The sequence below is a fragment of the Thunnus maccoyii genome, chromosome 17 (genome assembly GCF_910596095.1).
Source record: "Thunnus maccoyii chromosome 17, fThuMac1.1, whole genome shotgun sequence".
NCBI classification, from domain to species: Eukaryota; Metazoa; Chordata; class Actinopteri; order Scombriformes; family Scombridae; genus Thunnus; species Thunnus maccoyii.
Window position 1 is genome coordinate 5,198,320 of NC_056549.1, and position 144,179 is coordinate 5,342,498.

Sequence of the window (144,179 nt, forward strand, 5' to 3'; positions counted from 1 at the left end):
GTGCTTTTAGGTGGCGTAAGTGCGTGTTATACCTACTGACGTGCATTTGAGCCGTGATGCGACGGCTTAGTTTAAGAAAAAAGCAAACAAACTTAATAGTCGGTGACTACAAATCTTCAAAATGAAAGTGATCCCACCTCTCCTTGTCTCCTCCGAGATGCATTTAAGGGATTAACAGCCCAGATGATGATTGAACCTCGACTGATTTATGGGCTGGAACTGAGCGGAAAGCGCCCTCGTAAGCGAGATGAAAGGGAGACGACATCACAGTCCCACCCACTCTGTTGTGATTGACAGGAGGTCGGCGGAAAGAAACAAAAGATGGAGAGTAAATGTAACGAATGACAAATATGGGGATTTACCACTTTGACGTTAACACCCACATGTCGGGTGAACAAAAGTCACTCTATAAGTAGGAGAAGCTCAAGTTTAACGTGCGCCGGGGCTGAACAGTTAGTGAAATATGGTCAAGTCTTGCAGGAGCTGCAATTTTTTGATTAAGGTAAAATGTGTCACAACATACCTTTATAAATGAAGCATTGCTTGATACAAACCCCAGTAAAAAAAACACGTGATTTTTATATTTTTTCAGTGAAAATGAAACTCAAAGATTACCATTCAAACTAAAATAGTGACTCATATCACAATCCCAACATACGATAGCCCTAAACCACACTGCTGTGGTACTTAAACCACAATGTTTCTGTGTTTGTGTTCACCTCTCGCTGCTTGTTCCTCTCCACTTGTTGACTCTCGACGCCACGCTCGCCTGCCTCTGACACCAACACCTGCCTGCCTGGAAAATGCCCCCGAGGTTTGTTTGACTTGCCTCGGCCTACGCAGCGAGGCAGCGAGGCAGCAAGGCCATGTTTACTCTGTCTGCTCTTGCTTTTTCTTTTTTTTCTTTTTTTTCCTCTTTTTCTTCTCTTTGAGCATGTCGGAGATAAGAGGAGGCACGTGCAGCCGTGATAGAGGGCAGAGTGGAGTAGGAGTAGGAGGAGGATGAGGAGGAGGAGGAGGAGGTGGAAAGATGCCAGGTGAGGCAAGAGAAGCCTTTCAAATTAGTTTTGTGTCGTTTGCGAACGATTCATTAGGTTCGTTCACAAGGATCCTGATTGAACAGATTTTGAGATTAAACGGTGACATACATGCGTGTGATTTAATTGACCACTTACATTTCTGCACCGCTGAAGAGACAAAAACATCAGATCTGTGCGGAGCGATGAGGAGACTGTGTAACATTCCCCAAACTAATACATGAAACAAACAGAAATGTCATATTTCCATGTTTTCTATGTTATGTTTCACTGTTTTCGGTTTGACAGCCGCTCTTTTAATGACGTCATCTTGTTGCGTTCACTTCTCCTGAGATGGTTTAATGGAAAAATAGCACCAACAAGAGAGTTGAGAGTTGAAGAAACAACTCCAAATATTGGGTGGAAACATGCATTCATTTGAATTTTTCTTACGCTGATATCCTGGAAATTCAGTTGAAATGTGCGCTAAATTTGGATTGATTGGATTTCGCCCACAGCAGGCAGCTGTTTTCAGAGAAAAAACTCTAAAAACTCACTGTACACTACCTGCTCACCAATCAGACACAGTTGGTAAGTTGGTAGAGAGTGAAACCAGAGCTAAAAGAGAGTGAATACTGGACTTACATTCACCAGGTGGACAGAAACACAGAAACACGACTCCACATGAATGATAATGTTGCTCCGTAACCGCTGGATGTGGAAATAAACAACCGTTTGCCAACAAGTTCAACATATAAACTTAAAAAGGAGAACAATATGTCAATGCTGTTATTGAAGAGATAACCAGGTGTGCTGAGAGTCTGTGTATCTTTCTACGGCTTCATTGAATCATCGCTGAGATAGAGAGGAGTAAAACATTAAAGTGTTATTTATGCAAAACAGATCACGGATGGAACAGAATATGGGTTTTTTTTTCTGTAAACACATCATGTGTCTCCTCGTATGACAGACGCTCTGCTGTCAGTCGGTCTGTGCGTCCTCCTCGGATCTGCTGCTGTTCTGTGTTTCCTTCGACGTCGGACGGCTTGTTATCAGACATGAAAGCGACACGGTGTGATTCAATTTGTCCGGTTTAATCAGACATCCACTGCTCTCTAATGCTGTTAGCTCAGGACAGGGAGTAATGTTACACCCTGTGTGTGTATGTGTGTGTGTGTGTTTACCTGCAGCGTGTCGACGTGCATATGTGTTGTGGATATTTTTGAGCGATGGAAGCACACAGGAGGCTTCAGTGTCTTAACGTTTATTGAAGTTACTTGATCGAGGAGAATCGTAAACAGTGAACATCCAAGTTGGTGTAACTGGGATGCTGTCTCTTCCCGTTCTGTCCTCTGAAAGTCTGAGTCTTTAGTCTTTAACCCGAGCAGATCAGCCTACAATATGAATAATGAGTCTAATTGGTTCACTAGTTTCTAAACAAAGGACTCGTGACATCTGAAGTCACGTTGCATTGAGCCTTTGACACACTTTGGCTGGAGATGCTGATATACTCTTTATCAGAGAGGTTTCTGCTTTCACCAAAACATCACAGACAGCTGAAGTCTCGCGGAGAGATTAAGAATTACAGTTTTGACCCAATTTGACACTCAATTTGTAACCCCTAAAGATGGAAAAATCCATAACAATATGAAGGATTAACAGCCTAATCTGTTGACTTTAAAGCTCCTATTTTTGTCTTTTATTGATACTCAGATGAAAAAGTTAATAAATCAAGTAAGTTGTGTGTTAGTGTTCATTAAGACTACATTTCCCATCTGCCCCATCACCTCCAGAACATCCATGTATCATCTATCAATCATCCATTGATGCTAATATCCATCCATCCATCCATCCATGACACATGACCCATCTATCAAACCATTTATCCATCCATCATCCATTAATTCATTTATTCAACCAACCAACGTTCTAACCATCCATCCATTCATCCATCCATTCATCTGTCCAACATACCTCCATCCATCATCCACAAATCTATACATCCATTCATCCATCCATTTATCCTTCCATTCATCCATCCATAACCCACTGATTCATTCATTTAGTCTCATCTTCATTCATCCAAAGCTCCGTAAAGTCGAGGGGAGCTGCTGAGTCGCTGTAGGTTCGTCACTATGAGCCACGACCAACACATTACTCACTGACAGCTCAGTGTTATTATAAAAAATATTGATTGTGGCCGCTTTAAACACTGTATACAGTTTGTGACATTATATAACGTGGAAGCAGGAAGTTATTTGTATAAATTTGACTCTACTTATAGGTAAATTCAAGGGAAACATGAGAGTTTAAAGGTTTCAAGACATGTCTGACACTGTAAAGTTTGGGTTTTAATGAGTGAATGTTAAAAAATACAATAACAATCAGAAGACACAGACATGATAACCTATATTCTTAAATAACAGGAACTATTTTCATATTCAGTTTCAGACGTACAGTTTAAGTCCTGCGGCAGATCTGACAGCTGCTGCTTTCTGTTCAGACTCTGTTGTCTTTATTTCTCTGGAAACGCTGCTGTGGTGCTCCATTATAGAGACCATGTGTGTGTGTGCGTGTGTGTGTGTGTGCTTGCGTGCCTGTATGTGTGTGTGTGTGTGTGTTTGTTACTGTAATGTGTGTGTTATCTGTAGCTCTTATCTGCAGTCTGCTCCCCAGCTGGCTTACACCTGTCAGAGCCAAACAAGGAGGGAGGCACAGACTGATGGCCTGTGTGTGTGTGTGTGTGTGTGTGTGTGTGTGTGTGTGTGTGTGTGTGTGTGGTAAAAGGGAGAAAGAAAGACAAAGTGTGTGTGTGTGTGTGTGTGTGATGGAAGGGTTAAAATGAGGTGAGACAAAAGGTTTCCATCCAGATATTCAAATGAAAATTCTCAGCAATTTCCCCTAAATTTTGGCAAATTCTTGAATTTCATAACTGCTTAAAATCTTAAAAACGATCCAAACTTTTGTTCATTTCTGTCGACATGCAGCTCTTACGGAGGCTGGAGTGCTGCCGGTGTTTTAGAAAAAGCCGAACAAGAGAAAGAAAAGAAAGGAAACTGCAGGAATGTCTTTCACATGCAGAAATGTTTTGTGCGCATTGACCTGCTGGTGACCTCTGACCTGACCTCTGACCTCTGTTATACACTGTACACACCGCTCGCTCTACGGGAGTTTTCCGAACCTGCGCTGATTGATCTCTGTTGCTTGGCTTTCCGCAGATCTGATCACAGCGATTTCTTCCTTCGCTCGCTCCCCGCCTCAGCCTGACACACCCAACCAATCAGAGGAGAGAACGCTCTCACCTGGCGTTCACTGGTGCGTTTTTGGTTCACTTGAAGGTTTTTTCGGGGTGAAATGAAACTGAATCAAGTCTACAAAGTCATGCACTGATTCAGATCAGAGCTGTGACTCTAACAGTCAAATACCTTGTTTACACCTGACATTAAAATGTGATCTGTATCTGAATATGTAAATGCAAAAAAAAACATGTTAAAACAGGTATAAATACACTCAGAACACAGCGATCGGATCAGCCAGACCACATCTGAAAGCTCACAGTGTGATCAGATCTCAGCCAGCTGTAAATGACATCTGTACAGCTTGACCACATTCATGAAGAAGGTTAAAGGTCATCTAGCTCCGCCTTTTCCCGCCAGCTAAAACAAGTCCTGCAAAAACTACAAGTAGCAGCAGCAGCAGCAGCTAGAAGTCTTCCCTCGCAAAACATGATTTCGAAACGAATGACGTCCGTTTGCGGCAGCGGTTTCTTGACCTGGGATGCTCCATGTTTGTTGAGTCCGGCCAACTTCACCTGGCTAATTTGCATATTGAGATCTGATCACAATGCAGGTACAACTGGGAAAACAAGATCAGATTTTAATAGCAGGTGTAAATGCAAAGAGCCATTGACGTCATTATCTAGATCATGTATCCAGATACAGATTACATGTTAACAGCAGTTGTTAAATGGGGTTGAAGAGTGATTTCTACTCAGATTGTTGCAGTCGAATGACTTTTAGAGGCCTGAAGAGATCAAGTTGTAAATGTTTCTCACACAAGAGAAGCAACAACTGGTCTGAAAAGTAAACTTTGTGCGGGGAAACAGGCCTGAAGTAGGAAAAAGTGTCCAAAATCCAGAGAATATTTGTAGAAAAATACAATATAAAATAATTTTCTGTAACAGCAACATGTTTTTTTATTCATCTCTGGACTCCATGGTGGGTCCCGACCACTAGGTTGGAAACCATTGCTCCACTGGTATCTTTGATCACAGAAACCTGCTTTTTCCTGTTGACATTTTCATTCAATGAAATATATTTTTTTTAAATTTTAAACCCACCTGGAGCGGCTGGATGTGACGTCATTCATGCAAATAACTTCACATGTAGCTGCTTTCAAGGTGATTCAGTGATTTTTACGGGAATTTGGTGGATTTCATGACCTGAGGAGAAGTTTACATTCAACACGCCCTGCACATGTTGAGGTTTTTAAGGCTGATTCTGATATTTATAGACTAAATATTTTAAAATCGGACAGTTTTAGGCCAAAAAAAAAAAAAAAATTACACTAATAAAAATAGTGTTTCAGTGTTTCTAAAATCCTGGCTACAAGCCTGGATATTTATCATAATAATACAATTTATTTATTGAGTGCATTTCAAGATACTCAAAGAAGCTTTACACAACATTAAAAAGATCCTAAACTACAAAAACCACAAAAAACACCAAATTGAAGTCGATCTTGGGTTTGAATCCATCTGTATGTATATTTGTAGTGTTTGTGTTTCCTGGAAGCAAATAAAAGCAGCAAAAAAAAACATGTTTCTCAGTTTGGTTTTTATTGTTTTTGGACATTTAGCAAATTACTGCAGAAACATCCAAAGCAGTATATGAGCTAACGGTTACAAAGAAACCAGAACAAAAAAAACATAAATTAAAAATCATGATTGCATTCAGTTATAAATGGAGAGCGGCTGATAAAAACTCATTGATTGCTATAAATGTCACTCGAACGCACCGTCCTCACAGCGCCTTTTTTTTTTTTCTTCTTTTTTTTGATATATTAAGTTAAAGAAATAAAAACAATTTGGCTACGTCATGAAAAAAACACAGCAACAGATCACAGGTTTGACCACACAGAGCAATAATTTACACAAATAATTTAATAAATACATAAATAAATAGCAAAAAAAACAACAAAAAAAGCAGTTAGATATACTGTATAGTGGTAATACAGAAGGCTTTGTAAAAAATAATAATCATAGGATACCCAGCCAGTGATAAATAAGTGATCAACAAACAATCAGATCAGTTCAGTTTAAGGCAGTTTTACAGCAGGAGTTTCTAATCCGAAGGCATTACTGGCTACACTAGTTTTTACTCTTTTTTGTTTTCAGGCAACAGCTACTGATCCACAGATCCACAAGCTATGTTAAAGCTAATCAGAGTGATGAGATAAGGTCTTCTCAGGCCTGTGAATTCTGGTTTTTCGGCTACAGGTCGTCCCCTCTCTTAGGTCTAGAAGCTAATAGCACTTGTGCAGAGATGCTAGAAAAATAAATCAACAGTCTAACGTTTTTTTTTTATTTTAAGAAATGTTTGAAACAGTGATGTAAAAGATCCTTTAAGGAGGGAGGAGGAGGAGGGGGGTTGTTAGATAGGCCGGGGGGGGGGGGTTCAAACACACACCCAGAACCTGCTGAAGTGTCCTCGAGCAAGGCACTGAATCCCTGCCAGCTGCAGGTGAGCGGCTGACCTCTGACCTCTTAATATGGGTATAATATGGGTGCTGAAAGAAGTGTACATCATCATCATGTAGTAGGTAGGAGTTACACTGCAAGAAATATCCTTTAATTTCCTGTTTTACCTCAGTTATTGTCAAAATGTGCCAGAATTTATGATTATTATGTGATTTGTGCTTTTTTCTTGAATTGATATCCCAAAAAATAAGACAAAAATAGGCAAATCACTCTAGCAGTTTTGAGGAAAATTATCAGTTTTAAAAATTTTGCACCAAATAATTGAAACAAGTCAAACAGTTACAGTGCCATAGGCCTATATTTTCACTTGATTTTAAAAAAAAAGTCAGATTTTAGGCGCTCAAACGTTTAAAAATAAACCTTTTAAGGCGGATATTTTTGCAGTGCATCCTAACATCCACTCAGAAAACACGTCTGGACTGTGTATCTTGTTGTCTGACAGTGTGAAGGCAGCCTAAAGTCCCGGATCAGCAGGCGGGGCGGAGCGGCATCTGCAGCAGGATCACCTGCCGGTTCTCGGACGGGTGGCATTTGTTGATGTGCCTCGTGAGTCCCGGAGAGCTGTAGAAGATGGCGGGGCAGTATTTGCACGGGTAGACCTGCGAGGAGTGCAGCAGGCGGATGTGCCGCTCCTGGCTGTCCCTGTTGGAAAAGTTCTCCCCGCAGACCGGACACAGGTGGCAGGTGGAGGAGCTCAGGTTGAGCGGCGCCGCGCTCTGCTCGCAGGCCGGCGCGTCCTCCTCCTCCGCCGGTTTCGGGGAGCCGTGTTGTGACGCCAGGTGCTTCCGCAGGTACGCTTGGCGCTTAAACTTTTTCCCACAGTGATTACAATCATACAGCCCTTCCTCTGAGCCCGACTCGGACGGTCCTGGGCTGGGTGTGTCTCTGTCACTAGAATCCTTCGCTTCATCCGGAGCAGCCTTCCCGGACGCGGCAGCTTTGTCGCTCTCCAAATTTTGCGCACCGGAGGCTCCGCTCTGCGGCTTGGGTTTGTGCCACCGCCGGTGCGAAGCGAGGTTAGCCGGGCAGCTGAACACCTTGTCACACTCGGGACACCTGTACTCAACCCGGACTATTCTGGAGCACTTGTGCTGCGCCAGAGCGAACGGGTCTGCGTACGCCTCCCGGCACAGCTGGCACACGAACTCGCCCAGCGGGTTGTTGTCACCTCCGGCCGTCTGCGGTCTGGGAGGCTTCTGGTCCACCGGCGCTTCTTTAATTTTGAGCCCGAGGACCGGAGATGTGGTGACATCATCCTCAAAGTGCAGTTTCCGGATAGCTTTGGTTTTCTTGGACGGCGGTTTGCTTTTGCGCTCGGTGTCGCTGGAGGGTCGCTTGGCTCCGGGGTTAGGGAGCGTCGCGGTGGATGTGGCGCTGGTGTCGGTGCGGCTGCTGTTGCTGGAGACGGTTTTCAGATCCACCGGGGCGAAGAGGTGGTCTAGAGCCGTTAGTGCTGCTGGTGTTGGGAAAGACTCCGCAGAAACCGGTGAGCCGAGGTTGAAGCGTCTCTCAAAGTAGGAGCGGTCGTGGTCCTGGCTGACGGGCCGGGTGGGGCTGTAGAGCGCCTGGTACACCGCCTCCGGGTTCCCGAACTGGACCGGTTTAGCGTTCTGCTCCGGTGCTGCTGCTGCCTCCCCGCAGGTGGGCGTCGGCGTATGTGCGCGCACCGGGAAGGAGGCGAGAGCTGCGGAAGAGGACGGCAGCAGCGCATCAGCCGCTGTTTGCTCAGCTTCCTCCTCATCGGAGCGAACCCGGTAGGACACCGGGTTGGGTTTCTTGTTCCTTTTCACTAAAAATCCTCTCGGCATGTTCGCGCTGTTCGGAGAGCTGAAGGCACTTTGGACGCTGCTGCGGGGAGAAGAAATCCACTTTCAGCCGCTCGCGGATAGAAACATCTGATGCGTCTTTTTGTGTTGTTTCCTCCTGCTATTGATCCTCTGTTCTCCTCCCGAGGTGCTTTCACCACAACATAGCTGCACTCTTTTTAAGGCGACATGATGACATTGTTTCCGTCCCCCCTTGTTGCCTCATCCCTGACCAATCAGAAGGAGCCGAAGTCCCCTGTGGATTTGGGGAGTGGGTGTGGGAGGATGGAGAGGCTGATGGAGGAGAGGAGAAGGGAGGGAGGGGGGTGGGGGGGGGGGGGGGGGGGGGGGGGGTGATGGAGGGAGGATTTGCAGATTGCAAAGCAGATGTACCTGAGGGTTTTATTGTATTTCACCCCCCCTCTACACACACACACACACACACACTCCTCCTCCTCCTCCTCGTCTCGACCCGGGCACACGCCAGGAGCCTCCTGCTTTTACGGTCTGATGAGTTTGTATAGAAATCTACACGTGCCTCGGCTTTATGTGTCTCCTTTGGGTGGGGGCTCTGATTTGTCCAAAAAAAAGGGAGACATCCTTCCAGTATAACGGCGTCAAGTCGAGGTGATAACAAATAACAACAATAAAGAATCGCAGGCTGTAAATGAAACTCCGGTGAGGAAAAACGCAGGAGAACTTTTAGAGATTTAAAATTCCAGTTTAGAAGCAAATTTCAGAAATGAGATAAAAGTGAAAATAAAGTCCGGAAAAAACAACTGCAACAAGCGCTCCTAACCTAAATAAAAACTCACTCTGAAGACCTTGTTTCACATGAAATCATTTAAGATATTCAAACACTTTCTAGGACAATTAAACATCCCCCAAAACTGGCTTGCAGAGCGGTTTTACGCACAGAACAATGAGGTTAAATACAGCCTGCTGCATTACACAAATAGACAAACAGCGAAGAAATAAACATTTCAAACCACCACGGCCCTGCAGCATGTGTGCTGGCGTGACAGTTAACTCCGGACATATGAATCCGTCATTTTAGGCATACATAATTAATAGCGAGAGGAGGGTTTCCTGCTTTGCATCACAATGGCTGCGCTTGTGCAAGCTGTAGACCCGCCGTGATTGAAAAGGAAATTGCACAGTAGAGAAGAGGGGCAAAAAAAAAAAAAAAAAAAAAAAAAAAAAAGGGAGAAGAAGAAGCGGGGGCCCTCAAAAGCAATCTGGCCCCTAGATACCGTCGGCGCGTGCTGTGCGTAATCACTGCGCTCTTTCTGTGTCTCCAAATGGGGCAAACCGAGATTATCTGCGAGTTAAAACACATCAAACCCAATTCCTGCTGGTCAGACCTGACCCGGTCAGTCGGATATGAGACACCGTGAGGGATGACGGGATGTCACATGTGAGGAGACATATGAAATGTTTAAATTAAGAGGAGATGTGGAGGTTAAAGGTGTTTGAGAAGCAGCAGGTTTTAGTTGATGTCTCGTTGAGCTCAGGATCAGATTGATCATTTGGTCACATTTCTGACTGAAAGCTGAATATGATCCATCATGATCTCATCATAACCGCCTAAAAATATTTGTTTTCATTTTTTTCCCATAAATTAGTGTTTTAAAATGTTGCGTAATCTGAGCTAAAATCAGTTTACACTCCATTTTATCAACTAATTTGTGGATTTTTATCATAAAACAACTGAAAATCTGCCTGTTAGCTGAGATTATTCCAAACCTGTTTCCAATATGAATCAACTTGCTTCAAGACTTTTCTCAAATCAAGTGTCTTTTTTTATTGATTCTGCTGCAGCAACCTGCTTTAATCTGTCTGGTTTTAAGATGCTGACACCTGAAACAAGTTGATCTCTAGTGGAACCAGGTTGGAAAAAAAGAGTCATTGTATTAGAAGATTATGTTAATTATTTTAGGAAAGTTGTAGGAATTAATGATACACAGAAATTACTTTGTTTTTGCAGTGGAACAGTTTTGTTTTACATTTGGTTTCAAAAAATACATCTATAACTAAAAGGTTTTATTACATTTTATGCTGCAACAACCGGTAAAACACATAAAATAAACTAATTCAGCAACATCATGTGATGTGATGTGATGTTATAATGAACCACAAAGGTCCTTGCAAGGATACGAGTCTCTGTGTAGAATATTATATAAATACTGTAATACAACAGAAAATTAAAAATCATTAAATGCCATAAAAACTATATTCTTAATAGTGATGTTATTGTAAAAAGCAGCACTTTTAGAATATAAGAACTGAGGTTATTAGTTATTAGAATGTCATTAAGTGCAGTAAAGTCGCCATTAAAGTCATAAATACTGTATAATATTTAGTACTACAGAGAAAATGATGTCATAGAAATATCATATATATAAAAATATAAAGTAGTTTAAATTGAAATACGTCAAAAGTTCCTGTAACTGCAGATTTGAAGACAGTCTGTTGGTTCGCTTGTTTTCTTAGGTAATTATACTTCAAACATGGCTGATCATATACGAATCCTAAAATATGTGACTTTATATTTTGACACCAGCAGTTGGTGTGTTGTTTGTAGATGCGGACATATGCTGTGGTGTGCGGTTATTTTCCATGACAGGCTTCAGCTAAGCCTCATTAGCATACAGCTGTAGAGTGACACCCTCCTCCTCCTCCTCCTCCTCCTCCTCCCTCCTTCTCCTCCAAAAAGCCACACATCCACTTTCATCTACAGCCACTATACAGCCGCCTGATTGGTCACGCTGCTGCAGAGTCACTGAGGGGAGAGTTACAGTTGGCACATTGTAGTCGTCTGCACAGAAACGTTAAAGAATGTCAGAAATACTCATTTTTACTTGTATTAAAGAATTCACTATACATCATATAGTAAGTAAGGAATAATTAGGCAGCCTCCACACATCAAATAACATCAAATAAAGGATTTTTCAATGATTAAAAAGCAAATTAATTTGATTTTTAAAGGAGTAAAATGTTCTGTAAATGTCTGTACAAGTTTTGACTGTTATTGTAGGAGAAGTGGGGCTTAAATCCTGGAAAAGTCTCTTAATTTCATCAAATTAAAGAACTTTTCTGTGTTTTAATTTATTGGAAATCCCTTAAAATGTTCCAGTTAACAGGGAATATAATACAAAGTGCTACTTTTAAGATCTGATATTCATTTGCAATGTTTACTGAACATTTTGCAGATGTTAATATTAGTTACATAAGTGTTTCCACTCATTTAACACGAATAACATCTTTTCAGTTATTGAAAAGTCCTTCAAAATTCAATATGTATTGGAATAAATTACAGGACTTTTCTGATTTAAAGAACAAATTAAAGTGACTTGTCTTCAAGAAATAGTTAAACTTTTACTCTCTTGAGAGCGAGATGAGAAGCTCAACGTGTGGTTAGCATAGTTTAGCTAGCTAGCTTTTAGACAGCTAGTCTGGCTCTTCCCAAAGTTTAAAACAAGTCCTTCAAATTAAACAACCAAATCAACACATCCTCATAATTAAACTACAGTATAGGTCTAAAATTCAGCCGGCAAAACCCGACCTGTAGCAGCCATGCTATATAGGAATGTAGTATACAAGCAGCAACCTCTGGGGCTAAAAAATGAAGCCAGCATGGAAATGTCAAAAACTGCAGTTCCTAGAATGTCCACTTTGCTGTTTCCTGCATATAGCCGTAGCCGTTGCTACTTCACAGTGTGTTTTCAGTTCATGAATGTTAATTGTAACATTTTGGTCGCTTAAAAAAGTCTTGTTCAGTGTTTGGTTGTACTAAAAGACCCTCTGAAGAGTTGGATGTTCAATTTTTTCCAGTAAGTACATTTTGTATTGATGGTTTTAAGCCTGTTTTTCACTAGCAATGTTAGCATATTGACATCATCTGAACTGGGTCACTTTGCAGGGTCATAATTACTACGGCTGCTAGATTGTGTAAACGTAGGGTTGTTTTTGCTGGCCTTACTTTTAAACCTATATTGTCGTTTTTCTTGTTAACCAAATACGTTGTTTGACTAAAGTCCCTTAATGTGATGTTAAATTACACAGTTGAAGACATTTATTAAGGAACAAACTAAAGCCACTTTTCAAATCAAGGGCCTTTTCAAAAACTTAATTAGAACACAATTTAACTACAGGGGGGATTCAGTAACCCAATACGCTGAGAAAAGGTTGAGATGGTTAGAAAGAATCCTCGTTTTATAAGGTGGAGAGATATTCTGATGTTCCACTGATAAACTGTGGTGCTGAATGTGAGCGATACCTTTGAGAGTAATCAGCTGAAACTTTTCAAAGACTCACGTTCCTAAATTCCACAACTGCTCAAAGTTTTGTTTCCTGCTAGATTACTTCAGATGTCACCAAGGTACATTCACACAGGTGTTGTTTATATCATGATGCAATGATTTTCAATTTTCAAATGTCTCTTTTTACTTTGCTGAATCATATCAAGTTTTGCTGCTGAAAGACCAAAACAGAAACCAATTAAACGCTCATCTTAGGTTTACTAAAACTGATTTTAAATGCTGGAATTTGGAAAAGTTTGAAAACACACATCAGCATTTCCTCACAATTTTAATGACACTATGTTTAAATAAAAACTTTCTGATGTCACTTGTGATGTCACAGCTGTCCCGGGTAGGCGAACATGGGCAGCAGGTTACGGTTGTAGGTCAGATATCTCACAGCGCTGCTCCTCACAGCTGCTCGACTCTCTTCCTGTAACTCGTCCTGATGGAGGACGTTTGGCTCCTCGCCGTCCTCCGACATCACCTGATGCCTCGACTCATCGTCCTGCAGAGACGCAGAGATTAAAACACAATCTGCAACAAACTGAGTGACTTTTCCAGTGACAGATTATATGCTGAACTGCACTTTGTCTCAACTTTAATGCGTTGAAAATAATCATTCTTATGTGCTGTTTTCAACTTTACACCTGTTTCCTCCTATTTATCAAGGAAGTCCTGGCATTTTATATGTTGTTTAGTATTTTATATACATGTTTCAAATTTCCCAGTGTGCAAGCTAAAGAAAAAAAGTTCAGATTCAGAACAAACTAAATTTGGTTGATTTTTCAGGATGAAAATGAAACCTCGAACCTTCAGGTGAGTTGAGGTGATCTGCTGAAGCTCCTGCTCAAAGTCGGAAAATCTGTCGTGATAAACGGCCAAACACCAGCTCTGCCTGAGGAAACTGCAGCACAACCACACACATAAACACACACACACACACAGATGATGTGCATACATGTCTTCAGTGGTCTGACAGCCCGTATTAGCGACACCATAATTACGTTATGTGTCAGACTGTATGATATCAGTTTGAAGCTGTCAGATTGTGTGATGGATGTGTGGTCAATCGTAGCGCTATGATGTAAACAGAAAAAAGTACATCACACAAACTCCTTTTTTGTTTCTGCTCCATGGTTTCACAGCAGTCAGATGTTTGGAAACTGGTCCTAAATTTCTGACACTTGTCAGATATTTGCTGCCTGCTGTCTTTGGTCAGCACCATTTTGGACTGACAACCAAAGATTCAACCACTTCTTTGTCTCACTACTGACAACTTTTGTCTTAGACAGTGTTAAGCAGTTTTTAGTCTTTCATATGAAAAAGCAACAATTCAGTTTTCCTCTCTTGAGTTTTCCTCTGAAACATCAAGTGACACTAAAACTCTACAGTAAATGACGACATTTATTCACAATGAAGTAAACTCTGAGATAAAATCCTTTAAAAGGAAAAATAATTGACACAAAAACATTATTAAACAATTCAATTAAGACAAATGTCCAAAGAAAATCTAATTTCTGACACATGAAAACGAACCAAACCATCTCCACGACAACTGAGGAAGAGATGTGGCTGATAGCTTCACTGACCCTGATGAAGGCCACGAGCCACGAGTTGATCCTCATGCTACACTCGTTTCTGGAGGTTTGACGCTTTTAAACATCACAAACACCAAGTGAGTGAACCCTGTGTCAAGTCACTATTGACAGTTTCTATGGAGCATTGAGCCTCACAGAGAGTCGTGTTTTATTAGTTCAGGTTTTGAGATATTTGACAAAACAGAACATTTAAAATATTTTCAGGAGCAGCGTGCCTGACGACCCACAGACCTCAGTGTCAAGAGTTTTCATAGAGAATATTTCTTCAGTAGAAACTAATCCCTCTGAAACTGTTGACAGTGAGGTCTGTGGATTATCCAGAGTAACGTGGACACCTTCTCTGGAAAGATAGGCTACTTTTTCATCTTTAAATACACATTTTTAGCAAGCTGTGAGCACTACAAACTAAATTTCACTCACAGTTATTGTATTTGGGATGGAGGCAGAAATCTAAGGCACAGATATCTCAAATAAAACGATCTGCATCTGCAGGTAATCTTTGTGATTTTGAGAAATGACCCTTTAAATAAAATCTTGTGAACCCTTGAAGGAACCAAACACTCTAACCGTGTTGGCTGAATAACCCCCAGCCGCCGCTCGGTCAATCAATTATTTTAACGGCTGCTGATGCCCCGTCAGCCTCCACAATGACTTTACGAGTCAGCTGACTGAGCGGCGTGACGAGGAATCGGTCTCTGCTGCAGGGAGGCTCCGGCTTTGTCTCGTCCAGGACCGGGCACAAAGACAGATTGGGGAGCTGCATAAACAGATTAGGAGGCGGAGGACAATAGCTGTCCATGTCTGGGGGTCATTTGTGTTGAAACCTCAGAAGCAGGTCACCCGCTGTTTGACAAACACACACACACACACACACACTTTGCAAAGTCACACCAGCAAACACACAGACAGCAGGAGAACAAAAGACACTAAAGGCCTAAATCCCGTCACTCCTCTCATGTTATTTTGACACACGAGGTCATCAGTCATCAGACACAAGACGAGTCTCGCTACCTGCAGCTTTCTGAGACTCAAACTCGCTCCTTTCTATGCAGAATCTGCTTATGAAAACAGTCATTTTTAAAAAAAGCTTGACCACCTGCTGTCTGTCACATTTTGGTACTGAAATCAGACAACTGCAACACAGCAACATGTACTCATATGGGATGACTGGACAAAATAACAGAAACACTGTACAACACGACGTGCAGAAAATATCAGTTTGGTGAAGCTTGTTTTGTTGTTTTGTTGACAACAAACTAAAACCAGGCATCGCGTGATTCGCCAAACCGCTCGTTTCTGCAGGTCTATTGTGCTGTAAATCGTCTGTTGTGCTGTTTTGTTTACTTCATGAGTCACTGAAGGTAATAAGGAACTTCAGAGAAAGATGATATTAAAGGAAAATGTCTCTTTGTACACTGTTATATGACTGTGCTTCTACTTCTGCTGTAGATTTAACAGCCTTCACAGAGGGAGAAATAAAAGTTTAGTTATGACAATTAAAGGATAATTACAGTTTCTCACAATTAATTTTTGCAGTTTTTTTCCATCGTTGCTATTGATAACAGGTTGTAAAACAAACCTCCAGGTTAAAATTATAACCCAAACTGTCTGTTGGAAGCAGCCGTCACAGTTTATAGACCCACTTCCTGCTTCAATTTTCAGAAAAGTGCTTAAAATTCAATGTATTATTATTACACGACTCGGCTAACGGCTGAACGGGCAAGTTTTGGCTGTTTGATAGCCACATTCACTATTAGGCATACACGTTCCTGACATCATATTTGTGTCTCATCGCTCATACACATGAAGACAAGAAACATCTTGTCAGAATCAGACTCGCAAGTTGTTCTCTCTCTCTCTCCACATCAACAGCAGCTCACATGTCCCATTAGAATATCTGCAACATTTTTGTTTGTTTGCTTGTTTGTCCTTAAATGTGAGATCATTTTAATTGGTGTATTTCATTGCGTTTACTGTTTATTTCAAGTTAAATATTTATCTGTAAATCTGCACAGCACCTGTTAGCTTTAATTCTAAGTGATTACGAATGAGCCCATAGTATTTAACTTAATGTTAATATAATAGGCTATAATATGATGTAATATAATAGAAAATTGTTATACATTGTAGGTTCTGTGGCTCTAAAAGGACTAGAAAAGTTTAGACCCCACTGACCTACTGTACTGTTCCTGTTAAATAAGAGATTATTACAGACACTGCAGATGCAAGGTTTGTTTACAACCTGTCTGACTGTAATTAGTACTTCTGATCGTCTTATCTCTTACAACAATAGTCAGGCGCCAAAATGAACATTGAAACAGATTTTGCTCTCTGTAATCATTCCTCCTGTTCATACTGACCATTATTCCAAAGTTGAGGCTTCAGCAGTCTGACTTAGTCTTATCAAGTGGATATCTGCGACATTTACAGTCTTTTTAGCATCAGATTCCCTCTTTGTGTTTCTCTGTTGAGCTGCAGTGGAAGAATAGTAACAAAAAGAGGAACTTTGGCACTAAAAAGACTGTAATGTTGAAAGATATCTACTTGATTTGACTCATTTGGACGCTGAAGCTTCATATTAGATCATTAGATCATTCAGATAAACTTTTAAATACATTTCTGCACAGAAGAAGGACTGTGGATCTTGTGTAGTGCATTATGTATGTGTAGTTTTACCCTCTCAGTATGTTTATCTAGAGATTAGTGGTGCAGTAACAGTTTCTCCCCCACCTGTACAGATCTTGGATCAGGCCCTGGTGGTAGCGGGACAACAGCTGTCCCAGCAGCTGCTGGTGTTTCCCGTACAAACTCAGGTAATTAGAGACAGGGAGGGGCTTCAGGGACAGGCAGGTGAGCGTGTCCACCAGCTCGTTGCAGTCGAGATGTAAACTGAAGTAGTTCCCCGTCTCCACTCGTCCGGTCACGATGCCGCTGTCCTGTAACTTTATATGGATGAACAAAGGAGTTAGTGAGAGAACATACTGGTCTGGTTTTCAGAATAATTTATTAATGTGACACTACGTCAGTGCCTGTTAAAGATGGATTAAAGGATAAGGCTATATATAGTTGGATGTTTAAAAAATTCAGTAATTTCCTTAAACAGCTGGCCACTGTAGTGGCAAACAAACAGGAGGAAATAATGCATTTGTTGAGGACTATTCTCAGATGAACATGTCACCCAGTGCAGCAGTGTGGCTCATTGATGTGTTTTTAATAGTTTTTGGACAACAACGGAGGTCTACGGCACAAAGGAGTAAGATATATAAGGCTCTGGATACAAACACAATACTTGGTAGTAGATCAGTTCATTATTGGTCTTTTCATGAGATTTGTTGACTATAAGAAAAAAAAACAGAATATCACCAGACTTATCCTTCACATAATACCTTTCCAGTACCAGTGTTGGGTACTTTTATAATAAAAATATAATATGTTATAATATGTACTTGTTTACTTTTCAACATATGGTATTAGGTTGATGATTTCCACAAGTTTAATCATTTACCAGGTTTTTTCTCTGCTTCTCTGACATGAACTGCTCACTGAAGCAGCCAGTGAAAACTCAACTCATTTACTCAAGTGAAGTATTTGTACTTGAATACTATACTCCTTATGCTACTTTATATTTCTACTACCCTACATTTGCAGATTACAATTTTTGATACAGAATGTATAATTTGCATAAAATATGATGCATCAGTATAGATTAAACTACCCAGCAGTAGTTAAAATGATGTTAAAATGAGCATTCAAATGAACAGTCAAATGTTCCTTTGGCAATATCTCTGTGATAATAACACAAGTAACATGTAACATAATATAAAACAAGTAAAACTTTAACTGCAGGACTTTGACTTGTAATAGAATATTTCTATATTGTAGTATTGCTGCTTTAAGGATCTGAATTCTTCTTCCATCACTGGGAGCAGCAGGTTTCTTCACAGTCTTCCTCTCTTTTATTATAAGCCACTAGTTGACTCTCTCTCTTCCTTGAATGCAGTTTTTCTTATGTTATCATCATCATTCTCTTTGTCTGTTTTAATGAGGGTTTTGGGGGGGGGGGGTGGTCGGTGCTCCTATCATCTAACAAATGAGTCGACGCAACAGGAAAACATTAGTAACCGTGGTCCTGCTAGTTGTTTCAGGGGGAGCAACAGAAAAGCAGAATACCATCCGGAGTTTAACAATGATTGCAATGATTGAAATGCACACTGTGACAACTCTGTTTCACTGTTTGCTGTTGTGTTAAATTGCACGTTTGTCCAGTGATGGAAGAGTAGTCTGTAGTGCACGAGGAGGGTCGCACATTGACAATGATTTGAAAAGGCTTTGGGGGCCTTTTGTAAGTAATTTGGGGTTATAATGAATAAGAATAGTAACATAATTTCATATGTTTCATATCTAAACATCATAATAAATCTATAGCTGTGTGGGGCCTCTGTCAGTTGGGGGCCCCAGGCACTTCGCCCGTGGTCATGATTCCATGATGGCGTGCAGCATTAAAATGAGATGGAAGGAAGGACAACAGCTCCAATTAAAATCTGGCTCTATTTTTTTTTCTCCTTGTTATATTTATTTATTCATCATCTTGAAATTAATTTGCTGTTGTGTGTAATGTTATTCATGAGTCATTTGTAAAGTCTCCTGTGTTTTTATTTGTTTAATTAAGTGTGATGTCCTGCTGGTATGAAAATAAATAAAAGTAAACCACTCCTGTGAAGCAGAGCAAATAAAACAAACACTGACCGAGATGTTGGGTAATAAAAACCTACGTGTTTAACAGGAGGACCTGTCAGGTCTGTAGTGAACGGTTTGGTAACGTGCAGGTAGTTGTATCCTCCAGGCAGCTTCCCACCTGAGGACAGAAGGAAAACACATGACATACTGTAGGTTAAGGTGGTTTATATACATCATGGTGTAACAGAATAAATCCATCAGTAAGTGAATAATAGGTGGATGGACAGTTAGACAGTTAGATAATTCAAAAATAGTGAAAACAGATGTTATTTGGCTGATCGGTTCCTGTATTTTAGTCAACTGACAATGATTTGCCAATTTACCATTTAGTCAAGCGACACAAAATGTATTGAAAACAATGCGATCAATTGTTTACGTAATTCATTAAGCAAAAATGTGAATTATTCTCTGGTTCCAGCTTTTCAAATGTGAGGATTTTCTTACTTTCTCCGTTTCATATCATTCCACATTGAATATCTTTGGGTTTTTGACAGTTGGTTGGACAAAACAAGCCGTCTGAAGACATCACTGTGTACTTTTTTTCGTGCGTTTTTCATTATTTTCTGATATTTTGTAGAATAAATGAATAATCCGAAAAATAGTTGTTAGCTGCAGCCACACTTGAGAATAATAAAAGACATGAACAATGCTACAGAAAATCTAAAAGCCTGAAAATATTGTTATTAAAAAGCCCAATCATGGGATCAACATCAATAAAAGATGTTTTTTATCAGAAGACAATATTGAAATAAGATTAGTTTCAGTGTGGAAACATGCACTCAAACCGATACTGGGACAAAAGAAGATACAACATAACATGCAATTCTCTGTTAGCATCCACCCACAGAGAGGAAAACAGAGCTGAGGCAATGAACTCAGATAGCAGGCGATGATATGACATCTCTGCTCTCCCTGAAAAGTTCATGTGTGTTTCATCTCTCTGAGAGGGGTGACGCAGAGTGGCTGTTATGGTTATGTAACCTGTGGAGTGGCCTTGGTTAGTCTGTGAATACACGGCAGCAGAATACGGCATTGTTACACTCTGTTATGGTTTGAGTGTCCGTCACAATAACATGGGCAGTGGGTGGGCGGGTGAAAGATTGGAAAATGTTTTACTAAAGCATAATGAAAATATATTGGCAGTGCGCATTCTCTCAGATAAAAGCAGACGGACATTTTGACGGACAGGGAGAAGGACACAGAGAGGGGAGTATTGTGGTGATATGCTGATAGACCCTGAAAACATATGGAAACATGAGATCTGCTGATGGATGTGAAGGAATTTTGTGTTTGTGATAAACATACTTAACAATAAAAAAGGATGAAAAAAATTAAATTGGGAATATTCTCATCATCCCAAGAAGGAAGCTTCCCAGTTAGCTCAGAGTGCAGAATTAACTGTTAGCTTCTGGTCAGAATCCTGGATTTTATATATTTTATACTCGCTCTGTTACTGTGTGTTTACAGGTGTCCAGAGTCTTTTGTCATACTGATTAAATCCTTTATTGCCTGTATACACCACAGTCCAGTGTCTAGTATATTATGAAGAAACAGCAGGATTTTTTAGAGAGTTAACATTACAAATATAACCAGAATGAGTGTGTCTGTCCTGTGCAGCAAACAGCAGGAATTATATACTAACATTACTTTATTGTTTTCATACTAATGTTACTTTATTGTTTTCATGCTACTGTTACTTTATTTTTTATGCTAACGTTACTTTATTGTTTTCATGCTAACATTACTTTATTGTTTTCATACTACTGTTACTTTATTTTTTATACTAACGTTACTTTATTGTTTTCATACTAATGTTACTTTTTTGTTTTCACGCTAACATTAATTTTTTTATTTTTTATGTTAACGTTTTAACATGTGCTGCTGGTTGATGTTGGGACACATTCAGTTAATTTCTCACTACCTGTAGAGCTAACTTTGTGTAATCTGTGTAAGCGTTATCACTGCTGCTAGCTGCCGTTTCTCGCTGTAATATGTGTCATATTAGTTAGTTTGTTAGTTAGCCAGAGACTGAGACGAAAATGTCCATATATAAGATATCTATTCTCTGTCATCATTACTGTCGTATCTGCCATAACAAAAAACATGATTTTTCAGAAACAAAGCTCAAATAATTGAAAGTGAGCACCATGACATAAACTCATGAAATTACCCAGCAGAATCCTGTTTTTAGGAACATTGAGGATATCATTAGAAGAGCACTTTCACATGGGAATTTACATTTGGAAAACTACCTCCAGAACCAACCAAATCATAGAAATTTAAATCTATGTGAATCTTTTTTTTATATTGTGGAATATGAATGTCAGCTGGTCTTCCAAATACAACATTAAATATATTTTCTTCCAAGACTGACTAAATCATGACTTGAAGTCAGACCTTGAATCTTAGCCTGTTTGTAAAGCGGTATAAGATGATCCATTTCAGGTGGAGATTCATCAGCAGGCTCTAGCGTCAGGTCGAAGAGGGGCAGCAACATGGCCGCCAGGTCCTGGCCCACCTCCTTGGAGTTGAAGTGGGCGTGTGACCACTCGTCTGTGTAGTAGCAGCGAGAGAATTTGGTGAGAGGCCCGGCACCGCAAATGGCTGGATCGCTGGTATGGAAAGCGGCCTTTATGACAAGTCTGCTATCAAAGACCAGGAAGGAGTTTATGATGCTCTTGAAGGCGTCGTAGTCGACTCCTTTATTGAAGAAGTTGATGAACACCTGAGAGGAGAAAAAAATATGTATGTTTTCTTGTGATTTCATGATCAGATTTGGTGTAAAAGGTACAATGTGGGGAATTCTAAACATCAAGACCACATTTCAATTTTTCTGCTCGTCCCTCTGTAACTTCCCTGGTGTTTTGTCTAAGTAAGGCAGGGTTTCTCTTTGTGAAAGGAATAGTTTGGAAAATGTGCTTATTAGCTTTCTTGCCTTGCCAAGAATTCAATGACAAGATCGGCAACAGTTGTATCTGTCTGTTAAATGTGAAGCTACAGCCAGAAGATGGCTAGCTTAGCTGAGCATAAAGAGTGGAAACAGAGGGAAACAGCTACCCTGGCTCTGTCTGAAGGTTATAAATACACCTACCAGCATCACTCAAGATCACTAATAAACATGTTAACTTGTTTGTTTAATCTGTGCAAAAATCCAAGTGTAAAAACGACAAGTTTGATTCCCGGAGTGTCATCACCGTGACATCGGCAGGCAACCAGTGGAGACTTTATGTACAGACTAAACAAAAAAATGCAATGTAGTAATTAGTCCAATTAAGCAAATGTGCACAATGCAGCACTTTCAGAGCCTGTTTAAAATTTTGACCAACCAGTTACATCTTCAATTTTCATCAGTTGAAATTAAACTGAGGATGAAGCTGATAGTTCTCTTGAATGTTTGGACTGCTCATTCTTGACCTTAGAAACAGCAGCTGACAAAACAATTTCAATTCAAGGTCCACTTACTCGTTGTTTGAGTGACTGATTTGGTTTATTTGAAGATTAAAAATACAAAAGGACTCTTCTGGTGCTTTCAAACTTTTCACATGGTCTTGATCACCAGATGCAGTTGCTCAGTTGTCATGGAAATGAATGTGTTAAGATTTTGCATGATTCAACTTTTAGCTTGGAATAACAAGACATGCTCAGAATCATGAAGACAGTGTGATACGGTCAAAAGCTCTAGAACAATCAATTAAGTGGACCTTGATTTGAGATTGTTTTGTCAGCCGGATTGCTGGCATTTGTTTTGAAGAGCCAGAAGAAAGATGAGAATCTGAATCACAGCTTGAAAACAGTGAACATGCTCTTTGAGCAAACTGAAGCTCTGGTTAGACTAGTGAAGTAGGAATAAAGTGGTAGATTATTTGCAAGATTTAAGTTCACTGTGAAGTTTTCTTGTAAACAACAGTTATGTTTAAATTCAGCGTCTCTCTTGTGTATATCCTTGAGGCCTTACAAATATGATGAATGTATTTCCTTCCTCATAAAACATTTGCAATACAAATAACTTGGATATTTTGCAACCTGCATTGTCTCATGGTGCATACACGTACAAGGACAACAGGACCCCATCTACGGTATGTTTCTATTTTAGACTAAAATGGAAAAAAGCAGACTTCAATATCCTCTTCTGTCTAAAACAATGAATATGGGAAAAACACCAAAATTACTTTGTGCTTGACAAACACAGTCTGCTTCCAGGAGGGAAATTAACATCCAAACAACAGCGACAATCTGGTGAATTCAGCCTGTTCCTTGTGAGCTTTTCAGCTCTACCAGACACCTTGGCTGGTAACCCACTATTGTTTGGATATCATGTTCTTTTGTAAAAACTAATAACTGGCTGGATAAGCTGTTAAATCACCCAATGGATTTTGAAAGTCACCAGAAAATTTGACTTACTCCACACTGCAGATGGAGGGGCTCTGTGTCTGTGGTGAATGACACCGATGAGAGAGGGTCGGGGTGTTCGCCATTGTTCATCTGAGCCAGCAGGCAGTTATGGTGGACCTGGACTTTGGCCTTCTCCATGCTCGTCGTCACAGCCTTCTCCACTTCTGGGTCGCTGAAGCAGGAGCTGCGGGGTTCGCATGGTGGAAGTACCAGATGGATACGAGATCCCTCGATGCCGAGACTGAGCAAAGTCTCCACGGTGGTGTAGACATCAATGCTGTTTCCATAGACGACGGCATTATCTGAAGAGACACGAGGAAGAGACAGTTAATATAGTGTTTTCAGGGTGATTTTTGTTCATTTTTGGGGTTAGGGGATTTACTTATATAGTTAGATTTGGCAAAAAAAGGCTCAGCTCTTTGACAACAATAATGCAGGCATGACTTAAGTGCTCTGCCTGAAAACTATGTTTCATAAATGTATTTTCTGAAGACAAACTAAGTTTACATTGAAGTTGGCTTTTCTCTGGCTGACTGGTTTGGAAAAAAAGCCCGTGAGGAAACCTTTCAGGAAAACAAAGAACTGTATACTTTTATTTGAATCATTGTTCCGCATGTAGGAAAGAGCTGAATTTGTAATTACACCTGGTAGGTAGATATTCACAGTAATACTCTCTAGGCCATCAATTCATCCCTGGAGTGTACTTGATTGAAAATAATTTTAATTTTAATGCTAATAATGATCAGAACAACATGAGGAGTCTGCAGCCATGCTAGCAGCTCTGTGAGGCTGTACTTAAGCTAAAAGCAACATGCTCTCAATGAAAATTCTAACATGCTGATGCTAAGCAGGTTTAATGTTTACCATGTTCACCACCTTAGTTCAACATGATAACATTTGCTAATTAGCACTAAACACAAAGTACAGCTGAGGCTTATGGGAATGTTATTAGTTTTGCAAGTATGGTCATAAACCAAAGTATTAGATTTTAAAAAAGACCTGATGATGGCACTAAAGAAAAAGATTACCAAAGTTCTTAGAATTCATCCTGAGAAGAACATGAAAGTTTGTACCAAATTTCATGGCAATCCATCTAATAGTTGATGACATGTTTCTCCACAAACCACAAATGTAACCTCATAAGTCAGGGCATCACCAAAGTCATTATGATACATCATCTGGAAACCATGACTGTCTGGACCAAATTTTGTCCCAGTTTCACTGGATAAGAGAAAACTTTGACCTGCTGTTGGCACTAAAAGTCAGAAAGTCACCAAAGTCAGTAGGATTCATCATCTGGGGACTATGAATATCTGTACCAAACAACAATCCATCCAATAATTGTTGAGATATTTCAGCCTGGACCAAAGTGGTGGACCATCCCTTGAGCCACATCGCTACTGTGGCTAAAAATCCCTATTAAGTAGATATTTTCCCCATTCAGTCCTGTTTTCACAAAAAAGTTCCATGCAATATCTAAAACTGATGGATGAGCCTCAACATTGGACATCCAATTAAAGTAACACCTCATAATTTTAAATGACACTGCTGAAATAGCAGCAACTGCTATTTATGTTTATGAATAACAAATGTAAACCAGTACTAGCTTTTAGACTTTGTTACGCACTAAAAAATAATATAGAAGCAAACTACACACTACAGTAATAACACTTGTGCTGAAAAAGAAGATCATTTTGGATTCATTTTTTCAGTTTCAGTGCTCCTGTCGTTACTTCTGATTGTAGACACAGTAGATGTTTATCTTAAAAAATTATAACATTCCAAATACAAGACGCTCTACAATTTAGTGAGACTGAATGCTGACCACGAAGCACTGATTTCTAAAAGACGAGTGTATTTTGCAAAGGAACTCTTCATTTGCACTGCGGAGGCATGATACAAATGATTTCCCGTTTTCAATCCACGGTTTTCCTGTCAACAATAGTTTGTGCTCAGGTGTTCCAGACAGCCTTGGAAAAGGACAGCAAAAGCTACACGTTTCACAAGAGGCCCTCAGATTCCTGAACAATGAACCACAGATGCACCGAGAGAAATGAAAAAATAAACAATGTAAATCTGAACATCTGAATGAGTTCTTCCCAAGTAAATCCATAATTTGATGCACGCTCTTTAGAGTCCTCTTGACATTTTGCAGAACATACAAGTTTCTATACAATGAGTTGGACTATGTGGTCCTCATCTTTCACTGATAATGTTTCATTTAAAGGAACAATGCCTGGAGCAGCAGGGCCATCAATGGGCCCATTTCAAAGGATCTTCCAGAGATAAACCAAGATTTAATAGGTGCATTCATTCATTTTTATGTTTTTGTGAGTGCTGGAGTTCATATAATAGTTACAAAACAGATCATTTTATGAATCTTAACTAGTGGGCTACAGGGTGTCCCTCATAAACAAATTCTTACAAACACCTTAATGTACTTAAATTATGTGAGAAAAAGAGTGTTGCCTCCGCAGTCATTGTTGGGTTGCAGGATAATGTCAAAGACGGGCATGAAGTAGTTGATTGCCTGCAAAATATTTGTTTCCCTAAAATAAAGTAGAAATTTTGCAAGCTGATCCCCAGGATCAAGATCAGGATCAGGATCAGGACATCCCTGGATCGGGCATCAGCTATATAAAGCACAATCGTTTTCCTTTAGCTGTTTGTACTTTAGAAAATATTAAAGGCAGGTTATTCAGCTGTCAAACATCTAAACTAATTTTAGTGTAGTCTCGCTGTGGGCTATGTATTTACTGTAAGCTGTATTATGTAAGAAGAAAGAAAGAAAATAACAAAACATAGTTAAAATAAATACTGTATAGGACTCAAATGTATTGAATATTAAAGGGATTTAGGGGAAATATGTTAACAAGACGTTACAAAAATGAAGTGTTGTTCAAATCTTACTTGAAGTAGATACAGCTAATTAACTTTATAATGTGGACAGTATCATGTTTTATCTTTTCAGAAAGATTGATGATGGAAAGCTTCTGTGTGAAAATACATTGTGGAATGGAAGCTAATGGAACCAAACCTAGCTGTGAAGAAGAGTGGGACTGTGGTTTTCTAGACCAACAAAGATGAGTGTATTGGTGATTGTATTATCGTGTCTCCATTTCCCTTTTTACTGTCTATTTTTGATAAACATTTACAATAACTACAGTACATTTTTATATTATGTTTTCAAACATGAAAATGGAAGAAATAAGCAATAAACATCAAAATAACCATATAGAAACGTGGTGACAGTTGGTTAAACAATGGAAAGATTTGTCACTGTAAACAGAGCTCAAAGAAATGCTGATATGTGTGAGCTCAGTCTGAGACAATCGAACAAAAGAGCCAAAAACACTAAAATTAGACTGTAAATTAAAAGCTACTGGCTTCTGTGGATGGGGGAAGCTAGCTGCCCCACAAAGAATGTTTCATCTGCAGGGAAAAACAATCAAATACAGCAATGTTTTCAAGTAAGCTCAACACAAAATACCTTTATTTAAGCTGCAAAGATCGGAAATACTTCTAGTGACTAAAGCTCCTTTTTCAGATTGAGTAAAAATAAACCTACATTATCTGTTAATTCATCTATTCATATAGTAGAGTAGAGTTGGTGTTGGTGATGAACACAGCTTTCAACAGCTGTTGTACGTGGTCTCTGTCCATGGTGCTGAATGAAAAGAGCGCTGCTACCACTGAACCATCAAGGCCAGCAGAACATAAAGCTTCTCCGCTGTCATCAATAAATCTATATTCCACTGCTCACTTAATCAGTTTACTGCTTCTGTTACAAGAACTACCCAAGGAAACATGTTATATATGTCCTTTATCTGTAGGTATTGAATGCCTGTCTGTCACGTTGCTGTTAGATCTGAGAAGCACATCCTCATTTGTTTTTTATCAATTGTTTAACTTTCTATTTAGTTCCATTTGCTATGACTGTTTTTATTATTGTTACATTAACAGATATTTTTCTTATTGTCAACAAATCCCATGAAAAGACCAAAACCAATAATGAACTGATCTACTAACAAGTATCATGTGTGTATCTAAAGCCTGATGTATCTTATTCCTCTGTGCCGTAGACCTCTGTTGTTGTCCAAAAACTATTAAAAACATGTCAGTGAGCCACACCGCTGCACTGGGTGACATGTTCCTTCATTACTATGATTACACTTACTATAGTTTATTTTGACTCACTCCCACACATACTGTCCTGCTGCCAGAAAGACTCACCAAAAACTACAGCGACCAGCTGTTTTAGGAAATTACTGAGTCTTTTTTTAAAAATGAAACTATATTATTTATGAGCTGTTTTTAAAGATGTATTTCTTCAGTAGGAACCAATGAGCTTTGAGCTGAGAGCCGCAGACATAGTAGAGAAGTCAGAAAGTATTGAGAGATGCACCAACACATTTGTGGTTTTAGTGTTTTCATGGCATTTGTTGTGTATAAGAAAACATATAATAACAGCGGCCTTATCATCAAAAAGCTAGATGACTGCTTAAGTCTGTGAATGCTAAAATATACAGTCATTTTCTATTTCCTTTTGCTTTTATTATTAAAATTATGGAAATAAACATGGTATCTGCTTGAGTCTGCCACTGCAATTTGCATTTATTAATGGTTTTCCTTTATGACTGGGATCAACTAATTAGTATGTATAAAAACCTCACTCTAGATCACTGCACAATTCCTTCAGAGAGCAGATTAATTTTGCTTAATGACACTGTGTATTTTTTCCTGCTCTGAACAGCCTGGCTCTCAGAAACTGATATGATAATGGAAAATGGATGGAAGAGGCCGACCTGATTCACAGAGATGAAAGATTTCTCTGCAGCTAATTAGCTGCTAATTATACCGGGGCACTTCAGTGCTGACTGGCTGAGTAATGACATACTACTACAGATTAATTTTAGGTGCTCTGTGTGTATGTGTGTGTGTGAGTGTGTGTGTGTGTAGGGGGGGGGCGGCCTGTTCACTTACCCTCCAGCTCCACAAAGTTGGCGCACAGCCAGCGGCGAGCAGCCATGCAGTCGGAGAGGTCGTTGAGGGTGAAGAGGTTTGACGGTATGGGCCCAGTGTATCTGCGGTGAGCGGACGGAGTCTGAAGCTGGCTGTTTGTGATGGACTGGCTCAGATCCACACCGGTGGGACAGGGCACCTACAGCATCACATAATAATGTAATTACATCTAATTTGATTTAAACTGCACATTTCATACATCAGTATCATCAAAAGTACTATACAAACAGTTAAAGCAGTTCAGGGTCAGACGATGAATCACAAACGAAAATGAGTGGAATATTGAAACTACAGATGAACATATATGATATAATTCTTGTGTTATGCTATATTTACAAAATGCTTGTGTATGTTAATGCAAATGCGTGTCTCACCTGGTACTGCAGGCCTGTACAGAGGATGAGGTGATCGTAGGGCACCTTCCTACCACCAGACACCAGAACAAGTTTGGACTCCCTGTTGATGCCCACCATCTTCCCAGTGACCACATTGACGCAGGAATGTAGAGGGAGCTGGGCCAAGTCTCTGCTGCTGTACGCATGACTGCAGGAAACAGAGAAGAAGAGAATTAACTTGAGAAACTAAGATTCTGTTCAGTTCTTCTTCAAGCTAACTGCAATAAGCTTTTCATTTCCAGGTCTATATTTTTAATCTAGGGCTCCAAAGGAATGACTTTGCATGATTTACAGTAAAAAAAACAAAAAATCGTATTTATTATTACTTATACTGGCTCTTCGACCACAGTTCAGCGTCTGTGGGAAACAGGCTGATTTAGCACTTGTTTCTTTAAGGCCCCCCTCCCAATGAGCCCGCTGTGCTCTGATTGGCCAGTTCTTGGAAGCTGCCCCTCAGGCTGCTCCTCTGGCTCGGGAGGCTACGTCAACAAAACCAGCAACAAACTATAATAGCAGGATTTCACTACTTTTTCTCATTCTTTACTCAAAATGTCAACCTCTCAAATACATCTGTGCGTGTTTGAGCTAAAATCCAATCAAAAATATGAGAGTGGACAATGCAAAAAAAACCCAAAACGTTGCAAACGAAGCATTCAGGGCAGACTGAAGCCCTGGCTTCTGACTTGCAGGGAGCATTTCTACATACAATCACTTCAAGTTTGGGAACTTTGACCATGTTTCGCATAGATATCCGACATCATAGCAGTATAGAAATAACAGAAAATCACAAAAAGCATAATGTGTCCCCTTTAAAGATTATATATGTGTTTAATTTACTTATTTTTTAAGAACTTGTAGCCCCACCCCATTGGAGTCCCAGCAGTGCTGCACCATGGGTTTCAACAGATTTTGGTCACAGTTGGGGTCTGCAGTAAAACGTTTTTGCCACAATAGCGGCTCGACGGATGGCAAACGCCTGTCAGGCTGTGCTGCACTTTGGTCCAGACTGAAATATCTCAACAACTATTAGATGAATTACAATTAAATTTTGATCAAACAATCATTGTCCCCAGAGGATGAACTCTACTGACTTTGGTGATCCCGTGACTTTTCATCTTACACCATACAGTACATGCAAACCTGCAAAACTAATCACATTACTGTCAGCTCCGGGTGTAAATTAGAAATAATATGCTGAGATACATCAAATTAAGTTGCTCTATATAAAATGCCACAACATATTATTCTGTCTTTATGCAATGCTGTTACATCCACTAACCTTGTGGACAGAAATCCGACGTCCTCGTCGTTGTAGTCGCCGCGGTAACCGTGTGTTGAGATGAGGGTCAGCTTGTTGAACCTGAGGTGAGGGCTACGAGAGAACAAACAACAGACATGAGTGCTTTTCCACAGAATCTAGTGAATACATGCAGGGCACAGTGTGAGAGGAATGTTTTTTCTGGGGAAAGAATAACTTTAATTTCTGCGTTCTTCATCCTGTGATGTGTCACGGTATTTAGAAAGTCTGGCTGATGTCAGCCGTGTTAGGAAGAAAATAAAGAACATGAAATAAAACTCTTGACTTTGCTTTGTGTACAAGGAAGCTTTGAACCATATATGAACACAGTGATACCTCTGAGAGAGTGTTTGACACTTGTGGTAAAAATATCAGCTGCTTCTAGTGTGAAATATAAAGAATATGAGCTCAGTTAAAGACTATCTCTTGGCTCAAACACAGCACATTTTGTCTTTATATGGCCAAAACAGGATTTATTTTATTTGGATCAAGGCTTAGTGAGTTCAACCAGTGTTGTCCTTATTGGTCAGATTATTTTTCTGCTTAACCCTCTGTTATCTTTGTTATTTAATTATCTGCATTACGGTGTTTGCTAGACGGTAGTCCGGATGGAGAGGGAAAAAATATTTTCTCCACCAGCCTCTATCAGGCTTTACATAAACACAATTTTCTGCCAAAGTTAGAACAGATTTTGTTATTTCACATGAAAAAAATTCTGTTATCATCTCACTGGATTGAAGTGGACGGGACTACATAGTGGCCTCTGTCAGTCAAACACAGTGAAACCACATCCACACTGACCTGATGAATCACTTTAACTGTTTTTAACTGTTAAAATCTTCATAAATAATGACTCTATATGATTTTTTCAGAACTTAAACTTTGGTTATTGTTCATTTAGTCAGGAATTGATTTGAAACTAGCAGCTTTAAAGACCCTGAGCAAAAAGGATAACAGAACTTTTTTTGAGAGAGAGAAATGCTACCATAATTACCTTTTCTCTCAAACTGTGATTGTTTGTTCATGGTTCGAAGGTTTGGGAAAACCATTCAAAGACCAATTACAGATCTCCCAGAATAAGCTGGTTGGGGTTGAACCCAAGGACACATGGTGATGAACAGCAGTTAACAGCTGAGTTGTTACTATTGCAGGTTTAAGCCATACAACTCATTCATATACATACTATTTACAAGAACAAAGGAGGGACCCTGAGTATCTAAAAGATCAATTTCATGGGGTTGAGGGAGCTCATGCCCACCAGACTAGAATTACAGTCGCTGACTTGTGCTTGAAGAGTTTTAACACCAACATTTATTCAAATTACTGGCACCACAGAACCTAAATGAATAAGTTACCTTTGCTCATTAAAAACACGAGTAATATTAAAATGATGTTCGAATTATGAGAAACATTGGAGATGATGTTTATCACTGTTATTATCTTTTGTGTATAATTTATGTAATTTTTAAATTATTACAGCATAGTTGTTTTGCTGTTTAATTTAGTTTGATTTTACAGTAGTCATACTGATACAGTAGTTATTCAACACATTTCCGGGTCTATATTTATATTCTGGGACTCTACTGGAATATCTTTGCATGATTTACAATTAAAAAACTCCTTAGTTATCTTCTACTGGCCCTTTATGCAGCCATTCAGTTCAGCCTCTGTCTGACACAGGCTGTTTTAACTCCTGTCTCTTTAAGGCTCGCCTCCTGATGAGCCCACTCAGTTCTGATTGGTCAGCTTTTGGCAGGCTCTGGAGGCTATGTAAACAAACCATGCAACAAACTATAGTAGTAGGATTTCACTACTGTTTCTTGTTCTTCACTCTAAATGTCAACTTCTCAAATACATCTGTACATATTGTATTACAAGCCATACAAGCCGAAATCTGATTCTTAATATGAGAGTAGACAATGCAAAGACGTCAACTCGTAGGCAAGGTAGTAAAAAGGTTGGGAACGAAACATTCAGAGCAGGCTGAAGCACTGGTTTTTGACTTGCAGGCAGCATTTCTACATATATTAACCTCAAGTTTTGGAACTTTGACTTTGTTTAGTATAGATATCTGACATCATAATAGTATGTACATGACAGAAAATCACAAAAAGTAGAATATGTAGAAAAAGAAAAATAAGTTTATTGTGTTATCCTTGAGTTTTGTAGATGTGAGTCTATGTTTCTCTTCTTTTAATATGAAATAAATTAACTAAGCTGAAGTGTGTTGTTGAAGCCGATACTCTGATGAGAACGGAATAGAGTGCAGGAGATTGTTTTGTGCAGAGCATAGATTTGATCTGGTGAATTCACAATTTAGCTTGAAAATTTGCTTCAATAAAACTCAACTGTGCTTCTTAAAACACTGCTGATATATGACGCTAAGTCTCCCTGCTTAGAAGTATAAATGATAAAATCCTAAAAGACATTAAACATATCAAAATCTCAGATGTTGAATCCATGGTTGAAATCTTCTCAGGAGGTACTTCTCCAGCCTACTGAAGCATTTCAGCATGAACAATCCTGAACAGCCCTCCTAACTCTTGTGTGTTTACTGTCCACGTTATAAACCATCTCTTGTGATGCAAATTACCTCTTTTGTTGTGGCCAACGGGACATAACACTGCTGATAACAGCAGCTCCAGCTCCTACGTTCAGTGAATAGCAGAGTGTGTACCTCGCACAGTGCCCAGCCTTATCACACTGAAGCCTCTGATCACCTCCTGCTCTGTTCTTATCTCAGCTTCCTGCTAAATTAACGCCCACCAGCACAGATCTACAACACCAGACACCAAAATGTTGGTAGACTGACTACTAATATACTGTAGGAGGACTGTTGTGTTATGTTACACACCAATAAGACTGGGCATTATGTGGATATGTGGATATTTACCATTTCTACTGCAGGTATCTGATTGTAATATTTCTGGTTGTACACCACTGTGGTCAATCTTGCAAATCAATTAGCTAGATTGCTTCATGGTAATACTGGATTTACAGGATTTTTGCATTAATGTGATGATGTACCATGATTTGTCAGGTATAAAACTCCCCAGATTAACCAAACACAGACATCCCCATCTAGTTATGTTATCTATTAATGCAATGCCCGTTCAAAACGAGCCTGTTCGGAGCAGGCCGATTGCTTGGCCTCCAGTGTTGCTGCTGCAGCTTTCTTGAGAACCGCTGAACCACTGAACTTTCTTAGGTCCTCAGCAATACACCCGCCAAGTGTGAGGTTGATCGGATGAACGATTCCTTGAGTATACTAACTGTATGCACATATCTTAGTGTTTAAAAGTTGGATAGATTCAAAATATTCAATCATGAAAAGTTTAGCTGATAAGAGTGTCATTAACATATCTTAATGTTACAAATCCGTCTTTGTCATTTATTTTGAAAGTCTGCTGTTGCCTCACATGTTATTTTATTTTAGTAAATGGCGGAAGTAGCTTAGTCCATGTGTAGTCGGAAAGCAGGTACTCAGAGTTCAAATATATCATTGAGTTTTTGCAGTAAGTTAATGTCTGAATAAATAAAACAAACAGTATTATAACATGTAAAACATTATGATGTTGCTGTTTGTGTATAGATACAGAAACAACACCTGATTGGCTGCTGTATGTTGCAGCTATGCGTCTGCGTGGCCACCATATTGGAGAGTTCAAGATCGGCTAAATGTTTTCTCTTAATGATATCTTTAACTTTTTTCATCCAAACAACTTCACACTTGATGCTGCACTACCTTGGGTCGTCAGCTATACACCCGCCAAATGTGAAGTCGATCAGATGAACGGTTGTCGAGAAAAGCAAAGGACAGACATACATACATACCAACATACAGAGACTCCTTCCTTTATAGTTAGATAGAAGGTTTCACAATTAAATTTCCAGAAAATATACTATATGATGTTTCAATTTTGCAAATGCCAGAAAATAATGAAAAATGCCCATTTCTCAGAGCCAGAGGCCAAGCTGACATCTTCAGATTTCTTGATTTGGACCAACAGTCCAAAACCCGAAGATATTAAATTAATAATGATATAAAACAGAAAAAAGCAAATTCTCACATTTGAGAAGCTGGAACCAGCAACTTTTTTACTTGATAAATAAATTAGATTAATTGATTATCAAAATTGTTGTTGATACATTTTCTGCTTATGGACTGACTACTTGTTTCTTCACTCTACTCTCTAATAGGGAGCAGCAAAAAGAACATGTAAGACATTGTAAATGTTTTTATCCAATAACATCTGCTGATTTATAGATTAAACAAATGTATACAATAAAAAAATCATTAGTTGTCATATCTAAGCTTTGTGACATCAATGGTTTGATCTTTGGTTTTGACGTCAACATGCAAATAACAATAATAATCACAGCAACCATCAGACAATGACTGCAGTCAAACTTTCCTTGTTAATCTGTGCCAGAAGGTGGATTTATGCCGCAGCACTGAGGCATTAAGGCCCATTATTGGTGTCTGGATGTGGCTGAATCAGTGGCTCTGGATTTGCTGTGTTATCAGCCGGTGACAGACGGCCATGGTGACCCTGCAGCCTGACCGCGGCGAGCAGAGGGCCGAGCCGCCGCAGAGCTCTTTATCTGTCTGACCCCGTCCCAGCCAGTAATGGAGTTGGGGGGGTGGTGCTGGTGCTGCTGGGCTGGATTCAATGAGCACATGGAAAGCTGTGTAGGGGTGGAGGAGGCAAAGGAGGGGTTGGACGTTTGGGCAGGGCTGATAAGGGGGGCCCCAGCAGGCCGAAACTGACCCATCATTCACCCTCTCAATGCGTCGCCGCCTCACCATTAGTTCAGCGGACACTAACTGCCTCATTAGTCAACTCATTAGTGACAGCAAACACAGATCGCTGCAGCAGATCCCTGACAGGGGGAAACAGTGGAGTGGCTAATTAAAGGGGGCCAGCGCTGGCCCTGCTGAATGCCAGGCGTCAGACAGCTGCGTGCGCCCGCCCCGGCGCTGCAGCCGTGCCAGCCTCGCCAGTTCTGCGAGCTGTGAGCTCTCGTTCGCACAAAACACTGACCCCGGTTGCCTGGCAGCTATCACCTGGTTCTGAATCAGCAGCCCTGTGCTTCTTATTATTTACTGGAGCAGTTAATCTCACAAAGCGAGAACGGAGGCAAACATGTAAAACGTCCGACCCGGAGTCAAGTGACATTTCCAGAGATTGGATTCCTGGAATAAAAGACAATAAAGAAATGAAAGAGAAGAGTGTGGAGCTGCTCTACTTGGGTTCAGGGTCTTAAGGGACATTTGGGGAATTTATATACAGATGCATCAGTGAATACTGATGTGAATACTTTTCATTATAACAACAATAAGCTGTTACCTGAGCACTTTATGGGAGATTCATATGTGCTTTTACCACATAAAGTGTGAAACTAGTCCTCTGTGTTTACTGGATTTTGGAGATAAAAGTGATTCTCCCTCTGTGTTAGACGTACAGACAGTGTCTCCTCTGCCTGTACAAGTTCTAGTTGAATGTAATGTTTGATTCTGGTTTGGTGTCTGGCCCTGTTTTGGTTCTACTGCAGCAAAATGGTTCCTAATTCTGTCATTTACAGAAAGAACGTCTTTCATCAAAGTTAGGTGCATACAGTTCAATTGAAGTTTTCTTCATTTTCATTTCCTCTACCGTGTTGCAGTGAGTACTCAGCCATCAGCGCGAGGCCTCAGACCCTCCTGACTCACTGCACCTCAGTTTTTTTTTGTAATTTGATTAATTGCAAATTTGTTTAAGAAACTGCACTTCTAAAGTACAATATTCCTAATTTTATAGCCCTCTCTCATTGACGAGCTCCTGCGTCAAAATTTAGTCTTAAGAACTTTATTGTGTTAGTTTTTTATAGTACTCACATAGTGTGTGGTAATTTCCTAAAACAGCTGGACATGGTAGTTTTTAAAAGACAAATGGGAGGAAAAAGTGCATTTTGGGCTGGGACTATTTTCAGCGGTGGATGAATCCACATTTGGTGCTGTAGTGAGTATTTCTGGCAGCAGGACAGTGTGTGTGGGATTGAATCTAAATACACTACAGTGTGTGTGTTCATGGTGATGAAGGAACATGTCAGCGTGGCTCACTGATGTGTTTTTAATAGTTTCTGGACAACAACGGAAGTCTACAACACAGAGGAATAAGATATCAGGCTTTGAATACACACACTTGTTAGTGTTAGTGCCAATAAGGCCCTTTGAATTGGAGATGCTGTATATTATATAGATACTGTATATTCATTGTTGGTTTTGGGTAAATATATAAAATCACCAGACTTATCCTTCAATCAAATGACCTCAGTTTCACTGACAAAGACAATCTGGATCCAGGAAGTAGTATTCCAGCAGAGTACTGTTTGTATAATCTGCTGTGCGTGCTGTCCTTGGGAACTTGGAAACATCACGGTACATACACAATGCACAGATGGTGAGAGGTGTGTGTGTGTCAGGGGAGTTAATAGGGGGCCCCAAAACAAATTTTTGCCCCAGTATCCCTTAACAGATTAATCTGCCCGTGGTTACAGAGAAAACAATTTTTGGTCACTGCTGCAACTATCAAAAAAAAAAAAAAAAAAGTCAATAAATACACAATCTACTGCACATCTAGGAGAAAAATAACACTGAGGAGCTTATTGTGAGGCAGACTCACCAGAAACAAAGCACCTCGAGGAAAGATAAACCTGTGTCCGACGCCCCCACCACCACAATCCTGGCATTAACGGTGACCTTTGGCTCCATGGTTAACTTTCTGCTGATGAGGCTGAGAGCAAACGGTGCCTGGAGGAGGAGGAGGAGGAGGAGGAGGAGGGGGGAAGGACACAATCTGTCAGATTCACTGGTTTTATATGGATAAAAACAAATCGGAGGGCATTAGTCAAACCCAAAATGACTGGTGCCATTTTCGGGGAAAATTAAATAATCCATCAAATGCATGTACCTTAATTATCAAACCACTAAAAGCATTACATAATGATGTGTCCAATTTGCCCATTTGAATTTTACAGGATGGAGCAGGAAGCAGCTTTCATCAAGGCACTTAATCTGCCTGCTGATGAGACGGTCCGAGCTTTCAGAAAAAACAGTCTTTAACATTTATGAACAGTTTGAGCAAAATCTAACACTTCTATAATCTGCAATGAGTGAAACTTACTTAATACCAACAACTTTCCTTTTACAGCTTGGACACAAATTCCAAGAAACACTTGAATTGAGAGAACAGATACATCTTGAAGTATTTCAAAACAGATATTTAGCTGATTGATAGACCTTTTGTGGAGGTTTTGTTCCACATTAAATGTGACATTTGCGTACCACCAGGTATTGTTTTCTATCCCCAACAGAACAATATCTTGTTTTCTTCAGCAGAAATGACAGTAGAAGTTGAGTTATTATTATGTTATTTTCTTTTGTGCACAGCTCTGCTTCTGATTAGCCTTCAAACTTCAACTGAAGGTCTGACATCTTCCCCTTTTTTGTTCATAAATACATGAGAGTTGTAGACACAGCCTGATGCAGTTTAAGGTGCTTTATCGACTGTATTTTTCTAAAGTAAAACTCACTGATTTATCCTCATCCGGTGTAGTTTGCTCCCCTCCCCACTGGCTCGTATGTTTTAGCATTGTTCTTGTTCTTTTAGTTCTATATTTGAACAGCTGAGGTCCCCTGATTGTAATAAATGGTGTCTAGAGTGATAACAGGATATAAATGTATGATTACAACCTTTGTAACTACTAGCATGTAGATTCATTTTTATTTAACTGGAAAATCCCACCAGCTCTTGTCACACTCTGTGGTTGAGCAAGGTGATAATAATTCAAGAAAACATGACAGTCCAGTACTAAGCTCTTAATGTTGTCCAATGAAAATGAGATGGAAATGGTTAACTTTAAGCTGTCATCTGTAGCTGTTCTGTTTTTTGGTAATTAGTCTTACATCCAGTCATACATACACTTATACATACACACTATAACCACATAAACATAACAAACAAACCAGCTCCTCTCATGGGATTAACAGTCAAGTAAATACAGAGGAAAAACAAAATCTTTTCAACAGGACATTAAACACCTCTGTTTGTTTATTAGTCAAATGTAGAACTGAGACGATTATTCAATCAGTTGAAAAAAGCAAAGTATGTAAGTAAGTAGAAGTGATTCATGGTTTAAAATCACCCAGTCCTTCTCTGGTTCCAGTGTCTCCAAAGTGTTACATTCTACAATTAATTGTCAATTAGTTGATTAAAGAAAATCTGCAATGATTTTGAAATTTCAAAGTAGTAAAGTAAGTAAAAACACCAATAAATATTTTAGTTCCAGCTTTTCAAATGTGAGGATTTGCTGCTTTTCTCTGTTTTATATCTTTGTAAACTGGATGACTTTACGTTTTGAACTGTTGGTCAGATAAAAGGAGACATTTTAATACTTCATCTTACATTCTAGCAAACTGTCAGGAGGATTTTTCACTGTTTTCTAACTTTAATAGCCCAATTCAGAAACTAATTTGCGCTTTAATTGACAATTAAAATGATCATTATTTGCAGCCTTAGTCAGGTGTTTGTTTCGTATTCATAAATTCAAAAACAAATGAACTAAAAATATGAGAACTGCAGCTTCACAATGAGATGGAAACACAGAGGCTGCTGCAGGGATCAAACATGTGACCTGACAGTTAAGGAACAGTTTTCCTTAATAATTACAAAAGAGTCCCTCAGGAATTAACAGAATACAGCGCTCTAATTTCCTAATTCCTCCGCCGCCTACCGTCTCTCTGGTCCACTCCCTCAGATCTGAGGCAGCTAATGGCTCCTTCATCATCTATAATTAGGCAGATTTGCCCCCACAATGCACCTTGTTGGATGAAAACAGCATCAAGCAGAAAGAGAGGGGAAACCCGAGGGTAGAATTAATTAACCTTTGTGTAATATTCAAATAATTTCCACGAGGATGTGCGTGCCCGACATCTGTCGCATACTGAGAGATGCTCTGGCTCAGGGTTTGACAATGGCAGGAAAATAAAGGAGCCTGTGGTTGTTATATAATGAATGCATGGCTGCAGGCGTCAGAAAAACTAATCATCTTATGTATAGTTTTTATTCTAGTGATGAAACCAAAGTACTTATACACACATAATGTCTTTACTAACAGCCTCAGTACACATTCGCCAGTATTCAATTAAAATTTAAAGACCCTCCCAGACATATTATCAGACGTATATAAAATACTCCACTTTGAATGATAATTTGTGTCTGACGGTGAAAAAAGGTTTAATCATCTTGTTAAAATGCTGTACTTACAATTACATCTACTCCTTCTCCCTAATCAGAAATCCCAGAACTATATCGTCTATAAATCTGCAAATATTTGCAATTTCAGATGTTTTCCAGCTGGACACAAGATGTTTCCTCCTTCACTGTGAAGTCCATCCTCAGTGTTTGTGCATTGGAGGTTCAAAGTTTCCACATCACACTATAGTTGAATTCTGGACCAGAATTGGCTCCAAACTATTTGTGATCATGGTCGTAGGTACAGATTTTCAATGAGCACAGAGAAAACCTTCCTCCTTCAGCAGATGAATGTGAAAACAGCCTTCAAGTGTCAAACTCTGCACAAACATTCAACTGGAACAAGAAGAAAAAACATATTTTGGAGTGGAGAGGGACTTTAAAACGTTTCTTTTTTTTTTTTTTTTGATATTTCAATCAATGTTTCTATTGTTATCTGGGTCAAATGTAAGCCAAGTGTAAGCCATATGTGAGTTTCAAGAGTTTTGGGAGATATTGAGGCCTGTCGACAGAGTGGACAAGGAAAGATAAACGCCTTCATACACCAGGGCGTCGTTGACGATTTTGATGGGTATTATTTCGGTAATGCTTTATTTTACAGCTCCCTTAACTGTATACTAATTTTCTGCGTAATTTGCAGGTATTTAACAGTAATTTTTAGGACATTTTACAGAGAAGGCGGCACAATTTGGTACAAATTATAAGAAAAAATGAAAAAATAAAGTGCTATGTTGGTTTAGTTGGTAAGTGCTCACTCATTATATTTGGCTTCATGTGTAATTTTGTGTCAAACTACATATTAGCATATTAGGTCAACTCTATAACGAGCACTCTTCCTGTATATTACCAAATCACATAACCCTTTCAAAGAAATGTCCTAAGAATGAGCAGTTACACAGCAGCTACTTTTAGGAAGTTATTGAAATTGAATTGCTAATAAAGCATTTGTCACACAAAACCACACATCAGATAAACAATGATTTTTACGCCGTTGTTTGTGACGTTTATTGAAAAACGAGTATTACTGTATGTTTTATTGCATGCAGGCAAATGAAATGCCTGCATGCATCCATCTGAATACTGCAGGAATTAAGCAGATGAGGTAATCAGATGAACAAAAGCTCCTGTCTCATCTGCATGTGCAGCGGAGCAGGTGCAGCGGCTCTTATCACGCTGGAGATGCCTCACCTTTCCCGAACACAATGACCACGGCTCTGTGTAATATGATCCTGTATTGACAGAGAGGGAACAGGTGCTTTAAATTTGATTCATCATCCGGAAGGCCGACATCGGGAGGCAAAGAGACAAAGCTCAGAGGCGAAGCTCTTATCTGCACGGTAGCCTGGAAATCATGACTGTTGTGTTGCTGTGGCGAAGGGTGGTGGTGGTGGTGGTGGTGGTGGGGGCGGGGGGGTGGACTGGGTTTGATGGAGTGAAATGAACATGTGAGTGTACACGGTGACGCCTCGGGTCTAAAGAGCACCGCTGGACGTGCAGTAAATATTTGAAGTGCATGACATTTAAATAAATCACAGCCACATTAAGATCAGCCAGGCTCGGAGGATTTAAGACCAGAACGCATGACTCACGGTGAAACAAAAGAAGAAGAAACAGTACAGGGTCTTATCATTATTCACCTGCTGCTTTTAAATTTCTCAAACAGAAATTATCTGCTATTTATAGTTTGTTTTATTTTATTTCATTTTATATTTTTTGTTTCTAAATGACAAGAAGCCATGTCGGATTGAATGTGTCTTTTGTTCTGGTTTCGTGCTGTTTTGTGAATATTTGGACAAGTGTGTTATTTGTAGGTTGTTTATGACAGAATAAAACCAAAACCAAACAGAAACTTTATGAGATTCAGGACTGATGTGAAAGTTTGTACCTTAAACAGCTGCAATGTCAAACTTCTATCCAAAATCTTCTATCAACTATCTCGGCCGCATCACTGACGCTGCAACTCCTTTCAGTGTTTGCACTTAAACTGACGTTTCAACTCCTTTCTATGATTAAACTGTCAGCGCTTACAGCTCAACTGATGTTACAACTCATTCTAGCGCTTTGACTGTAACTGGCACTTTAACTCCTTTTCCATGCTTGCAAATCAGCTCATTTCATCACTTTTATGTCAACACTTGTCAGTGCTTGGATGTTAAACTTCTTTTAGTCTCATTGAGATTTAAATCTTTAAACAACAATAAATACAAACAACATAAACAGACTACGACAGCTGTCACACACTAGAAACGGGTAAACACAACAACATCCAGTTAAGATGCAATAAACAAAATCCAGGTCAGATGATAAATACGTATGAATTTCCAAAACTATGTCAAATAAAGTAAGAACGATACATTTTAAAGCATCAAGAGTACTATTTTCCAGATCAATTAAAAATTCCATTTTGTTTTACCACTGTATATTTTTGCATTTTAACTATGTTCTACTGCATTTGTGTATTTTAAATGTTGTTTGTTGATGTGGTGTCCTGTAAGATTATAATAAGTTCCTTCCTTTCTTTCCTAAGTGCCTCAACGTCTTCGATTACTCCCGTACAAATAACTTCTAAAGCTCCAAAGATTCAACATTTCATGACATTTAGGCAAATATTTCCACTGTAATTCCTCAGCAGATGCCTGAGCACACACATTTTTATGGAGCCTTTTCTAGCTACAAATGGTTTGTTCAAACTCGTAAAAGTTTCAACAGATATCAGATATGTGAAGCTTAACAAGAAACAAGAAAATATTTGTAGTCATGTGTAAGGAATGATAGATGTATTTCAGCTAAAATAAGCAAACTGAACAATTTTGTGCAGACAAGTCAGACACTGTTTTACACAGATTTTAAATGTTAATGTTAAGTTTGAAAAAAGCTGCTCAGAGGACTCAAAAAAAACTATTTGGAAATGCTTGCTTGCATGTTTGTTGATACATTTTATGACAAAATGTACTAAAATTTCATCATGTTCATTCCATCATACTGTGTTTGTGCTGGAGTTTCCCCTTCATACCTTTGAGCGTGACACTATAAGCTTTTCCCTTTTGAAACAGCACCGTCTAGTGGTCACATTAACACCCTGCTGTGCTCCCTCCTTCTCTCTCTCTCTCTCTCTCTCTCTCCCAGCAGCCGTCAGCTAATCTACATTCCCTGGCAGGCTGCTCCCCCGTCAGCCAGCTGCCGCTCTGCCCACCTGGTCCTCGGTGATCCGCCTGGAAGGGGCATTGATGCCAAGCTCCTCCAGTGGGTAGATGATCTGGCGTCGCGGGCGGACGGGGACTGTGCAGTTGAGGATGAGATCCAGTTGAAGAACGCAGGAATTCTGAGTACAGAAGAAGAGGGCACAGTGTCATTGAGCTCAGAGAGAGAAAAATCCTCCTCTGAGGTTAAACATTTTCAGTGCGGTGGCCTCAGGAGGTGAGTGGACCACTGCAAAGTGATAATGAGCTCAGGTTGAAGAGGTTAGATGATGCAAGGTTTACACCGCTGATTATGAATGGAAAACATTACCCGGTGCTTCACCCACTGCCCGAACAGAGATAATTCTCTGGCTATCTTCTGCCATTATTCCATTTGCACATCATCATCTCCCAATCTGGTGCTTGTTTGTGTGAGGTAATTAGCAGAGGAAGTGGAGGCCTCTACACGTTGAGGAAATGTCTTATTATGGTGTGGAGAGGTGGAGCTGGCAGCGGTGTCGGCACCTGCTGCCCCGACCACAGGGACAGCAGTCTGCTGAGGGCACAACTCTGCAAAAAATGATCAACTCTTACATAAAAACATCTTTCTGTCTGATCAGCCTAAACAGCTACAGAACAGAGGTTTAACTGCAGTATGTGGGATGCTGTAGATTCGTTCTCTGACCATGAACAAAACTTGGATCTCTGGTTGTCATTGGTGCATCACTTGAACTTGAACCATAGTTATATCTGCGTGTAGTTTAGCAGGTAATGAGGATGCTTACCTTCATCTTACTTTCCAGATAAAATGGTTTAAAAATATCGGGTCTGATATCTCGTGTCGTAATGTTCCCTCCACTCTGTTGTGAAGCTGTGGCGACGCCTACTGTAAGTTGCTCATTATAATCACCAAGGTGTTAAAGAAAGAGGATTTGTCATGTAAAATAAAATGCAACTCTACAACTCTAAAGTATTAAATGTGTGCAGTATTTTGAGGATTAAAGGGGACCTATTATGCTTTTCTTTATTTTCTGTCATATATATAATGTTACAATGTTGGATGTTCATATTAAACGTGGCCAAAGTGTCAGATAATGAGGTAAACGTATGTAGAAATAATCCCTGTGAGCAAGAAGCACCAGCTTCAGACTGCTCTGAATGCTCGGTTTCCATCATTCCGACATCGGCTCATGACGGATTTCTACTTCCGCTTATGGCATTTTTCCATTGTTTTGGGAGAAGTCACGCCGGGCCATCGCTCCATCACACAGCAGGTCAAAGTTGAATAAGCAGTTTACCTGTTGGAGGTGTGCTGGTCATCTGCAGCTCTTCTTCAAATCATCACTATGGCTGTTTCTGCTTGTGCTATTCCTCCCTGCATTACTTCTAACTGATCCACCGAATGAAGATCTCCGTAGTAAATCGCTTTTTCGAATACAGAAACTTAAGAGCTGATTCAGAAATGTCTTTAAACGTTTGACCACAAACGGTCACTCACAAAACATGTTTTAAATTCCAGGTTTCCGCAGATATAGCCGAGAGAAAGAGTCAACAAAACCTGAAAGAACATGTCCAGTTGAAGTAGAAGAAGATGAGGTTTATCATGGTTTTTGAACACAGAAACGACCAATGAGAAAAAAAGTCCAACAAGAAGCTGCAGCAGAAAACTAAACTTAGTGGTTAAATTGTTCTCACAAATTTACATAACCAGGAAAAAACGTAATAAGATCTGGGTTGAAAAACAGCAAACACATCCCTTGTCATGTTTTGCAGTTAATGGACTTTTAGTTAATAAGATTTTATATGTTTTCAAACCAGGTTTTCATACTGTTGTCTACACAGTGGCTCCTCTTGGCTTCTCTTGTCTACTGAGATGGTGAGAAAAGGTTTAAAAGAAATGTAAAGTTTCTGGTACGATCAAGTATATTGAAGTATATGAAGTATATTTTTTGCAGTGTGTTAACTGAGGCTCATTACACTAATGACAATGTGTATCTGACCAGACATGCACGCAGGCTGGGGGCCCAGTGATGAGGGGCCCATGAGGGCCTGAAGGTCCCTGTGCACTCACCTCCTGGCTCTGGTTTGGGGGGTAGATTCTGTGGTACAGGCAGGATTTGTGAGCCAGCCTAAGGACCTCCTTAAACAAGTGTTTGGTGAAGTGTTGGAAGGAGGGTTTGAGGACAAAGTGGCGTATCTGAGCGTGCTCCTCGTAGCAATGATGGCTGAAATAGATGAAGTTCTCGATGTTGTAGTGGGCACGGATGTACTCGATGTCCTGAGGAGGAAAGATTCAGTACGATACACGTCATGTTTCCGTGACAGAGGAACATCTCCAGGACAAATATTTCTGTTTTATATTTTCTAATTTTAGTTTAGACAGTTCTCCTGTCAGTGTTTCATTCAAATAATAAGAAACAAAAGCTGCTGATGATTGTAGCATCAAATTGTTGTAATAACAAGTTTTTTCAACTTTTTTTCTTGAATAAAATCAGTGTTATTTATTAGTACAGTCTATTAACAGGGCCAGTGGTGTCAAGCTAAATAAATTAAACTATTTTGACAAAAAAAACTGACTCACTAACAGACTTTAAAATATACATCTGTAGACTCATTCATGTTGAGCTGCTAAGTATTTTTCAAGCAGCCAGCATTGTATTTTAAATTCTTGACGAAATCCAAAAGTTTTTAAAAACACTAAATATGTCAGACTGAATAACACAGTATGTGTAGGATTATACACAAAACATGTAGAGATTTCTATTTGAATAACTTTATTTAGTTTAAGTGTGATATACTGTAGCCTCACTGAAGATTAGTTGAGTGTAGACTGTAAAGAATATTATATACAGCATTTTCATTTTTCAATGAACTGATAAATCTATAATATGAGGAAATCAACCCAAGAGGAAATCTACAAATTGCTTGTTTTGTCTGAGCAACAATCCAAAACCCAAATATATTAAGTTATGTAAAGCCAAAATCAACAAGGAAAACATGATACATTTTGGCATTTTTACTTGATAACTTAAATAATTGATCGATTATCAAAATTTTTGTCAATGAATGTTATACTATACTGTATATGCACAGTATATACTGCTGTATACTGTACTGTCTGTTTTATTTTGCTGCCCTTGTGAAGCACTTTGTAACGTTGACTTTGAAAAGTGCTCCATAAATAAAGATTATTATCATATAAACATGTATAAACAGTTCATATGTGAATATGACACTGTCAAGAAATGATAGAAATTGTAGAATTTAAGCTACCTAAGAATAAATCTATGAGGGAATTCTGAATATAAATAGTTAAAACTCAACACCTGCCTGAAAATATATTTCATAAAAATATCTTTATTTCCTGCAGTGATGAAGTGTTGTAGTGTCATTACCTGTTTTTAATGAAGTTCAGCACTTCAGACCTAAGATCATACCATAAACAACCACCAACCCTGACCTGACACCTGCAGGTTGGTCTGAGGACTAGTGAACTGCACCTACCCGCTCATCTCTGATGATCAGCATCCCTACAACCTGACTGTCCACCTGGGCTACAAAGGCCTGCAGCGGCACCCCATCCTGAAGAAACAAGACAACAAGACAAAACATGGAAATTTACACACGTGTACTGATTTGAATATGTGCTGTGTCTTGTACGAGCCGAGTCCAGTGCCATGAATACACATGAAGTGGCTGCATTCTCATTTGAGAAGTAATTATCAGTTTGGGAGCTGCAGCAGTGACAGCTGGGGTGTCAGTCAGAGAGGAAAATCCGTTCAACTGAATTGTCACCAATCTGTTCCCTGGCGTACGTGCGATATTCCTCGTTATTCCAAGACAATCATCATACCAGCTTGAGTCACACTTGATGGTCCAAAACGATCATCATTTCATTTTAAAAGTTGAAGGGAGCCCAGTTAAAATTTCAGCCATGATATTTTCTCTATTTACTGTTTATGCTAATTAAAAACTGATCATATTACAGGCCAGTTACTGTCAAGTAGGAGAACACTGGTTAATATTTGATACACCTTTTGTACTTTTACATATGTTAGCAGTGGTAGTAGTAGCAGTGATTGTACTTGCATATTTACTAAAAAGAGCTCTGCCTACTGCCTAATCTTTTATTGATGTACACTGATGTTTAGCAGAGTCAACATTTTGTACCCAAAAAGATGCAGAGGAGTCTTTTTTTCAGCCCTGAGTAGTGTCAGTATTCTTCTCTGGCTGCAAAAGATGGGACATTTTGGGATTATTCAACCTGGACTCTATTTTAATTTTGTGTATAAGTGACTAATGGGGAGAACAATTTTTGAAATTGGTCCAATATTGAGCGAGAGCCGTGAAACAGGCTGCAATGTAATCATTTAGGGTAATAGCGTCCCTTCAATGTATGTCCACTAAAAGTGCTTGTTTTTGTCACTGACAGGCTCAGATTGTTATTGGTTGGTTATTTAGACACAAAATGATGAGAAAATAGAGTCCAGGTTGAAAAATTCCGACATTTCCCTTTAAGCTCCACCACAGGGCAGCTTATTGCCTGAGTGGCAATCACAGTAATAATTAAAAGTGACTCAGATGTACAGTATCAACATTTTAAACTCATCTGGATTTTGGTGTCTGGCAGGACACTGTTATGAGAGACTGTAGTGAGTCAATCAAACAGGATTTTGAAATGGCGTCCTCAAGCAGGAATAAAGTTATAAAGAGACAGAGAATGTTTCATTATGTATGACACATGTTTACATTATTGAGGGACCAAATGTTTTTGCTTGAGGGCCAGTATTGGCCTGCTGGCCGCTATTTGCCTATCACTGGTCTACAGTCTGAAGACGACAGTGTGTAGAGTAGCTGATGTGTTGGTATCAGTGTGTGTTGACTGACCCGGTCATTGCGGGTCTCGTAGAAGAGGGCCATGTCCTGCAGCAGGGACTTGTTCAGTCTCAGACCCTTCACCAGGTCAGAGACAGCAGGCCAGTCTGTAGCCAGAGCCGGTCTCACCTTCACACTCCTGTAAGAACCACACTGTGACCACAAACTGAGAGGAACACTGCTACGTAAACTGCAATGAGTAGAGTTTCAACATGAATAATAAATCATAATCAGATGATTTTAGAATTATTAGTTTAATTACAATAACTAAACTGGATAATCCATGAGCAGACCATCAGTTTCCAGCATCCTGCACTGTATTTTACACCCCACACGGATCAATGGAGTCAGATTTGAAAGAAAATTTGCTTCTCACTGTTTCTAAATTGGAGTCTGTGCACCCCTAGTGGTCAGTGGCAGTATTGCAATATGTCTGTGGACGATTTTTGAACTAATAATGTATAAATGTAGATTTTTGCTGATTTTTTCCCCCATTAAAAGTATCATTATTCAATTTAAAAGGGCATTTAATATGTCTAACATTCATTCCTCAAGACACAGAAGTTTCACAAGAGGTGTATCTTTAAACAGCCTGCACCTCAGTAGTCAGATTTTGTGGTGTTTTTGTATTCATTGTCTTTCAATATGCACTAACAATATCAGAGTTGTACATGTGTTATCATGGCAAGCATACCAAGACAACAACACTGATCTGACAGTAGCGACACTGTCTTTAAGAAGCAGGTGAGATTAACCTGTCAGGAAAACCTGGTTTCTCTGAGAGATGGCCCACCTGAGCCCGACGCGGGGGAGGATGTAAAGTTCACGGGTCAGCGTGCTGCCGGGGCGCGGCGGCACCCTGAGGAAGCTCTGCAGTAACGGGAACTCAGGGGACAACGTGGAAACTGTGATGATGCAGAAGTCCCGGTCCTGACAGACACAAGAACAACACATTGAACCACACAGAGCAGATATGTTCAATATATCAGAAAAAGGTTTATTTTCTGAAAGACTTCTCACTTTTCTACAGTTCTATTAGCAAAGCTGTCAAGGCTTCAGTCATGCAAAACAAATCCAAGTATTCCAACATTGTAATATCTATTTAATATCTTTAAAATCCCTCAAGATGTGTAAAGGAATCCAGTTTTTACAATTACATACTGAAACATATCATCATTCCAGGGACACAGGAGTATTTATTTTATCTCTTGCCTATAAATTCATATAGAATGTTTGTACAACTGATAAACAAAAACATATTTTCTGATAGAGAATCAGTCAAAAATCTTGCAAAGATGATACTCACTGGGAAACGTTCAAATACATATGGAATAAAGTCCACTGATCTGGAAGAGAAGCAGCAGAAGAAGAAAAAGAAGTTAAGTGAAAATGTGCCAACATCAGAATCAAAGCCAAGTCGGTGATCACTGTGGCGGAACAACTGGCCGACCAATCTGCCCGCTGCTTCCAGCTCAACTTCTCGCCCCTCAACTTGCTGTCACTTTAAGCGCGGCTCTCATTAATAACATGCTCACTCTCGGCGGGAAGCGACTCGACTCCATATTCAGTAACGGCTGGGAGGTAAGGCGGTGGTGAGAGGAGCTCAGCGGGAGCCAACTAACAGTCACTCTCCCTGCTTTAACACAGCACATGACTGATGTAAGTCTGGACGGCTGCCACAACTGCTTCTGCAGCACTGGTGGAAGCAATTTACGGTAAAAATATGGAATAATTTTTAAAAACATAGGTCAATTAAAAAAAAAAAAAAACGGACTTCTGGTATCTGACTTTCTGTGAATTGTACTGAATTATACTGCAGTATTGTTTACTGTGTATTGACCATGGTTTAAACATCATGTTGCATGTTAAAATAATGTAAATCTTACTAAGAACTTTTGTTTAAATTGAAAGGTTTAATTTCCTAAGTATCCTGTATCATCTTTGATTAAAAAATATAAATACTGTATGTTCTTGAAGTTCATCACAGCATAAAACATCCAACCTGACAAAAACGTTTCACCAGCTCAAAACTAATTATGAATTTAAAGGATAAGGCTGATGATATTCTATATTTTTATTTTGCCTTTTTATTGTCAACAAATCCCATGAAAAGAGATGTCTCTCAATACTTCCTGACTTCCCTCCTCTGCCTGTGGCTCTCAGCTCTGAGCCCATTGGTTCCTACTGAAGAAATTAATCCTTAAAAAACACCTCACAAATATGTAGTTCCATTTGTGAAAGGTTTGTTGTTGGGGACTATTTTCAGCAGTGGATGAATACATATTTCTTGCTCTGGTGAGTATTGCTGGCAGCAGGACGGTGTATGGCCACAATGAAGCTTTAAAAAAAAACTGTTCTGACCTTCACCCTGATCTTACCTCATTTCATGACTCATGTCAATAACAAAGAACTGAATACAGAAAACATTGGGTTTCTCCAAAAGCTCTCCTGCTCCGGTCGACTGTGTCTCCTGCTGAGATGACTGTAACTACAAACAGACCAAAAAGGAGACAATGAATACTTAAGATTAATGGTTTCTAACTGCTGCACTATTGGACTATTGTTACATGAACACTCTGCACCTCATAAACTTCAGTTTCAATTATATTAAATCATCTCAAACGGATAAGACAGTGTTGGTTGTTTCATTTCTAATAAAATTTCTGGAGCACAGAGCAACAGTCACTCAGTCCAAACACTTCCTGCAATGAGGTTTCTCAGTCTGTTCTCATTGTCTTCTAAAATATCCATCAACAATTTAATATTTTTATTTGACTTTATCAGCAAGGACTGAATTCTCTGTCACAATTAAAGGCTGTTTAAAGGCTTTTAAAATATAGTTTCCCTTTTTTTGTATTAATTAACAAATTTTATCACTGAAATGCTTCCTCACTGTGACTGTAAATTGCATCATTATCTTAATCTATCTGACCAAAATCCATCAGGTAGGTGTTTACAGAGGTGTGAGTTACCTGCTGTGAATCTGATGTTTGTCTCGGCGCTTCTTCGTCTTCTCTCGTGTCAGAACGAGCGTCGGATTCATCGCATCTCATTTCCTGCGGTTTGTACAAACCGTCGAACTCGCTCAGCTCAAAGCTGTCGCACAGCTGTTTCACATCAACATCAGCAGTGACACTGATGAAGCCGACGGCGACTCCGTCACTCTGTAAAGAAAAAGAAAACACACAGCCATCAACTCTACAGTCATACTCATATTACCCCATGATATGTGTTTATCTATATGTCTATCTTTTTCTATTTTCCTTTTTAAACACTCCTTCCGCATAGAAAGTAAACATTTTGTTTCATGTTGGCTTATACTGAGCAAACTCTATGTGCTGATGAAGATCATGTGATGTGATCAAAAGCTTCAAAACAGCTATTACATGAACCTTTGTCATCTATACATGCTGTTTTAAAAAGTGATAATTAATTATCCGTCATTAATCTTAAAAAAAACATATTCATTCTCAGGCTGGTTTGAGTTTGGACTTAAATCATCTTTAAGAAAATAAACAAATGAAATCACACGGCGTCATAAATAGTTCAGCGGGCTGAGCAGCACAACCCTCAGGGGCAATGTTGGACTGTTTGTACTCCAAGTACTGAACATATTCAGACAAAAAGCCCAAAATGCTTCAGATGTCTGGACACAATATGTTCAGTGAGAGCATGTCTTGGCCAAGTATCAGCTTGTATCTGCCATATGCTGCCACAAACACATGTCAGCCTGACTGGCGGGGAGGGGAGAGAAGATCTGTCGTCTCCCAGGTCCCCGAGGGAACAGACCCCAGCGGGGTTTCTGACAATCAGTCAAAGCATCATCAGCGAGCTGCTATTAGAGCGCACAACAGCGGAGCAGAAATGAGTGGTAACAAATTATTTAACTCACATAAGACCAGAAATGGAGTTTAATATCTACTGTGAGTGACTTTTTCAAAAGAAATGGGCGAAAAACCTTAAATAAAAACATGTAATTCTATGTGTTTTAATAAGGAGACGGCTATAAGTTGGAACAAACCTCACAAACAGCTGCGTGGTTTTCTTCATTCTGAGCCTCAATGAGCTCTGCCAGGACGTACGGCTGATCGATGACTGACAGTAGTTTTGTCCGCTCTGCAAATATCCTCACGATGTCATCATGATCTTCAACCCTGTGAGATACAAAGAGAGAAGTAGTAAGCCCACATCTTATAGATCCAACAATCAGCATTTTTTTTATATTACAATGAATCAAATTACATGCTGTTGCATGCCCCAAACCCACAAATGATTTGAACTCTGCAACTCTAAATATCTTTTTAGCCTCATTTAAATCATAGTATTGGTTGGTTTTAGTCTCAGTGCTTCCAGAATCATCCTGCTCTGTGTCTACAGACTTTATAAGGTGATAATACTGTATGTCAGAATTATATGAAGGAGTTCTTCTGCCCCCAAGTGGCCAAAAAAATCAATTAACGCACCTTTAACTTTACCCACCTACAGCACAACAGTCACAAAGATCCATATCCATTGAATTCTGGTAACAAACTCACTGTCAACTCTGTGCTACTAATGAAATGTGGGCTCAATATTAGACTGATGAGCTGTTTGATTTTTGAGTATGAGCATTCTAGTTTGCAGATGACACGCTGGTGTTTAAGGCAAATGTGTACATGCTCATCCGCCACCTTCATCTCCACTCTCGTACTTTTCACTACATGAGCATGCACTATTTATGCACTATACATGTTTCATTGTTTTCCAGCATGTTAGCCGAGAGGAATCATCTGGAATCACCTGGCAGGGCGGACATGAAGTCTTGGACAGTGATCTTGTCTGTGGCAGATTAATGCTAAGCACTGAGGCCCCGGCTCAGTCAGGCGCTGTAGTGGCTCAAACACCTCATCCAGTCCCAGCTCTGGACACAGAAGTCGCAAGACCAAGTCTCTTAATTTCTGAACGAATTAATGAATAAAATTCTGAATAAATGACAAAGTTAGCAATGAATTTGAAGCAGTTCTTCACCTGAACCGTCGGCATTTGGGCTGATCAGGCAGACGTATTCAAGCTCTGCGACGGCGTTAAAGACAGCTCTGTAAAGAGATGTACACAGTAACAACAAGGGAATTATGCTTTAATAGACACTGAATTAACCTTTATCAACCTACATTCTGTAGTTGCATCTAACAAAGCACCTTACTAGGGCTGCAACTAATGATTATTTTCATTATCTGTTAATCTGACGATTATTTTCTCAATTAGTCACCATCTTGTTTTGGCCAAACAACAGTTAAAAATAAATTATTCAGTTTACTATGAGGTATGACAAAGAAAAGCAATCATTACATTAGAGAGGTTGAAAACAGCAGATTTGGGGCCTTTTTGGTTAAAAAAAGACTGTTTCATTATCAATATACGGATTAATCACACAGATATTAAATGTATTGACATGTAAGGCTGTATATGATTCTTTAGATGAAATAAAACAACAAGTAAAACAACAGAAATTCAAAACAAATAACACAAGTTTTACTCAACTGCAGAAAGAGAGCATACACCCTTATTTTTTCATACCTCATTATTTCCTTTAGACTTGCTGCGGCGAAGCTCGGCTCTGCAACGAACAGGTGGGTGAAGAGTGTGTTGAAAGGCTGCAGAGGGGAAAAAAAATGGAGATATTTTCTTCAAACTTCATGTTGTGAAAAAGTCTTGGCATGAGCATATGAACAATTACAAATGACAGATCTATAACAAATCAATGATCTGAAGTGTTTGCTTATGTTTTCAACTAACCAACTGAAAGAACTGACCCCCCCCCAACCCGCATCCATCAACAGAATTCATCAACAAATCGATACAGACTGTGCATTTTTCAGCTCTGAAGTGTTTCTGCATGAAAGGTTCCCAGTGAGCCTGATCCACCAAGTCTCCAACAGGGTGATCGAAGAAGGAAGCGTGAGCCAAGATGTCGTCCTTCTCATTGGCCAGCGTCACTGCCAGGTTGGCTTTCTCCCTCGAAGTTCCAGGAGAGCAGAGGAAAATCATGTTTATATAACATCACAAGTTCTCAGTGACTCTTTACAAAATTATGGTTGAAGAATATGATAATTACATTATTATTATTATTATTATTATGATTGACAGCAGTAGATTTTCTTTCAAACAAATCACTAAAACAAAATCTGATCTGATCAGTCTTACACAGATGTTGCTTTTAGTTGTTGTTATTTTGGAACCTTTTGATTATTTTTATTTCCTTTTTGCTTCTATCTCAACAACCTTTATTGTTTTTATTGTAAGTTTTATATTGTCTACCTTTTCAGAGTTATTCTGCTTATTTTCTGACCTTACTGATCAATGTGGGGATCAATGGAAATCCAAATAAGGAATAAAGAATTGTAGTCATATTCTACATTGACGTAAAGAAACACTCATTCTCTGTGAACTTTAAAGTTTATAAAAGCTTGTTGTTTACTACCTAAACATAGCAGCTACTGTATGCTCGGCTTGAAAAGAAAGAGCTGAAAGAGAACTGTTTTATTTCTCGTCCATGCTGTCTTGTTTGTGTTCCCTGTGTTTTAATAATTTATAGTTAGCTAGCAGAATATCTTTGGGTTGTGGACAAAACAAGACATTTGAGGACGTCACTTTGAGCTTTGGGAAACACTGATCGACATTTTTCACCACTTTCAAATGTATTTTTCCGAGTTAAGTATGTGACCGTGGGCATTTGTCATTATTTTTTGACTATTTATAGACAAGATGATTAACAAAAATCACTGATAGATTAATGGACAGCTTAAATAAACGTTGCCCTAATGCTGGGTAGTTTGACAGATCAGTGACTTAGATTAGACAGGTATCGGTTAGTTTTTCAGTGTGCTTCTTTAAAGAAAGCCTGTCTATTCTCCATACTTAAGATACCAAAAAAGAAGTATTTTTTCTTACAGAAGATGAATTACATTGACCTTTCCAAACACCTCCAGAGCTGAGGGGCTGATGAGGCTGTCAATCCCCTCAGCATCCGCTGATTCGCTTCTTCTGACAGCCACAGTTTCCACTTGGCCACTGGTTGAAGTTATAGTCCTCATCTTCACTGGATTATAGAAGAAAAAAGTATGATTTCAGCTACAAGCTGTAACAATTATAGAACCAACTATTAAATTAATCGCCAACTATTTTGATAATCGATTAATTGTTTGGAGTCATTTTTAAAGAAAAACAAGTCCAAATGATTCTTCTTTAATGTGAATATATTCTGGATTCTTTAGTCCTCTACGATAGTAAACTGAATATTTTTCGATTGTGGATTGTTGGTCGGGATAAAACAAGACATTTAAAGACTTTAAAGGCTTTGGGAAACAATTATCGACATTTTTCACCGTTTTCTGACATTTTACAGACGATCGATGAATCGAGAAAGTAATCGACAGATTCATCAATAATGAAAATAATCGTCACTTGCAGCCCTAATGTCAGCCACAACAATAGTTCAACAACGACGTTAATAAAAATCTCAATAAAACTTACTTTTTACTCATTTTTCTCCTCATAAATTACAACATACGTTAGACTTACGGGTTAATGTTGTGGATGGAAGTTCTAAATAAATTCATACGTAGCTCCGTGAAAAAGAAACCTCTTGTGCTGATTACAGTATCAATATTTTGTTAGTTTGTGCTAAAGCTAGCTCCATGAGCTAACTATACAACAAATTCTGTAACCATAGCAACAGAACGCTGCGTGCACTGAACGTCAACTCGCGAGGCATGCTGGGTACTGTCATGGTGGCTCGCGCTGGCTGGATCTGAGAGAAACGTTTCTTCCTCTCCGACAGTTTTTGTTGTTTCTGTTAATATTTGTAAATCAAAAGTTTACTGTGTAGTTTTCGGTTAAACCTGCCAGCAAAATGGCTTCGACGGCGGCGGGTAAACAGCGGATACCGAAGGTGGCGAAGGTAAGAAAAACCCAAACAGTCGTGTGCAGCCATGAGCTGACTGATGCTAAGCTAATGCTAAGAAGCAGCGCTAAAGTTTAAATCAGAAAACTTGTCGAGATAACGCCTTGGTTTGCTTTTAACCAAGTTTAGATCTTAAATATGGGACACCTTGTGCGTTAGAATGTATCAAAATGTGATTAAGGGTGGTAAGGTGAGCATTTAAGTTTGCGTCGACAAACGTAAACAACATTAGCGCGTAAAACAGGCTGATTAAGTTGCTTTACCGATCAGAGCTGAAAGAGAACTGTTTTATTTCTTCAAACCCAAATAAACATTGAAACACGTTTTTCTGGTTGTAATCATTCCTCCTGTTCATACTGACCATTAGAAGATCCCTTCATAATGCACTTTCAATGTAAATGATGGAGGACAAAGTCCATAGTCTTCCTTCTGGGCAAAAATGTATTTAAAAGTTTATCTGAAGCTAATATGAAGCTTCAGCGTCCAAATGAGTCAAATCAAGTAGATATCTTTCAGTGTTACAGTCTTTTTAGTGCCAAAGTCCGTCTGAAATTGGGAACCTTTCATTTGACCTTTTAGCACTTTGTTGATTGTTGTACATAGTGAAATGTTTCCTTTTAAAATACAAGTTTGATTTGGGTTGTATGTTACTCAATATTACAGTTTATGTTCCACATAAAGGGAGTAAATGAACTTGAATGTGGTAAAAGTTAAGCATAGTTAGCAATAGGATACATAGAACATAAAGACACAATGTTCCCATCATGTTAAAAAGACTTTTTCTGTTGTGTTTCAGGTGAAGAATAAAGCTCCCGCAGAGGTTCAGATCACCGCTGAGCAGCTGCTAAGAGAAGCCAAAGAGAGGGAGCTTGAACTTCTGCCGCCACCCCCGAAACAGAAGATCACCGATGAGGAAGAGCTGAACGATTACAAGCTAAGGAAGAGGAAGGTAAGCGCTTACAAGCAGTGAAATGAGTATCAGTTGTTCAACACCGACATATAATTGATTTAAAAGTGTGAGATATGAGATCATGTGCTAGGTGTATTTCCTTTGTTTAAGAGGAACAAAGGCATCGTCTTCAGCAAACAATCATATTTTACTTTTTATGACACTGTTGTCTTTGTTTTCTTGCAGGGGTTTGAGGACAACATTAGAAAGAATCGCACCGTCATCAGTAACTGGATTAAATACGCACAATGGGAGGAAAGCCTGAAGGAGATCCAGAGGTATTGTGTCTGTATTTACTACCTTAGATAATGTCAGGACATATTTCTTTAGAAACTAGCGGTAAATCAGACTTATTTCATGATCAGTTTGAGCAATTCTCAATAATTTAATAGAAAAACACCCAAAAGGTTAGTTTCAGTGACTCCAGTGGTTTAAATATCTTGCTCATGTATGTCATATTTGTCCTCCTCTGTAACTTTTTGTAGCATTGCTTCATATCGTAATTAGCTTTTTTTGTAGTAAAGATGCTGTGATTCCAAAAAAAACTTTTTTGAAGAAATCTGATCAGTCTTTCCAATTTTCAAATTCAGGGTAATTTATCCTAATTTACACAGAGATTGTACAGAATCCCTGCGTGTCCCACTCATGTCTCTGCTGCACTGTTTTCCTTCATCCCTTCCTCCTCTGATTTAAAGGGCTCGTTCCATTTACGAGCGAGCGCTGGACGTCGACCACCGCAACATCACTCTGTGGCTGAAGTACGCCGAGATGGAGATGAAGAGCCGCCAGGTGAACCACGCTCGCAACATCTGGGACAGAGGCATCACCATCCTGCCACGAGTCAACCAGTTCTGGTACGACTTACATTTAATTACTTGCTGATAGATTATAATGCAATGTTTGCCTTGTTGGTGATGGCAGGTTTAGGTGGGAAACTTTCACATTTCTAGCCTTTCTAGCCTACTTGTACTTTTCTTTGAGGAAACATCTGCTTTATTCACATATGATTCTTTGTCCTTCACCAGGTACAAGTACACCTACATGGAGGAAATGCTGGGGAACGTCGCCGGCTGCAGGCAGGTGTTTGAGCGCTGGATGGAGTGGGAGCCTGAAGAACAGGCCTGGCACTCCTACATCAACTTTGAGCTGCGCTACAAGGAAGTGGACAAAGCCCGCACTATTTATGAGCGATATATCCTTTTGTTGATGTTTTTATTTGTTGTGTTCTGAGTGGTAATTCACTGAGAGGAGCGATATTTACCAACATACATGATGTGATGGAGCTGTTTAATATGGTGTTAGTTCAAATTCAAACTCCGTGACTTCATGTGTATCAAAGGAGACAAACACATGGTGGTATAAGCTAAACAAAATGACACAAATTATGAATGATTATGTAAAATGAATCATTCAGATTAATATCTTCTCCAGTAAGAGTTTAATGATTTTCATGATGATGATTTTTTCCACCTCCAGCTTGTTCATGTTTCATTTCTGAACAGATGCAACAGGAACATTTTATAACAGTCTTTTTATTTTGAAACCTCTGGATGATGTTTCTCTGTGATCTAAAAACTCTTTAACTCCGCTGCACTCGTCATCGTCCACCCGGAAGTGAAGAACTGGATCAAGTACGCTCGTTTCGAAGAGAAGCACGGTTACATCGCTCATGGCAGGAAGGTGTACGAGAGGGCGGTGGAGTTCTTTGGGGAGGAACATGTGGATGAAAACCTCTTTGTGGCCTTCGCCAGGTTTGAAGAGACTCAGAAAGAGGTGAGTCAAGCTAAATATAGAACAAAACCAAACCATTTTCCTTGAATAAATGTAAATTATAGTCTTGTTTCTTGTTATGCTGGAGAGTTATTAAGATTATTGATATCTTTGTCCTTAGATCTGTGTTTTGTAGGAATCTGTTGAAGTGTTGTTTCTTCTTACCAAAGAACCAAACTTGTTGACTGACTGTTGTTGACTAAAATGTCCTTTGCTTTACAGTTTGAACGTGTTCGCGTGATCTATAAGTACGCTTTGGACAGAATCCCTAAACACCAGGCGCAGGAGCTCTTCAAGAACTACACGATGTTCGAGAAGAAGTTTGGAGACCGGAGAGGGATCGAGGACGTCATCGTCAGCAAACGAAGGTTCCAGTATGAGGAGGAAGTCAAGGTATTTAATCTTTGAAACTATCGCCTGAACCACCATCAGTAGCCTGAAAGAGTTGATGCAGGTCTACTGATGTGTAGAATAAAAGCCTGCTCTTCATCTTTGATTCACATGAATACATGCTACGTCACCAGTAATAATCTATTGAGTGGCATAGGTTTCTTTTGGTTTATATTACATTGTCAGTACACCAGGAAAAAAACAAAACTTAACCAGTCATCTATCTATTTATTGAGTCCTTAAGTCTTAAAAATCTGCTAAAAAGTTGAGATGTTGAGTGAACATTAAGGCTATAAACAATTATTTCAACAGTCTTGTTTTAAGAAGAAATATATTTTAACAAGTGTGTTTTTATGACTTTATGACTATCAGAAACGAGTGAATGAATCAAAGTGTTGAGACAGTACAGAATTCATACAAGAAAGCATGTAAATGAATTTGACAATAATCATTAAATGGTTGTTAAGTTGGTTACTTCCTGTCCTCATCATTGGTGCTTCCCCGTATGTATCCAGGCAAACCCACACAACTACGACGCTTGGTTCGATTATCTGCGCCTGGTGGAGAGCGACGCCGATCCCGACACGGTCAGAGAGGTTTATGAGAGAGCCATCGCCAACATGCCCCCCATCCAAGAGAAGAGACACTGGAGACGATACATCTACCTGTGGATTAACTACGCTCTGTATGAAGAGCTGGAGGTCAAGGTCAGTTGACTCACTTCTCATCTCAGTCTCAGAGACTAACGAGGAGGGAATCCTCATATGTATCGGTGATGTCACAAATCAATCAATATGCTAATTATGTTTAATCCATTTTTATTTGCTTCTCGGCAGGATCCTGAGAGAACAAGGCAGGTGTATCAAGCCTGTCTGGATCTCATCCCTCACAAAAAGGTAATTATACATTAATACAGTTGTTATTACAGGGAAAAAAGTGGTCTCGCTGTTATCACCAAATGAAAATAATCACGTCTTGTTTCTCTTTCAGTTCACTTTTGCTAAGATTTGGCTGCTTTATGCTCAGTTTGAGATCCGACAGAAGAACCTGCAGGGAGCCAGAAAGGTCATGGTAAGATTCAACCACAGTGACATCTATCCCAGCGGGAGACATCAGAACATGGAAAACTACGTTATTTAGTCAATTTAAAGATCCAATATCAGCTGTGATACTTTATGAAGTGTTTATTTTAATTTTCCTATATTTAACCAGGGAAAAGTCTCATTTTTACCACAGTAAACATAATACAAACAACATAAGCAGACTAAGACAAGTCTCACGCTATATAACAGTATAAACAATATCCAGTTAAGATGCATAAACCTGAGCAAAGAACGTCTCTCAACACTTCCTGTTTGCATCAGTGATTTCCGCTCATCAACGTCTCTCCTCTCAGGGAACAGCGATCGGTAAATGCCCGAAGAACAAACTGCTGAAGGGCTACATCGAGCTGGAGCTGCAGCTCCGTGAGTTCGACCGCTGCAGGAAGCTGTACGAGAAATACCTGGAGTTCACTCCGGAGAACTGCACCACCTGGATCAAGTTCGCAGAGCTGGAGACCATCCTGGGAGACGTCGAAAGATCTCGTGCCATCTTCGAACTCGCCATCGGACAGCCGCGGCTGGACATGCCAGAGGTATCGAATACTGTTCTGTTCATCCAACAGTTTTTTTTTCTGGCAGGGGAGTATTGGCTACAAATAAAATCTCTTCGCCTCATGGCTGAAATGCAGTTGCAGTTGCATGCATGTTGATGATGTTGATGATTCCAGGTGCTGTGGAAGTCCTACATCGACTTTGAGATTGAGCAGGAGGAGTTTGGAAACACGAGGAACCTTTACAAGAGGCTGCTGCAGCGCACCCAGCATGTCAAGGTGAGAACTGCACGCTGCAGCTTTCTGAAATACCTGGAAGAGTCCTGAGACTGAACCAATGTTTTCAAAAGCTAAAACATGATACCTGTCCGTCAATCATTAAATTCAGTTTCCTCAAAAAGTCTTAAAGTTCCAGGGAGATTTCATACAACTATAAATTATAGCAGATTCGTTTTCAACGGTGGATTTTGTTGCTGGAAGCTGTTGAACTCTTTTATGTGGAGTTTCAGTCGGCACCGTCGTCTCAGCAGAACCCTGGATGAACTGAACAAATAATCATTTTTAAATTGGTTCATCCATCCATGTTATTCCACTATCCAGGTCCAGGTTACACTATTAAATTGATTTTATTATTGGGAATTATTGTTATATACTGTAGGGTAGTAAAAGTGATATAAAGGTTTTACTAAAGGTAGTAAAAGTGATTATAACAATGAATAATGCGAGGCCATATTGTCCCTCCTGGTTTTTAATACTTTTATATGTTTGGCCGGTATGATCCTATTGAAATTGTGCTCTATGTGATATTAAAAAGTCTTTAATTTAACTCGGTGAACGCTGCAGAAGGAGCTTTGCCATCAGTGTGAAAATCTGATCCTTATTTTCTTAATCAACCAACAAAACCGTCATTGTGAGGAATTAATCAAATGAAGAATGAATTTCCTGATTATTAGTGTATCCAGTAATAATTCAGCGTTTCTGCAAGTTTCTTAAATTAAACAACTTAAAAAAATCAATCCAACTTGGCGGATTTATCTGGTAAAAAGAGCGCTCCAAACAAATAAAAACATTTTTCAACCAGTATTTCTTATGGATGGAATTTGACCAGCATTAGCATCTCTTTAGAAGCTTTTTTTGCTAGCTCATCTCATCCGTCTTTTCTCGCAGGTTTGGATCAGCTACGCCAAGTTCGAGCTGTCGATCGAAGGTCCCGACAGGCTGCAGAAGTGCCGACAGATCTACGAGGAGGCCAACAAGGGCATGAGGAGCTGCGAGGAGAAGGAGGAGAGGCTGATGCTGCTCGAGTCCTGGAGGGACTTCGAGATCGAGTTTGGCTCCGACAGCACCAGAGAGAGAGTCAGGAAGCTGCTGCCTGAGAAGGTGAAGAAGAGGAGGAAGCTGACGGCCGAGGACGGGGTAAGAACTGGACATCAGCCAGCGAACTGGAGTATAACCAGTTTGTTGGGATTAATAAAGTAGTCTATCTGTGTACCGCTGCAGAATTATAGTTGCAGTGGAGGTCTCGTTCTTCTTCTGACCTTTTTTCTTGGTCTTTTTTCCATTTTTCCAACCAAAAGTGTAATTAAAATATATTATTTTCTGTTTTATATCATTGTAAATTAAATCACTTTTGGTTTGGACTGTTGATAAGACAAAAGAAGCAATTTGAAAACGCTACCTTGGGCTCATTAATGGCAGCCAGTCACAGGTTTTAATCACAATCTTTCTCTCCGTCTCCGCAGTCGGACGCAGGCTGGGAGGAGTACTACGACTACATCTTCCCCGAAGACGCCGCCAACCAACCCAACCTCAAGCTGCTGGCCATGGCCAAGATGTGGAAGAGGCAGCAGGTGGAGATCGAGGACAACAACGGTCAGGAAAACGATCAAACACCCGAAGCGACGACGACATCATCATCGCCGTCCTCTGCCGAACCCGCGGCGCCGCTGGAGAACGACTCCGACAGAAACGACGCCGCTGAAACAGAACCGCAGAACACGTACGACGACCGAGACGACGACAACAACAGCAGCTCCAGCAGCAGCAGCGAGAGTGACAGTGATGATGATGATGGAGAGAAGAAAAAGAAGAGCAAGGGCAGTGATGAGGAGAAAGATTAGAAGTTTCCCCGCTCAGGGACACAAGGACATTCATCCCGGATAGATTTTCTACTGTTTGTGTGTGTTTTTTTTATGTCATTACACATCAATTCAATCTCACTCGTCGTGTCGTTTCATAAGCAAATGTTTATTTTGAATATTGACAGAAACTGAATCGGTGATTTTAGGAAATTAAAATTTGTACACTCAGTGGCTCTCTGACTATGAAGCGTTGAGAAACGGGGAAGCAGTTGAACTATGTACACTTAACCGAGCAGGTCCTGAAATAATTACACATATTTCACATCTGATTATCAGGATAAAGGGGAGCAGAGCGTCAGAGAGCCACAGTCTACTGTTATTCGATGTCTTCTGGTCTGACAGGATGCGGCAGCGGGATGATGGACTTCTTCTCTGTGTCTCTGGACAGAGCTTTCCTCATGTCTGCAGGAGGAAAAAGAGAAATATTATCAGTTGTTTGAACATCAGCTCTGTTTGCTCTGGAGGAACAGCGTCCCGTGTTTAGTGTCGAAGCACAGAGGTTTTGTTTATTACGCTCCTCCAGATATAATGTCATAAAAAGGTAGATTTAAGTAAAATACAAATAAAACCCTCATTTATTTTGAGTGATATCTATCCATGCAGGTATTTGGGGTTTTATTGTTTCCAGGTTATGAGATATCTTCTAAACACAGTTGATAGGAAAGACATTAAAAATATCACGAAACTAAAAATAATAGGCTATAAACTTAAAGAGAAACAATATGTGGGATCGCTAATAAATACAGTGAAAGGCAACAAGCTTTCATTGTTTTCTGTTTTGTTCCTGTCAACTGTCTCTTCACATTTGTCTCCAACCCCAATACACTGGAAGACAATGTATTTTCAATTGTAAAGTAAACTAGCATACAATATTTCAAGTACAATAAATATATAATTCACAGACATAAACTAAACACTTGCACAAACCCAAGACAAACTTACTGCCTTAAGTTTAAAATGCCAAAATATTAGGTACAAATGAGGACTTATAGACTTTTAATCTACATTTGTGGCCAGAAGGTAAAAGTTGGAGCTTACAGTGAAGAACATGAGCTGGATTTCAAACTATTTCAGGAAGTCTAGTCTAGTAAGACACTGCTCACAGATCGACTGATGATTTTCACAACAGATAAGTAATCTGAGTTCTGTTTTCAAAGCTTTGAGCTTTGAAATTGAACAAAAACAACTGTAACGTCACTTTCCAGAAACAATACTGAACAGATCTGACAGGAAGTGTTTTATCAGTAGAAAGTAGTCGTACACCTGGTGGATACAGTACACTGTCTGAGCTGTCAAAACAATCTGAAAAATCTGTTTCATTTAAAAAAGGCAACATAAGATTAAAAGTACAACTGAGAATGATGTTCCTGCCAAACTCGAGCAAGTTTTAGTTGCTGCCTCCGAGGAAGGAAACATAAAACCTGAAACTGCAGTCAGAAATCTACTAAAACGTTTGAGTATTGTCCATAAAAATCAAACAATTTCATATTGAAAATTCTCTAATCTACCAGTACTCATTTTTTTTCCTCTGAGAATCTGGTTTCAGTTTTGGGAACTCGTCTTACCGTAGGCGTCTTCATCTGGCTCTCCGTTGCTGGCGGAGTAATATTCTATCACCGTCCTGTAGACGCTGTAGCCCAGACGTTTGTACATGTTCACCGCCACCTGGTTAGAGACTCGTACGAAGAGATCCACGAAGAAACCTCCCTTCCTACGGGACAAGACAGACAGCACGGCATTAAAAACTGCAGCTACACACGTCTGATAACAATAAAAACATCAAAACAAAGAGTATCTGTGGGCTTAGTTCATTTTAAGCCTCAGAAAACCACTTAAGTGTCTTAGAACTGGGGACGAAAAGTGAAAAATATGTATTAAAATCTGAAAACATGCACATTTCTTGAGTGAAATTAACATGTTTGCTGGGTATCAATCAGGCAACATCAACAACATCTTGGTAATTTGAATTGAAGCCTCATATGTACAAATGTAGAAAATAAAAGATGTGTACAAGGACGACTGTAACAAGAATAATTTAGATTTTCAGAATAAAATCATCAGAATTTAAAGATCTTGCATATTTTCATAAATCATACCTCAATGAAAACTGACAGAAATTTCAAAAATGCGTGTACACATAAATATAAACACAGGAAACTTCTGCTTAAAAGCTTAATTAATACATTTTTGATGCAGTATTTGCCTTCAGATTTTGAATGTTGAATATTTTCCTCAAATATAAATCAAGTTGAGAATATCTTGTGCAACTTCTCTTACACTAACAATATTACATTTGTCTAATTTCTATCACAAAATTTACTTTGTCAAGGCAGCACTAAAATTCACGTTTCCTGTCTATTATGGGTTGTGAGTAGACAATTAGTCGATCGAAAGAAAATTAATCAGCACTTATTGTGATAATCGATTAAAACAGTTTCAAGCAAAAGCAAATATTTTATGGTTCCAGCTTCTCAAATGCAACAATTTCCTGTTTTTCTTTGTCTTATATGACAGTAAATTGAATATTTTATGGTTTTAGACTGTCAGTCAAGACAAAACAAGTAAACTGAAGACATCACTGTAAGCTTTCAGTAACTGTGAAAGACATTTTTTTCACTTTTTTTTCAGCATTATAACGTAATCTGTAAATTAATTGATAATTGATTGACTACAGCTGCAGGGCGTGACGGTACAGACCTCTCTGAGATCTCCTCCAACATCTCCATGAGTTTGGCAGCGAGTCCGAGTCTTCTGAACTCCGGGGCGACGGACAGAGCGGTGACGTGACCGTGCCACTCCTCCCGAGCCACGGATCCCTCCGCCTTCCCCATGACTGCAAGAGAACCACGAGTCACACATGAGCTCAGAGAGTCCAACAAGATTTCAACAAATTCTGGATTTTTCAGTGAAGGAGACGAGGTAGATGTAGTTTCAAGGATTTTAACTAGGTAAATGAACTTTTTTAAAAGGGAAAAATTGAGTATTTATATGTCTGGAGGGGATCTTTAATCATGTTATATACAACTATCACAGAGCTTTTAATGAGCAATTTGATAAGAACAGATTCATATATTTCATGGGCCTAATTAACTGAATGAAATAAACACAAATTACAACACACATTAGATGTTTAAAGACACAGATGTACTCAAGTGTTTCAGAGACTGATCAAACGTCTTTATATCAGCAAACCACTAGATGGTGCTAAAGAGACCAAAGTCAAACTCAACTTTTCTCACAGCTAAAAGGAAATGCCAGTTTTTTATTTCACTCCTGTCAATTTTCCGACGTGCATTCTACTTATTGATCCTTCACAGTGAGAATTGTGCTTAAATAAATATTAAAAGTTGTTGTTATTTTGTCTTCATGTCAGCTGTGAAACATTAAAGAGATGAATGATATCAAACATACAGTAAAGTCAAGAGTATTCGGCCATCAGCAGAGTTTCAGTTGAACATTATGTTGCTAGTAGCAACCGCTGCTGCCACAGTTCCATAGCAACAGCAGCTTAACTGACATTTTTACTTCTGTTAGATCTTTGACCAAAAAATCTACAAAAAAATTGATTTTTTAAAAAATAATCTCACTACAGAGAAACATTGAAACATATTAGTAGTGAGAAGAAATCTAGAGTGTTTGAAACACATAGAAATAGACATTTTTGAAAGTTTGATACATTTTTTAAATTTTTATTTTGAGGCTGAGACGTATGAATTTTTGTATTTTAGTTTGTTAATAAAGTTTTTTTTAAAATTCAAGAGCATCCTTTAACTATCCACCAATCTGTTATTACTCCATTTACTGTAGTTACTGTGTGATTAGTGTTTGTAATTTGAGATGTTTATTTGTTCATTTCCTGCTATCAGTTTGCTGCCAACCAAGCTAGCCGTTATGCTAGCTGTCTGAAGCTAATGTGTTGCTAATACAACATTTAATGTAACTGTTGGTGTATTTTACTCATTTTACTGGTGACTCAGCTGGTCTGAACTCTTGTCACTCTACCTGTCAGTGTAATAATACTTTAGTCAAACTCTTATCATTGAATTTGTTATGTTTATCCAACACTTATCTACAAGTTTCAAAGGTTTTTTTTAAAACTTTGCTTTATTTAGTTATTTTTGTATTATTTAACAAAAAATTGTATGGATACTCAAGACTTTTATAGTCACAGCTTCTTTTGTTGCCATGACTACATCTTTCTACTGCCCTATTATATTAAAATTTAATAAATAAAGGGATTTTTTTAAAAAGGAGAGCAGTTATGACAATCCTATTGCTAAAAAAAAGTAGTTTGTTCACAGCCTACCTACATGATGTAATAAAACTGATGAAAATAGCACACTTCAAGTCTCTTCAAAGTTTATTTTTGTATAGTAAAAAATGAATTAAAACATTCTCAAATTTAGTATTTTATGCTTGAGGAAAATGCTAATTATGTAAAGTACATCTGTGCTAGAGTCTAGTCCTCATCAACAACATATTAAAACATGAGCGAGCAGAAGAACTTACTGTAGCCCATCAGTTCACCTCCAGGAGCCTCAGCAACGATGAAATACTCCGGCCAGTGAGCCAGGTACTGGAGGTAAAACGGGATCCCATACTGGAGGTCAAAGGTTAAAGACAACTACAGACTTCTGATACACATGAAACACACAGATGATTTGTCCCCCTAAGTTATATCAGTGAGGGTAAACAAAATATTAGAAACACCTCTCTGTATAAGACACTACAAGTTATATAAACTTCATGAGGCCAGGATTTATTTCAGGGCTTTTGTATGAGACCTAATAAATAACTGAGTTTAGGGCTGGGCGATATGGACAAAATATCAATATTGCAACAATATTGTAGGGATTATTGGTGCTTTCACAAAATATTTACATGAGATTTTTGACAAACAGTCATCAGTAATGTAGATATAATGACCAAATAGATAAAGGCAAATAACAGAACAGCTAGAACAGTCTGGTAAATTCAGAATATTACATCAGTTTACTGTAACGCAGCCTTTAAAACCAGGAAAATATCCAAAATCTAAGACGATATCTACTCTTATATCACAATATTGATATAATATCGATATACTGTCCAGCCCTAACTGAGTGTATGTTAAATGTCATCATGATAAACATGCTGATTTACAACATGACAGCAGCAGGCAGGTGTAATGACAGATTTAGTTAATGTGAGCAACTGTAAATTCAGGTGTAAATGAAGGATACAGTTTCTGTCAAAGGGTCCAAGTTGCTGTTGAGCAAAGAAAAAAAAAAGACAGTTAGTCCTAAATTGTTATTTATCTGTATCATATCTGGTCAAAAACAAACCTACGAAAAGTCATATTTTATTTAGACAGACGAACCAAACTCCATCAAATAATTATAAGTTTCATTGTTTGACGTTATTTTCTAACATTAACGTCGGTAGTAAACTGACAAACTCATATGTATTTACTTTGCTAAGGTCAAACAGTGAATTCGGCACATTCATATCCCACCAAACATAATTATATTTATATAAAATTATACATTAACAGTTCATTAACATTCCTAGCTCACAGCCACTGCGGTTACAACCTGGTTAGCTAACGTGAAAATAGTGAACAGATTCCTAATTGTGCTGAAACTACAGTTAGTTTGACTGATTGAATTAATGCCGATTTTTCCATGAAAGGTTATCGATCCATAATAGTTAAAATAAAATCCTAACAAGTGTCTATATCCGTTCCGTTAACATCGGTGCTATTAAATTATCAGATTATTGAACGTAGTTTGGCGCAGCGTTGCTTCCATCCGCAGGGAACAAGGCTGGAGGCTGGAAGCTAACGCTGCTGCTGTTGCACCAAAACACTGAATCTACACATATATTTACCACATAAACACCAGACATCCGGGTAATCACGTTAAATACACATTGGGCGATAAAACTAACAAGATTTCACTCACATATTGTTGAATTTAAACAGATCATCGCAGGTAAACGGTCTTAACGTTGTCATCTTGTCTTGCTGCTGTGTGTCCTTTCACCTCAGAGACGAAAAAACCAATCGGGTTATTTTTAAAAGATTAAAAAACCAAAGAGTATCGCCCCCTGCTGACGCGGAGACAACCTACATACAGGCAGTACAGTAGACAAATACTGTCTGTCATGTGTACATATTTATATTTCTATGATCTGTTTTCAGTAGATCAGAATGTATTTTCCTCTTTGCCTTTAATCCACAGTCCAGTGAATTTAATAATATACCATTAAAGTTTGACTTGACATGCTGTTTATCATCACCATCTGCTGTTGAAGTAATGAACAGCACCTCCTTTCTTCTGAAAATGTGTTGAGATTTAAATTTTTAGTTCAAATGAAGGTTGAAAACAGAATTTGGACATGAACATTTTAAGGTTTGTTTGTTTTTTTTTTTAAACAAAGGACCATTATTATTTCACTCTAATAGAAAATAAGTGACATCAGAGGTTGCAACTGAGTGTAGGTAATTAATCCAGAAATGTATGGCATGTTTTGGAAAATGATAGGCAGTAATGTAATTTAGCATTTACAGGATTTACAGCAAATGAGATAAAACCTCAAAAAACAATGAAAATGAAATGTAGCGCAGTGGAAGTATAAAGTAGCATCAAATGGAAATACTAAAGTACTTCAAAACTGTACTTAAGCACAGTACTTGAGTAAATGTATTAAGTTATTTCCCACCATTGTGATGTGATGTGAACCATCTTGATGGCTGTCAGTGAGACTTGACTAATAAAGATACCATCCAGACATCATAAATCTTTTTTTCTTTTAGAGGAACATCAGTAAAAACAGTGTAATTATCCTCAGTATGGAAAAACCCATCTCAGCTCCTCAATGAAGCCTCCCTGAGGGGGGGAAACTGACACTGGTTCGGTTGATCAGGTGATACTGTATGAGGAGGTGTGGTCACTGTCTGCAGGTATGAAGACCGCCGCTGACATCACCTGCCTCCAGCACTGAGCGGAGACCTGTTCAGTGAGGTTCAGTCACGCAAATGGAGCGTCTCCAGGTGTGGGGATTCTTCAGCCTGATTGTTTTCACCGCCGCCCAGACCACCACGCACAGGTAACCGCACAGGTGCAGGTAGAGCCGGGAAAATCATCTGGACAATTTAACAGTCTGTCTGAGAATCATTAATTATCAAAACTGGGACTCATTTATGATCTTAACATCCTTTAATGTCTTTGTGGTATATGTTAAACATACAAATTAGGGATTAAATATAAAATTAATACTATAATTCAATATTTTTCATGCATATTTGATGTTTTAATGCTCAATATAAAGCACTTTGAATCCCCTTTTGTGGGAAATGTGCTTTACACATAAACTTACCGAACCAAGGGTGAAAGAAAAGTTTTGCCTGATGTGAAGTCTTAACTTTTAATGCTCAAGATCTCTGAACTGAATTATGTCAACATTAATTATTCATATATATATTTTAAATTATTATTTTAAATCCATTATTGCATCTTTTAGTTGGAAAATTATTATTATTGTTTTATTTGCACACATAACAAGACACAAAAAATGCATTGTGCATTAAAGACATCTTGCCAAAAAAGAAAAACAAAATAAAAACAATAACATCTAAAACTGAATTTATCACATAACACACGTTACACCTTTTTGTATGAGCTTTAATCTTTGGAGTCTTTTGGAGTTTTCAATGTATCTTAATTTTGTTTATCATAATGATTATTTGGGTATGATTGCATATTAAAAGATAAGGCTGGTGATATCATTTATATCAACAAATTCCATGTAAAGACCAAAACCAACAATGTGTCAGTCCTCTGGCTCTCAGCTCCAAGCCAACTGGTTCCTACTGGAGACATAAATCTTTAAAAACAGCTCACAAATTGATAGTTTCATGATTAAAAAAGTTTCAGTAATTTCCTAAACCGGCTGGTCACTGTAGTTCTTAGCAAACAAACAGCAGGAAATAGTGTATATGTTGGGGACTATTTTTAGCGGCGGACAAATCCACATTTGGAGCTCTCGTGCAGCGGTTCTCTAAGTGTGGTCTGGCAAAAAGGAGAATCATTTATTTTCACTATAATTCCATCCAATTAACACAATGACTGGGTTTCATCCATTTTCTCTAATAAAACATCTAAAAGCAAAAATCTTCCCATCTTCAGATGGGGGTCTGTGGTCTCATTTCTGAAAGTTTAGTGGTCCTTGATGTGAAAAAGTTTGAGAGCCACTGATCTAATGAGTATTTGTGACAGCAGGATGATGTGTCTGTGATTGACTCTAAATCAAGTCACAGCTTGTGTTCATGGTGATGAAGGAACATGTCACCCAGTGCAGCGACGTGGCTCACTGATGTGTTTTTAAAGGAAAGGTTCACAATTTTTTAAGTCTGTCCTAAAACAACAGTGAGACACCTACAGAAACATTGAAACATGTTTTTCTTGCTGTAATCATTCCTCCTGTTCATACTGACCATTAGAAGATCAGTTCATAATGCACGTACAATGGAAGTGATGGGGGACAAAATCCACAGTCCTCCTGTGCAAAAATGTATTTAAAAGTTTATCTGAAGCTAATATGAAGCTTCAGCGTCCAAATGAATCAAATCAAGTAGATATCTTTCAATGTTACAGTCTTTTTAGTGCCGAAGTCCCTCTTTTTGTTATAACAGGGAAACACTGTCTGAGGAAACACAAAGAGGGAATTTGATGCTAAAAAGACTGTAAATGTGTCAGATATCCACTTGATATGACTAACTCAGACTGCTGAAGCCTCATATAAGCTTCATATTTCAGTGTTCATTTGGGCGCCTGACTGTTGTTTTAAGACAGACTTGAAAAATTGTGAACTTGTCCTTTAAAAGTTTCTGGACAACAATAAAGCTCGACAGCAAAGAGGAAGAAGATCTATCACATACATACTTGTTAGTAGATCAACTCATTGTTGGTTTTGGTCTTTTCATTGGATTTGTTGACAATAAGAAAAATATAGAATATCAGCAAACTCATCCGAGCTTTTCAGTGCTATAGAAGCAGCAGTTCTATTTCTGTCTTTTCTCTCTTTTTTGTCTTTTTTGCTTTACACCTCTTGGTGCCATTTTTCTTAAAGGGTCAGTTCACTCAACTTACAAAAGCATGTGTTCTCACTTACCTCTTTCATATATCTGTCTCTTAAGATTTCTGCCTCCACCACAATACAATGGAGGTGAATGGAATTGAGTCTGTGACGCTCACAGTGTTGAAAAATGAGTTTTCATTACTTTTACAGCAATATATATATCAATACTGTCTGCGAAAACCACAGAGCACAAGTCCAGCATCAAACACAAGAAGCAAAATCACACTTACACATATATCTACATGAATTTTAATAAGTACAGCTGCACAAAGACAAATGAAATGTATGAAAAATGACACCTAATATCAGCATATGTTTCCAGAAAGAATGTCCCTGTTACAAAACACATTAAACATCATAGAGACTAATTATTGGGTAGAAAGTAGTTCAAACTTTTTACAGTCACATGTTTAACTCTCCATGCTGGTTTGGTTTTTCAGTCCTGACCCTCAGCCGTCCTACCTGCTGCTGGCTCCCAGAGCTCTGCGACCTGGAGTCCCAGCATCAGTATCAGTCACCATCCTGACAGCGTCACAGGTCACCGTGTCTGCTCACATCGTTCATGGCAACCAGACCGTGTCCTCAAACTCAGCTACAGTGGAAGGAGGTAAACCTTTTGTATTTTGTTTTGCATCAACAAAAGATTGTCTTCTGATTCAAATGCTTGCACCGTAAAACGATTCAACACCGATTTGACAAATTCTCTGTTTAAAGGTTCGACTAAGCTGCTGACCTTGCCACCTGTGAGTATCACAAATCATTTTTTTGGCTTTGAAAGTTTTGTGTCATCTTTCTTGCTTGCAGCCAAAAGTATTTAAAGAGATACTCATCCTGAGCCATGAGTTTATCCAGGATTTTGCTTATAGGGATAATGTGACAAAAGACCAATCAACTTATATTCCAAAAATGTTTGATATTTCTTTAGCAATCTCTTGCCAACACGCAAAAAAAATGAAAGGGCTCACCCAAAAAGTATGCAAATGTTCAGCCATTTTTACCACACTGTCTCCATCATTCATTTTGTTCCTGAGAACCCTTTTGAATTCTTGTATTTGTTTGAGTTTTTGTTCCTTTTCTGTCCCTGTAAAACTCATCCTCTTTGGCAGCAATGAAACATTACAGAAACATCTTTTAGAGGGAACTATAGAGAGAAAATGACACTATTAAAAGGTGTAAAGGGTAAATTTACTGTTAATAATGTAGTTAAAGCTGCAGTAATTTGTTTTTCCCCACTAGGGGGCAGAAAAACACAAATCTTTGACATATTATCACATTATCAAATTATAAAGTTTCTACAGTTTGAATTCCTTTCTCATTGATCTCCATGTCCTTCCCCTGAAGATCCACTACAGTGAGTCAAGCTACTGGCACCCCTACAGCCTGGAGGTCAAAGGTCACGTAGGTAGCATCGAGGTTTTCTCCAACTCAACGCAGCTGCGTTTTGATCCCAAAGGCGTCTCCACCTTCATCCAGACAGACAAGATGAACTATCTGCCTGGGCAGGTGGTGAAGATCAGAGCGGTGTCCATTCACCCCGACGGGAAACCCTTCGTCAGCCCAGTGGACATCGTCATCAACGTGAGTCTGACATCAGACTACATATATGAAATCTTTTACACCATAATGTTTCAAACACATTATTTAGATAAATTGCTTCCTTATATTTCAGTGTATCAATAATCATCAGCAGTAAGTCAGTCAACTATTGACAGAATTTGGGAAGGTGTTGATTGTTGCCAGAAGACTATCCATTTAAAGGAACAGTTCACCTAAAAATATAAATGTCTCTTCATTATCCCATCACCCTTGTGTCCATGGAAACATGGTTAAGTTTGTACCTTAATATAAGATTCATTCATCTCAGTCATTATCTGTTTATACAGCAGCAGTTATAGTTGTGACAAAAACATTAATAAACACTCATATCTGCTCAAAACTACACTATAGTGTGTTATAAACCATCTATTAAGTGTTCATATACTGCTTACAAATGCTAATTAGAGGGACTTAAAGTAAGGTGTCTGACAGACAATGTCAGGTGTCACAGATTGAGCATTTCTATGGCTTGGATCAGCATGAAACTCTCCCACTAGAATCATCAGTCCACAAGATGAACTACTACGTTAGAAAATATCTGGTTCTTTGATTAAAATTGTTGAGGGTATGAGTCGGTGTACATAAAAACTTTGGTGTAGACATTAATTATAGTCTGGTTTGCATCACCTTTTGTTCCTCTACTATGACGCTGTGTTTTGTTCCAATGACGGAGTGTTTCAAAATACTGCTCTGATTCACACTTCTTCTCCATAGTTACAGTGGTTGAGGCTCATGGGTATTGTAGTATTTAGAACAAAAGATGACCTATAGGGTTGCTACATTACCTGGGAGTGTCCTGTGTTAAGTAATATTAAGAATATAATTTAAAGAAACATTTGAAATGAGAGTACAGAATGGGGAAAACACTTCCTTCATACTTCTCTATTTCACTGGATAATCATTTAATTTTTCTCTATCCATGTTCTCCCTGATCCAGGATCCAAGGGGAAACCTGCTCAGACAGTGGCTGTCTCTGGACGGTGTCCTCGGGGTCGTGTCCAAAGATTTTCAGCTGTCTGAAAACCCTCCTCTGGGTGAATGGACCATCGTCACTACAGTCAATGTAAGTCTGTGACGTCTCACTCAGTCCACCAAATGCATCTTACCGGGCTTTTATGAGGACTGTATGAACTAAACTGGGAATTTCTTGGATGGAACTGGGATACAAAGTGGATAACCAATCATTACAATGTGTAAGTGTTATGGCCTGGCTCAAACAAAAGATACGTTATTAAATCAAATAAACAAATTAACAAATATCTAATGTTTGGAGTGTGGAGATCAGTAAGAACAGTGCGAGGTGTGTGATGCATGAATGGTGAGGGTATGTGTGTTGGTGTTAACAAGTGCATGAAAGCAAAATAACTAAAGCAACCAAACCGAATATGAACAACCGGAGGGGAGGGCAGAGAGAGCTATGCTGCAGCCAGGACTTAAACAACCTGGGAACACCCAGGGGTCATCACAGTAAGGGATATACTGTAACTGTCTTGTGTTATTGCCAGATTCTTTAATTTAATTTGTGACGACTGAGTATCAAATTCACTTCCTTGTTGAGATAAAGATATTTTCAGTGCCTTTGAAATAAATTACACACTACACACTTTGTTTTAAAAGGAGTTCATCCAAGGAAAACAGATGACTTTTTCTCTACCAGAGCTGCAGGCTTGAAACTTGGCCACAAGTCAGACATGAAATTTATGATTTCCAACTCAGTTTGTTATTTGTAAGACTCAACTTGACCTGGGAGTCCACTGGAATCTACTAGAGCTGGCATTGATTTATTATTCCACTTGCCATGAAGGATACCAGTGAGAACGCATGCTGTACACAGCTTTCTTCAATTTATTGATGGCATTTAATAGCCATCTGATCTCATACTATAAGGCTATAGCATCATCACATCTAATAATTTATTATTTTTTATTTAATTTTTATTATTTGAAATTGGGTAGCCTGGCTCCTGAGCCAGTTTTTGGATGTCATAACGACATATTATAAATATTATAGAAATAGAGTGTCAGTTTTTGTTATGTTTGCCTTGAATATAATATTTTTAAATATTAGGGGGAAAATCAAAGGGCAGGTCCAAAGAAAACATTAATAATGTTTAGGAGGGTGTTGTTTTTTTATAAAACAAAATATAAGATTCAGCCGTCCTCCCCACCTCAATAATTTTGACATGAGTTACATGAGTAAATCTTTTTACTGCTGTAATACTTATAATAAACCAGAAAACAAAATTGTTGCATGCATTAAAAATGAAGAGACAACTTTTTTGTTTTAGATATTTACCACTAGTGGGACTGACCATTTCCTTACCTAAATTAAGAGGCTTTGTTGTTGTTTTACAGGGCGTTTCCAGCAAGAAACATTTCAACGTGGCACATTATGGTACGTATGTTTTCTCTGACCTTCACTGAACGTCTTCTTTTATTTGTGTAATGAAAGCCGGATGATTGTATGTAGAAATAAACTTTTCTATCTTGCATGTAAACATTCTTTGAACACTGTAAAAACACCAACTTCTAAAGGATAAGTGTGGCGATTTTCCATATTTTTCTTATTGTCAAAAAATCTCATGTGCAGGGCCAAACCAACAATGAACTGATCCTACTGACAAGTATTGTGTGTGCATCCAAAGCCTGATATATCTTATTCCTCTGTGCCATAGACCTCCGTTGTTGTCCAAAAACACATTAAAAACATGTCAGTGAGCCACACCGCTGCACTGTGTGACATGATCCTTCATTATGAAGAGTTTGGTCACGTTATTTTGTTTAGAAACGGCTCCAAAGACTAATAACAGTGGTCATGTTTCAGTCTCTGGAGAGTAGTTCTGTGTAAGGCAGACGCCACTGAGCATGTGCAAGAATGCAGTTCTGTTTTCAGCTTCACTAGCTTGTTGTGCTACATATTACAACCTCTTGACTTTGTACTACGTTGTAAGTTTCTCAAAGAACTTAAGTACAGCAGCTCTAAAATCGATGCTTTGTGTGTTTGTTTGCAGTTCTGCCAAAGTTTGAGGTTATGATTGAAGCTCCGAATGTCATTTATCATCAGGACACTTTGTGGGGCTCCGTCAAAGCAAAGTGAGAACCTCTTTTCTCAGTAATATTCTGCTTTTCACACATACTTTATTACATATACAATGCAATTCAAATTCTTTCTTTTACATGTTTGTGTATTAATAATCTTGTGAATTAAATTTGAGGATTATTTAGGATTATTGTGTTTTCAACCTCAGGTACATGTACGGGAAACCTGTTCAGGGACTCATGAATATAACGTTTCTGCATCATTTTCATGGTATTGAAGAGGCTTACGATGAAAACAAAGAGGTGTGTAGACCCACTTAAAGCTCCTGATTTGGAAGCAAACAGACACATATATTGATTATTATCTGATTATTGGTTAACACCAGAATTCATTCAGGCAACATGGTGTTTACACATTATCTTGAGCTTAAAAGTCACTAAATAAACTAAATAACAACTGTATTTGTGTTATCATGTTTCCTATGTAAATATGTTTTGTTTAAGTTTTTGTCCAAATATATATTATGAATATGTGTAAGATTAGTAAATCAAGTATTTAAGTAATTTTTCAAGTAAAAGTACAAAACATTTGCTGGTTATAGCTTCTCAAATTTGAGAATTTACTATTTTTAACATTCTATGTCAGTACAAATCAATTACTTTTTGTACTGTTGGTGAGACAAGATAAGAATTTTGAAGTTTATAATGGCATCCGGTAACTTGCGATGGACATTTATCATAATTTCTGAAATCTGAAAAAATATAATCAACAGATTAACAATGAAAAATATCCTTAATGACATTAGTGTTGCTTTGCTTTAGATTGACGGCACCGCAGACTTCATGTTTGACATTCCCGACTACCATCCAATGAGCAGAAGAGCTCTAGAAATGGTCTTCAATGATGGATTCATGGATGATGAATTTCTAATGATTGTGGTTCATGTGACTGAACATCTCACAGGTAATCGGTTTTTATCTTGATAACATCACCTCCTGGCTACACTTATGTATTGGCCTTTGTATTGATAAATATAACAGTAATCAGTCCAGTACATTGTGTGTTCCATAATAAAGTTTATTTATTGGTGACAATTAGAGTTTATTAACCATTGTAATTCACATTATGGGTCTGCTTTATCCAAGGCTGTAACTGCCATAGAAGACACTGTTTACATTCTACAGTACAAAAACAAATTGTTGGTGGATTTTTTAAGCTTCAGTATTTTCACATTTGACTTCTTTTGGGTCATAAATTTAATGAACAAGGATTCATTATTTTGCAAACTGAACTATATTCCTGGCAGGATGGAGAAAGCTTGGAAACAACATTTAGACCTTCATGGTGGAAAATGCAATTTACAGAGAATAGAAAATCCAAATAATTTAAGAGCTTAAAGACAGTGATGTCTGGACAACTATTTTCCAGACTGCCATGAAATTTATTGCAGATATTCATGGTTTCCAGATAATAAATCGCACTAATTTTGTTAGCATCTTGATTTTTCCTCTAGGCCCTGATTTCCATGTGTGCACAGGAAATTTCAAAATCTATCAGGCAGATTGCACTTAAAGCTGCTGCTCACATTCCTGCCTCCAGGAGGATGAACCCTTCTGATTTTAATGACACTATGACCTTTGTCCAACGCCACAATCTGGACAAACTTTATAATTTTAGCACTACTGTTGAGGCTGTAAGAATAGTTAAAACATCAGTATATTGTTTCTGTCCAATTCTTTCTTACTGCGGAGTGTAATGAACACTGCAGCCTCTGGGGGACGCAAGTCGTCCATTAGACTTTAAGTTTTGCTCTGTTATTTAATTGTTATTTAATTTGTTCAGTTACTGTCAATATCATTAGTCATATAGCTATTTAAATCAAAGTATTAATGATGCTTGCAGTGCAGTGGAGGTCGAATATTAATAAGATATGTGTGTTCTTGACTTCACTGTGAATGCTTCTCATCTTTCAGGTCTCACATATAACAGTACAGCAACGGTTTCTTTGGCAAAACATAGATATAAACTTTCCTTTGATGGCTATCCCAAAGTACTAAGGCCTTCTTTGAACTTCGCTGCCAGGGTAAGGCAAGCAACATCTTTTATAGATTTGCCCTAATTTGTTCATGATGTTTTTCATTGTTTGATTTTATTGTCAGAACAAAGTATTCTGATGCACATCGTACACGCTCCTCTCTTATTAAAACTTATTTACTATATTTAGTATGGTTTTTTTTTATTTCTTTTGTCTGTTTTGGTTGTGTTGGTACGTCAGAAGTAATATTCGCTGACCCTGGCATATTTCATTGATGTTTTCAAAATGTCAGTGCATTGCCCTCTATAAATAATCAATCAAACAAGCAAACAAAAGGTAATTTCAGACAAAATGCTATAATGAGCAACACTTTGCTTCTCTCTTTGCCATGAAAAGAAAACCAAAGAATCCCACATACTGTTCATCACTTGAACTCACTAATAACATGACTTTCGGTCCTCAGACCTTCATCAGGCGAAATACAGACAAAAAGCATCATGCAAACAACACTGCACATATAAAGACTATCTGCTTTCACTCGGGAAAATATGCATATAAATTAAGGTCAATGAGCTCATCCAATATAAAAACAAATGGAATACTGAGCTCTTACAATCGTAAACATACATAATAAATCTACCAATATTATAGACAATTGGTTCACATCATACAATAGGGCCCTCTAGGGATGTTAGATAAGAACATTTTCCCAAAATCACATATGGCACAATGTAGCTGTTTAAGGTAGAAAAAGGCACTACAGGCAATTTAAAAATGGGCCAAGCAGTTTGTAATCACAATATTCCAAACTTATTCACATGTACAAGACAACAATGCAAGGGAAATATGAGAAAAAAAAACTACAAGAAGAAATTGCAAGGGCAAAATATACATGTAGTATATATCAGCAAGTAGATGGTATCAGAACCAGAATACCTCAAATGTACAGAGTGCTATATACTCATGATGAGGGCTCTATACAACTAATTCCATGCAAGTCATACATTAAAGGACAGGTTCACATTTTTGCAGGAATGTCTTAAAACAACAGTCAGGTGCCCAAATAAACAATGAAACAGGTTTTGCTGGCTGTATTCATTCCTCCTGTTCATACTGACCATTAGCAGATCCTCTCCAAATGCGCTTACCATGTAAATGAATGAGGCCAAAATCCACAGTCCTCATTTTGAGCAAAAATGTCTTTAAAAGTTGATCTTAAGATAGTATGAGGCTTCAGCAGTCTGAGTTAGTCAAATAAAGTGGATATGTTACAGTCTTTTTGGTAAAAACTTTTCTCTTTGTGTCTCACAGTATTTCCTGTTGAGCTGCAGTGGAGGGATTATAACAAAAAGATGGAATTTAGCACTAAAAAGACTGTAACTCTGAAAAATATCTACTCGATTTGACTCATTTGGATGGGTGAAGCTTCATGTTATCTTCAAATAAACTTTTAAATACATTTTTACACAGAAGGAGGACTGTGGATTTTGTCCCCCATCACTTACATTGTAAGTGCATCATGAAGGGATCTTCTAATGTTCAGTATGAACAGGAGGAATGATTACAGAAAGAAAAATGCCTCCTTAAGATGGATACCTTTTCGATATCATAAAACTTCATTCCATCTTTGCCACCAAGACTAGTTCTCAGTGCAAAGTAGAAAAGGTTCACCACTCAGTTTCACATTCAGAATGACTTAACTTATCAAATAGAGTGCTACATAAAGACCAGAGCCAGTAGATACACAGTAGATTTCACACAGTGCTCTATATTTCTTCACAAAAATTCAATCTGAAAGCAATTTATGAAATGTTTCCTCATTTTGTAGCTAAAAATATCCACATACAACAATCAGCCGTTGTCACTGGAGGATCAACGGAAGACCGTTAAAGTGTCAGTGATGCAGCAAAAGCAAAGTCCATGGAGTTGGAAAATGGACAAGATGGAAGAAATGGTCCCACGTCGACAGAACATGTCAGATCCTTCGGAAATTGTGCATCCCAGTCCAGAGGAGACAGCAGCCCAAGACATGGAGTTTCCTCTTGCTCCAGATGGAGTCATACCCCTCTACATCCAGCTCATGAATGAAACTGCTACACTCACTATTGATGTAAGAAACACTTTAAGACAAGTACTTTTGTACTACAAAAATGACAAATGAGGTGGACTTAATGTCTCTCCCACAATGCAATTCTTGATAGAACAGACGGAAATATTAAAGTAGTCAATCCCCAGGAAAGTATTGTACTCATAATGTGGAAAACTGGCAGCAGCTTTTTGGTACACTTTCCACATTATTTCTAATTGCAAAAACAGCAAAATACTTTATTGTGTTGTATACTAACCGCCATAACAGTACATCCCAAAACAGTGATTACATTCGATGCGGAATTTCTTGATTCTTGAGTCTTCATCTTGACGATATACATTATAACGTAAAGCAGTGTATCGTCTGCATAGAAGTAAACAAAAAGTAAAAACCATGTTTACAGATTTCTGGATGTCCTGAGCCAATAGATATCAGGACCAATCAAGGCTATTTTTTAATTGATTAATATAAGCTTATTATTTGGAAAATATAACTACTAGTGCAAAAAAGCATGATCAGGACATCCTAATGGGTAATGTTACTATGTTAGGTAATTGGTAATTTTGAACTATTCAGCGATCTGTAACTGATCAGTGTAGGTGGGAGGTGGAAAAAGAAAAAAAGACAACCTTAAATTACCTGCAGATGTCAAAGAAAGTTTGGCATCTGCCAGAAGAAAAAAATTTCTCTTTCACATATTTATCTGTTTTGTTATGTTGTTTTCAGGCTTCTTTTGAGGATAGCCAAAACACTCTACAGCTCTATAGAAGCTACACATCACCTAGTCACTCCTACCTGCAGATCCAGAAACCCTCTAGACCTCCAGAGGTAATCACGTGGAACATAAGAAACAAAGTACAATGTGTGCCAGAAAGTCCTGTCCATGAGCTTTGTGGAAATCAATGATCTACATAAACTGAAATACTCACTTCACAATATCCTATTTTCTCTTCCTTCAGGTTGGTTCATCCTTCCTGCTGCACATTGAGAGGAATTTTCCAATGACTGAGATTCACTACATGGTAAGTGCCTTCATTTATTAACAATATATTGCATTTAATTAATTTACCCTTTTGTTCATTTACAGTTACTTATAGTGTGGAATGAATAAGATATTTCTATATTAGTTAGACTAGATTTGCATGATTTATTTTTACACTGCTGTTCGTACTGTTTCAAACTGTTTTATGTTGTCTAATTTACAACTTGTATAACAAATTACATATTACATTTGGAAAAATACTGTGTTTTAACTAACTTGTGGTGTTATTATGTCTGTTAGGTTATCTTGGAGTTTTCTGCCCCCCTAGTAGCTACAAATCAATTAATGCAGCAGTATAAAACTATAAAAGAGATAAGCTTATAGAACAATTAGTAAGCTGGAAAGATAGGATATGATACAGTGATGTAAGGTGACCCTCCTTAATCTACCATTTTAAACATAAATTTCAGTGAGGCCTTACGCCTGTTTTCTGTGTGTGAAGGTGAAGTCCAGAGGTCAGATAGTTTCTGCTGGAAAAAGCTCTGGTGATCTAACTCTGGTCCCAGAAATCACCTGGGCTCCTCTCGCCTGCATCATCGTCTACTGTGTGCATCCAAATGGAGAGATCATCAACGATGTGATCCAGCTGCCCATCACCCAAACTTTACAAAACCAGGTGATTTATTGTCTTGAGTGGTTTTGATTTTTGCTTAATTAAAAAAATAATTTGACCCTGTTTAACAACCGACATCATAACAGTATATAAATGACCATTAACCATTAAGTAGTGACTAAAAATATCACAAAAGACAACACAGTCAGGATCTAATTACATTGTGGAGAGAATGTTGGCAATACAACTCTGTTTTCATGGACAACATCGCTAATTAGGGGATCAATTGGAAGGTAAACACATACTCGTCTTTTGAAGCTTTTCCTTTGTCATGCTGTTGTTTTGATGGCTTAATTTTGAACAGTTTGACAGTGTTTTAGCCAAAAATACAAGGATGTCAACATGTACCACATCTGCAAACCAGTCTTCAAGAGGAACCCCTGATGGCCTCTTTGCCTGATGTAACAGTGGTTTTGCCTCTGTGTGATGTCATGATGATAAACGACTGACTGATCTGCGATCGACAGGTGTCTCTGAGCTGGAGTGAGCTCACGAGGAGGCCGGCTGAAGAGGTCACACTGAAGGTCAAGGTGGCGGAGCCCAGCTCTCTGGTCGGGATCCTGGTGGTCGACAAGGCAACACAGTGGGCGGGGTCACACAATGACATCACCAAGGAGACGGTGAGAACAATTGCTGAGGCAAAGCCTGAACTGTTAAATTTTGTCAAAACCCAAAGTTTTCAAGAGCTTCCTCTTTGCTTTCGTAGAATAGAGAAATAACTTTTTAATTATGCTTATTATTTTTTAAATTAACTCGCTACTATTTTGTTTCACACTGAAAGTGAAGCAGCTCGCTGTGACTTCAATCTGACCCTCAGTCAAAGAGATAAATCTAGGAGCCCACATGTTTAAACAGTCACACTGTTTTGTAAAGCTACTTGATGGTCATATAATGCGCTTTGCCATTTACAACAGTCCATCCTATGAGCTGTGAAGAAGAAGCTTCCATAACTCCCTGCGGTCCTCTCCAGTTTAATATTTTCCGTTAGTGACAGTTTTCCTGCTATATGTCTGCCACCTTCACATTTTTCCCGAAACAACATCCCCTCCAGGTACACCTATGAAACCCTATCAGCCGCCCACACCCCAGTATCAGTTCATTATGAACTGAGGCACCATGAACTGTTTTGTCCCAGCTCAGTCAAACAGGTTTTAAACAATAAGTGTTCTTTTTGTGTCCCAGGCTGCTTTGTTGGTCTTTGTGTGATGTGACACTAGCAGATCTGAGGATGTTGGTGTTGCTTTCACAGGTACTGAAGGAGATGGAGGAGTACAGCGTTTCCAAGGCGGACGCCTACTCTGACTCGTTGACAATGGGAGATCCATACTCCATCTTCATGGTCAGCCTCCCCAGAGAGATATCTGTTTTTTCTGTCTCTAAAATGCTGTATGAAGTTCCTTTTTACTCAAGCATTTTAAACTCTTTTTGAACTCTCTGTCTTGCTTTTACTTTTTTTCTGTTTTTGGATATTTTAACTGTAATTTGTAGTGTATTTTCATCATACAGGGTCATTGCTGGTACATAAATATTTGTTTTCTTCATAGACACAATGAGGATGTTACATGCACAGAATATTCCTTTTCCAGACTCCATTTAACATTTTATTCAAGTATTAAATGACAGATACCCCATGTCCTTCATTACTGTATGTCAACTGTATAGTTGTGTCAGAAACCTCTTAAAGTTGTGACCACTTGCTACTCCATTTTCTCTATGACTGAGAACTTAAACAGTATATTCCCTTAAATACAGCGTAGAAATGATGATAATAAATTCCTTCTGCTGCATGCTGAGGAAAGCATTCACAGAAATTATTGTGGTAAGTGGTAAAAGCAGCAGGATGCTCGGATTTATTATAACTTGGTCTTCTTTTTGTAGGTTTATCCATCATTTCTATCAGTAATTTCATGAAATGTTTTAATTTGCTCATAACAGTTTGCAAAAATGATCTTTGCATGAAATGATATACATGAAACGCTGATATGAGACAAAACAAACAAAAGAAGACAAAGAAAAAGAAGCTGAAAAAAAATAGAAAAAAGACAAGACATAAATAAAAATAAATAAAAGGTGAGTAAATATGAGTAGATGAATTCATAATAACAGAAATAAAACAGATATTTCAGTAAGATTCAATAAAATAGGTAAGGAAATAAAAGTTTAAACAGGCTACTAAGCAAGATTAAAAAGGGAGGTCTTGAGATGTTTCTGAAAGGAAGTTGCATGTCAGATATTTATGAGTTGTTCCACAGTTTTGGTCTATAATAAGAAAAAGCTGCCTCTCCACACTTATTTGTCTTAACTGCTGGTTCTTTTAGTGCTGTCGTGTTCAGTGACTTTAGGCAGTGGCTACATGTATGGAGGTGCGAAACCATTCAGGGCCTTGTAAACTAGCAATACAATTTTTAAATTCATTCTAAAAGTGACAGGGAGCCAGAGTAAAGATGCTAATATGGGTGTGATGTGCTCTTTTTTTGCATGTTTTAGTTGAACCTGGCAGCTGCATTTTGTACGAGCTGAAGTCTGTTCAATGATTTCTTAAGTCCAGTTAAAGAGCACTTAATAGTCAAGACGAGAGAAAACAAGTGCATGAAGAAATTTCAGGTCTGGCTTTAGCAATATTTTTTAGGTGGAAAAATACCGTCTTGCTATCGTCAAAGTGCTCTCTAAAACTTTAGTCATGATCTATGGTGACACCCTGACATTTTGCTTCTGAGTGAACCTATTTTTTCCAGAGTTTTAAGACCAAATAGAACTCTGTCTTGCTTTGATTCTGCACCAATTACAATGACTTGTGTTTTGTCCTCATTTAATTTCAGTAGTATTTATACTGTTTGGGCTGTTTGGGTTATAAGTGTTCCAGCCAAATGTTGAGTGAAATGTGTTTTCTATCCTCCATGTTTTTGCCCAGATGTGTAATCTCGTGGCGCTGACTGATGCCAGTTTGCACATGTCGGAGCATCGGCTGAGGCCTGAATTTCGTAAGTTTTAAAAATTAATCAAAAGTTATTTAACTGTTTTGAATATTCTGACTATGCGATGCTAACATAACTGACACTCATCTTCTCCACAGCAGGGGAGGGAATTCATGCCTTCTCCCTGACAGATAGTCTACATATGGAGCAAGAACAGGAGCCACGAGAGCGCTGGAACTTTCCAGAGACGTGGATTTGGATGGATACCAACACAGGGTGAAACAGCATAAAAACACCAACCCATACAATAATTACCATATTGCTGGTTTTTGAAGATTCACTCTGGACCATTTTGTTTTAAAAGTCAACTTAAAGAGTAGCTAAACAGCAGACAGAAACCCAGTGTTTTATTGCCCTCTCTGGTTGAAAGTTTCTAGCTTGTTTCACCTCTGACCACAGCCGACATCAGTGATTAGATGTGTGCTTTGTTGTACCTGTAAAAACACCCAACAGTGATGTCACTATGTCCTGAAGTACATCTGTACATCAACAAAACAAGATTTTCAGGAAGCATTAAGTTACTCTTTAAGACAGGATATACTGTCTTGGTGAAGTCCAGGGTGTAATTCATTGTTAGAGATTTAGGGGGAAGCACAGTAGCACATATGTTTCAGTATAATGGAGGATGATGTGCTGCCCACATAGTCTATATAAAGACATCAAAGGGTCTGTGACATCACCCAAGGTTTTCTGAGGGGACATTTTTTTGGAGCCGGGAATTTACCACTGGAGCCAGAAAATGCATACTTTGGTAAAGAGAGAGAAGTCTGAGTGGAAATGATGTGCTAGCATACAACCACAACTTGATTCAAGCAAAGACATCGCCACAATTTCCATTATAAATCTATGCATTTGGAAATGGAACATAACTTTTAAAATGGGAGTAATTAGTGAAATTAGCCACATGGAAAAATGTATTGACTTTGTTTTACTTTTTATGGAGTCAGTAGCTCGTCAAGTTTATAACACTTCAAATCAAATCAGTGGAGTAAAACAGGTAAAACCACTGGTTGGTACTTTAATTACACTGTATTAACTGCAAAATCACACTGTACGCTGATAATACTGATATTTATTCTAATACTTCTTCACCTCAAAACAATTAAAGGTTTCAATTTTGCTTCATATACATATATATACAAATCAATTTAAAAACAGGTAACACAACAATTTCCAAAACTGGCATTATACAATATAAAGAGGGGATCCAAGATATTACATTATATTCGAGCCAGACATATTTTCAGATCAGTGGCTCCTGAAGGAACAACAGGGATAAAAGATTGTGGCTGAATCAAGCTTTCATTGGGAAGTTTGCCCTCCTGCCTTGCCCCAATTTGTGCTTTTCAGTTTGTGTGCTATGGCACATAATTTGCGGTTTGCTTGTGTTTATACTGCTGTGACGTCCAGATCCAGAAGAAGAACATAAAAACAAAGTTATACTAAAAACCTCTATGTCAGTAAACCAAAAACAGGCAGTTTGCATTAAATCTTGTACCACATTTGACCAGTTGCAGACAATAATATATTTGGGGCGGTTAATTAAGCTGTGGGGAACTGTTTGTTCTCTGCAATCATTTGATCATAAAACTGACATTTTTCTTGTGTAAACACATCAATCATCACATCATTTTGGACACATTGTGGTTTTCTTCTTCTTTTTTTATAATATTACTTTTTTGCAGTAATTCAGACACACAAGAGATAAAACTGACTGTACCAGACAGCATCACCACTTGGTCAGCCACTGCCTTTGTCATGTCTGAGAACCTTGGTCTGGGCATCGTAGAGCAACCTGTAGAGGTATCTACATCACTTCAATGACTTCCTTCAAAGACAGAATAATACTCAATACTTTGACAAACCTCCCTTTTCCCCATTTTGTCCATGCTTTTTTACATGAATTTTCATATCTATATTTAGTGTTGTTTCAGTATTATTTTACTCCCTTCTCCCTCTATTTCAAGTGTTTTTAACCCTTTAAATTCTTTGCATTATTGTTTTCTGTTGTTGGTATTAGCCTTGTTATTGGCATTGCATGTCGTTTGGTTAGGATGTGTGTAGAGTGTTTTTTTTTTTTAGCAGTTTCCATGTGACCTTCCTGCAGCTCACAGTGTTCCAGGATTTCTTCCTTTCCTTGAATCTGCCGGCCTTCATCATCCGAGGAGAGGAGCTTTTGCTGGAGGTCATTCTGTTCAACTACCTCCCACAGGACCTGGACGTGAGCACCTTTCTTCTTCTCTTTACACAGCAGGGATGGATGGACCGAGTGTGCCAAGAAAGCTTAATTTTCTCCTGGATTTAATGGTGTTAATAAGGCAAAATATTGGTTAAATGCTTGCGTGATTGAGCACTTAGAGCACCCAGGAACCTACTTGAGCAAAATTCAAAACATCAGGTGTTTTATTTCAGCACCCTGTGCTTGTGTCACTTCCTGATTCTGTTGCTGTAGTGTTACCAATTCAGGCAAACACTTTAGTGATTTCTATATTCGTATTTTTCCTTATTAAAAATGGAAAAAGGTGGACTGCAGCAGTTCTTTGGTTGCTGTTAATCCATGTGTCATAATGTAGCTCATGAAAACAGAATATAAAAGAAGGATAAAAGTGATGTTCCAGGAAATATCTCCTTAAATCGGTCAGTTGAATCTGAGAGTGTGACATATGTCACTGTGTACCAACAGCAGAATATAACAGGTGTTGGATTACAGGTGCAGGTTGTGGAATGAAAGTGGTTCACAGGGTTAGTGGGTTTATTTTAGGTGTCAAGTTGCAATAACCCAATGTGGCATCAGCGGTTGTAACATTTTGTACAACTGTCACACGATAAAGACATGGCCCTGGTCCTCTTTAATCTTTAAGTCCTTCAACACATAAAAGTTTCATAAAAGATCTCATCAAACTCTCAGAGAGCTGTTGTGTTTTAATTTCATATTTGGTTACAACAACATGCTCCTTTTGTTTCCTTCCACACTCTTTGTGTCTGTATAACGTGATCTGGGCGGATTCATTCTGTTGTCTTTGTTGTCAGGTCATGCTGATTGTTGCAGAGAGCGAGACCTTCGAGTTTGTCTTTCCGGACAATGAGGAGCTCTCCATGCCCAGTGTTCGTCATGTGTCTGTGAGGAGCCAGAGCGGAGCGTCCGTCCTCATTCCCATCAAGCCGCTGGTCCTCGGAGAGATCCCCATATCTGTGAAAGCCATGTCGACGGTGGCGTCTGACTTGGTCCGCACGACGGTGCTCGTCAAGGTGCTGTGAGAAAATCACACAGAGAGGGTTGTTATCAGGGAGCTTTAGATAATGAGGTTACAATGGAGGAGTTGAAAAATTGGACTAAATGATGAACAAATTATAGTCATGTTAATCATCTTGTGACCCCTTTGATTTCATAGAGGTGGTCCTGAGCACGTATGAGAATGCATTAGTGTTTTATGTTGAAATGTTGATTTCCATTAACTCCCATGCTTTTTCTGCTTTTTTTCCCTCTTTTTTTAAATAATTTTGTTTCGAACAAGTACATACAAAAACATAAATAGCATGAGGCACAACCCATCCACCACCCCATTCCTCACTACCAACATACATACAGTCAAGACAAAACAAGACAGAAATAAAATGAAATAAATACACCTACACACACAAAAAGAGAATTTTCGTCCCAAGAAAAATGACACAATAGGTTGTAATATCAGTCGCCCTAAAACAACATATAGTTACATATAGTTACATCCATCCAACGGGCGTAGTAATTGTGACCTGCAGCAGTGGTGCGGTTCGGATGATGTATATATATATATGTGGACAGATTTCGTCATTCAGAGGAGGGCTGGATGGAGCCATTAACCCAACAGTGGACTTTGTCACAGGAGACCGCTGTCCGTTTCCTGTTTCCATCTGCAAGTCAGGACAGTTTTATAAAACGCGGAATTATGATCGTCCCCTAACTTTATGACTAACCTATAATAACCTATGGTTAGTATCTTTAAACCACACCACATGTTTCTCCAACCTTAACGAAGTGATTATTTTATCCCAAACCATGAGCTTTCTCTGAACTAAAGAAGTGGTTTTTATGCCAAAACCTAACCAGACCTTAACCACAGCGTTGTCACATCATAAAACATAATTATTTCTTAACAGTGATGAGTAACAGATTTGGAAAGCACAGACAAATGATGTTGTCCTGCCAATTACTGCCGATAGGGGCGCCAGAGTAGAAAATGCTCCTATGTGTCGTTCTGGAGTCACATGGTCAAACAATGTATTTGGTTGTTTAATTTGGAGGACTTGTTGCAAAAAAAAAAGAAGGTTTCCAGAGTGATGCGAAATGTCCAATCATGTAACAGCAGTGTAGTGTCCATGGCAACGAATGCAATGAGGTCTGAAGTTGGTCCGGAGATATGCAAGGATGCACTAGTAAAGGTGATAGAGCAGTTCAGATAAACATACTTTGAACCACTCTCACTTGCAGCAGAGTCCAACTCCCATGCTTTTAATTGAAAGTGAAAGAGCTTGTGAGGTGACATGTCAGAGTTTCAACGTCTTGCTAAACAAAACCTAATCGACTGTGAGGTCTGAATCTGTCATCTTCTGTTTATCGTAGCATCTGTCAATCTACTGCTTCTCCAAAACAAACACAAAGCATGTCAGAAAGGAAACTCTTCTAATGCAACCGACTCTCATCTGCTGCTCCACTGTAACCCAAGAAATGTTGATCCTGATTTACAGCTCTGCCTTTCCCAGAAATATTAGTCACCAGGTTTGTTTGTGTGTTGTGTTTCCATTCTTCACGGCTGATTGTGCAGGCTGAAGGCCTTGAACAGTCTTTCTCCACCTCGCTGCTGTTTGAGGTTTCATCCTCGCAGTTGAGCCTTTCCAGAAACGTCACATTCACCTTCCCAGCAGATGTTGTGGTGGGCAGCGAGAGGGTTTCAGTGAAAACTGTCGGTATGTAAATACAACAAGGAAAACCTTGAGTCATGACCTACCAGAAAACAGATTCAGCCCGAGGGCATTACCTAAGGTCTTATTCCTGTAAAACAACAGAACAGCAGAGTTCTGTGGAAATCTATTAAAGCTGAATTAGGACTGACTGTATGTACAATGAATGCAAAAAAAAAGAAAAGAAGCAAAATTCAACTCCTTTGCCACCAGCCTGATGATAAGACCACTGAATGTTTCAATTTAGTTTCTAATTTGAGTTTAATTGGTTGTAACAACATAAAAAACAAATAATCTTTTTTTCATTTTCATGTTTCGCACAATAACTTCTTTAATTTGGCCAAAACGTATTTACAAAATTACAACTGTTCCTTCAAGGGACTTATCTGATATGTACAACTTTAATTTAGATTTTTCAGAAGAAAAAATGGATTATACATCAGCCTGTTTAAAGTTTCTGTACAATATCTGTCAATGAAATTACAGATAATCAATATCAAGTGAAATACTAACTAATTACCTTCAGTTTGTACCCAATTTGGCAGTTCAAGATTACTTCATGCATGGTAAATTATTTCTAAATCTATTAAAAGGCTCATTTCCTTTCCAATAAAGTGCATTACTGATAGAATACTTTTAATTTAATTTATTTAAAGTCCTTTATATAGCCAAAAGTATGTGGACGCCCTTGTTAACATGTCTTTATGGGTCCATATTTTCTTATTTGGGGACTCTTGAGCCTAAAAACAAGTCCACATTAGATTTTCATTGGAGGAAAATCTTTATATCTCTCTTCTATCTGTTGAAAGGTTTAAGTCTGTTGAACTTAAAAAATTACCCAACATCACAGGTAGATGTCGTCAGGTGTGGTCTGTCGTACTTGCAAGTTTCTGTCTCATTATTTTAGCATTAAAGCAATTAAACAATTAAGGTTTTCTATCACAATCTCACAACATAATTTTGAGCTAATTTTAAGGTAGTTTGAATAGATTCATGTAAATGAAAGATTATTTTGACAAATATGTGGTTTGTAGAGATGTCAGCCGTAGAGAGGAAATGACAAAAATAAAACAAAACTGTTAGCTGTGGATGTAAACAATCATAATAATAGATGTAGACTTAGAAGTTGTAATGGGTACAAAACTGGACAGACCGTATATCACACATATGGACTCCAGTATGTCAGAAACATGTGCTATACAACATGGATTATAATAACCAGAGGTAGTTCTTTATGTTTTAGGGTCTATGGAAAACATATGTGCAAACAGCGAGCGGTGCAGTTAAAGTTAAGTTAAAGTGGTACTTTTCCATGTAACAAGGTGCTGTGAAGAGTTCAACACGGAACAACATCCAGCAGCACGCTGAGGTCATACTTTCCTGTACGTTCAGGTGTCGAACATGGAAAAATATTCATAACAAGAAGATTCAGTGTTTTACTGAAGTGAAAGGTTAAGTGTTGTGTCAGCAGTGAGGGGGAAAGTTGTGATGAAGCAGCTGGTTGTACTTCGTCATGTGATCGGCGGAAACATGACCTCATTATTAATCTGCTGCGAAAACAGTGAATCGTCTTTTAATTCGCAGCTTCTCCACCCAGACTGATGCGATGTGTCTGTTTAGGTTGGCTCGGTTAACAGTAAACATTACTCATCACGTCTTATTTGTCTGGTTTCCACGGCGATGAAGGGGACATCCTCGGTCCATCCATCAGCGGCCTGGATTCTCTCATCCAGATGCCTCATGGCTGTGGGGAACAGAACATGATCAATTTTGCACCAAACATCTACGTCCTCCGGTATCTGAGCGCTACCGGACAGGCCAACCAGGACACCACGGAAACAGCCACAGCTTACATGATGAAAGGTAGCTTACATCATTCAAATATATCAGATAATGTTCATGAGGTGTTATTAATAACTCTGAATCATCTCTGACGGGAAGGAAAGAGACTCATGATTAGTTAAATCATCACTCAAAAATGTGTTTTGCTTATTGTTACTTGGATGTTTGAGCTTGTCTGTGCAGACTGATGTGCAATGAGGTGGAAAAAATATTATTTTTCTGTGTGTTTATGGTTTTGTTATGATATCATTATTCATGTTAAAAATATCTGTGTGGCTCAAGATTAGTTAAATCTTCACTCAAAAATGTGTTTTGCTTATTGTTACTTGACCCTGATGTTTGACCTTCTCTGTGCTGACTGTTGCACTGAGGTGGACAAAATGTTATTTTTCTCTGTGTTGATGGTTTTGTTTTGACTTCATTACTCATGTTAAAAATATCTGTACAAATACAAACATTAACTCAGGAGATGACATGCATGGTGTGTAACCTCTGCTCGTCAGGTTATGAGAGAGAGCTGTCCTACCAGCGAGTCGACGGATCCTTCAGTGCGTTCGGAGACCAGGACTCATCTGGAAGCACCTGGTTTGTTTTCACCGAGGATAATAAATCTGTTTTTTGTGTTTCTGGTTTAAGTTTTCCCACATTTTGTTTTGTTTTTCCCAAGCTCTTCTGAAACATTACTTGTTGATATCAAGTGTCTAATGGCTGTTAGATAATGATGCGTCATGTATGCAGGTGACTTAAAATGCAAACTTTTTTGCAGCCACGTGCAGATGAAGTAATATTTTGTGGAGATTACTCATTTTAAAATTAAACTATCTTACATCAGATTTTTAAGAGCAGCTACTTTATTTCTAATTATCTCAGGATGTCTATGTGTCTGTCTCTCCTCTCTGCAGGCTCTCTGCCTTTGTGCTGAGGTGTTTCCTGCAGGCGCAGCCTTTCATCAGCATCGACGCCCATGTGCTGCACAGAGCGGCAGCCTGGTTAGGAGCCCAGCAGGGGGCCGACGGTAGGTTCGAGGAGCCCGGCCGCGTCATCCACACAGAGCTCCAAGGAGGCCTGGACGGCCCCGTTTCCCTCACAGCATATGTCCTCATCGCTCTGCTGGAGGACAATGACATCAGGGTGAGAGGCAATAAACACAGATGGGAAGAAAAATTCACCTTAAAGTCAATATTCTGTTTTTACTTATGACATATAAATAGTATAAAAGACCAAAACTAACACTTTACTTTCTGACTTCCCTCCTCTGTCTGTGGCTCTCTGCTCAAAGCCCATTGGTTCCTACTGACAATCTTTTAAAACAGCTCACAAAAATATAGTTTCATTTAAAAAAAAAAAAAAAAAAAAGGCTCAGCAATTTCCTACAACAGCTGGACGCTGGAGTTTGCGGAAAAATGTTATTCAAAAAGGAGGAAAAAGCTGTTGGGGACAATTTTCATCTGCGGATTAATACAGATTTGGTGTTCCAGTGAGTATTTCTGGCAGCAGGATGGTGAAGGATGATAAATAGCACAATCACTATTGTGCAAGCAAAACTCTGACAGTTTGGTATTTTCTGACATTGAAATTCTTTCTTTGCCCTCTGTGTGATAAGCATAACACAGTATTTCACCGGTTTGGTGATTTTGGAAACAAGAGCAAACTAAATACTTGGCGCAAAGCAATAATGTAATAATGCTTAAAATGTACATAAACAATTTAAATGAAAGACTCTACAACCATTAGATGCATTTAAATCTGCATAGAAAGACCTTTAATGTGGTTAAAGCAGGAATGTTGGTACAGCTGTTTGCATTTATCTATATATTAATATGGGTGATTCTTACAGTATCTTTAGTCCATAGCTGATTTACACTGTATACCTCTGGCTGCAAATACAGTCCAGACAGGCTCTGTGCTTCAGCACATTCAATTTAAAAAAAAGTAATGGATACTACATTAAAGTGCCAAGTCTTGTTTGAACCCCTAAACTTTGGGCTCTATGTGTTAAAAGGGCTTCATCTCCCACACAGTTCTGTCTATACTGATGTAAACCTACTCAAATTAAAGCTGAGACTTGGTGCTTTAATGTAGGATCTATTACTTTATCTCAATTGAATGTGCTGAAGCAAGGAGCCTGAAGAAAAAACATGTGCAACTGTCGTAATACTTACTGTTAGCATGTTAACATTTGCTAATTAGCACTAAACACAAAGTACAGCTGAGGTTGATGGAAATGTCATTAGTTCTGCACGTATTTGGTCATAAACCAAAGTATTGGACATGTTGGACCAGATGATGGTTCTGGAGGAAAAGTTAGAGGATGACCAGAATTTGTTTAATTCATTGTGTGGGGAACATGAATGTTGGGACAAAATGTTATTGTAATCCATCAAATAGTTGTTGTATATTTCAGTCTGGACCAAAGTGGTGGACCGACTGACCGATATTTCCTTCCCGAGAGCCAGAATGGAGTTATCTAACTTGATATTGGCTCTCTGTCTCTTGGATATCTGTTTCCCCCACAGGGATCAATAAACTTTCGTTTTAATGAGCAGTCTGTAAAAATATAAATAGGAAAATCTGGAGAAACTAATGTGTCCAAAGATCTTGCCTCATCGCGCTGTGTCTTTATAATCTGATCTCATAAATGCCATCGAGCTGAACTGATGTCTGAAACGTTGCTGCCCTCTTCTCTGTCTGTCAGGCTGTGTATGGGAGCCAGGTGTCTGCAGCCCTGATGTTCCTGGAGACCCGCCTGGCTCTGGGCATCTCCAGCAACTACAGCCTCAGCCTGCTCACCTACGCTCTGGCTCTGTCCGGCAGCTCCAGCGCCAACACGGCACTCAGCGAGCTGATCGGACGAGCTGACATGAGAGGTACGATAACAGCTGTGTGTGTGTGTGTGTGTGTGTTCGTGTGTGTGAAACAGGTGAACAACTTTATTTTTGTCTCTGTAGTTTAAAAGAGTTGTTCAACATTTTTGGGAAATACACTTTCTTTCCAAAAGTGAGATAAAAATGTCTGATGTCTGTGTATTACAACATGTTCATGTTCATCACAACTTGATATCAATCACAATGATGTCCCTAAACATATTGATCCTTGCTGTTACAGAACAATTACAATCAGTAAAACAATCAGAGTGATCAAATCAATGAAAACTGGGGTTTCTGTTTGTTTGTTTGGCTCTATCAATACACAAGAATGTCCCAAAAACATGATTTTTATACCCCTGGAACACTGACAATCTCCTGTATCCATTCATATGTGGATATTTGTTGTGTATTGAAATCTTCTGGACATAAAGAAAACAAAAAATTACAACATTTTTCTTTTCTATGTATGTATGTATATTACTACTCACATGCAAAATTATGGCATTTCTAAATAGCCCAACTTGTCCTGAAAAACATAATAAATAGCAGGCCTGGGTTACATATATAGTGACTCTGCTGGAAGAATAAAAATGAAGAAATGAGCAAAAACACCCCAGAGTTCGAAAGATTAAAGGAATACTTCTAAATGTTAGGAAATATGCTTTCTTTCCAAAAGTGAGATGGATCTGTCTGATGTCTGTGTGTTAAGTACAGAGCAACAGCCAAGAAGCAATTAGTCTACCTAATGGGATATGGCTGACAATTTTCTATATTTGTCTTATTGTCAACAAATCTCATGTGTAGCGCCAAACCGATAATAAACTGATCTACTAACAAGTATTGTGTGTGTATCCAAAGCCTGATATATCTTATTCTTCTGTGCCATAGGCCTCCGTTATTGTCCAAAAACTATTAAAAACATATCAGTGAGCCACAACGCTGCACTTGGTGACATGTTCCTTCATTACGAAGAGTTTGGTCACGTTAGTTTGTTTAGAAACAGCTTCAAAGACAAATAACAGCGATCACATTTTCAGTCTCCGGAGAGTAGTTCTGTGTAAGGCAGACGCCACTGAGCATGTGCAGGAACGCGGTTCTGTTTACAGCTTCAGTAGCTTGTTGTGCTACATATCACAACCTCTTAACTTTGTATTACACTGTAAATTTCTCAAAGAACCTCAGCACAAAGTCGAGAGGTTCTGTTACTAGCACAACAAGCTTACAAAGCTCTGTAAATATACCTGCCAACATCTCTTCTGGTTTCTGGTTTAATGGGGAGTTATATGTAGGAACTATTTGTTACTTAAGATCAGCCAGGAGCAGAGATTTCCTGGGGTTTTGTTGTCACTATTAGATTTCCAGGCAATCGGATAGATTAACTGTTCGTCATCAAGAAATAGTTCCAACATAAAACTTCCTCTATAACCACATTTTGTCGTTTTTGCATTCCTGTTTGTGTGCAGGGTTTACTGAAGACACTGAATCACTAAAAGCCACATGTCTCTTTCTTTTGTAATATGCCAAATGATTAATATTTTTAACAATGTGCGTCTCTTCTCTGACTCTCCTCTGTGAGCAGATGGCGTGCCGATGTGGTCGTCCCAGGATGGCGGCATCTCTGCGTCGTGGCAGCCTCGCTCTGCAGACATCGAGATGGTGTCCTACCTGCTGCTCTCTCAGCACCAGCTGGGCCACGTCGCAGAGGGTCTCAGCCTAATGAAGTGGCTCAGCCAACAGCGGAACTACAACGGAGGATTCGGAAGCACTCAGGTCACATCTTAAAAACTCTAGAAGATTTAGGGGGGTTAGTTGGCAGAAATGGAATATAACATTCATAAGTATGTTTTAATTATTGTATAATCACCTTAAAATAAGAATTGTTGTATTTTTGTTACCTTAGAATGAAGCTTTTATATCTACATGGGGGGAGGGTGAGAGGAGGGGTATTCAATTGGTTGCAATCTGCAATCTCACCACTAGATGTCACTAAACCCTACACACGGGTCCTTTAAACTACAAAAGTCAACTACTTTAGTCAATTTTAAAACTAATTTGGTTAGGGTTAGGATAAGGTTCGGGTTAGGAATACATTAAGAAGGATGTTATAAAGAAAATCATACTTACTTTATCGTATGTTTGGGTTTTAAAATTTCATTTGTCTTAAATTCTTGAGGCCAAACAAACATGTAAAGACGATGGCCGGATTGACCTTCTATGGGGCCGCAGGACAAAAGTTTGGTGTTGGGCCCCTACTGACTACCACTATACATGGTAGTACTGTAGATCTGAAATAAGCTGATTAATCAAGTAGTCAATTGGCAGAACATTAATTGGCAACATGTCTGATAATTAATTAATCATTTCAGTAATTTTCCCTGATTGTAAACTCAACATCTTTGACTGTTGGTCAGAAAAAACAAATCATGTTGATATGTTCACTTGGGCTTCAATGAATAATGATCAGCATTTTCACTGTTTTCTGACTTTTTATTCACTGAACCATCAACAGCTTATTAAAAAGAATAACTGTCAGATATATTCATAATAAAAATAATAGTTGGTTGCTGCCTTACAGTACTCCTATGATGGAATAATACGGCCTGTGTGCAGTTTCATAAAACACAGCTTTACAACAAATGAGCTCAATATAAATCCCCCACAGAGACCAGGACCACAAGATGGAGGCTAGAGAACCAGTCAGAGTTCATGTTGTACTTCAGTGCAGCAAATTTATAACAAATTTTCAATTAATGAAACTATATGGCCCCAGATGATATGGAGTAAGGCTTTTTGGGGCCTTTGGGCATTTCCCCACTTTGTCAAATTGGCAGTCCAGCCTTGCATGAGACATTTGCAAAGCCTTTTGAATCTTGCATTGTTTACCTCAACTTTTTTTATGCAGCATAACTTCCATCAAATGTTCCCTCTGCTGCTTTCTCTGCAGAAATGTTCACTTCATGTCACCTTTGTCTTAATAATGTACATGTGCAACTTAGACAAAGACAAAAAACAAAACAAACTTACCTTTAAAGCCCTGAAGCCTCTATCTAAAGTTACAGACAATCAAAAAAAAAAAAGTAACTTCTGATGAAACTGGAGAAATTCCCATTCGTGTCACTTGAGCAGTAAACTGTGGCTTTGAGTCACATCAGATGGATACTGTGGCCGTCTGAGTATGTGGTGACTAAAGGGCAATTAACCCCTCAGCACGCATGCATGCACAAACATGCATGCAAGCTTTATGTACAGATGCAACAAGAAAACCGAAGATTGTAATTCAGTAAAGCAACATTTAAATCTTAGAGGTGTTGTCAGGCAAAAGACTCATAAACAGGAAATCAGCAGGAACTTTCAAAGCAAAAATCAATCAGCGCCTGAACTTTAACAGAATGTTTTAAAGCTAACAGAATATGTAAGAGCAGATGTGTGAGGTTGAATCGGATATTCAGTGCGTGTTACTCTTGTTTCCTCTCTCTCTCAGGACACAGTCGTGGCTTTGCAGGCTTTGTCCACGTTTGCAGCTCTGGGCAGGTCTCACGACTTTGACCTCACCATCAGGGTGAACTCTGATGCTTCGACCACAATCGCCTCCTTCCACATCCACCAGGACAACTACCTGCTCCACCAGAGCCAGCAGGTACACCGAGAGCACACACACGTCAGGTTTATCACAAACACCAAGAGATTATCTGGCTGTGAGAGCGCTTTATAGAGCAGACTGACTCTGGTCTGAGCAAGTCACAAGTTTTATTTGATTCTAAAAATCAGGGGAAAAATGAAATTTCTTTCTTATCCCTCAATAATTTTGTGATCAACACTGGTGGTCATGTTACCCATGCTGAGAGATGACTTGTATGGATATGGCCCTAAAGGGAAACCCCATGTCATATCCAAAATCAAAATAATATAAATAAAAATAATAAAATAAATGAATAAAAAACATAATAGTAAAACAAAATAATAATATAAGAAATACATTGAAAAACATGTTTTGTAAATAAATAAAAAAACAACCAGATTTCTGTAAAATTCAGATTTTATATACTGTTCACTCAAAAATATTATATTTTATGTATTACATATTATTTTGACTTTAAATTAGAATGAAAATGCATGCATATTTGTTGAAAAAATGATAATAAAAACATTATATAAAAAAATAAACCTCAGATCTACAGATTAGGAAAAAACATCAAGAATATTTTTAACAGTGAGTCACGTTTATTGGGAACATTTCTGGTTTGGATTTGGGTTGAAAGATAATCCTCAATACAGCCACACTGACCACTTACTGTACTGTGGCTGAATAAGTTTCTTTAACTTTGTTTCATTGACTTCAGATCAGTTATGTTGGTACAAGAATGAAAAGCAGTGTTATTGTTATTTCCACAGAAAACTGCTGTCTGCTGTCATGTCACTTTATTTTACAGCTGAATGTTTTGAGCCAGCTCACTGATCTCACAGTAATCTGGAAGGTAAAATATAATTAGTCTTGCCTTGTTATGTTTCAGATTGAGCCCAAAGACGAGTTGAAGCTTCAGGTGACTGCAGCAGGTCATGGACTCGCCATCTTTCAGGTATCAGGACAGAAATGTTCAAAATATTATAATAAACTACAGCAGTGTTTTTCAGTCCTGGCCCTGCATGCTTTAGATGTTTCCCTGCTCCAACACATCTGATTCAAATGAATGGGTCATTATCGGGCTTCTGCAGAGCTTGATGACGAGCTGATCATTTGAATCAGGTGTGTTGGAAGAGAGAAACATCTAAAACATGCGGAACAGGGTCTACAGTATTATAACAGTGCCTCCTGCTGGTCAGCAGTCACAAGCTTCATGAAAACATCAGAGCATCTCAGCTCTCAACCACTACAGAGGGAGGGAGTATTCAGATCCTTTACTGCAGTAAAAGTACAGATATATCAATGTATAAATACTCCATTACAAGTAAAAGTCCTGCATGTAAAAAGTACATAAGTATTATGAGCTTGATGTAGTTAAAGTATTGCAGTAAAAGTAGTGGTTTGGTCCCTCTGACTGATATATTATTATATATGACATCATTAGATTATTAATAGTGAAGCATCAGTGTTAGAGCAGCATGTTACTGTTGTAGCTGCTGGAGGTGGAGCTAGTTTCAACTACTTTATATACAGTTAGCTAGTTTAGTCCAGTGGTTCCCAACCTAGGGGTCGGGCCCCTCCAAAGGGTCAGCAGATAAATCTGAGGGGTCGTGAGATGATTAATGGGAGAGGAAAGAAGAAAAAACAAAGTTCTGATACACAAATCTGTTTTCAGTTTTTGGACTTTTTCTCTAATCTTTGATTTCTGCTGAAATATTGGATCATTTGAACATTTATTAAAATCAAACCATGTGAGAAGTTTAGAGGGAAAAATCACTATTTAGTGGAGCTGTTGACAACTAATAGACATGTGAAATGTGACCCCGACTACACACTGCTTTTTGTAAGACGTCAAAAGCCAAAAAGGTTGGAAACCACTGGTTTCATCTTTAACAATGTGTTGTATTTTAAAAGCTTGTTATATTATCCATTTTGTCAAATCTTCATCTGAAAAGTAACTAAAGCTGTCAAATAAATTTAGTGGAGCAGAAAGTACAATATTTCTCTCTGAAATGTAGTGGAGTGGAAGAATAAAGTAGCATCACATGGAAATACTCAAGTAAAGTACAAGTACCTCAAAATTGTACTTAAGTGCAGCACTTGAGTTAATGTACTTAGTTACTTTCCACCACTGGTTTTACATAAAGACAATACAAATTAAAACCAAAGAAAAAGGTGATTAAACTCCATGTTCCTTAACAACAGTCTGATTTTCTTCTCTTCCCTCAGCTGAATGTGTTTTACAACGTCAGGAAGGAAGAGATGACGAGGAGGAGACGAGACGCCGGCGAACACGAAGCGTTTCATCTGTTTGTCGAGCTGTTTGATGAAGAAATAAACTCTGCACATCTGTTCATCTGCAGCAGGTGAGCAGGTTTGGCTCTCTGACAGTCGCTCACATACCGACAGTATGATGCAAACCATCCACAGCATGTGTGTGATATCTGTCACACATTCATTACGCCAGTTTACAAACAGTCAAACATAGTAGACGTAAGACATAAATAAAGTTAATCAGCTTTACTGGCTGAGAATGTGAACACTTAATACCACACAAAATACACTTAATACCTTTTATTAAATTCCTTGAAAGTCTTCACTACAAATATTGTATCTGGACAGAATGAATGTAAACTGCAGCTTGACTAGTTGGCGGAGACAGTGTTTCTAGTTTATTATTTATTTTCAGGTTATATTCATGTTAATTATATTTAATAATATATTATATTTAACAATAAAATAATAACATTAAATACAATTTAACAATTTCTGAGATTTATTATCAGCAAAATTTTAAATAAAATACATTTAAGAAATAAAAATATAAATAGATCATAAAAATAAAACAAAACATACAAATATTTAAAAAATGTTTTAAATATTATATTTTAAATTATATTTTGTAAATACTTAAAATACATCAGTGGCTATATGAATAAAGTTTGTATATTCAAGAATATTCATTACTGTAAGTTACATATATTGTGTTAAATAATATTATTACCTTAATTACATATTAAATACAATAATTTAAAAAATGCTATATAGATTCAGTTTGTTATAAAGTAGTAGTTTTCAGTTGTTGTCTTAATGGAATTCAACATTTCTGTCTCTGCACCAGTGTGACTGAGGTAAAGTCATGTTAAATTACTGATAAATAAAATGCACCATAATCCAGTGAAATATGTTGCTGATGTTCAGTTTTGTTGTGCAGTCTGTCAGAGCAGGTGGGTCTGAATGCGACGGGCATGGCCATCATGGAGGTGGGTCTGCTGAGTGGCTTCGGCCTGTCGCCGTACGGCATCCAGATCGACGAAGTCATAAAGAAAGTGGAGACCCAGCCGGGGAAAGTCATCCTGTACCTGGACTCTGTGAGCTTCACTGACACATACTGTACTGTGTCTGAATTCTCTGTGTGCAGTGAAAGACTAAACAGGTCAAATATTAATGTGTTTCCAGGTGACGACGGAGGAGATGTGTATACAGATTTCTCTGGTCATGGAGTACAGAGTCGCCAAAGTCCAGGAAGCAACTGTTCTCATCTATGACTATTATGAACCAAGTAAGAAAAACATACTTTAGACTTTAAAGTGGTTATAATCAATATTTCCAATATTTTTATTCGTTTCGACCCTGATCAGTGACTCTGCAACTCCCCACAGCATGACAGAGCTTTACAGCGAGTTTCAGTTCATTGTTTATCTGTCCAGCTTCAACCTTACTGTTTTGGTTCACTCTCAGCAACCAGATATTTCCCTCAGGAGTTGGTGGAGACCAAAAACAGAGCTAAAAGAGAGTGAATATTGGACACCATATTTCTGCTGAAAGCAAGAGGGCAAAAAAAATTAGTTATTGTTTTATTTAAGGTCACAGAGCTTTAAAAAAAAGCCCCTGGTTGCTATTTCCAAGTCCTACTTTCAAAAAAAGAAACAGAACTTAAATGAAGGTAGACTCACGTCGAACATTTTACTCTTCCAGGGCGGAGGACGGCGAGGACGTATAAATCAGAGTGGAGGAGTGACATGTCCACCTGCTCGTTCTGTGGCGATGACTGCAGTCAGTGCAGAGTTCAGGATCTTTATGGTATCAACGTCGCGTCACACAGCAGCAGACAACACCTCATGCTGACCAGTTTACCAGCTGCTCTGCTTCCTCTCATCATCATCTTCGTCTTGTAAATAAGGTCCAACAAAGCTTAGCTCAGCTTTAGATGTATACATGCGTCAGGTTCAGCTTTATGTGGAAGGTGTAACATTTATATTAAGGTAAAGTTGTTGCGTTCACATGCATTTTATGTCTATAAACGGCATATTGGCATTTGGAAACAGTATGTTGGGAGTTTGAGCTTGATGAAAAAAACAAGTTAGTTTAGTGTCTCAGAAAAAAAAGGTCAGATTCAGAAATGAAGTGTTTGACTGCTGTAATGTTGAAATTAACAAATGGAAGTTTTGAATGCACCAGTTACGCGCCAGGTGGTTTTTAATCAGAGGTTTTCCAGTCGGTTCCAGCCAACTGAGAATTATCACCATTTCTGAAGCTCTTTAGCCACTTTTAGCTCCTAGTTTGTGTTTTATGCCACATTTATTGTGTTCTCATAAATCTATACACTACCTGCCCAGCACCAAACAGGAGACAAAGTTAGAGACTAGCTGGTGAACATAGTGGAGCATTTAGCAGCTAAAGAGCCAGATATCTCCCTCAGTAGAATAAAAACGGAGCTAAAAGAGGGTGAATATTGGACTTAAATTCATCAGGATGACAGAAACATGACTCAAACAGGATGATAATGTTGTTTTGTATCTGCTAGGTGTAGAAAGATAAAATTATGTTTTTCCCAGCTGCATGCAGGCGAAGGTGTACGGAGGTCACTTAGAAACGTTTCATGTGGCTGTTTCTTTTATACTTGTATGTAGTATGTTTATGTTTGTTTTAGTCTCAGTTTAGCCTCTGTAACCGAGAGAACTTCCTTCCCTGCGTAGCATCACAAAGACATTTACTCACATCTTCAGAGAAATATCTGAAGTAGATGATTATTTGCTTACAGATTAGCCATAACAGCTTTATTAGCTTGGTTGCGTGTCTGTTAGCTTGTTTTGGAGTCTTTCTACCACCTAGTGGTCAAAAATAACTTAATAAAACTTTTCTTTTTTTACTAAAAATTTTCTACTCTCTGGTTCGTTCAGGTGTTGGTTGTTGTTGGTTCGTCTTCGTTCGGGTTGGTGTGTTGTTGGGATTTTTTTATGTCTGTCTTGGGTTTGGTTTAGCTCTTTTGAGGTTCAAACCTAATTTATATAGACTTGTTGTACTAACCAGGCAAAATAATAAGCCAGGCAGTAACCTGAGCTTCGTAACCAGTCATGTCGGCTGCATTTACAAAACAATTCTGTCAAACCACAATTATTCATTGTGTATGTGAACACAGCCAATGTCAATCACTGAATAATGACTAACGGTGTTGAACATTGTTGAATATTTTTGTCTCATACGTTGTGAAATCAGACACTGAATCATGTTTGTATATTCAGATTGGAATTTTTTTTTTTTCTTAATTGAATGATTGAATGTAGGCTTTCAAGACTTTTCTTGCAATGGATCATATTTAGTACGAGAGATTTACAAAGTGATAGGGCAGTATAAGTAACTACAATGTAGATGTTAAAAAAGAATAAATGTTACTGTGAAATCTTTATTTCTGGGATTTGGTGTTGATGCAATTTGAGTTTCTATTTTTGTTTCGGAAGCAATGACGTATGTCACTGGTGTTTACGAGAATTGTTTATTATGTCTATTATTTATTTATGTTTATTTATAATTATGTTTATAATTTATGTTGAGCGGGTCCGAAAAAACAAAACAAAAACTGACGTTGCCAATCAAGTTTCTTTAAGAGCACATTCCTGGTAGATTACTTTGTAATGGCAACGGCTTAATTCTCTTAGAGATGCAGAGAGGCTGTCTGAATCCTCTACAAAGCTTCCCGCCACGGCACATTCATCTGACTCTGCAAAGATAAGCTGTTCTGGAGATCTGATTTAACTTGATTTAAAACTCGAATTTTTCTGTATTTCAATGAAATTTTACTGTAGTATCAGTATACTGTGCAGCTGTAATATAACAAAAAGGTTCACATTTGTGTGTCACACAGTCAATAGTATACTATATCCTATATTTATATTCTGGGGCTTTACTGGAACATCTTTGCATGATTTACAGTTAAAAACTTTTAAGTTAGTTATCTCATACTGGCCCTTTATGCAGCCCCTCAGTTCAGCCTCCGTCTGAAACAGGTTGTTTTAGCTCCTGTCTCTTTAAGCCCCGCCTCCCACTCTGTTCCTATTGGTCAGCTTCAGGAAGCTTCCTCCAGCTCCCAAGCTACGTAAACAAATAGTAGTGGTAGGATTTCTCTTATTTTTCTATTCTTTTCTCCAAATATTAACTTCTCAAATACATCGGTACATGTTACAGCTGAATCAGATCCTGAACATGAGAGTGGACAACATGAACAACCTCAGCAGCGGAGAACGGATGGACATTTATGGTCACAAGCAACGAGTCGACGTCAACTTATCTGGAAAGTTAAAAAAAAAGTTCACTTTCAGGAACCATTTTTATATTCACCATTTTTGTTCATCTCAAGTTTTGAAACTTTGACCATGTTCAACATCAAACATCAGAACAGTGTAACTGACAGAGGGAGCATGCCGGCTCAGTCATTCTTAGCGCTTTCAAATCAGTGACTGTGATGAAATTGCTGCTATGGCGATGCTTGGAGATTTTGCAGTATCAACCCATAATGATGTGCTACATAGGATATACAGTATGTAGCCAGTTTATGTTTACAGTAAAGTATGTTTTTTGGTGTGTTTGCTTGATATGCAAGTGGGAAACAGTGATAGACTTTTTTCACCATTTTATGACATTTTATGGAGCAAACAACTAGTAGATTAATTGAGAAAATCATCATTGATAATGAAAATATTCGTTAGTTGAAGCCCTAATTAGCAGGCTTCTGAGATATCTTGCTCATACATAAAACAACGACAGAAAACTTAACCTCCTACTAACTCTTTACTTTCATATATTCCATGGAAACTCCTCCTGGATTCATTTTAAGCCTCTCTGGAAGGGTCCCAACCTCCGGGGTGAGAGACCAGCTGTGACAGAGAACAGTAGCAGTCTCACAGCTTTCCCTGCCCTCATCAGACTAAACGCTGAACAATCAACATGAAAGATTTACTCTGTAGACGTTAACCTCGGCGGGGTGTATAGCTTTAATCAGATTGTGACCTTGACCGGACAAATGTCCAAACACAAGCAGGAGCAGGAGCAACACTTGCAGCCATAAATCCGCATATTTACACAGGTATGCTGTCTAATGGTGCAGGAGCTCAATAAATCCCTGAGATAATCAAAGTGACGGAGACATAAACATTAATGACGCAGCGGCATAACTTCAAAGATCCCACGATGATGGACAGCTTGAACTCAGCAGTGACAGAAACGGTGAGCCGAGCTGAGAATATTTGACCCACATGTTGATGTGAGAAGCAGCTCCCGTCTTGTTCTGCAGGTGGGATTGATACCGCCGACATTCATCTGCGCTCTGGCTTTTTACGGCCTCAGACGTTCTGCCTCATTACAGCTGACCTCTGCTCGCATAGCACAACGCCCCGCAGGTCACCTTTTGTCCGAGTACCAGTCAGCACCACCTGTATGAGTTTGGGATCTGTAGGAAATGGTGTGTGCCTTTAAAGCTGCATCAGTTGACTTTGTTGGACACTTGTGGGAAAGAAACAAGCTGAAAATATCTGACATACAGTCGATTATCACCTTCTGTATTAATTGTTGTTTTCAAGGTTTGCTAGAAGTTGCTTCAAGTTTGTTTTGAAGCTGCAGGAAGTAAATTTTTGACCACTAGAGCGCAGAAATACTCCACAACTCAACAGAAGCTGTGTACTTAAGCTGTCAGTGTTCTGCTCAGTCATTTGCTGCCGTACCTGCTGCAACATCACTCACCTGTAAGCTATGCTGTCACTTTCAGCCACTGCTACTGTTCAATGTCCCATCTCCACCCCAGCATCCACCTGGAGGCTCAGAGTCTAGCTAACATCATCACCCCCCCCCACACACCCTGCTGTACTAAGCTTGTGTTTCCTTACAGGGCCAAAATAGCGCCAAATATCAACACTATACATATTCTACATTAACATAATTTATCCCTCGCGATTCGGCTGACTGAACTGTGTTTGCACATTGTATCACAAAAGAAGAAAAATGTTGATGAAACTGGTGTTTTCTTCTAGTTATGAGATACAGATCTCAATATTATGAAATCTTTTCTCATAATATGAGATACAGTCATAATTACAAGACAACTCCAATCATTCTCTTTGGTAAATGTCACAAAACACAGTTAGAACGAGCTTTTTCTAGACAACTAGAACACATCCGTGCACATTCATTAGTTTTATGTCGTTATAAATTGAATATCTTTGGATTTTGGACCGTTGCTGTGGGTTCTGGGAGCTTGTGATGGACATTTTTCACTATTTTCTGACGTTTTACTGACTAATGCCAAGGCCGCACCACCTACCTCTACCTGTGTATGATGGGTTAGGGGTTTTTTTGTCATGTCTGTGACATATTCTACAGATGCAGACAGTGAAACTATAGTGAAAGGTGTAATGTTGCTGGTATGATGTCAATATAATTATCAACAGATCATTTTCTCGGTCTATTTTTGTGTCATGGCAGTGAACTGTTCTCCTGCTGTACAAAGTATACAAGAATGAAAAATGAAATTACAGGAAATTACAGAAAAACAGATAAAAAAATACAAACAATAGCAATTTCAGCAGCAAAAGTGCAACAAAATAAACCAAAAGATACAACAAAGAAGAAATAAAGAAGTCTTCAGCACAAGTGAAGGCAGAAGTATGTTTTGTTATGACTAAATGATTCACTTATTAATCAAAAACAAGGATTAGAGTGCACAGTCATGCTAGCAGCTCCGTGAGGCTGATCAGACACATCTGTGCTTTGAGCTCAATACGAGCATGCCGACACGCTCACAGTGATAATGCCAACATGGTTGATGTTTAGCAGGTACAATGTTTAGATAGTGGAAAGTCTAACCTAATGATGATGCTGCATGTAAAGTCAGGGGATCACTAAAGTTATTACAAGTCATCCAGAGGGGAACATGAATGTCTGCACAACATTTCATGGTGATCCATCCAGTAGTTGTCAAGACATTTCACTCAAAACCACAAATGTCAACCTGCTGGTGGCACAAGAGGAAAATTCAGAGGATCATCAAATTCAGTAGGTTTGTCTTTATCAAATTTAATAGCAATCATTTGAACAGTTTTTGAGATATTTCAGACTGGAGCAAAGTGGGGGACCAGCTTCGCCATCAATAGGGTCTTGCTGTTAGCATTTCTAAAGATAATCAATAGAACAACCCATTAATCTACATTCCTTTCATGTGCTTCCAGTCAGTTAAACTGGTTCCCCAGCATAGAATCTTAGCCCCGAAGCTAAAACACAAACTTCTACTGAGTCACAATCCAAACTAGAAAAACAAAAGTGTGAAACTCACACGTTCTTTGTTAAAAAAAAAAAAAAAAAAAGAGAAGAGTTTGGATTATCTTGGATGGAGCAGATCCCCCAGTGAGCACAGATCAAAACCACCCTGCTGGACCAACGCGCTCATCACTCAGCCCTGTGAGTATGTATCAGATCCTGTCAGAATATAAACACGACCGCAGAGGCAAAATATTTCCTCCACAGAGGTCCTAACTCTCCAAACACCGGCCCTTCAGTGCATTATCTGTCAGCGAGCAGGACTGCACCACATGTACAGTACATCCAGTCAACACATGCACTGCAGACCACTGTGCTCATTCTCATGGACATCAAACAATGCAAGAATGTCACAATTACACAGCGCCGGCGCTACCATATTTCAAGAGAACGCTTTGGATGACGGAGATGAGTCATTAGAACGTGCAGCTGCTGCCATCTGGGTTCAATCAGCAGCTGAGGCCTCTCTCGAGCTCCGAGGCTGGAGCAGAAAAGTTGTTTCTATTGGATAAAAATCTGACAATACTCTCAAAAGCAGGAAAAGAAACTCTCATCCTCCACTGAGGACTTTCAGTCCCCAATCAGAGGAGAATAAGTAAAAGTGAGGACAGATTTTTGAGACTGATGACTCATGCAAAGAGTCTGTGCTTATTAGATCGTCATAATCCTTCAAATAACTCAAATTAACACTCCTTACTTTCACGCCAAACACCTTTAGAAATAGTTAAGAGAGTGATGCATGGTGAAGGAAATATATTCATTTGATTTCTTCAGTCCACTTTAACCACTTAATCATTTACTTTGAAATATATACGAGTGCTGCAGGTGTTTTCACTTTTTGCCTGATTAGGACTCTCCTCTGTATCGTGTGTGAGTGGATACATATGTTTGATTGACATGTGACATCACTGAGGTGGGAAAACTTACACCTTAATCATTCTGACATGTGGGGCTGGAAGCATGTGACTCACATAAAGTAACAGTATGCTAACATTACTACAGTAAATTAAAGGTGAGCCTATGTTTTGTAATTATTTTAGAAGTATATTCTGTGTCCATATTGCATTGTTTTATGGCTACTTATGGTTAGACTCAATATGTTCTTTCATAGTCAAAAATGTCAAATTCCCCCTGTCATTTTATTTAATTAAAAAGTAGAAAAGGAAAATAAAGCTCTCCAAGCTAACGAGTGCTCTAATGGCCAGTCAGCAAACTTGTGAGCTTGTTAGCTTAGCTTGCTCACTAATGAGACAATATCCTCACACATCTGACATTCATGCAGATAACTGGGCTGTACTGCAGATGTGACTGGACAAGAGACAAGATGGAACATTTCCTCCAAAGTGCAATGCCTTCTCCCATCATGGGAACAATGTGATCGATCTGGCTCAGACCAAGAGAGCCGGTTATCTAATTTAACACCCAGTAATTTGGTTTTTGTGTCCTGGTCAACTGATATCCTACCTGTAGACAAACAGACAAATTCAATACCAGTTTTGTTCATTCCCACCTATTCAGTAATGGTTTGTAAGTAGATTTCCTCTCTGTGCCAATGCTGGTGAAGCACATTCAGCCTTTCTGCACATGTAACCTGACTTCTACCGTATCAGAAAGGTGTTATATGGATGATGATGTGGGTTTTGGATCATGTATTTGAATAAATTATATCTGAAATAAGATGTTTAGCTTTTGATGCAAACTGATTCATCACTCAAGATCAAGGCAGCACTAAAAGAACTGGAGATTACTCAAGTTCTCTGTCTAATCAAATATATCTTTTTATGTTGTACAGTCATTGTTTTTTTGCTCAAAACTGGCTAATAATTTATGTTTTTCACCCCTCAGTTTAACCTCTCCTCATTCCCTTCCACTGTTCCCAGCTCTACCAGTAGGTGGTAGGCTTGCTCAAGGTAAAAAACAAAACAAATCCTGGTTTGAACTTCACCAAAAAACGACAAATTTCCATGACATAAAGGTAACAACGGGAAACTTTTTATAGAGGCTTTCACATGAGCTGTGTAAGTTGAGGCTGTGTGAGAGTCGAGCCTCTCCGGCTGCCACTGTTAATGGGAGGCAGATGGACCTGGCCCGCACGCTGCAGACTAATGAGGGAAATATGGAATCAGTGGAGGTTTCACACAAGCAGGCAGACTGGATGCTGATTGTATATTTTACTCTGTCGCTGTCAAACAGAGAGGAAGGGGGCTGATCTGGTTATTCTGCTCGGAGTAATGCGACTCGACGTTTACAGACGGTTTAGGATTCATGGTAAATAATAAAACCGGCGTGTCGTGAATCTACAGCAGATTTAAAGATGATAATCATACATTTGAGCACCACATGCACACTGTAAACTCTTATTATACAACAGATTTTTTTAATTTTTTTTTTTTTATTTGAGCATTTCTAAGTAAAATAGGCCTTCACATGGTCCACAAAAATATGGAAACAAGCTGATGTGTGTAAACTGAGCTGCTTTTTTTACAGCCTACTTTGCAGTTTGAATGTGGATTTAACTGAGCCACATTCAAAAGGCAGTGCTCCATAAAGCAGAGAGGATGAGGTCAAAGCTCAGAAACTTGTTACACAAGCCTGAAAGCTTCAGTTTGGTGTTCGAGCTGAATGTCAAGTGTTTTCTCCTCAGTGTGCACATACAGACACACACACAGCTTGTCTGGTTCTATTTCTCATTTGTACAGTTTCATCCAACAAGTCCTTCATATTAAACAGTTAAATACATTGATGGTCTGTAAATGCAGAATGATACAAGGAAGTATTTTCTGATCTTCTAAGTGGATGTTTAAGTCACATGTTTCATTCATGATTTAAATTACTAAACTTGTTTCCTTTACTCTTTTTGCTTTTATCGATGCACCAACCTTTCCACCGCAGCAAAACATTTGCGATATTAAGAGATTTTTTGAATTCTCTGTATTTCCACTGAGGTTTTTTGCTGTGCATACTGAGAATGTAAACAGGTGGATGGAAACACATATATAGTATCAGTGAAGGAAGGAGGACTCAAATCATTAAAGCTGCTCTGGGATCAACCGACTACATCTGATGTGAAAGGTGTCGCTCGTAGTGACGAACCCACAGAGTTATTACCCGACTCTACAGTTCCCTTCAGAGCTCTTTTAACATCTTTCAGCTCATTGTTTTGGTTTTACAGCCGGCAAATGTACTGTTTTGTTTCAGTCTCAACCTTCTTTCAAGCAGCATCTGGCAGCTCTGATAAAATCCCCAAGTGGCCCAAAAGAAAAAAGAAGATAGAAAATTAAGCGTTATGAAGCTTAAAGGACCAGTGTGTAAGATTTAGTGGCATCTAGCATGAGGTTGCAGATTGCAGCTGAATGGATACAACTCCTCTCCCCTTCCAAGCGTGTAGGAGAACCTATGGTAGCTGTGAAACTTGCAAAAACTGCAAAAAGGTCCTCTCTAGAGCCAGTGTTTGGTTTGTCCACTCTGGGCTACTGTAGAAACATGGCGGCCTCTGTGGAAGAGGACCTGCTCCCTATGTAGATGTAAAGGGCTCATTCTAAAGTAACTAAAACACAACAATTCTTATTTTCAGGTGATTATACACTAATTAAAACATATTTATGAATATTATTTCTGCCAAGTCTGTTCCATTAAATGCCACTAAATTCACACACACTGAACCTTTTTTTTTTGCAAACTCATTTTCTCAAAGTTCAGCCTAACATATTTGGTATTTTTGGAAACTTCAGGATCTCCACTATATTTCATAATAAGGTATGTGGGTTTGGACAGCACTTGTCTGCACAGCAAGAGTTTGTAATGAAGGAGCCACCAAAGGTTCCTGCATGACTGAACGATTTAACAACACTGAGACAGACGCCAGAGTTACACAAAGAATGACGCTGTTTATCATTTCTGTAACACAGACGGAATAAACCGACGAGGCCAAGTTAACATCGATCGGTCCAGCTCACATTTACGTGCTTGTAAGTGTTGGCCTCATATTTCGGGCACAATCTGTAACCTCAGACACCCGAGTGGCTCTTTACTCACAGTGTTCTGTTTCAGTGCTGAACTCCGGCAGCCAGACAGAAACACTCCTCCTCCTCCTCCTCCTCCTCCTCCTCCTCCTGTGATGTCCTGTAGATCAGCTCTGCTCAACTGTCTGGTGGCAACAGTTTCACTAAGATCTGGACCAGAACCACTCTCGCTGTCGATTTTCACGATGTGATCACCCCGACAGTTTGTTTTCTTTGGTTTGAATTGGAGTGGAAAAAGTTCCATTTTTTTTTAGCTTCACACTGACCAATTTTGAGAAGGACCAGGCTTTTGTACGACATTGTTTTGTAACACATCATCGTGCCTCTGTTTGGAGTTTTTTGATGGTTTGATGGAGTCAAAACCAATAGCCTGTCATAGTAAATATCACAGATGTGGGCTGCTGTGTGTGTGAAGCAACCAGCGGTGGCATTTAATCCTCATAAAGATCTGTATTGATTGAGGAAAGCTCAACTTCTCAGTGACAGCTGAGGTTTTATTGAGTAACAAACATAATGATGGAGTAAATTCTATTAAACTCAATAGGAAACCAGGTACAATCCAACATGGTGCATGATGATGAACAATTAATTTAGAAGAAACACTCTGTCTGCCACCAACACAGCAGACATCAAAGCTACTATAAGTCTTCAAATCTTATTAAACGGAGCAATAATTTCCAAAATGTCCATCAGCACACTTATTAGAGGGTCTGAATTATTTAGAGCTTTAGACCATAATGACTTGTTGAAAACAATAATGACTTTGTATTTGTAGAGAGAAGCTTAGGCTTTTTGGTTTTGGCCTCCATCACTTACAATGAAAGCACATTTGAAGGGGATCTTTTAATAGCCAGTATGAACAGGAGGAGCGATCACAGAGAGGAAAACTTCTTTCAGTGCTCAGATGGACACCTGACTGTTGTTTTAAAAACTGAAAAATTGTGAACCTGTCCTTTAAGGTACCTCCATATTGGCTTCACCTTCAATTCATGGCAGCTGCTGCTCAACAAGAGTCTTTTTTCCCCCAGTGCATTCTGGGTTTGTGGAATGATCTGCTCACCTGCTCTGACAATAAATGTTGCAATACTGCTTCTGGCCACCGGTGGCAGAACAGAGCACAATGCTAAACTTAAGTCTTTTAAAAAGCCCATGTGGCAACTATTGTCTACATATTTCTATGTGTAACAAGAGACAAGTTACTCATAAAATTAGCTGTTACTAAAAGCTGTGACTTCAGAGGGTAAAAATAAGCAGGAGACCACATAAGTCAGATATTGGCAAAAATTCAGAATGTGGTCATCAAAGGATGCAGCTAAGCTTCGGTTTCATTGCTTCCAACAATCCTCCGTCACTCCCCTTGTCTAAACTAGAAGATAACATCCACCTTTCTGTCTCCTGAGGACGATGACAACAACAAAAAGATATTTGCAGATAGTTTTGTGGCCTGGTTCGAGTTCAGACTGAGCTTCTGTTCAGAGAGACTCTTCTACGAGGCCTCAGTGCGTCTGCAGCAGTAAAGAGACTCTTCAAGCCTCTGATGTACATAATGTAATGCAACATGTAGTTTTTTTAGAAAGTAATCTGATTGGCTGAAGATGCGGTTCAGTCATGGCGATAATTTCCATTAAAGCTCGACGAGCCAGGATTTATTGGTTGCTTTGGCAGCGTTCCAATAACTAAACAGCCAATTATCAGTGTTTCCTGCAAGTAAATGAAATTTGTATTAAATGTATCAGACAGTCCACAAGCCTTTAAAAACCAGTGTTTGAAACCAAGTAAAACTTGGCTGATCCTTATACTTATTGCATCACTGAACTACCCATAACCACAACAAAGGGTCTTATTATTTTACTATTTATGTCATAGTGATGTAAAGTCACCCTTTTCATTAAGATTAAAAGAAACATTCATGATCTCACAGTGATCCATGTACATTTCTTGTGCAATGGTTATTTTCTTTCAAGAGCACAATTAATCTGACACGCAGATTGTTTGTTGTTGTGATGTGTACGTCAAGTTCTCCGAAGAAAAGAGGTTTAGATGGAGAAGACAAACATCGGAGAAGTGGTTCAACGTGCTGAGCGGAGAGGAGAGTGACTAATGATTCATGTAGTGTAGTTACTGTACTGGAAATGATTAAAGTGAATGAAGTTACATGACACTGCAGGGAAAGGCTTCTTTTTCATATACGGGCCGACCGCAAGAACAAAGATGTTTCTTCACCTGCCAAACTGGCTGCTGTTGGTTAACTCTGCTGTCACTGGTGGGAAATCTTGTGGGAGGAAATTTAAATATTCCTCTCTTATGGTAGTGTTGTCAAAAAAACCAAAACAAATGTATGTTTTTCCACTTTTTTGAGTTTGATACATAGCGTGTATGCACTGAATCAAGTATGTATGTTTGACTTCATACTCATTACCAGGGGCCCCTTTCATGAGAGCAATTTGTGAGCACTGTTTACACACAGATCAGTGGCAATGACCCGTTTAATTCATCTTTAACCCATAAGAACCCATTTCTCCTTAAAGGAAAATTATGGGGAATATAAAACAGACCAAATGGACCACAAGGAACACATTTCTGATTCATTTTCTGATTCTACCTTCAGTGTCAAAGATCTGTAATGTAACATATATGTCATAATGATATTTCCCTAACTTGTTTTATATCAGTTTGTTCAAGAAATGTGGTCAGAACAGGTTAAATGTAATACAGGACGTCTTATTAAAGCATCAGAATTGTTAAATGGGTTGACCAGGCACACCGCCGCCATTTTGGAAGCGATGTCATGGGTACACAGATTCACACATTGTCACATGACTGCACCAGGATGTTCAGTAGATGTCACTTGAAGGATAAAAGCTGTATAAGGAATTTTCCAGAACATTGAAAGGGTTGGTGGGTTCTTACGGGTTAAAAACAGTTCATCATGCTGATATTTTTTGTAATTTGAACTTTTTTCCTCTAAGCTTAATTTTCATGTTCCATATGTTTTTTTTGCTTGACTATTACTTCTGCATACTTTCAGCTACAGAAACCATTCAACATATCAACATGTTCCACTCTTTAAGGACATTTATGCTATTAGTTTTCTTCTTCTTACCTTTTATACTTTTTAAAATATTAAGCTTTTTAAAACCATTTTTTACAATGTAGGTAAATGGAAGTAATCTTCAAATCCTCTTCATTTACTCCACTTTGAAATGCTACAAGCTCTTCACACTTTCAGCTACAGACTTTATTTAAACTGTCCGAATACCTCTAGTTTTAAAGGTTTATTCCACCCAAATACTACTTTCTGCATTTCCAGCAGCCTTTTTTGTTCCAAAGTGTTTAGCAATTCAGTCCATCTGTCTGATATCAATACAAATAATTTCTTGTTTCAGGCATTTCATGTCAACTTCCAGCTTTTATAGTGTTACACTTTAGCTTTCAGATTTTCTAGCTGTGTATTTCAACCCTCAGCTTCTTTAGGTTCAGCTTCCAATTCTGCCAGTTTTACATTTTTCAGCTCCCAGGTTTTTAAGAAGTGCAATTTGTTTCATATTTCTGCGTTTTCAGCAAGTTCAGCTCTCAGCATTCAAACACATTTTCTGCACGAGATGCAATTTTCTAGTTAGTGTGAATGCTGATTTAGCAGCATTCACACCTGGGGAAAGTAAAAAAGCAGCGCTTGCCCCTCCCTCATTACCACCACTGAGATGCCCTTGTGCAAGACCCTGAACCCAAACTGCTCCAGTGGAGCTGCTCAGTGGTCGGCGGATCAGATTGTGGTTGTACTGGACAGCTTCCAGGTGTGAATATGTAACTGTGTGAATGTGATCAAAGTGTTCCTGAAAAAGAGAGCATTGTTCTCAGTGAAACTTCCCCCTGAATAAATAAAAAGGTGAAAAGGTATGAGGTTCTATTTGATTAGTTTAATGTGTCAAAATGAAAAATTTAAAAATCACCTTGTTGCACCTCTGGTCCCAGATACTCTCTGCACTCAATGCTAACAGACAGTATATACATATTAAACTGCTTTTCATATGACAAAGACTACTTAAATAAAACAAAGATATTGCTTCACCCTCTAGTTGCCGAAGAGGTGCGCAACACTTGATGGGGCTTGAAAACCTGCCAGTGGTTTACATACTGGAGGTACAGACCAGTACATACAGGGAAAGATTCAAACCTCCTGCCACTATTTTCCACATATGATCAGTAGTTATTGCCATCACAGGTGATGAGGAGCTAAAGTCAAACAGACAGTCTGAGATGTACTCACTTATCTGACAGGAGTGAGTGTGTGACTGATAGATAAGCAACACAAATGTGGGTTTTACGTCTTTTTAATTTTTCCAAATCAGCGGTTGGAAAAGGGGTGATTGTCTCTGTTATGGAATTTTCCATCTTTAGGGATTACAAATTGAGTGACAAATTGGGTCAAAACTGTAATTCTTAATCTCTCCGTGAGACTTCAGCTGTCTGTGATGTTTTGGTGAAAGCAGAAACCTTTCTGATAAAGAGTATATCAGCATTGTCATGGTAAGCCAAGGCCAGAGAGGAAGACCCTTCTAGACAACACAGATGGGTGGAAATGTGTAGCCAAAATGTGTTGACAATGACCTGAGGCTCAATGCAACGTGACTTAAGATGTCACGGGTAAAGTGCAGTCCTTTGTTTAGAAACTAGTGAACCAATTAGACTCATTTTTCATATTGAAGGCTGATCTGCTTGGGTTAAAGAATAAAGACTTTCAGAAGACAGAACGGGAAGAGACAGCATCTGAGTTACACCGACTTAGATGTTTTCGATTCTCCTTGATCAAATAACTTCAATAAACATCTTCAGCCCTCAGACATCGAAGCCTCCTGTGTGCTTCTGTCCACTGAAGTGTTGACCATCGCTCAGAAATATCCACAACAGTCTCATAATCAGGTTTTCTTATATTTGAGTCTCACCATAGTTTATGTTTTTGTTGTGCTGAAGGAAGCCACTCTGCTGTCAGCCTGTATAGCAGAGGACTCTACAGTGAGTACAACAAGACAACGTGACAAACTGACAGGAGGCTGTACTACGAAGAAGGATTTGGGGTAAACGAGGTAACTTCAGGTTTAACTCACTTCTTACCGGGGTTCATCACCATGGTAACTTATGCTGCTCTGGAGCAGGTTAACTTCAGGGTATCAGATCACAACCTGTCAGCACCCCGACGAATGACTGATCAGTTCACTGGAAAAAAGAGTCATCATTCCTACAGGATCCCGACATGGACAAAATCCTGAGTTTACAATAAAGTGACAGGTAAAAAGAGTGATATATATTTTTATAGGTCAGTGGAAACATTTTATTGTTCCAGTCTTTCTATTTCCACTCTGGTTTTAAAGCAGAACTTCTGACAAACAGAGATCGTTTACAACACTGAACCCATAATGATGATTTTAGCTGCATTTTAATTGTTGAAGTTAATTTTCTCCCCGGAGTGACAGTTGACAGTCTGGATGACTGCAGCTCAGAATAACATGAGACAGCTGTGTGATGATAACTGGAAATAAAAGCGAAAGATTATCTTTTATTAGAAAAAAACACACTGTTAATTGACTCCCATTATTATAAATGCACCATTTGTGTCAGATAGACCTCATCAGTCATTAACTACTTTTCCACTTTTTGCTTCCATAGCAGAAACAGTCTGACATTACTTTTAAAGTTGTTCTTTGTGACATATTCAGATGGTTTCTTCATCATCCAACCAAATAGCAAAAAATACTCTCTTTGTACTTAAGTCATATATAATAATTCTTACATATATTTTAAGCCGTAGCCTACTGTGGAAATTATTTCTACTGTTTCTTCATCTTCTTATTCTGTTGTGTGATTACAGGCTGTCATTTACTTGGTTGAATATGACTTTTTTATGTCCCTAAAACAGAATTTTTCCGCAGATACTTGGTATCACCTTTTCATCTCATATCATATGAAGTCCTTCATTCATGGTTCTGATGATGTCGCTCATAATTAACAACTCGCCTCTTTCACATGAACACGCTCATAGCTGGAAAACCCAGAGTTGATTGAACTGGTTGATAACCAGCTATGTAGTACTGGTTATCTGGACGGCCAGTGTCAGGCTCAGTGACGCCAGCTAACAAAAAGATATCCTGGGTATGTTGAACTTGCTTCATAGTAAAGGCCCAGAGAGTCCCTTTAATGAACTGAGCTCACTAGGAAGCATCTGAGTGTAATCAGATTGATGAAGATCACCTGGAGCTGAGGAGGTGCAGAGGGACCAGCTGCGACATATATATATATATATATATATATACTTGGGAATATAAATTTGGTGCTGTAGGCTATTGCTTCTGCTTTCTCATCTATCTTTAGTGGTAACATGGAGACCAAATACTACTTGACATTTTACATGCATATATATACATCTCAGATGGTTAATCTTAATTCTAACACTGTTTATACTTATGTTTTAATTCTGATAATATGCAGCATGAACAACTCAGTTACAGCTTTAGTCTCCACATGAACTATTGATTAATACTTTAATACTAAGTGATATAGCTACAAAACACCATGAAGAGTGAGTCATTTTGAGCTATATTGTATTTAAATATAAAGTACTTTGGCATCTTTAAAATATATATGACACAAAACAAACCACACATGTAAAGATTATATTGTTTCTATTTCAAATGCTTTTCAGAAATTCACTGCAGATTAATAGCAATCCTACTGCAAATCTCTCTCTCTCACACAAACACACACACATATATTTAAATTAACTCCAATTTACATATGGTAACTTGCAGCTCAACCTGTATATCCGAAATGTATTTTGAAGATCCAAAGCTTTTCAGACAGTTTATCAGAATACAAAATATTCCAGACACATTTTTTTTTCCATATGGGCCACAATTCCATCACATTAACACCTCTTTCCTTCACCAAAGTTTTTCCACTGCTGTGTGCAGAGATTGAAAAGTGATAACATCTACCAAACGTGTAATAAACCTCACACGGAAAGTTCTTTAGTTTGGCCAGAGATCAGGTGCGATATCGCGAGCACAAACAGTCCGACATGACTGGAAGCTGGCTCGTATGGACGCTGCTGTGACCCGACAGGAAGCTCTCGTCTCATCACGGGGAGTCATGGAAAAGTCTGCCTGGTCGTCGTCCCGCTGCTCTCTCTGCTATTAGAGCAGCTTACTCATAATAACACGGTCTGGGGTTAATGAATCAAAAGAGCCCAAACACATCAGTACATTCAGTTTCCACTACACTCCTACATCTGGCTGCACACATACGCGGGTGGAAGAAGTACTCAGATACTTAAATATCCCAGTAAAAGTCCTGCATTTATGTTTGTTTAAGTATTAGTATTAACTCAGGCATTTTATTCATGCATTCATAATGAAATATCTCTGGCTTAAGGGGATTTTTCAGTACATTTTGGGGATTATTAGTGGATTTCTTACTTCAGTTATAAATTTGACACACTTCATTAATCATTTTGGTAATAAAAATGAGCTTACCTTGATACACTAATGAAAATTGCAGAGAATTAGCTTCAAGCTAACTTTGGTACAATATATCAATTCTTGAAACACAGAATTAATATTGTATATGATCCCTTTTCTATAAATCACTGAAACTAATTTTTAAACCTCCTAAAGTTGGACATATAAACCTTAAATTATAAAAAAAAAAAAAAAAAAAAAAAAAATTGGAATAGGTGATTCAAGATTTTTTTTATCAATAAGTTTCACCTTGAAGAGTGAACTTAAACTTGGAAATCCCTAAAAATCAAAGGTGACACATCATGGTTTTTGTGATTTTCTGTCATTTTTATACTGTTATGATGTTGGATGTTAAACATGGTCAAAGCTCCAAAACTTGACATGAATGTATGTAAAAATGCTGCCTGAAAGTCAAAACTTCAACCTGCTTTGAATGTTAAAGTTATCTCTACTTCCCCGTTGAACTGTCTTTAGATTGTTCACACATGCCCACAAATGGTCATCTGTTCAGTAGTCTTCGTTGCTGGGGACTGCCCGTTGACCCATTATTCTAAAACCCCAATAGCTCAAAAACTGTTCCATTGGACAGAAAGCCCGTAGTCTGATGACCCGTTACCCCGAAAACAAAAGCCCAACTGCACTGAAGGCCTGTTACTCCAAAAATACTCACTCTGGAGTTGGAGCCTTACTATTTTCCAGACTCTGTTAACATGTTGCTCAATTTAATAGATAATGTATAAATCATAATGTAAATCGTATGACAAATGACTTTGTATTCGGCTGATATTTAATTTTAACAGCTTTCCTGTGAACTAAGAGTTCTGCTTTATGAAACATGACGCTGAATTTATCAGAAGAACTGAGTGAATTGTGAAAAGTCTGTTTGTTGAGTTAATTTACATTTTTAAATGACTGAAACTGAGGCAAATAAAGTTTTCAACTGTTTCTTACAGTTGGAGGAAAACCTCTGTTAACATACTGTTAAATTCAACAGAGTCAAGGTTACCAGTGAACATCGACTCCTTCTGAAAGATCATTTATGATTTCTTATGACTCATAAACAGAGACCAAGTCATTCTGTGAAGATCTAACATAATTCGGTAGTAATTTTAGCTCCATGTAAAGTGAATAAACGTGATGTTTCTCCATTAACGACGCAGTTTACACATTTTTATAATTGCTGATTTATTAAATCAGAGTTTTACTGAGTGAAACATGACGGAAAATTTAGCAGAAGATCTCAGTAATATATAAAAAGTCTGTTTTGTCAGGTAATTAACATCAGAATCTAATAACCAATAATGACGCACTGCCATTACGTATGGTTACGTGTTCTGATTAGACTACCTCAGTCATCTTTTGACCTTAATATCTTAGTGTATTTTGACGTGCTTGTTAAAAAATAATGATGTTTTATGATGTGACAACGCTGTGGTGAAGGTCTGGTTAGGGTTAGAAAAAGATCATGTTTTGGGTTAGAATAAAGGAGAGAGTGTATTTTTGGAGCAACAGGCCTTTGGCGCTGTTTAACATTATAACGGTGCATCTGCAGCTTCAGATATCTACTGATATGGATGTCAGAATGATGAAGGCTCTTCCAAACCACATCTTGTGATTAACACAGTTTTAGCTAGCAACTTAACCTTTAGCTAACGTTATGATTATGGACATGGTCTCATTATTGAGTCAAGTTGAGCATACAGTAAATACATTCATTACTAACTTCATTTTGTTTGAGTTAAATTGGTTTGGCTGGTTAAACTTCACACAGAGAACCTCTGACTTTACTTCACCTCCAGATGCTACAGCTCTCAGTCGCTCTGTGTGTTGTGATGCTGTGACTCGCTGTGACTCGCTCTGACTGTGTGTCTGTGCATGTTTGGCGCCGTGTTAAACCGACAGTTTCCAGGAACCAAAGAGAACATTATGTATAATGGATTTTCTTTCCATTTCTTGCTTATTTTGGTGCTTCGGACACCTTGAGAACATATTGTTGAGCAAAAAATACATTTCTTTTACAGAAAATGGGTCGGTCAGCTGTTAGGCACCAGCATGTTGACTACAGCTTATTTAACAACCACAGGTGTCACTAATGAGGAGGAATTTCTGATTCCCACATATGGAATCTTGTAAGGATCACATGCACTTCCACAGGTTGAGTAAATTCTGTCAAAAAGTCTTTAGATGTGTGTTTCCAGTGTGTGCAAGACATATTTGTTCCTTTCTTTGATGATATATGTATACCATACGTATGTATGCATGTTTATATATGTTTTTTTTTTCCTTTTTCTTTTCTCTATTCTGTTTTTAAAATATATTTCTTGTTTGTGTCACACCCGTAGTTGTATCCTGTTGTATGCTTCTGTATGTTTGTGCATAATGAATGGATCTGAGTTGTTTATGTAGCTTTTACGCATATAGACGGCGAGCAGAATAAAGGTGGTGATTGGTCTGCTGGTTTGTGGCACCTGTAAGTGGCTCCTTCCTGTCAGTGACGACAACTGATATAAGGAGCAAAGATGGCGCTCACAGGATAGAAAATCATTTCCCTTTGGGTTAACCTATCAGTTCTCCTTTCCATGCTAATATTTTGCATTACTAACAACATTAACTATGTGGAGTTTGAGCTGCCAGTTCTGATAATCTTGTTTTCTGTAGTTATTGTAATTCAGCTTCTTTAATTTTGTTATATTTATCACTTCTTTTTGTTACATTCCTAGTTAGATTTGTTAGTGGTTACACTGCAGCACTGTGTCTGTGGCTGCTTTGGAAGATGGACCTGTTTTATATTGCGTGTCTGCATAACAGTTTGTTACTGTGGACTGCTATGTAAATAAGGAAAAGTTCAATAAAAAAAAAAATCACCCCAGCCAATCTTGAAATGTACCAAGTTGACATTTTACCCCGAAACAGCAATATTTTATGAGTTTATATCATCTTGAATATAAGATCTCATTTTATTGCCTATAATCTGTTTCTGGAACAAACCCTCCCTATCTGTTAAAGCCTCCGCTGTACAAGCAGCTGCTGGCCGAGCCGCAGGGAACCAGGCATCGCACCGGCTGATGGACGAGGCTGGTATCCATCCACCATTAATGAGCGCAGGGAAGCATAAACGTTTAATATGGAAAACTTCCCAAGAATGTCCATTGATTGCAGTGATGTAAGCAGAAAGCTGAGCTGTGATTTATGAATGGAGCCATAAAAGCCAGAAAGGACCATCTATAACAGGATCAAACCACCAGCAACTTCAGAGCGCAGGGAGAGAAAAACAGCTTTAGGAGAAAAGGTGAAAGGTCAGGTTGTTGGGTTCCTGTTAGCGTTGATGGCTCGCAGGAAGAGCAGACAGCCTGATGTAAGCCATCCTCTTCCTCTGTGTTACACAAGGACAGTTTATGGTCTTTACCGCGAGGGCCTCTCAGGAACTGTTTCTAGGTCTATTTTTGGGCAGAGGAAACAAAATGCAGCAGGTCCATCATCAGTAAACTTACATAAATCTACTTAGAAAACTAGAAAAAAGAGGCTGCAGAACATGAACAGCCTGAGAATCATCACATTTTTAAGTTTTCTTCAGTATTAAAGTAATCTAGTGATAGTTGTCTGTACATCCATGACGACACTGCAAACAGGAACAGCTAATAGCTAATTCAGCAGACTTTTAATGGAGACAAATTGCCAAGTTTCTTTGAATTAATTAGTAATTTTATGTTACTTTGTATTGGATTATAGTATAGCACCAGACAGTTATACGTGTAATGCTGTAAACTTTCAAACCATACCTTTAAATTTCAATAAATGAATATAGAAGCAACTCTTTCAGTGACAGTTATTTAATGTTAACTGTTGAACATGAACAAACATTGGGGATTGGGGAACACAAGGATTGTGCACCATGTTTACAGAACTCTAATATCTTAGAGTAAATCTTCCATATGGCAGAATTACCCACGATGAATAGTGAACTGCTGCAATTATATCTGTGATGCACAATGCAAATTGGTTTTCTCTCAGACAGGACAGCAGAACAAAATAAGTTGTTGTTGCCTGCTGCTCTTCGTCCATCAGCTCACTTAGGCTGTAATACCCCTTTGCAATATATAAAACTGATCTGCTGACCAAACAGCACAAAACATTTTGCTGTTTAGACCAATATTAACTGACCAATAGCACCAGAGCAGTCAGTTTTGCATTTCCTGTACATGCTTCATAATAAAAGCCACAGAGTGGCACACCAGTGAGAAGCTTTTAATCTGAAGTAGCAACAGCAGGAAATGTTTGGACTGCAACAGTAAACAAGAATGTTTTCTTGTCAGTGTTTCCAGGGGACTGTACTACAAAGCAGGATTTGGGGTTAGTGAGGTAACTTCAGGTTTAGCTCTGTTAACTTTTTACTGGGGTACATCACCATGGTAACTTATGCTGAACAGTTAACCTGCTCCGGAGCAGGTTAACTGTTCAGCAACTGTTCAGAGGATCAGATCACAACCTGTCAGCACCCCAATGACTGACCGATCAGTTCACTGGAAAATAAAGAGTCATCATTCCTACAGGATCCCGACATGGACAAGAGTCCTGACTTCACAATAAAGCGACAAGTAAAAAACAGCAATATATATTTTTATAGGTCAGTGGAAACATTTTATTGTTCCAGTCTTTCTATTTCCACTCCGGTTTTAAAGCAGAACTTCTGACAAACAGAGATCGTTTACAACACTGAACCCATAATGATGATTTTAGCTGCATTTTAATTGTTGAAGTTAATTTTCTCCCCGGAGTGACAGCTGACAGTCTGGATGACTGCAGCTCAGAATAACATGAGACAGCTGTGTGATGATAACTGGAAATAAAAACAAAAGATTATCTTTTATTAGAAAAATAATCCAGTTAATTGTTAATTGACTCCCATTATTATAAATGCACCATTTGTGTCAGATAGACCTCATCAGTCATTAACTACTTTTCCACTCTTTGCTTCAGTAGCAAAAACAGTCTGACATTACTTTTAAGTTGTTTTTTGTGACATTCAGATGGTTTCTTCATCATCCAACTGAACAACAAAAAATATTCACTCTATATTTAAGTCATATATAATAATTCTTGCATATATTTTAAGCCGTAGCCTACTGTGGAAATTATTCTTAGTGTTTCTTCATCTTCTTATTCTGTTGTATGATTACAGACTGTCATTTACTTAGTTGAATATGACTTTTTTCTGTCCCTAAAACAGAAGTTTTCCACAGATACTTGATATCACCGTTTCATCTCATATCATATGAAATACTTCATTCATGGTTCTGATGGTGTCGCTCATAATTAACAACCCCTTCTCTTTCACATGAACATGCTCATAGCTGGAAAACCCAGAGTTGACTGAACTAGTTGATAACCAGCTACGTAGTACTGGTTATCTGGACGGCCAGTAACGCAAAGACATCCTGGGTATGTTGAACTGTCTTCATAGTACAGGCCTCTAGTGTCCAATCCAGACAGCAGGGTCAATAAACTTTGAGTCTAACCCTGAATGACTCACCATGGCAGCAAAAAAAAAGTTCATCCTACTTCGCCCCACTGGAGTTAGTAGTGTTAATATGTGATTATGGTGAGTATGAGCACATTTTCTGAAAGAAAAGCAACACAGCTGCAGCAGCAAAGGAGAGAGAACTTTGAATGCAGTATTTATTTAAAAAATAACCATGCCGTCTTACTAATATTACAGGTAAAAAGTGGTGGAATGATATTGAATAAAGTTTTAATTGTCATTTAGGTGTAATTCCACAGGTGCAAAGCCACTTGGAAGCAGCTGAAAATGAAATATAAAAACAGTTCAAACAGGTAAGGCATGTTTGGATAGGCCCATGATTACACCTCACTTTGGTTTAAATCATATTTGACATATTTAACAAAGTAAATATCACTCAGTGGCTATTTCAACATGTAATAGCTTTAACCCCCAACAAAATGCTGTTTTAACACACACAAATGTCCTCTTCCTTAATATCCTGCTTAGCAGAATGACATATGAGTTCTACTCAGCCAACAGAAAGAGGGCAGAGGCCCACAAAACGGGTGGAGGGCCACCTACTCCACCTCTGACAGACGCAGAGGAGCTGGCCCTTTGCCAGAACACTGGGCGACCAGAGGCTGAAGTCATCTCCGGAGAGCCACTCAACCCCCAGGACACAACTGCCTGCATAAATTGTAAGTGTGTGTGTGTATACTGTGTGTATATATATATATATATATATATATATCCTCCTGCCACAACAGACCTCCCTGCAGTTGTAAGTACTCAATACTCCAGAGATCTTACCACATATAGTAGTTTAAAGTATACCGAAATAGAATGATGATGAAGACATAGTGTCTGCTGACACACAGAGGGGTTCGGAGAGGCCTACAGAAGTATACATCTTAATATTATATATGGTAGCTACTGATCTCCCCTTTCACATTTGTTTACATTCTTGTGTGGAATTTAGAGTTTGACATGTTGACACTGAAGTGATGAGAATAAATAATGAATGGACAAACAACCTGCACGTTCTTATCCTTTTTAACAGAGCATGGCTGAGTATTACCAGTTTAATTCTGCATGAGGAACTTGTGTTTCCCAGTAAATGAGTCGTACAGAATGCATCACATCAAGAAGATGGCAAAAACTGACAAAGAAATTGGCGGGAGATTAGAAAGGCAGATCCGGAAACTGAAATACTGGAACGCAAGTTAGAGGTGGGTGTATGGTCACACATGTGCATGGTGAAACATGTTAATTGTTGAAACAATATACAAATACTGACTGTTGCATTTGTATTTGTATGAAAAAGTAAGGTATTTTCCGAAGAGGAACGTTAATGTGTTTTTTGTGATCTTGTTAAGGATGAATTTCATTTTGTATTTCATTGCCCTTTGTACAATGACTTGAGGAACTGTTTGTTTGAAAGGATAGAATTGAAAAACTCTTATTTGTTTTGGTTGTCTGATGCTGATGTGTTGAGTTGGCTTTTTAATATGGAGATTTTTTATTTTTCCATCATAACAGGACATTTCTTCCATGTAAACTAAATGTTCCGAAATGTTTTATTTCTGAATTTGTGGGATTGTACATTATGATATGTTACGTGGCCATCTTGGTTATTTTTGTCTAGTGTCTTGTAAGCATATATGGGTTGGGCACCAGACAGGTGCAGGACACTTAAATAAACAATTCAATCAATCAATCAGTCAATGTAGGAAGACCAAATGAAATATGAATGATTTGTCTTTATTTGACCGCTAGGGGTGGTGGTAGCTTAATCGATGAAGTGATTCCGGCACATTATGTCTCGGACAGCTCTTCCATCCTGGACATTCGCAGGATGGATGGGATGGTCTTCCTCAGGGTCGTTCATTTGTACAGCAGAGGGTTGCTCTCCCATAATCATGGCAATATTATGGAGAACAACACATTCCACTATAATCTCACATGTCCCTCAGGGGTTACCCTGAGTCTACGTAGGCAGTGAAACCAGGCTTTTAGCATGCCTATTGTCATCTCAACCAATCATCTCAATTGAAACGCTATTGGGGGCCTGGCTCAGGGTAAGGGGTCAACAGAGAGGGCTGGCATGGGTACCGTCTGTCACCAAGCAGATGTCCATCAAACTCTCCTGTAATTATATGGTGGATACATTTTAAGAGGGTTAAAAGAGAAAGACAAGGGAATGATATTTGTACAAAGCTTCACTTACCATGTGCAAATCTGCTGCTCAGGCTACACTTACGACACATTCGTGAGTCATGCATGGAGCCGAGCCACTTGGCTTCAATATTTGTGATCATGTGTGCTGTGTCACATATGATCTTGACAGTGCAGAGAATGAGAAATGTTAGCTGTAGTACATTGTGATGAATAGTCTCTGTTATTGTAAGACAGTAGTCAGTGTACCTGCACATTAAATCTGTGGAAAGACTTCTTATTCACATAGTCTCCTCCATTAACTGAAGGAGCAGTGATAGGGATATTTGTGCCATCGATGCAGCCTATCACATTGGGAAGCCCTGCAAAATAAAAATTAATTACTGATCCCAGTCTGAGGTCTCAGCAGAATATCATTAACAGAATATAATTTAAATGATTATATATTATTACTACTGCTCAAAAGTTTGGCGTGACTTATAAATGTCCTTATTTTTGAAAGAAAAGCGCAGTTTTTTCTAATTAAAAACAACATTAAATTGATCAGAAATACAGTGGAGATATTGTTACTGTTGTGCTACACTGTTACACTGTTGTGCTGATTAAAGAAGGCCTTTCTTAGACTAGTTGAGCATCTGGAGCATCAGCGTTTGTGGGTTAGATTATAGTCTCAATATGGCCAGAAAAAAAAGAACTTTCTTCTGAAACTCATCAATCTATTCTTGTTCTGAGTAATGAAGGCTATTCCATGCGAGAAATTGCCAAGAAACTCAAGAACTCATAAAACAGTGTGTACTACTCCCTTCACAGAACTGGCTCTAACCAGAATAGAAAGAGAAGTGGGAGGCCCTGGTGCAAACTGAGCAAGGGGAGAAGTACATTAGAGTCTCTAGTTTAAGAAACAGACACCTCACAGGTCCCCACTTGGCAGCTCGTTAAATGGTACCCACAAAACACCAGTCTCAATGTCGACAGTGAAGAGGCGACTCCAGGATGCTGGCCTTCTAGGCAGAGCAGCAAGGAAAAAGCCAAACGGAGACTGGCAAATAAAAGGAAAATATTAAGATGGGCACAAGAACACAGACGTTGGACAGAGGAAGACTGGAAAAAAGCGTTATTGACAGACAAATCTAAGTTTAAGGTGTTTGGATCACAAAAAAGAACATTTAGGAAAAGCAGAGCAAATGAAAAGATGCTGGAGGAGTGCTTGAAGCCATCTGTCAAGCATGGTGGGGGAAATGTAATGGTCTGGGGGTGCTTTGGTGATGGTGAAGTGGGAGATTTGTACAGGGTAAAAGGGATCTTGAATAAAGAAGGCTATAACTCCGTTTTCCAACGCCATGCCATACCCTGTGGATGGCGCTTGATTGGAGCCAATGTCATCCCACAACAATGGCCCAACAATGACCCAAAGCACAACTTCAAACTATGCAATAACTATTTAGGGAAGAAGCAGTCAGCTGGTATTCTGTCTATAAGGGAGTGGCCAGCACAGTCACCAGATCTCAACCCTATTGAGCTGTTCTGAGAGCAGCTTGACTGTATGGTACGTAAGAAGTGCCCATCAAGCCAATCCAACTTGTGGGAGGTGTTCCAGGAAGTATGGGGTGAAATTTCTTCAGATTACCTAAACAAACTGACAGCTAGAATGCCAAAGTTCTGCAAGGCTGTAATTGCCGCAAATGGAGGATTCTTTGACGAAAGCAAAGTTTGAATGACAAAATAATTATTTCAAAAGGTCACAAAAATCAGGACTTGAGTCAGACTCAAATACTACAACACTTAGAACAGCACTGCATATCTAAAAAAGTAAATAATACTGATTGGCTGATCATTTCAGGAGATGCTGGCAAATACAGATCCTGCCAGTGCATCTCCTCATCTTGCCAGTCTGTCACCATCTCCCAGTCTATGAGTGATGAATATTGGCTTTCATGGATATATAAGAAAAATTAGGAGGGATATTGTGGCTTTAATGAGTAATATGCCAAGAACAACTACTACGATTGATAAGAACGAAATACACTAAACGCCCTTGGATTCAAACAGAAGAGCTGATCTTCAATATCTACCATTAGTACAGCAGTTTACCACCAAATCTTGCTAATCACATTATTCCCTTGTAAGGCACGACTTGCAAGACTGTTTCTGTTCTTTATATATATTTTTTCAGAGATCTGGATGTTGGCATCATCCTTCAAGGTCTCAGAGGGAAACTCAAAGAGAGGCCCATTAGAGCCAACCAAATAAATGCCCTACGTGGGAAGAGTTTGACTGTGCTTCCCAAGGCATCACCAGGGCTAATTCTGATCCGGAGTCAAAATTAGATGTTTTTGTTGATGGAGACCGTCCAAAACACTCGTCCATCCATCCAAAACACTCAGCATCATTGGGATTAGTGATTTTGGGATACATAAGTAAAAACAAAACTGACTTGATGTGTTTGTTCTGACTCACTTGGACGAGCCTGTTGAAGTGGAGTGACTCCAGTGATGTCGACCCTTGAGCACAGCGGTATACGGGAAGAACCACCCCGCCTTTGGTCACCTGCCCGGTCCTGGTGTGGTGAGGTGCTGCACACTTGGTGGATTCTGGATGCGGTGACGAGGAAAAGTTAATAAAATGACTAAAACATTTTGGAGTTTATTCTCTGAGGTCAAACTGTCAGGAAGGTGCAGCCTTGGTGGACCCTATGGCTGTAGGCATACGTCATTAACACGCATCAACAGAAGCTCTGCATTGCAGGTTAATCATGAATGAAAGATAATATAAAGTTAGTAAGATAAACCTCCTGCCTGTCTGCTATTTTGGACTGTAGAATCTCTAATGCTTGGTTGTTTGTCACACCAGATAAACTTGTAAATTTGTGCTTGCAGTCTCTCCCAAAAACCTGCTGGGGGTGGTAGGTGGATCATGTTTGAAAAAAATAAATAAATAAATAAATGTAGGTAATATATGGGTGCTGATCACTAAGAGTCTGGAAGCCAAAGTAATAATTATTGATGTCCATTTTTGCAATTCCTCTGTTATTATGTTTCTTAGTCTTGTGTAGTTTTTTGAGTAGGGAGGGAGGAAGGATTTGTTCAAACTGATCTTTTAATCTGAGATAGTACTAAACTAATGAATGACATTTAGCGCTGGTGGTAAGGATTATGGCACATTGTCAAGAAACAATAACAAATCATCAGCATATAAAGCCAGTTTACGGTATGTCTTTGTTTACAACAATATGTTCCACCTCTTGAGTGTTTCTGATCTTCTGCAGTAATGGTTTAAGAGATAAAGTGAAGAGCAATGCTGATGCAGGACATCTCTGTCTGGCTCCTCGTTCAACAGAAAATTGCATGGTCATTGGTCATAAGATATAAGTACCCAAGCTGTTGGGTTGTAATACAGAACTTTGATCATATCCATGAACTTTTCTCCAAAACCCATATTTTTCATTTTGTACCATAAATACTTCCATTCAAGTCTGCCAAATGCCTGCTCAGCATTGACAGACAGTATTTTAGATACTGCATCTATAATAGGTAAAAGGTGTCTCAAGTTATCTGCTGCAAATCTTTGCTTTACAAAGCCTGATATAGCCCATATATGCATATATATATAAAACTAGAAAATGAAACCTCATGTCCGTTACCAAATACACTTGTAATTCTAAAGAGTCTGTCTTAACTGTAAAGCCCTGTCAGAAGTTACCTCTGGCAAGACAAAACTATTGTTCTAAATTAGAAAATTAATTCAAATGGATATTGTTTCTGCTCTTGTGTAGTGTGTGACAGTTTTCTTGGCCGGTATTTATTGTTGTGACACTATGCTGCCTTTTTTAGCCAGCTCATCGTTAAAATGGAGGTTTAACCTCAATGAGGCTTTTACCTGGTTAAATGTAGGAAAATAAAGACAGAAAGTAAGTAAACATCATGATATTACCCGTATGTCTGGGTATTTGTTGACTATTTTCAAAAGTACACCCCGCACTTGAGGTTGGAATCGTAAAAATGCACTAATTTCCACCAAACTTCTCTTCATTCCTTTTAAACAGGACAAATGTTACAGAGATTCTGCGCATCGGTAAAAAGCAGAACCGTGGTTATGACTTCAAGAGAGATTATCTCCCCTATTCGTCACAATCCTGGTCGATGCCAGACAACGGAAACTGCTGGAGAGCTACAGTTAAAGCCAAATTCCTATTAGCGGAAGAGCTGGCATTTATATTCAGCCTGAGCCCAGCATGGGTTTATATGTACTCAGCTGCCATAGACTTACTAAATCACCAATTAGAGTAATGAGAAGCAGGCAGCGATGTTTATTTTCAGAGTCACGTGTCATCAGTGTACATGTGAGTGTGAAGACAAATGGACAAACATGGAAAAAGTGAATTGCACAAATTATGTTGAATTAAGCTCATCTCGTATAGTTCAGTGTCATAATTCCCAAAGAAAAAATGCAGAGAAAGTATGAGAGAAACTCCCCAAATCAAAGTTGTTTGCTGGGGATTCAGCGCCAATGCAAGCTGGACGGCTACAGACAGGTGAGGATAAGAAGAATCTGAATTTTGCCAAGATGACATAATATTAGCTACTGGTTTCCCAGAACTGGTATTAAAAGATAAATGCTTCCACTGATTGTGCCTGCCTCACACAACTCCTTAACCCATGGAGTCATTTAAAAGTCAAGTCAACTGCAGCATTTGGTTTGGTTCCCCAGGTAGTGAAAACCACACAAACTGAGAGCAAGCCTGATGGAGAAAATAGTCCCATTACATAGAAAAAGGCCCTCACTCTTTAGATCCAAAAGGGAATCATTTATTTGATATAACAAGTGACACAGCGTGGAGAAATGTGATATAAAGTTGAATGTTTCAGTCACAGAGCTATTGCAACCTTGTCTCCTAGGAATTACGTTCATAAACAAACTTAATTGTTTCCCAATTACGTTGCTTTGGCAAATATAATCTCTGCCTGGATTATGGTCACAGGCAATGTTTTTTTGAATGAATGAAGCTACATTTATATATTGTTGTGAAGTTGGAGTATAAGATGCAGGAGTCCAGAGAGCGAACTTCACATCTTGAGCTCTGTGTGTGTTCAGGTTTAAACAAAAGCAAAAGCACTTTGGTTCAGGTTAGTGAAAAACGGTGGTTTCTGTTAAATGTTAACATGTTGTGCTTCAAGTCACTGCAGAATTCTTCTGTCTTAAACAGAGACCACAATCTGTCTCTGACCTTAACCTGCTGCCAGAGTCTAAACATAACCAAAACAACTTTAATGATGCTGTAGTTTCTACCAGCAGATATTGTACTGCAAGGCTGGATATTTTGGTGGGAAAAACAAGGTCTTGGTACTTTTTGCAACTAGCCAAATATATTTCTCATTATGATGAGAGAAAATGTAATTCAGCCAGCATTGTGTGTCTAAGTAAAGCATATTTACTGTCGCAATTTAGTTGTATATGAACGTAATTTCAAAGACAGAGTTCGACTATCATCAGCACATTTTTCAGACCATTTCTAGGGACTTCAGACAAACAGTAATGGCCAATCAGGAGGATGGTGGTGAACTCCATGACCTCATGATTTAGTTGGGTGTGGTGGTCAATAACCAGCCCTGTGTCCCAGAAACTAAGTTTATATGCCACTAAATTGCAACAGCAAATACGCTATGAAGGAAACGTAATGCTTCCTGAATCACGTTTAGTTTTACATTTTGGAGAATACACTTATTTGCTTTCTTGCTGAGAATTAGGCTACAAGATAAATACCACTCACATTTGTACGTTAAGTATGTATCTAAATCCAGGATACAGTTAGATCAGCGTAGCTTAAAGACTGTAAACAGGGGAAACTGCTATTCTTGCTCTTTTCAAAGATTAAATAAGTCTAGATCAAAATGTAGCATATGATTGGACTGTGCATAAAATCTTTGAAGATATATGCTTAGATCTGTTTGTTTAAATGTAATATAAGATGGTAACTTCTTCAAGAATTTCATTTTATGAATGTAAAGCTTTTTTAAATAATGAGCAAATTAATGACATATTGTTCATTGATGGAGTAATTAAGGTGTGTTGAATATTAATACCAAATCACGTTCTTTAAGTAAGATTTCTTTAACAAAATATATTTTAAGATCCAACTGAAAATCAGTCCAAAACATTGTCACATGTACACACTGAATAAATATGTTCTAGTGTTTCCACCATATAGTTATGTACAAAAAGAGGATTTGTCTTTTATATTAGGAATATATATGATAAGCTACATTATAAGCATATAATGCAAGTTGACAGTGCGTTAATTACAGTACTATGCTCACTTTGGGAGACAAGAACACTATATTTCTCTATAAAATCTTCATATGAATACAAAAGCCCTTCACAGTTAAATAGCTGTTTTACTATGATGCTGACATTATTCCATTATTCTCCTCACATTTGTGAGGGAGCAACACATAAGAGCTTATCTATGAAAGTTGGAGACTTTGATAGGAAGTCTGCCAACAGCAGAAGGGAACATTAATGAAAAATTAAGACCACCTACTTTTTTAAACAAACTTTGGGATAATGCTATCACATGCTATCCGGATCCTTTAGAGATCTTTTGATCCAGTTAATAATGATAATATGGTTGAATGAGGAAATGTCCAAAACGTTTAGACCTCCCTCTGTTAGAGACATAGATATTGTGTGGCTTATTTTTCCAAATAAAGTTAAAAAGCCTGTCTAAACAAGAGGTTTAATGTTTGGTGACATCAAGGGAGAGACATAAAGAGACATAAGAGGCTCTTATTTTTGTATAATGGGCTGCTGAAACAACCCACGTAGCAACTGGTCCACTGGGATTTCTCCTGTGCTCCCGATGGACAGTCCAACTCTGCCCTGGGATGACAGCGGATGTTGACCGGCCGGTAAGTAGTGTATAAAGATAACTTCTAGGTTTCTCCAGTGGAACAGTCCGCAGTGGAAGACTTCTGTACTGGGCAGCTCCTGGTCTGAATATCTGGAACTGATGCTGCCAAAAGCTAAATGACTGCTTACCTGCATCTTCATGATTAAACTATCATTACTGTAGATAAAACATATATATGAAGAGAGACTTCAGCTTTTATGTTGCTTGTTTGCAATGTTACAAGAAGTACTCAGATCCTTAAGTAAAAGTATTAGTACCACAATGTAAAATACTCAATTACAAGTAAAAAATATTGCATTAGTAGTACAGTTTAGTTCAGTTCAGGTCTTTATTGTACCACAAGAGGAAATTCTTTTTATAACAAGGCAGCATAGAAACACAAAAGTATGAAAACATAAATACAATAAAAACACAAGACGACAGTAAAGAAAGAAAGAAAGTAAAGAAAGTAAAGGTACAAGTACTATAAACGCAATACAGAAGTATTATCAGCTAAATTTACTAACTAATTAACTAGAAGTATGCATTTTGCAGAAAATCAGCCCTGGTGACTGATACGTCTAATAAAGTACATTATTTATACTGATGAATCAGTATTTTACTGATGTAGCTCCTTGAGGTGGAGCTAATTTAGTCCAGTGGTTCCCAACCTAGGGGTCGGGCCCCTCCAAAGGGTCATCAGATAAATCTGAGGGGTTGTGAGATGATTAATGGGAGAAGAAAGAAGCAAAAAAGTTTTACGTACTAAGTATGTTTCTCTTATTCTTGCCTTTTTTGTGAAATACTGGAAGGTTGCACCAAGTTATCGAGTTTATTTGACATTCAAACATTCAAAAATGAACTAAAATTATCAACAGAGCGTGAAGAAATAACAGTTTTGACATTATGTCAGAGACATCTATGTATTGTGTTGCAGAGATCGCTACTGAAGCTAGGATGCTAACTAGCTAGCTCCAGCCCCGTCCAGCCTGTACTGTCTCGTACCACTTTGTACCACAGGGGCGATAGTGAGTCACTGTAGCATCCAGTCTGCCTTCAGTCCAACATGAGAAGAATAAGAAGTAGCGCTGCCTTAATAATAAGGCTGAATGCTGCTGTAAGTTGCTTAAATGGCGGCAATGGTGGAGATTGTGAGCCAGGCCAAACGCTGTTGTAAATTCTGCTGTAGGACTGTTAATATTTAATTTTATTAAGTTTTAATATTTTTTCAGGTGAGAAAGCAACTATTTAGATTCCCAATATGTGGTCATGTCATCCAAATAACATCTATCTGGAAAGTTGTACCGATGTTGTCGGAGCAGCTGGCCAGGTGAGACATCAGCTGCTCATATCAGCTGCGTGAGCCGATGAACTGCACCAGCTATGTGTAAGCTGGCATTAGCCATTTGGCATGATAGCACATTGCAGTAAACTAGGTCGATACTGACATATCAAATCAATAAATTAGGTCTAATTGGCATACTAAAATGATGCTGTGTGGCAGGAAAACTGCTGTTTTACCATAAGTGAGTTCTGTGATATTTTATATGATATACACCTACCCTGAGGGGCATGTGTGTAACTGTAGGTAGGTAGGTAATTCTTACACATTACACCTTTAAGTACAGTACTTGCTTAAATGTACTGAGTCACATTCCACCATTACTCACATACTTATCAGATGGTGGTCTAGAGTACTAAATGAGTTATAACCATCAGACGGTAACAAGAAAAGGTCAAAACAGAGCTTGAACGTAATGACATCATTTTAGTGGAATTCACAGCACGAGATTCAGAAGGCTTTTAAACACATGTCTCTCATAAAATATCCATATCTTACAAAGAACAACACAAATTTGTTCTTTCAAGTAACATAATAAGTGACGTGGTTGCTGCTTCCTGTCTTGGCCAGGACGCTCTTGTAAAAGATATTTTTAATCTCAATGAGACTTTTCCTGGTTAAATGAATACAAAAATAAACATCCAATTATGTCAATATTCACATACGATATCCTTGAATATGACGCAGTTTTAATTATATTCTTCCAGGTAACTTGAGATTCATGACCTCATGACTGTTGTTTCCATGCCAGAAGCAAAAAATTTGGTCTTATTCAATGTTGATACTGAATGATGAACCTCAGGCAACGATTGTTCTCCAAAATAAATACAGCATTGTGGAAATGAGCTCCTCGTATGAACAAACATGCTGTAAGACCAATTACCTTTCATTGGGTATGAGTGACCTTTTAAAAACTGTAATTGAAACAGTGCCTTCCTGCAAATGGTATCAATAAGCTGACACATGTTTTGTTGTTTTGGGGGGTTGAGGGCGAGGTAGAAGAAGAAGAAGAAGTCAAATGTCTTACTTGAGTATTTGCATCGTGCATGGCAATAACCAGTTGCAAGTAAAAAGCCTGTAGTTTGTTTGTTTTTACCAAAGAAAAAGAAAGATTAAAAAGTAACCGTGACAAAAAAAAATCTGTTCATTTTCATGCTGTCGGATCAGCTGAAGAGAACAGAAGGACAAAAGGAAAAGAAAGGAAGGAAGGACGAGTAACAGGAAGGAATCCAAAAAAAAGGAAAGAAGGATAGACTGATTATAGGGAGGAAAACAATATTAAAGTAATAAGAATCATAGCAAGTAGAGAAGAAAATAAATAAAGGATGCACAGAAAAGGAGAGAAGGATAGACATACAAAAGGATGGAATCAAAGAGGCAAAAAGAGGAAAGAAAGAACAAAATAAATTCAGATTGTCTTAATTCTCTAACTTTCTAGATAATGTCTAATAATCATCATGTCACTAAGCTAAAAAGCAGCTGCCTACTGCTCCTTAAACTCTTTAAACTGTTCTTCATCTTCTGCACTTAATGTGTGACGTAAGAATCATCACCAGTTAAGACTTAGATGCATTTGTCACCATGAAGTTTCATCACCTACAACCTTAACTATTTCTTTTTGTGTCCAATCAGTCAGATTTGTATATACAAAGTTATTTTATAACTTTTATTTGTCTTTGTTTTTGTTTTTTGTAAGCCACGTTCTATTCTATGCGTCATTATCTGTTGTTTTTCTGTGTTTGTAAAACCAAATAGAGTGTGGAGATACAAGATTTTACCTGACAGCATCCATAATTATTTTGTGTTGAATATAAAAAGTGTTTATACAAAGTAACCAGTAACTAAATGATAAATGTGGCGGATGAATGAAATACAATCCAGGGAGTCGAGTTTGAGCTATTAATGCATGTTAAGGCTTATCAGACACCAAAACCTTAAATATTCCCCTCTGATAGACAAGGAAAATCAGGAAGTCTCCCAACATGCAAACACTCCAGAAACAAACCTCAAAACTCAAAAGGATAAAAACAGTGAGTGCCGGAGACATGCTAATGCAGTGATATTGATAGGCACTGCGCAAATTCAAACTATCTGGTGAAGTCATCATCACTTCTTTCTTTTTTTTTTGTTAAAGCTGCTCACACTCTCATCTTCTCTCCTGATCCTGTTAATCCGAGAGCACAGAGCCGCCGTTGGAGAGAGAAAAAAAACTACAACTTCGACCGAAGAATGATCGGTCGATGTGCTGAGTGAGCTTCGTGACCACCGGAGCCACGAAACTGAGCCAGAAAATGCCAGTTGTGTAATTTCAAAAACACATGGGTGCTGTGTGGAAGGATCATTTTCCTCCTGCTTGAAAATTTTTTCTGTCCGCATATACATGTTTTTTGTCCATCAGCGGTGATATGAGAAATAAGGCTGAGCTGTATCCACATGGTCAACCCTCCAGTCAAATGCAGATCAAGTAAATATTATATTGATGACGTGTGGACGTTAAAGGAAGGCTAATTTACTGTAAGTGCTGCCGTATGTCAAACAGGAGATTTTTATATAGTTTTTTTTCTATTTTAACTGAAAATGTTCTTCCTTAAATATGCTTAAGGATAAGTTTGGTGATGATCAATGAATTGATCTACTTATAAGTATTATGTGTGTATCAACAGCCTGATATATCTTAAAACCTCTGTTGTTGCCCAAAAACTGTAAGAAACATGTCAGTGAGCCACACCGCTGCACTGAGTGATATGTTCCTTCATCACCATGAACACACACACTGTATATTATTTATTTATTCAATGTTTTCATATATATAATACTGTACCAGCCAAAAGTTTGGACGCACCTTCCCCGTTCACTTGATTGAGAAAGTGTGTCCAAACTTTTGTATCGTAAAAAATGTGGCTTAAAATTGGATAAAAAAGTCAATTTATGACAGTTTCTGGTGGACAACCGCAACGCTGACGTATGCGCAAAGGGGATATGACGCCATGGACTGCCGACCAAATAAAACGGACCGTTACCTTCTTACTGGTTTTAATAACAGGCGACATCACATCACCCCCAAATCCTGGCTTCTCTCTTCATTGGCTCCCTGTTCGTTTTAGAATTGATTTTAAGATTTTACTGATCACTTTTAAAGCACGTCTGGGTCTGAAGCTCCAAGCTACATAACAGTAATGCTGACCCCGTACGACCCAGCTCACAGCCTCAGACCTTCAGGTTGGGCCCTTCTGGCTGTTCCAAAGTCGAGGCTTAAATCTAAAGGTGACCGTGCTTTTGCCATCAGGCGACCTGACTGAGGAGATAAGACTCACAGAATCAGTAACTTCTTTTAAATCACTTCTAAAAACTCATTTCTACAGACTAGATTTTATGTGATGTCGTCTTTTTATCGTCTTTTATCATCTCTTTATTGTTTTTCATTGTCTTCTACTGTTGTCTTCTTAATGTCAGACTTGTTATTGCTTTCTATGTCATGTGTCTTTGCTTTTGTATTGTACTGCCTTTGCTTTGTCTGTTTTTAAAGGTGCTATATAAATAAAGTTGATATTAATATTATTATTACCTTGACTAAAATTACAGATTTCTCTGAGTTTAAACATTGTTGGAAACATTTGGGATAATGTAAGTACACAACTCAACAACATATATAACATAGCTCTAGTTGTTTTTAGATATTTTAATGTGTTAAAGTTACATATTATACCTTTAAGCAAGAGATGTTGCAGCTTTATGTGGATGTTAATGTCAGTTAGGTCGTTAGTTGACCACTAGGGGGAGCTGATAAGAAAAATACCATGAGGTTTGTGTGGGAGAAAAGAGGTTGAGCCAGGATCTGTGGTGGCTGTATGGAAAGTTCATATGGTTCATAAAAACAAGTTAAAGCTCAGAAGCAGTCTGGAGCTGATCCTGTACACTTCAGATGTACACATTCAGTTTTCTTACCATCTGTACAGGAGACATAACCTTTTTCCTCTTGTTAAGGGATATACTTGATCATGAGCAGTCCTTCGTCACATAGTTTTTCATACGATCACGTTGCTCAGCCTTGCACAGATCTGTCCTCAGGTTACGTTCAAAAGCGCACAAATCTGATCAAGATGAGCAGTCAGGCTCACCTTGTATTTATGACAGGTTTAGGATGATTTGTGACGTCTGGATGGCTCCACAAACATCCGTCAGCTGCCCACTTTGCTCTCGGGGCGAGATTATCATGTGTCAGAAATCCTTAAAGACGGAAAACTGGACCTGCTTATTTTCCGAAGAGCTTTACGTCGTTACATGAGGTGCCACATAGTGCAGGTTGCCAGTTTTGGCAGAATTATGTGCTCTGAGGAATTCCTACTTGATGGCTCACTTCAAACATCTGAGCTCCACATGAAAGGTGAAGTGAAGTAGACCCCAGGAGAACAGCAGCAGAAATGGAAACTATTAACACTTTTAACACTTCATACAGGTACATAAGGGACTCGGTTTATGGGTACACTCAGTGAACACTGTTCAGAGCTCGGACATAATCCTGGAAAAACATGTTGAGTTTTTAAAATGTGATTTTTAAATGCTTTGAGCAGCACAAACTACATTTCATTCACCTACATCTGAATTGTTGTGTATTTTATAGTGTTAGAGCCACTGTAAGGAGATAAAAAAAAAAATAGAATGAAGTCTGAATTTTTTAAGTAAAAAGTTGAAATTTAGATGAAAAAGTCATAACATTATGAAAATAAAGTTGTAATCTTACAAGAAGAACATGCACATGTGATACAGCCTTTCCATAAAAGAACCTTTTCTTGTTATACTATGTCATGATTCTCATCATTACTGTTCTCTCAAAAATATGATTTTTTTTTTTCTCACAAAATACTCTTTTTTTTTTTTTTATCACATTACAACTTTTGCTTAAACATTTTACAACTTCATTCTTGAAATCACAGGGTTACTTTTCCCCAAACTTTCCTTAATACTCTGTTGTATTTGTGACTTGAAACTCTCTCACAACTTAATAAAACCTCAAAAAAACCACAGAAAACAAAAAACAATCTGCATGGATGATTTTTCTACTTTCCACTCAGGCCAAGAGTTTATTCTTGTAATATGGGTGAAGTGTCCCTTTAAATAAATACATAAATACAAAAACAAATAAAAATACAAAATTTAATACCAATTTAATGAAGTCAAGCTATTGTTAAAATACCAGTTTTCATGTTCAGGGGATGCTGTCAATAGAGCATAAAATATATTGGCCAAACTGTTAGCATGTAGCTTTTTTTATCAGTTCAATTTCCAAGAACAAATATCGTATTATATGATTATATTACAGTAAATTTCTCTACAAAGGAGGGAGTCAGTTTTCTGATTTCCTCCATCTTGTGGAAATGTACTGTAGGCTCAGTGCTTTCTATCTCCTTTGATCCACAGTGACAAATCATGGTTTTGTTGGTGGTTTGCATGTGTATACTGGAGATGCTGCGGTTTACACACATCACATAACCATGAAAGAACCGTGCATGCATCAGACAGTCAGAGTAACCAACACAAATGGTCTGTCTCTGGAAGGCTTCAATACATATAAACACATATTATGAAACCAGCCAATCCTCCAGAGCTCCATTCTTGGTTACTGATTTGGTTGCTTGAGTGTAATTGTTGTGTGAAAATACGAGGAAATCAATATTGTATTAACTTAGAGCCAGAAACATTAAATTAAAAGAAAATACAGAATAATACGGTACAATAGAAAAAGGATGAAAACATTTGAAAATGGGGAAGCTTTACAGGTCTGTTGTGGTTTTGAGATGATGGATGAGCTTGCATAGTTTTCCCTACTTGGATATAAACACTCACCCTTGTGCAAATGACTCCTCTGATGTTTTTGACTTTTTTTTGGAGGGTAAGTGACTCACTGATCGCACAGTCAGCCAGTTTTTTCAAGACAAGAGGTCAAGAACTGAGAGGAAAAAAGAGGCACACAGGAACAAAACGTGCAACTCTAAAATTATAAACTATCATCCTCTAAATAGCAGAGACTTGAAAAATCACAGGCCTGAGATGTAATCTTGGTTTGCGTGACCTCTCGCTGGTCGGCCGTGTCTCCTGTCATCAGCATACCTTTATGCCATCGGCGGCAAACAGCAGCTAATATGAGTCTGTCTGCAAGCAGCGAGCAACACAGTGAGTAATGCCTCTGAAAAGATGACTCTAAACGCACTCTTAAAAAGCATGTGGAATTTAAAATAGTGTAGCCCTGATGGCTATCAGAGGGAACCCAATCATTTCAGTCAGTCAGGCGTTGATTAACTTCATTATTGGAAATATGTTAAAAGATATGAATTCACCAGAGGGAAGGCAATCTTCATATACGGCAGGTCAGGCGGAAAAGATCGATGTCAGGCAGGTGCTGTGTAAGAAAAACGTGACTTACTCCACTGAGCAAGTAAGTCTGAAGCAAAGTCCTGTTTTGGAAAGGAGGTGAAGCTATATAACAGCAATCTATAGTGTTTTTTTTTTTACAAACATTTATTTTGTACAAATATTTAAAAAAAATATTTGTTTTCAGGAAGAAAAAAAAACATAAAACACCAGCATGCAGGTCGGTTACATCGCTATCTCAGTCTCTCTCCTCTGCTCCGCTGTTACGTCTATCAGCAGGTCTTAACGAGGGGAGTCAAATCCACCTGCTACATGACGCACATTTCCTAATTTATGACATCACTCCCGGAGTTGGGGGTGTTCCCCAGAGATAAAGCTGAGCTACTGACACAAGCAAACTGCTCCGTAGGGACTCTCCATAACCTGCTGTCCCCCTTCTCCTTTCCCACAAAGTTAGGTTGTAAAATATAAGCATTAAATGAAAAGTGTAAAGCAATAACCGCCTTTGAAGTTCTTCCCTACATGTTACACACTGTGCTGTCTCTGTGTTATGGGTGTATAGATACGTAGAGGTCTGTCTGTGCATTGGTGACTCAGTTTTAGCTCAGTAATCAGCGCAGTCGTCTATGATCTGGGAGACTCGAGTTTGAGACCCGGTGTGGGGACCTTCTTCATAAGATAGTATATTCATAAACACTATTTTAACACTTTAATATCCTAAAATTAAAAACGTAATAAAAACAAAAACTGTATTTTTTACACCTATTTCCACTAATTCGAATACAAATGCAAATATAAATAATTTTGCTGCCTCAACAAATACAGATACAAATACAAATACTGAGCTCTCTGCACATTTCTAGCTTTTAGATGCACCACAGAGCTGGAACAGACTTCCAGAGGATGTAAGACTTGCTCTTTCTTTAAATCCAGGTTAAAAATCTTTATGTCCTGCACTGCCTTTATTAGCCATCTTGCCCTAATATTTACCTGTTTTTTTTTTTCTTTTGAACACAGTTATTCCTACATCCACCAAACCAAAGAGGATGTTGCAGTGTCACTTAGCAACATGATTAGCTTAACTGCAGTGTGGGGTTCAGCTAAAACAGGACCTTCCAAATAAAGGCAACACCCCGCGCTGCACACTTGGAGGAGCAACGTTAGCTACTTTAGCTAAATTGTGCTAACAGGGCAGGTATTGTAATCAAAAAACATCAAACTCAGTGAAATATTGCAATAGTAGTGGGGAGAGCAGCAAGTGAGCAAACTGTCAATCACAGCTCCTCATAGTTCCTCACAGCTGTCAATCAATAAAGTGCACGTTTTATCATTAAGTTTAGTTGCACTTTTGAGTATCATAAAAATACATTTTTATCTGTATTTTCATAGAATTGCAAATACTGTAAAACATTTTTGCAACTTCAATACTAACTCTTACAATTTACAATCACCTATAATTTATCAGTATATTAGTTACATTACAATTGCAGTGAGAATTGCTCTTAAATTACATCTCTTATTTCTTCTGTGTGACTCAAGTAACTGAACAATTCAACAAGCACATTACCAACAAGTACTTGCTATACAGATTATAAAGCCCTTTGAGGCGATTTTGTGTTTTGGGGTTATATCAATAAAACTGACTTGACTTGTGACTATTTGGACGAGTGTTTTATGTCAAACCAAAGAAGGTATTCAGCAGAATTTGAAGCTGTGAGTCTACAGGTTTAAGCACACGCCTGTCAGGTGGCTTTTCAGTTACTGCGGAGCTCCAGGTTTCGGAGTTAGATACAGTCATGAGATAATCCCCAATTTTCAACCAAGCAACAAAGGTGACATCATTTATCTGCCTGTTAAAAGGATTAAATGTGGTCATGTAGTTAGGCAGCCATCTGAACACAGTATACCTGCTGCATGTGTAAAACCAATCATCATTTTAGTCTCATACTTGTCCCTTTAGATCAAAGTTATTACAGATCTTGATGGAATGTGATGGTTCATAAACAGCGACTATTACCAGACTGTGGAGAACGAAGCTGACATGAGGTAATTTATTTCATAAACGGATGTGACTGATGTAGTCATTCTCAGAAATCTGTTCTCTTTAACTTCTTCACATAAATTCTTGACTTTATGGGGAGGCAACATGGAAATATGTGTGAGAGCAGAATGACAAAGCTTTTAGGACAAAAGGCCACTCCGCTCCTCCTTCTTCAGACCCTGTTATTAAGAGCAGTGCATCAATCTCTACACGGTGGTGACTTATAGACCAAAGTGACACAGTTTTACAATGGACATGCTCCAGTATATCAGAGTCATAGATGTGAAAGGCCCCACAGCTTGGGGAGGAGCGAAAAAAATTCACATGGAGGAAACGTTTGTTCGTTTTTTTGTCTGCTTGTGGTGTCTGGATTTAGAGTGAAGTGAAACATCTCCAGTGCCTGCCAACTGGAAGATAGAGTCATTACTGTAAGTGCAACATAACCTTTGCGAGTAGAAAGCCAATATGTACTTTATCAAACCACCTGTTCAACAAGTATAAACATGT

The 144,179-nt window shown here is 38.5% G+C and overlaps 5 protein-coding genes and 1 long non-coding RNA gene across 7 annotated transcripts; 2 read left to right on the plus strand and 4 right to left on the minus strand.

The window, feature by feature from the left end:
• Positions 1–7,092: 7,092 nt before the first annotated feature.
• insm1a (insulinoma-associated 1a) lies at positions 7,093–8,879 on the minus strand. The gene has a single exon (XM_042390909.1). It carries the CDS (start codon positions 8,580–8,582, stop codon positions 7,242–7,244), a length of 1,341 nt encoding a protein of 446 aa, XP_042246843.1. The 5' UTR covers positions 8,583–8,879; the 3' UTR covers positions 7,093–7,241.
• Positions 8,880–13,150: 4,271 nt separating this feature from the next.
• cfap61 (cilia and flagella associated protein 61) lies at positions 13,151–55,350 on the minus strand. Its single transcript, XM_042390093.1, has 25 exons — positions 55,235–55,350; positions 54,605–54,752; positions 53,519–53,669; positions 53,231–53,307; positions 52,682–52,749; positions 52,454–52,574; positions 51,696–51,828; positions 50,647–50,838; positions 50,053–50,162; positions 48,981–49,020; positions 48,468–48,604; positions 47,687–47,813; positions 46,304–46,381; positions 44,871–45,077; positions 42,814–42,942; positions 36,990–37,117; positions 30,307–30,399; positions 29,007–29,175; positions 28,594–28,771; positions 23,620–23,912; positions 21,616–21,943; positions 19,254–19,336; positions 17,212–17,423; positions 13,694–13,787; positions 13,151–13,388 (listed from the first exon to the last, which is right to left on the minus strand). The coding sequence occupies exons 2-25, from the start codon at positions 54,745–54,747 to the stop codon at positions 13,218–13,220; spliced, it is 3,462 nt and encodes a 1,153-aa protein (XP_042246027.1). The 5' UTR covers positions 54,748–54,752; positions 55,235–55,350; the 3' UTR covers positions 13,151–13,217.
• Positions 55,351–55,438: 88 nt separating this feature from the next.
• On the plus strand, positions 55,439–62,538 carry crnkl1 (crooked neck pre-mRNA splicing factor 1). Its single transcript, XM_042390094.1, has 14 exons — positions 55,439–55,613; positions 56,413–56,565; positions 56,752–56,843; positions 57,261–57,419; positions 57,591–57,757; positions 58,160–58,338; positions 58,558–58,728; positions 59,241–59,432; positions 59,562–59,621; positions 59,716–59,796; positions 60,122–60,361; positions 60,497–60,598; positions 61,487–61,735; positions 62,062–62,538. The coding sequence occupies exons 1-14, from the start codon at positions 55,566–55,568 to the stop codon at positions 62,437–62,439; spliced, it is 2,271 nt and encodes a 756-aa protein (XP_042246028.1). The 5' UTR covers positions 55,439–55,565; the 3' UTR covers positions 62,440–62,538.
• Positions 62,539–62,547: 9 nt separating this feature from the next.
• naa20 (N-alpha-acetyltransferase 20, NatB catalytic subunit) lies at positions 62,548–68,507 on the minus strand. Its single transcript, XM_042390095.1, has 6 exons — positions 68,403–68,507; positions 67,683–67,707; positions 66,970–67,060; positions 65,158–65,293; positions 64,026–64,171; positions 62,548–62,862 (listed from the first exon to the last, which is right to left on the minus strand). Exons 1-6 carry the CDS (start codon positions 68,453–68,455, stop codon positions 62,777–62,779), a joined length of 537 nt encoding a protein of 178 aa, XP_042246029.1. The 5' UTR covers positions 68,456–68,507; the 3' UTR covers positions 62,548–62,776.
• A 971-nt stretch (positions 68,508–69,478) lies between these two features.
• Positions 69,479–103,912, plus strand: cd109 (CD109 molecule). The gene is made up of 33 exons (XM_042391455.1): positions 69,479–69,549; positions 72,021–72,187; positions 72,295–72,329; positions 72,931–73,158; positions 74,114–74,239; positions 75,531–75,570; positions 76,187–76,268; positions 76,424–76,517; positions 77,037–77,178; positions 78,189–78,298; positions 80,079–80,360; positions 81,066–81,167; positions 81,299–81,361; positions 81,824–81,997; positions 82,462–82,614; positions 83,244–83,333; positions 84,906–84,975; positions 85,068–85,185; positions 86,655–86,772; positions 87,077–87,190; positions 88,000–88,218; positions 89,775–89,916; positions 91,597–91,773; positions 92,256–92,337; positions 92,655–92,883; positions 94,448–94,619; positions 96,199–96,389; positions 98,101–98,256; positions 99,131–99,196; positions 100,471–100,607; positions 101,456–101,612; positions 101,701–101,803; positions 102,220–103,912. The coding sequence occupies exons 1-33, from the start codon at positions 69,479–69,481 to the stop codon at positions 102,417–102,419; spliced, it is 4,410 nt and encodes a 1,469-aa protein (XP_042247389.1). The 3' UTR covers positions 102,420–103,912.
• A 22,715-nt stretch (positions 103,913–126,627) lies between these two features.
• LOC121882530 lies at positions 126,628–132,993 on the minus strand. 2 transcript variants are annotated; one of them, XR_006092108.1, is made up of 4 exons: positions 129,492–132,993; positions 127,284–127,396; positions 127,087–127,198; positions 126,628–127,005 (listed from the first exon to the last, which is right to left on the minus strand). It is a non-coding gene; the product is annotated as an uncharacterized LOC121882530 (long non-coding RNA). The 2 variants fall into 2 exon arrangements; XR_006092107.1 differs by having other exon boundaries at positions 127,087–127,396.
• Positions 132,994–144,179: the final 11,186 nt, after the last annotated feature.

Bases quoted from the DNA above. Each gene is read 5' to 3' on its own strand.
- insm1a (XM_042390909.1), bottom strand. From the start codon at position 8,582: ATGCCGAGAGGATTTTTAGTGAAAAGGAACAAGAAACCCAACCCGGTG.
- cd109 (XM_042391455.1), top strand. From the start codon at position 69,479: ATGGAGCGTCTCCAGGTGTGGGGATTCTTCAGCCTGATTGTTTTCACC. The intron at 73,159-74,113 runs GTGAGTCTGACA...TCCCTGATCCAG, and splicing joins CAGTGGACATCGTCATCAAC to GATCCAAGGGGAAACCTGCT. The intron at 99,197-100,470 runs GTATCAGGACAG...CTCTTCCCTCAG, and splicing joins ATGGACTCGCCATCTTTCAG to CTGAATGTGTTTTACAACGT.
- naa20 (XM_042390095.1), bottom strand. From the start codon at position 68,455: ATGACAACGTTAAGACCGTTTACCTGCGATGATCTGTTTAAATTCAAC. The intron at 67,061-67,682 runs GTATCCTTCATT...TTTGACCTCCAG, and splicing joins TGGACCCTTTGACAGAAACT to TATGGGATCCCGTTTTACCT. The intron at 64,172-65,157 runs GTCTGTACCGTC...CTTGTCCCGTAG, and splicing joins TTGGAGGAGATCTCAGAGAG to GAAGGGAGGTTTCTTCGTGG.
- crnkl1 (XM_042390094.1), top strand. From the start codon at position 55,566: ATGGCTTCGACGGCGGCGGGTAAACAGCGGATACCGAAGGTGGCGAAG. The intron at 56,844-57,260 runs GTATTGTGTCTG...TCTGATTTAAAG, and splicing joins AGCCTGAAGGAGATCCAGAG to GGCTCGTTCCATTTACGAGC. The intron at 58,729-59,240 runs GTATTTAATCTT...GTATGTATCCAG, and splicing joins AGTATGAGGAGGAAGTCAAG to GCAAACCCACACAACTACGA.
- cfap61 (XM_042390093.1), bottom strand. From the start codon at position 54,747: ATGAGGACTATAACTTCAACCAGTGGCCAAGTGGAAACTGTGGCTGTC. The intron at 42,943-44,870 runs GTGAGTGCACAG...TTCTGTACTCAG, and splicing joins CCCCAAACCAGAGCCAGGAG to AATTCCTGCGTTCTTCAACT. The intron at 23,913-28,593 runs GTAAGTGAACAG...GTGTCTCTTCAG, and splicing joins CAACTTTGTGGAGCTGGAGG to ATAATGCCGTCGTCTATGGA.